The 144,179-nt window shown below is 32.3% G+C and overlaps 11 protein-coding genes across 17 annotated transcripts in view; 7 read left to right on the top strand and 4 right to left on the bottom strand.

Annotated features, from left to right (window-relative positions):
- The window catches only part of IRSp53 (Insulin receptor substrate 53 kDa), a 167,023-nt gene extending 151,874 nt beyond the window's left edge, over positions 1-15,149 (top strand). For both annotated transcript variants that reach the window (XM_035871079.2, XM_035871080.2), the window contains 9 exons: positions 1,683-1,754; positions 1,919-2,122; positions 2,210-2,401; positions 2,989-3,223; positions 7,689-7,985; positions 8,327-8,429; positions 8,569-8,827; positions 8,991-9,169; positions 10,224-15,149. In XM_035871079.2, coding sequence (XP_035726972.2) covers positions 1,683-1,754; positions 1,919-2,122; positions 2,210-2,401; positions 2,989-3,223; positions 7,689-7,985; positions 8,327-8,429; positions 8,569-8,827; positions 8,991-9,169; positions 10,224-12,516 — 3,834 coding nt within the window. In that variant the 3' untranslated portion in view covers positions 12,517-15,149. The remainder of the gene's footprint in view (positions 1-1,682; positions 1,755-1,918; positions 2,123-2,209; positions 2,402-2,988; positions 3,224-7,688; positions 7,986-8,326; positions 8,430-8,568; positions 8,828-8,990; positions 9,170-10,223) is intronic.
- Positions 15,150-29,444: 14,295 nt separating this feature from the next.
- On the bottom strand, positions 29,445-30,546 carry LOC118443864 (uncharacterized). Its single transcript, XM_085661418.1, has 4 exons — positions 30,463-30,546; positions 30,106-30,324; positions 29,647-29,823; positions 29,445-29,561 (listed from the first exon to the last, which is right to left on the bottom strand). Exons 1-4 carry the CDS (start codon positions 30,529-30,531, stop codon positions 29,445-29,447), a joined length of 582 nt encoding a protein of 193 aa, XP_085517544.1. The 5' UTR covers positions 30,532-30,546.
- Positions 30,547-44,633: 14,087 nt separating this feature from the next.
- LOC118443709 (uncharacterized) lies at positions 44,634-96,603 on the top strand. The gene is made up of 4 exons (XM_085660522.1): positions 44,634-44,711; positions 45,016-45,432; positions 90,869-91,641; positions 92,541-96,603. The coding sequence occupies exons 3-4, from the start codon at positions 90,979-90,981 to the stop codon at positions 94,479-94,481; spliced, it is 2,604 nt and encodes an 867-aa protein (XP_085516648.1). The 5' UTR covers positions 44,634-44,711; positions 45,016-45,432; positions 90,869-90,978; the 3' UTR covers positions 94,482-96,603.
- A 233-nt stretch (positions 96,604-96,836) lies between these two features.
- Positions 96,837-98,142, bottom strand: Mrm2 (Mitochondrial rRNA methyltransferase 2). The gene has a single exon (XM_035871096.2). The coding sequence runs from the start codon at positions 97,887-97,889 to the stop codon at positions 97,143-97,145; it is 747 nt and encodes a 248-aa protein (XP_035726989.2). The 5' UTR covers positions 97,890-98,142; the 3' UTR covers positions 96,837-97,142.
- Positions 98,143-98,178: 36 nt separating this feature from the next.
- LOC118443718 (WD repeat domain phosphoinositide-interacting protein 3) lies at positions 98,179-101,862 on the top strand. 2 transcript variants are annotated; one of them, XM_035871093.2, is made up of 6 exons: positions 98,179-98,415; positions 99,287-99,469; positions 99,544-99,801; positions 99,897-100,098; positions 100,176-100,399; positions 100,501-101,854. In XM_035871093.2, the coding sequence occupies exons 1-6, from the start codon at positions 98,349-98,351 to the stop codon at positions 100,605-100,607; spliced, it is 1,041 nt and encodes a 346-aa protein (XP_035726986.1). In that variant the 5' UTR covers positions 98,179-98,348; the 3' UTR covers positions 100,608-101,854. The 2 variants fall into 2 exon arrangements, with proteins under 2 accessions (XP_035726986.1, XP_035726987.1); XM_035871094.2 differs by lacking the exon at positions 98,179-98,415 and adding an exon at positions 98,484-98,836 and having other exon boundaries at positions 100,501-101,862.
- A 758-nt stretch (positions 101,863-102,620) lies between these two features.
- LOC118443722 (uncharacterized) lies at positions 102,621-104,790 on the bottom strand. 3 transcript variants are annotated; one of them, XM_085660551.1, is made up of 7 exons: positions 104,405-104,789; positions 104,204-104,316; positions 103,720-103,826; positions 103,479-103,653; positions 103,275-103,360; positions 103,053-103,188; positions 102,621-102,918 (listed from the first exon to the last, which is right to left on the bottom strand). In XM_085660551.1, exons 3-7 carry the CDS (start codon positions 103,798-103,800, stop codon positions 102,731-102,733), a joined length of 666 nt encoding a protein of 221 aa, XP_085516677.1. In that variant the 5' UTR covers positions 103,801-103,826; positions 104,204-104,316; positions 104,405-104,789; the 3' UTR covers positions 102,621-102,730. The 3 variants fall into 3 exon arrangements, with proteins under 3 accessions (XP_085516677.1, XP_035726993.1, XP_035726995.1); XM_035871100.2 differs by having other exon boundaries at positions 104,494-104,789; XM_035871102.2 differs by lacking the exon at positions 104,204-104,316 and having other exon boundaries at positions 104,494-104,790.
- A 743-nt stretch (positions 104,791-105,533) lies between these two features.
- LOC118443721 (UPF0193 protein EVG1) lies at positions 105,534-106,775 on the top strand. Its single transcript, XM_035871099.2, has 5 exons — positions 105,534-105,676; positions 105,933-106,063; positions 106,161-106,257; positions 106,343-106,483; positions 106,549-106,775. The coding sequence occupies exons 1-5, from the start codon at positions 105,580-105,582 to the stop codon at positions 106,773-106,775; spliced, it is 693 nt and encodes a 230-aa protein (XP_035726992.1). The 5' UTR covers positions 105,534-105,579.
- A 452-nt stretch (positions 106,776-107,227) lies between these two features.
- Positions 107,228-120,174, top strand: LOC118443713 (sorting nexin-8). Its single transcript, XM_035871087.2, has 9 exons — positions 107,228-107,515; positions 109,957-110,084; positions 116,872-117,004; positions 118,057-118,250; positions 118,329-118,446; positions 118,652-119,111; positions 119,198-119,414; positions 119,618-119,806; positions 120,035-120,174. The coding sequence occupies exons 1-9, from the start codon at positions 107,491-107,493 to the stop codon at positions 120,119-120,121; spliced, it is 1,551 nt and encodes a 516-aa protein (XP_035726980.1). The 5' UTR covers positions 107,228-107,490; the 3' UTR covers positions 120,122-120,174.
- A 2,294-nt stretch (positions 120,175-122,468) lies between these two features.
- Positions 122,469-127,908, top strand: LOC118443720 (HUWE1-associated protein modifying stress responses). 3 transcript variants are annotated; one of them, XM_085660538.1, is made up of 5 exons: positions 122,469-123,371; positions 123,865-123,936; positions 124,932-125,103; positions 125,280-125,422; positions 125,550-127,908. In XM_085660538.1, the coding sequence occupies exons 1-5, from the start codon at positions 123,179-123,181 to the stop codon at positions 125,690-125,692; spliced, it is 723 nt and encodes a 240-aa protein (XP_085516664.1). In that variant the 5' UTR covers positions 122,469-123,178; the 3' UTR covers positions 125,693-127,908. The 3 variants fall into 3 exon arrangements, with proteins under 3 accessions (XP_085516664.1, XP_035726991.1, XP_035726990.1); XM_035871098.2 differs by having other exon boundaries at positions 125,277-125,422; positions 125,500-125,637; XM_035871097.2 differs by having other exon boundaries at positions 122,474-123,371; positions 125,277-125,422.
- A 2,743-nt stretch (positions 127,909-130,651) lies between these two features.
- Positions 130,652-139,364, bottom strand: Sans (SAM_USH1G_HARP domain-containing protein Sans). The gene is made up of 7 exons (XM_035871088.2): positions 139,128-139,364; positions 135,841-135,984; positions 133,234-133,506; positions 132,880-133,153; positions 132,455-132,772; positions 131,599-131,800; positions 130,652-131,237 (listed from the first exon to the last, which is right to left on the bottom strand). The coding sequence occupies exons 1-7, from the start codon at positions 139,151-139,153 to the stop codon at positions 130,990-130,992; spliced, it is 1,485 nt and encodes a 494-aa protein (XP_035726981.1). The 5' UTR covers positions 139,154-139,364; the 3' UTR covers positions 130,652-130,989.
- A 1,455-nt stretch (positions 139,365-140,819) lies between these two features.
- The window catches only part of PKD (serine/threonine-protein kinase D3), a 7,100-nt gene continuing 3,740 nt past the window's right edge, over positions 140,820-144,179 (top strand). The window contains exons 1-12 of the mRNA XM_035871085.2: positions 140,820-141,243; positions 141,422-141,564; positions 141,850-142,132; positions 142,235-142,366; positions 142,437-142,642; positions 142,748-143,027; positions 143,104-143,261; positions 143,335-143,396; positions 143,462-143,591; positions 143,652-143,784; positions 143,868-144,050; positions 144,138-144,179. The exon at positions 144,138-144,179 is cut by the window's right edge and continues 711 nt beyond it. Coding sequence (XP_035726978.1) covers positions 141,496-141,564; positions 141,850-142,132; positions 142,235-142,366; positions 142,437-142,642; positions 142,748-143,027; positions 143,104-143,261; positions 143,335-143,396; positions 143,462-143,591; positions 143,652-143,784; positions 143,868-144,050; positions 144,138-144,179 — 1,678 coding nt within the window. The 5' untranslated portion in view covers positions 140,820-141,243; positions 141,422-141,495. The remainder of the gene's footprint in view (positions 141,244-141,421; positions 141,565-141,849; positions 142,133-142,234; positions 142,367-142,436; positions 142,643-142,747; positions 143,028-143,103; positions 143,262-143,334; positions 143,397-143,461; positions 143,592-143,651; positions 143,785-143,867; positions 144,051-144,137) is intronic.

Raw genomic sequence — 144,179 nt, 5'->3', positions numbered from 1 at the left:
AAAAGTAAAAAAAGAACGTTTCGATATAGACATTATTATTATTATTATTATTATTATTATTATTATTATTATTATTATTATTATTATTATTATTATTATTATTATTATTATTATTATTATTATTATTATTATTATTGTTATTATTATTATTATTATTATTATTATTATTATTATTATTATTATTATTATTATTATTATTATTATTATTATTATTATTATCATTATTATCATTATTATTATCGTATTTATCGTCTGTTAATAGTCCAAAAGTTATAATTATTTATGAATGCTTTAAATAATAATTAATAATTCGAAAATACAAATGTAAAATAATTGTTTCTATTTGGACAAAGATGATCATGTAAAATATTTGAAAATATTCTAAAAGTACAAGGATAATTCGCAGTAAGTTTTTACCCAAGCGCAACGATAACTATGCCGGTGGTTTTATAATTTAGCTGCCTTATGCGGCTACGTTTCACGGTTGCTTATGAGACCTAGGTAGATTGTATCTACCTATACACATATATACATTTTCGTGTATATATATATATATATATATATATATATATATATACGTATACTTACATATGTGAAAGATCTACCGTGGTTTTCTCACGTCTAGCGAACGTTTATCAAATTGTATTATGCAACGAACTTGGTTTTCTCGTTTAAAACATTAACGACCGTACAAGAGGTTCCTTTAATTAATGAAACAAAAAAGAAAAAGAGAGAGAGAGAGAAAGAAGAAGAAGAAAGAAATAAAGAAAGAAAAAAAGAAAGAAAGAGAGCAAATTAAACATTATCAATAAAGTTTTCCAATCAAAGAATAAATGATAATTCGATAATTCATTTCGTTCATTAATTTACTTCGTCAGTTGATTCGAACGAGTTCGTTCAGAACGTCTAATAAAAAGAAAAGAAAAGAAAAGAGAAGAGAGGAAAAAGAAAATTAGGTATCGTAAGAAAGAAGGAAAAGAAAAAGAAAGAAAAAAAAAAGGAAAAAGAAAAAAGAAACAAAATAAAGAAGAAAGAAAGAAAGGAAGAAAGAAAGAAAGAAAGAAAGAAAGAAGTGTTTCAAGAAAGAAGAAATTGAAGGCCGAAGTTTGATAAAAATTTAACCCCGTAACTTAAGGAAATGATGTTCTTATGAGAAAAGAAACGTCCACACGTCGCGCTCACACAAACACCTTTGCCAAATACTAAGATCGCAAAGAAAAAAAAAAAAAAAAAAGAGAGAGACAGAGAGAGAGAGAGGGAGAGAAAGAAACAGGAATAAGCTGTTCAAAGTCGAGACAGTAGCACCCACCGAATGTATCACTTTTGTAATTTTTCTCAAACGGTGAGACTACTGTGAGTTGACTTCAGAAATAGGTCAGAATTAGAAAGACGAGGAAAATGTCCAGTTTGGTCTGCTGCCCTAACTTTAACTCTTACAAGAAGAAAGAGAGACTTTTTCTTACACTGTCTACAACGTAAAAGTGTCTCATTACCTAAGCTTTCGCTTGGGGTCCTCGTCACGTCGTTCCTTTATCTCTCTCTCTCTCTCTCTCTCTCTCTCTCTCTCTCTCTCTTTTTTTTTCCTCTTTTTATCTTTCTCTTTCTTTCTCGCTGTATGCATTAAAGTTCTTCCACTTTTGAAAGCCCACTTAACGCGCCTTCTCTTTTCTTGACTGTTTCAGCTGAAGGCGTTCTATGTTGATTTCTTGGTACCCTTAGAAACGAACTTGGAAAAAGATACTAAGGTTGTTCAGGTTGGTATACAAATATTACATATATATATATATATATATATATATATATATATATATATACGTATGTATATAAACATATAAATACATATGTATGTATTCACGTTTGCTTGAGAGATTCATAACTGAGAGACTAACTTTTGTCTATATTGCGTTCTCTTACGCAGAGCGAACAGAAGAAGTTCCTGCAACAGCATAAGACCAGATCTGAGACTTACAGTAAGGCTGCGGCGACGATGAAGAAACAGAGAAAAAAGTCAAGGGGTGCTGGCAAAAGTGGACTCGCGATGGATAAAGAATTGAAAAATATGCAGATATTAGAGGAAGAGAAATCGAAGCTCGATGCATTTTGTGAGCAAAGTTTAAAAAACGTGAGTGATCTTTTATTCTTCTCAATTTTTTCTTTCCTTTTTCTTTTTCCTTTTTCTATTTTACATTTATTCGTTTCCCTTTTACAGGCTATGACGCAAGAGAGAAGAAGGTATGGATTTGTCCTTGAACGACAATGTTCTTTGGCAAAGCATTGCGCAAGCTTTTACGAAGTCGCACTCGCTGCTCTTCATCCATCGGTTGACAAATGGCGCGAAGTTGCAGCCACCAGAGAATATTTGCCACAATCCGTTGAGGACATGTTCGCTTCGAGACTGAGGGTAAGTTTGCGCGAGAGAACTAAACGACATATCCTTGATTGAATTCAAATTTGGCCCCATTCATTACGAAATTTTCGACTAATAATTATAGATTCAGAATAGTAACGAATGTTATTGGAAATCGAACCGTTTTAGGAAAACATTATTAACTAAGCAATAATAAATTAATAATATTGATTCATTATTATGTTCTATAATACCTATTGTAAATATCATTTCGTGGTAACAATAATAATTAATAATTGATTAATGATGTGTGCACACACATACACACATACACATGCACACACAGGTACATGTGTGTTAACGATTAAACGTAATATAAAAATAATATATAAAATAAATAATAATTAATAGAAAATTAAAAATAATTCAATATACTGGATCATGAAGTGGCTTAGGTATGGCTGAGCTTTCATCTTCATAAACAATCATTTTTATTATACATTTAATTAATTGAATACGTTTAATATATTAAACTGTATTATTAATCGAACGATACGTCTATTTTTAATTAAACGAAATTAAATAAATTTAATTAACGACAATGATAAAGTAAAAAAAAATTTCTTTCTTATAAATTTTAGCAAGTCTCATTTTGGCCTGAGGACGAGGAAAACGGTGGATCCGAGCTAACAATGAGCTCACAATTGAGGAAAACACGAAGCATGGATAGTTCTTGTTTGGAACTTCGTCTTGGTCCACCATCTGGTAACACACCCTCCAGTGCTCATCACGGACCACCACCGCATTTACCAGCTGTGCTTTCCAGAGCACGATCGGAGGCCAATTTGCATGCCTCCACGTTATCCCTCGGCCCAGGTATAAGAAAATTATCTTTTTGTATTGTTTTTTCTTTCTTCTTTCTTTTCTTCATATCTTTTTTTTTTCTTTTTCTTTCTTTTGTGTATGAAATTTCACTCTATGATAATCATTAATTCTGATGTATAATGGATAAATAATGATACACGCATTTAATATTTTTCATTTTATTTTTTGAATTTTATAACTACGAAAAAAAAACGAAGCTTATAAGTTTTTGTTATTTGATGGAATAATATTAATTACTGATCGAACTTATAAATTGACAACAATTGATAATTGTCCATTATCAATGAAGAAAACTTTTCTATCGATGAAACAGGAAAAATTTATTTGATCGTAATGATTTTTTTAATGCATATTTTATATAAGGATATAAACAGAAATTTTTTCGATAATTACAGTTTACAAAAGGAACATTATTCAACGATACGGAATATCGTATAATTTTGAGAATCATAATTAAAATATTTTATTTAAAAGTAAAAAGTAATTACAGATAAATTGATAATAATCCTGGAGCAATTTTCTCAGATCTCTTTACAGAAACAAAACAAAAAAAAACAAAAAGAAAATAATAATAATAATAATAATAATAATAATAAGAATAATTACAAGCGAGAAACTTAAAAATTGTTTTTATATTAACTAATTAAAATTTAATTTATTAATTTTCTTTAAACACCTATATAGAATATTTTATTGAGTTAAAACATTATTAGAAGTATCAACACGAAGAGGTTGGTTGTATAGATTTCAGGCTTGTAATCGAATTTATAGAGGAGGTCTGAGTAGAAATCTGACGCGCAAGCTTTTAGTACTTCAGTTACGGATTTTCAGAAGGGATCGAGCCATGTATCGGTTGCACTCTATGTAATTTGAATATGCCTTTAACTAAAAGCAAACCAAATGAAAACGTTCTCTCTCTCTCTCTCTCTCTCTCTCTCTCTCTCTCTCTCTCTCTCTCTCTCTCTCTCTCTCTCTCTCTCTCTCTCTATCTCTTCTCTTTATGGGTACTACGCGTTGATTATTTTTAAATACTGAACGATAATCAAATAAACCGCACTCGAAACTCCCTCAATTTCTTTCTTCCACTTTCGTTTTTGTTATCACAAATTATACGAGATATTACAAATTATATATACATACTTATACATATATTATGTATATATAAATATATATATATTTTTAATAAAATATATATATATTTTTTTTAGCAAAAAATTTTCTTTCATATTCGATAAGATAGATGATTACTTCTTCGAACGACATAATCGACGATAGGGAAAAAAATTTTTCTCTCGATTATATTATATATATGTATACGTATATCTACTCTCCGATCAATTTTTATTATTATTATAATCATTATTATTATTATTATTATTATTATTATTATTATTCATCATTCATCATCATCATTATTATTATTATTATTATTATTATTATAATTATTATTAATCATTCGAGATACAACAAATCGTTTTTGTTTTTTTTTCTTTTTTGTTTTTTTTTCTTTCTTTCTTTCTTTTAACGAGAAAGAATATTCGTCGTTACATAATTGGCGATATTTATTAGCGCCGTTAACGTTCTTATCAATATACAAAATTTTCAAAACTTGTCAAAGCGCGTACAAAGCACATTCGTGCGGACGTAACGAAATGTTGAAGCTCGAACAAGCCAGGAGTGTTCGCTAAACAGTTAGAGGAGGATTGAACGAATACAGAGTAACGTTAGCGAGTGGACAGCATCATCACCGTCATCATTGATACGAAGGGAAAAGTATGTATATATATATAGGAGAGTAGAAAAGGGGTGGTGAGGTGAGGTGAGGTAAAGTGAGAGAGTGGGGATGTAGGTGGGGCTGGATAACCATCAACAAGGGCTGGTATACCCATCGAGTGTCGAGCTCTTTCGGTTGTTATTTGCCCTCGCCGTTCGAGGATTTGCAATTTTTCCTCCTCTCGGATCGTAACGAAAAGCGAGAGAAAGAGAGAGACAGAGATAGAAAGAGAGAGAGAGAGAGAGAGAGAGAGAGGGAGGGAGGGAGAGAGAGAGGGAGATCATGAAAGCTCGCCGATCGAAATGCCGGCAAACCGGCGTGCGAAATCGATCGAAAGCTCGTGACCTCCCCCCTTTATTCTCCCCTCCTTCACCGCCCAATTCACTTCGAATACGTACTTTTTTTTTCGTTTAATTTTTCTTTTTTCTGCCTTTTTTTGTTTGTTTGTTTGTCAAACGACGCTCTCGAAATAGCTTGCTAATTTGCAAATATCCGAACACTCAAGTAGTAACCAATATATATGGATATGTATATGTATATCTGCACGCGTGTATATATATATATATATACAAGTAGGTTGTTTCCTACCCTCCACGCTGGACCATTCCAGCAAGGATTTTTAACCCCATGGAAACTTGTTCACCCAGAGACACCATCACTCTTTCGTTCTTGTTATTTCGAATTACAATGTTCACTGATTTCGCACGCGTTACTTCTATGTAATACTTTTCGATATCGTTTGAATCACAAATCAGTCGATTGTTTGCCAGGTGATTCGACGTTTGAATGATTTCCTACCTACCTGTACTAACCTACCTACCTCCCTCATATCAAAATCCACCCTCCGAAACAACCGACCAGGTGGTAAAGTTTCGATCTCGCCGAGAAAATACTTGATTTTGTTGATCCCGAGTTAACGGAGTGAAAAAGAGAGAGAGAGAGAAAGAGAGAAAGAGAAAGAGAAATTTTTGAAATGTTATTGTTACCATTCCATTTTCACTATCATTCAAAAAATATGTCTCGGCGTAATTATAATCGGCGAGTAATGTTTATTTAAGTAAATAAATTCGTGGAAAATTAACGAACATTGAAATTAACATGGATTAAGAAATGCAAGCAGATTGGTGCGATGAGTTTACTCGTAATTCTTTCATTCCAGTAATTTCCCTCGATTTCCGACGAGCGCATATTCGATATTACGCTGACCTTTGAAAATCCTCTTTAACCCGAGCTCGTTTGGAAACACAGACGGCGCGGATAATATTGGAGGGTAGTTTTGAATAGAATCACGAAGGGAGACAGATATACATATAGATACGGGTGTTGGATTCGGCTATTCAAAATCGCCGTTTTCCATGTTTTATTTCAAGCTATTCGTGTAGATATCCGAAAGTCGATGATGCATAAATCATTATCCCTCTCATAATTTCAATTACTAACACTGTACTAGATTTTCCAATTGAAAATCTCATGCTTCTTGATTTTTTTTTTCTTTCTTCCTCTTTGTTCTATTTATATTATCCGCTAATCACTTTGAATTTTTTCGTAATTTGTATTTAAAACAAAAAAAAAGGGAAAGAAAGAAAAAGAAGAAAAAAAATGTTGACATGAATATTCAATTTCTTTTTTTTTTTCTTTTTTCTTTTTCCTTTTTTATGACGAATGAAAAATTTGTAATTCAAAATTCATGAATAATGGGAGCAATAATTATTATTTATCTACCGTATTTCAAATTTTATTGTATACAGAGAAAAATTGGCCGTTCAGTTTCACAAGTGATTTCCGCTGTATCATAATTTCAAGGACTTTTTCTCTAAATTTTATTTTCTAAATTATACCAACAGTTAATCGTACGGCAGAAGTTTCGGTTGCATCGCGGCTCGTTCATCGTCTTCACCGGATCTCTATCCACTAGATTTTCAATTATTATAAATCTTCGTATCACACGGAATCTTTAACCCAACGCATATTTCGTTCCGCGTAGTTTCTCTAACCCCTCCTGTACCGTAGCATACAATAGCCCATAAATTCGAAACAGGATTCTCTTTCCCCTTTTCTACATCCTATATTCCTTCCCATAACGACATTGACAATGAGAACGACCCGTTGATAATTCTTTCATGCATGGTTTCATCCTAGATCACCGTGAAGCGGAAAAATATACAAGAAATATTCTTATTTTGCATGAAATTATCATAAAAGTATTATACATATGCAATGATCATTTTTATCCTTTACGGTTCTTTAACTTCTCACGAAAGTCAAACGAAAATATTTAAAACGTTCTGGTAAAGTGAAGTACTCGGGAATAATTAAGTATAATTTATGCAACGTACTCTGCTGTTTGAAATATCTTGAAATTAACGTATGAAAGTACAGCGAATATTTGCTTGTAAGTTTTAACATCAATATGATTTTTATGAGCTTACCTTTACATAAAAATTACATCAAATCCAAAATCAATAATTGATAGATCCCATTTCCATTATTCTTTGGAATTTCTTGAAATATGAGATAATATTCAGAATTGATTTATTTTTGTTTTTCTCTTTTTTCTTTCCCTTTTTTTTTTCTTTTCCTTCAGTAATTTCTCGAACACGCAGAACATTGAAAATAGATCTTACACAATGAACGACCAAAGCTGAATGATATTACACGAAAGTATTCTTTTTGTATTTGCAGAAGTCCCGGAAACTCCACCACGACCCAGATCCATGGCTCCGCCGCTTTCTCGTAGCAGCGGTGTTGGAGTAGGAGGAGGTGGAGTTGGAGGTGTTGGTAGTGGTGGTGGTGGTGGTGCTGGTGTAGGTGGAGGCGTTAGCGGAAGCGGAGGTGGAGGAGGCAACAGCAGCGGCAACGGCACAGGACCGATTTCTGGGGGTTGGGGAGATGCACCACTCGCAAGAGCACTCTTCGCTTATCTCAGCTCCGGAGAGAATCAGTTGAGCTTTCTCGAGGGTGATCTCATCGCACTGATGGGTGAGTCCTTACCAATCCGATCATGGAGAGAGAGAGAGAGAGAGAAAGAGAGAGAGAGAGAGAGAGAGGGAGAGAAAGAGAGAGAGAGAGAGAGAGAGAGAGAGAGAGGGAGAGAAAGAGAGAGAGAGAGAGAGAGAGAGAATTATCCCATTCCACTTTCCCCATTTGCAATCGCCATTAATTCGTTGCGATTCTACTCATGAATTGTCGTCGAAATTCTAAAGAACAGGATGTGATTAACGTTAATTGGCAGGATTTCCCTAGTTAGACTTATTATTTCAATTGAAACTTTCTAATGGATATTTGAAATTGATATGGGCATCCGTTAATCGTTGTATTAGGTGATCGTCAAAAGGGCTGGCAATTCGGTGAAAATCTTCGTACGCAAAGTTCAGGATGGTTTCCATTGGCATATACCGAAGTTATTATCGACGATAGTTTAGGGTAAGTCTATATATATATATATATATTAAGTCTATATATATATATATTTGATAATATATTTGAATTTCGTGTAATAATTATTATGATCTATTACGTATAGAAAATTAATATAATACGTGATGTAACGTTATGTAAAAAGATCACCTAGTCATGGTGCTAGCAATGGTAGAACACCGGAACCACAAGCAATTCCACCGTGTAAACCACCACCCTCTCGTCCGCCAGTCACACCGAGTAGCATCGACGAGTTATCGAGTGGTCATCATGGTTCTGGAAACAATAACATAAACAGCAACAGCAATAATAATAATACCAATAGCTGTGGAACACCAACAAATGTCCCTAATAGTAACAGTGCACACAATTTAGCCACTCCTACTGCTCGTCAATCTAAATCGGTGAGAATAAGTGTATCGTATTGAGTCGTTAGATTTATATATACATACACATATATATTCTTTTTCTTTTTATTTGTCTTTATTACTTTTTGATTGAGATAATCTTTGAGTTATCTTCGACGTATCGATAATATGATGAATTTGTATTTCTATTTTCTATCAGATCCGTCCATCAGGTACATTACCAACTGTCCTAGCTGGTGGTCGTAGAGTCCAACCACCCGTCCCACCAATTCCACCACCCCAAGCGGTGACCTCACTTCACAGTAGCAACGATAGTGGATTTTCTAACGAACCACCTGCTCAACCGGATATTGATTATAGCGACGACGAGGCCATGAGGTAAGAAATATTCCTCTATTGTAGATTTCGATTGCTCACCGGAAACACACTTTGGGACCATTCATTCTAACTTACTCGATTGCTATCTCTTAAAAGATAAAGATATAAGATTGACTATATTAGATTTTAGATTGGAACGCTTCTGCCTGTTTGAATGAGATTAAGCGTAAGGATTGGAAGAGCTTTGTAAGATAGCTATGGCCCGCATAAATTTCTTTTTTCTCTCTTTTTTTTTTTTTTTTTTTAATATTGTTCATCTTTGTGTTCTTTCTTTCTTTTTTTATATATTTATTTATTTATTTTTTTTTTTTTTTGATCGCTATTACTTGGTATTTGGTATATGCTAGAGACATTATAGAACTCTTTATAGCTGCGTTTTTTTGACGTAGCCGTCATTAAGATACTGCTCCCCCAACTGCCTCGATCGGGTTGATTAAAAAAGAAAAAAAAAAACAAAAAACCAAAACAAAAAACAAAAATGTAGGATTAACGATGAGAGGATCGACCCTGCCACCTGCGGTACGTTAACAGAGCCTACGCTTTTCTTTATTTGCTATGACGATATCGTTTTCTCTCGTTATTTGTAGATTCCGCATGCGTTATCGTGGTCGGTGGAACTAAAATCCGACGTGGTGATGGCTCACACTTTTCTTTTGGATCCTATGCTCCGAAACACACCAGGACACATCCGACACGATCCCTTCACCATACACGATCCAAGTTTTTTCTTCTTTTTTTTTTTCTTCTTTTTATCTTTTTCATCGCATATGCAAACTGTACAGCGTATCAACGATTTTACATTTTTACCTTTTGGCTCTATTGGTTGTCCTCGCCCGCCTCTCATCATGTAGTTTATCTTTTATTCTTCTTCTTTTTCTTCTCTTCTCTCTATTTCTCTCTTTCTCTCTCTCTCTCTTTGTCTTTCTTTCTTTCTTTCTTTCTTTCTTTCTTTCTTTCTTTCTTTCTTTCTTTCTCTTTCTCTTTCTCTTTCTCTTTCTTTCCATCTGCACACTTCGTTTTTTTTTACTCATCCTGAGCCTGAACGATAAAACAGACAACGTCGAAGAAAGCCACGTCCTGAAAGAATCACCGAGTCGTCCGGGAAACAACAACTCCAACAACAATCGAAGGACGATCAGAAAAGTTCGAACGAGAAAAATTGGGAGAACGATTCGTGGAAGACGATATCGCGAGATGAGAAGAGCTGGCAACTTTATAGAACGGCGATGGACTTGTGGGCAGAATCTAATGCGAATCAAAACAACGAGAACGACGAACCAATTTCTGGGAGATACTCCAGTGGTAACCGGCGTTATGATAACAGTCAGGATCGACAAAATACTCGCGATTACTTTAATCGTAATACTTTGGAGAATGGTCAATCTAATACTGGTAAACGGGGTAAGAAAGTTCAAGATAAAGTTCAAAAGAACGAATACGATTCCCGTGTACGGCCAAATCCAAATCATCGAAATAAATTTTCTACCGGCGAGGAAACGTCAACGAGAAGCTCTAACAGACGAAATAACGAACAAACTCAATCGAGTTTGCGTCGAGAAAATTCAAAGCGAGGTAATAACAAGGAACAAGAGGAAACGGAGGAGGACGAGTTGGATATGGATGACGAGGAAGAGGATGCATATGGTTCTGGTATTGATTATCAAAAGAAATATTACAACGATAGAATCGAGAATCAGGATCGAAATTCGCGTAGAAGTGGTTATCGTTCGTTAGAGAATGACGAGTCGAAATATGAAAATGAAAAGACATCGTCAAGTCCGTCGTCGGATAGCGACGACGAAAGTACAATAACCGTACCGGAAATTGGTAGGAAGGTTGAACATATTGCACAAAAGTTGGAACAGACAGCACAAAAGTATGCTCGAGAGCACAGTCCGCCGAAATTTATGGAAAGAAGAAACGATTACAAGAGCTTAGAACGTAACAGAGAGGAGAAACAACTTCAGAATACTTATGATAGGTATAACAGCAACGAACGTGATAGGAATCGATTGGTTCAGAGATTGGAGAAAGATAGGGATAGATATTTCGATAAGTCGTCGGCAATATCTGGAAAAAGTTCGACTTATGAAAGAGAGAGAACATTCGAAAAGAATCCCGATAGAAATAGAAACATAGAACGAGCTTCTGGTCGTCGTTTCGAAAGGCCTAGACCACCTTCGGAAGAAGCACCTGAAAGGCCAACTGACATACGTGGTAATTATTTCCGTGATCGTTGTTATTCGGATAAAGAGGAAGCTATTTATGGTGAAACAGGTAGGTTTACGAGAGATCCACTCTCGCTCGACAAGGAACGCGGTTATGAGTCTAATTTCGAGACCAAATTGGAAAGAACTAAAGTAATCGAAAGACATGGTTATCAGAGTATGCTCGGACAACAAAGTAATCTTCAACGAGTAGATAGAAATGAACATAATAATAGTTTAGAGAGAAACGATAATAACAATAATACTTTGAAGGACGATAGAAGACCATTGTTACCTCGACAAACGACCGCTGTTGGTCATTTGATTCAAACAGGTAGATCCTTCGAGGTTGACACGAAAAGTCCAAAATTAGTTAAAAGGACTAAATCATTTTGGAGGTTCCGCAGGGATTCCGACGTTTTAGAGGGTATGGCACTTTGGCAGCATCGTTCTCTCGTTGATATACCGAAAATGATAAAGAAGGAATTGAATGAGGATAGATCTAACACGTTTGAAAAATCAACGAAGAAACGTAGTTCCGACAGTAGTCCAACATCTAGGCGGAGTCTTGAGAAACGTGACAGTGATGTTACCTTGACAAATGAACAATCGAGTCAAGATGAACCAAAACCAGCCGAGAGGATTCACGTGCCAGATAAAAACGATTATTTCGAAGACTTTCCGACTCCTGCCGAAAGACCTAAAGTCATCGAAAGATCGGAGTATCGGATGCATCAGGAGGAGAGAGCATATTTCGTTGGTAACGTTTCAAGAAAGGCGATAATTGAGAAGGAACGCAAACGTAGCCTCGAGGCAAAAAGAAACATGATCGTTGCCGAGTTAAAGGAGAACAACGAAGTCAAGAGGAACGAGAGGAGAGGACAAAAAGATTATGGGAATGAAAATGACAATGGTCTTATACGTAGCTTCAGTGAAACTGAGGCTTCCGATGAGGAATCAACTTATAGTTGTATCGTTGTAAAGGATCAAACGGTCGCGGAGAAGACATTATTACCGAGAACGAAATTAAGAAGAGATTCTGATCGCGATAGGGACAAGAACGTGTGTGGACCATGGTACGATCTATGGGGTGTCGATTCGTCGGTCAACAATAAGAAAAAGAAGAAGAAGCAGCAATAAGATTCTCTCTTTCGTTTTGTTTCGTTTCGTTTAATTTAGTTTAGTTTAGTTTAGTTCAATATCGTATCGTATCGTTTCGTTTCGTTTGGTATCGTTTTTGTTTCTTTCTTTTTTAATTTTATTTTATCTGATTTTTCTTCTTTTCTTTTTTTTTCTTTTTTTTTCTTTGTTTTTTTTTTTCTTTTTTCCCCCTTACGATTTTTTCATTCTTACACGTACACCCATACGTTTCGGTTTATTCTTTTGTTTTTCTTTTCTATTTTATTTTATTTTATTTTATTTTATTTTATTTTATTTTATTTTATTTTATTTTATTAAAGTTTATCTTTAGTTTATCTTCAGTTATATCCACATCACAAAACCCCCGACATTATTCTACGTGTTCAGAATTCTCTCGACGATGAGTGTACTTCACGATGATAGCTTGTAGCAACTTATCATCGTTATCTTGTATTTGTACCCTTTTAACTATACGTAAATGTCATTTGAAAATCATATATGCTTTTGCTCGATGTTTATCCTTTTCGTTTCGATTCTTGCTCACAGTCCTATGAGAATATAACGTGTTTTTGGTCAAAGTCTCCGAGGTTGAACCGTGCGAGGACACACAACGTTATGGTTGTTGCTTCACTCGTAACTCTTGTCTCGATCGCTCTCACGGTACAACGACGTTGCTTTAATAAAACGGTATGCCCTTTTCGCTAGAATTCTTGCTTCGTATGTTTCCGAAACATGTGAACGTTATGATTCTTTGTAAGTTTCCCTTACGGTATGTTTCAATGTATCGTCATTTGTATGCTATGCAAATTTGTACCTGCATAAATGCATGTACCTTAGGTTCGATATGTTATCATTGTTATTATTATTATTATTATTATTATTATTATTATTATTATTATTATTATTATTATTATCATTATTATTATTATTATTATTATTATTATTATTATTATTATTATTATTATTATTATTATTATTATTATTATTATTATTATTATTATTATTATCATTATTCTTATTATTATTATTATTGTTATTATAATTTTATCATAAGACTATAATTGAAAGTTTAAAGAGTTATTCAGATATTAATTCGATATTATCTGTCTTCGTCTTTATCCAAATATTTATCTCACAAAAATCGAATTCCTTTCGTATATTTTTTATATTACATATTGCATTACGTTATCTATAAGGCATAGTAATCTCTCCGTTTGAAAATCTTACAGGACCAACATATTTGCAACAGTGAAACTACGAAAGACGAAGACTAACGATCGATCCGCTCCAGCTCTCTCATGAGACAAATTATTTCAATAGATCGTTTCAACTCCGAATATCAAGAGAGAGAGAGAGAGAGAGAGAGAGAATACGAAAAAAAAAATGTTTTTTCTTTACTTTGACAAACGACAGTTCCTTCGCGTTGCCGTTTTCCAAGAGCCGAAGTCGGAAATGATAAAGAAACGAAATGAAAAAAAAAATAAAAAAAAATAAAAGCAAAAAAAAAGAAAAAATAAACAGAAGAAACGAAATAATCAAAATTCAACATTAAATTTTACATGGATGTCCGTCCAACCAGTACGTCCATATTAAGTCCATTATTAAAAACTATAAATTGCTATCTTAAAATCAAAAGAAGAACACTCGCCAGGGAAGCTAATCGCAGCTTTTTATTAGGAAAAAAAATAACAAAAAAATATATAGAAAGAAATAGAGAAAGAGAGAGAGAGAGAGAGAGAGAGAGGGAGGGAGGGAGGGAGAGAAAAAGAGAAAAGCAAACGCGCACTGCCAATTTTTCGAGGGCATTTCCTTTTCAGAGAGACTGACATTTTCATTCAACGATTAGGGACCATCCTAGCGACGTGATCGAAAAAAAAAGAGAATATAACATGATATACATAAAAGTCAAAAACAAAAAAAAAAGATAAAAAGAAAGCAAAAAAAGAAAAAGAAAAAAATATTGAAAAGTAATATATACTCCGAAGGAAACGAGGAAAAAAAAATAATCAATTCGTTTTGCTGTAATTAACGATTATTTGACATTATTTCACTCGAAATGGCGACACTTAATGATTTCTTTTAATTTCTTATGATCGAGATATCAATTGTATATTGCCTACATATATATATGTATATATATATAATTATAATATATATATATATAATATATGTGTATATATGTATATATATATATATATATACATATATATATATATATACACATATATATACGTATGTATGTATGTACAGTGTACCAACAAAGTATTCGTACGTTTTTTATTTAAATCGTATAAATTATTTTTAAAGAAGTGAGCAAAGGTATGCTTTCTATTTAAAAATATTTTAAAAATATTTTGTTAATGATCGATCGATCGATATTTCAATAATCTAACTCGTATACAAAAATCACTTGATTTTTTTCATGATACGGTGCATTTCCAAGTATTTCACGCGAAACAATCAGATTTACAAAATGCACCAATAAATTTATTTACAAAAAAAAAAAAAATTAGATAATCCTAATCTTCTATTGTTTATTATTGTCGCAATAACAACAAAAAAAAAAAATAAAAAAAAGAACACTCCTTTATGACCGATAAACTTTCATATAACCATATACATTCGAATAAAAATTATTATATGAAAGCTTAAAAGAACTTCAAAATGTATTCAAGCAATTTTGTGAGCCGCTGTACATAAACTCGTTTATTTTTCTCTTTTTCTTTTTATTCTTTTTTTTTTTTTTAATTTTTATTTTCTTTCATTCTTTTTCTTTTTGTCTTTGTTGATTCACTTTCAATTTCATTTTACTTTTTGTTTTAATAGTCGCCACGCGTAAAAGTTTTACGTCGAGCTTCGCTTTTACTATACCAACAATCCGGAACCCTCCTCTTGCTCTCCAACCTTTTCCTCCCCCCTCCCCCCCCAAACACACCCACTATCGTCCCATCCCTATTTTCCACTCACATTTTTCCTGGACATCGCATCGTATCGCGTCGCATCGCATCGCAACGATAGTTTATTTCCGGATAAGTTAATCCTGGACGCCCTGTCTCCTGTCCTTTGACAACTTCTCATTGCGTTCAACGACGAAACGAAAAGCGTTCGTTCATTCAGAAATTGTAAATCGTTTTTCACGTACACACATACACACACACACACACACACCTCTCCCATAAACAAACAAACAAACATACAAACACACACACACACACATATACACGCATCCGCTTTATCGCGATTGAACGACGAACTCTTAATAATCTCGCGTTTCTCGAACGTTTCGTCGTCTTCGAGAGTCATCTTTGTTATTTCCTTTTTTCAATTGTTTTTTTTTCTTTTTTTGTTCGTCTATTCATTCCTCTCTCCAACCAACGCAAAATTCTAGCATTGAATTTCGTGGTTAAATGTCTCAACGTCGTCTAACTTTCATTCGTCACTTTTTATTTCTCATACGAGATATACGTAGAACGTCGACGAAGAAAAATCCCTTTCTCTCGTAGTCCCATCCCTTCCTTCTCTCATCTTCTTGTTTAACTTACAGGGAATAAATATTTTTTCTTTATTTTCTTTTTTTCTTTGTTTTTCTTTGTTACTCCTGACAACAACTTCTCGTTACAACGAAAATTGCTTTGGTTTTTTTTAAGTTAAGTTATTCCTATTCGTTTGAATTTTCAAGATCGTTTTCTTTTTTCTCTTTCCTTATATATATATACTTCATTAATATCTAAGAGATAAATCATAATGAGAATTAAAATATTTTTTTTTTATTTATCTTACAATTTCTTCAAAAAAAAATTAATTTCGTTTTATTTCTCTCTTGTTTTGAAATTTCAAGATCGTTTCCATTCCCCTCACCTCCATTTTTTTCTTTTTGTTAGGTCTTTTTAATAATTCGTAGGACAATGAGTATTATCATATACGTGTATATATATATATATATATATATATATATATATATATATATACCTCATCGATAAATCGTTAATATTAATTAATCAGGATATAAACAATAGAGAGAATCGAAAATGAAAATGATTGAGAAACGTCGTTCGATGCGAGTCAATTGTCCGTTGTATTATCTCGTGGCTGTGGGCTAAGCGGATCGGAAATTATCAACGAAGCATAGTTATCGATCGTCTTTTAAAATCGTATAAATTTAGATTATTATATCACGTGATACAAGACTGTGGCAAAGTTTTGAAAAAAGAAAAAAAAAAGCAAAAAAGATAAAAATAGACAAACGAAAGAGAGACAGAAAAAGAAAGAGAGAGAGGAGAGAGAGAGAGAGAGAGTGAGAGAGAGAGGGAGAGAGGGAGAAAATAAGAAAAACATTTTTTTCAATGGATCCTTTAAATTTCCAAAGTATCGATCATAATCGAGAAAAATGATCGATAGGATTTGGAGATCGTACGATTTTTGCCACACGCACTTGTCCCTCGTACATATACATACATTACATTAGTCGCGTTTCTTCAAATACACATAATTGTAAATATTTACTCAATCTGCTACATTCCTTTTCGAGGACAATTGTTAGAAAGAAAAATGAAAAAAAGGAAAAAAAGAAGAAAAAGGAGAAAACGAAAAAAAAAAGAAAAAAGTATTAAAGAACAATTCCGTCTTTATTTGACAAAAATACTCATGTAAAATGATTAACGTGCATACATACATATGTACACATACGGAGGACACGGAGATACATAAATATATGTGCGCGTATACGAGCGTGCACACACACATACACACACACACACACATGGAAACTATACGCATTCAGTATAGCTTTATCAAGTAGAGAAGGAAAATAGAAGCGCGTAAGGTGAATTAAAAGGGGAGAAAGATTTGAGGAAGAAAGAAGAAAGAAAGAAAATATAAAAGATGAAGAAAAAGGTGAAGAAGAAAAAAAAAAGAGAAAAAGAAAAAGGATAACAAAAAGGTTTAGGGCAAAAATCTTTTGTAACTGCGTTTATAGGTAGGCGCCTCGTATTTAAGAAGTCCAGAAGTAAGGGCAAAATAAATTAAAATAAAAAAAATGAAAAAGAAAAACAAAAAAAGAAAAAAGCATAAAAAAAGAAATAAATAGAAATATAAGAAGAGAAAAGGAAGAAAGGCAGAAGATGTTAATATATTATAAAATTTACATGTTGCATTATATCGGTGAGAGCAACGTCGGAAACTGGAATTCTCAAGCGAGATTGGTCCACAGGGAAATGAGTGAGAACAAAATAGATGAAGAAAAAGAAGAAGAAGAAGATAGAAGATAAAAGAGAAGAAGGATCGAAGAAAAGAAAAAAAAAGGATAGAGAGAAACAGAGAACATTTCATCGACCGAATTCGCATTTCCGACGATTTTGGGTAGGCTAGGAATTAAAAAATAAATAAATAAATAAACAAATAAAATAATAAAATAAAAGAATGAAATTGTTGTAATAAGAACCATGTACACATACATATGCGTTATATATAGATATATATATATATATTATTGTTATTATATTCACGTTTTTTGTGCAGATTTGGTCAATTTAAAATTTATTTCATCCCTTCGGTATATAACCTTCGTACGATTCCCGTTGATCATTTAACAAAAATCTGAATTAGTTTAGATCTATCGTCGATAATATGACAAAAAAAGGGACGAGGAAGTTTAACCATAAAAATAAAAGGGAGTACTTAATTTTGATCGATGCGATCTTCCCAATCTAAAATCTTCCTAATGCACAGAAATCTTTTACGGGATAAAATCATCTTTCTATTTTTCTTTTTTCCCTTTCTTTCCTTATTTTCCAGATTGTATCATTTCTCTTTAGTTGAATTAGTTTGTCTGTCTAGAGAAAATCGAAAGCACATACATACACATATATCTTCCTTTATGAAGTAATCATGTTAATAGCTACGTCTGAACCGGATTGACGACATTATAGGCAATCTGCTTGAATAAGGAAGATCAGCATTAGCATATAAGACAAGAACTTATATATCAATATCTTATGCATATGTATATAATATATGCTATATGTATATACGACATACGTGATGTGTTGTATATCAATATGTATATGATATGTATATGTATAGATAGTACATATATCATTTCATATATATATATATATATATATATATATATATATATATATATATCATATCATAGTAGGTAAGGTAAATGCGGTTGTCGTTGATAAGAGGAAATTTCCTTGATACGTCTCGCATATTTCTTCTTCCTACCATATCCATAATCCAATCTGACGAATACGATAAGCTTTCGTACCTTCCAATCAGGTTACAGTATGGAAAAACCGCTTATCAGGTTGGTAGGGGTAATCTCGAAGGTGCGGTGCTCCCTATTTTGTCAGGTAAGTAATACCATCAAAGGGGAGAGAGAGAGAGAGAGAGTAGAAGAAGAAAAAAATAAAATAAAGTTGCGTCCTATATATGAATATATGGAAAATGAAAAAAAGCGAGGGTGAAAAGTCTATTCGTAGTAAGAAAAACATTTTTTATATTATTATCTACATAAAGAAAAAAATAGCTCGATAGTATTGAAGTAAATTAAATTAAATTAAAATAAAAAAAAGAAGAAGAAGAAAGAAGTATATGGGATAATTTTCTTTAATCGTAACCCGTAAAAATTTTCTCATCTTGGAAAAGTTAGTCGATATTAAAAAAATTTTTCCTATACGATCGCATTTACGTATAATATAAAAAATTGATGTTTCCATCGATAAAATGCATCCGTCGGTTTAAACGACTTATAAAAGTTTCATTTGTTACGAATAATTAAATATGAAAATATTCTTTTTTCTTCTTTTTTTCTTTTTTTTTTCTCTCGTTTTATTCCTTTTTCGTTTCAAACAGGAACACTTATCGGAATGATCATGTTTTGGTTTTTCCACGCGTGTTTCGTTATTGAACGACTTAATTTTTCGTCATCGACACGATTAATTCGTTATAATGAACGATCGAGATGAATGATCGAAAGTCAAATCTTTTTGATGAATAACCTCGAAATTATTTCTCTGCCCCTTTTTATTTTCTTTTTTTTTCTTTTTCTCTTTTTTTTTCTTTTTTTTTTGTTTCTCCTTCTTTTCAAACCCACCATACTCCTGAGAATTCTAATAGAGAATTCACATGACGAACGTTCGACGGACTTGCACCCCTTCTACGATTCAACTTCCGTACGGGGTGGCCTCCCGGATTATGTCGAAACGAGGGAGGAACAATGCGACAGACGATTAAACACGAGGGATATACGTTTGTTCCGGCTCTTGCCCCGAGGAATCGGTAAATACGCGAAATTCTGGAACTACTCGAACGTTCAAAGTCCGATGAACCGAATGGCCGCTCGATTGATTGACTTTATCGGCCCGTCAAATTCATCTTCGTGGTCGTTTACTCGAAATACGTTTTAGTTCCTCTTTATTTTTTTTATCGCGTAAATTTTATCACGACGAAGAATCATGATAGAGCACAAATCTTTTTATACAACTATATTGACCCCATCATCCACCATTCCCCACTACCGTTACAACCGCCATTATCATCATTACCATTGAATTAAAAAATTTTTAAATTTAAAAAGGAAAAGAGAAAAAAAATAAATTATGGAATAGAATTTTTTGATACATTTAATACTTATAATTATATCTGTAATATTACTTTTATAGTATATTCTTTTATTTAATTTTCCCCAAAAAAAAAAGAAACGTAAAAATGACAATAGTTGAAACGAACGTAATCTCTTTCTCTTTCTCATTTCTTCTTCCTAGTTCCTATTAGTGAAACGTATAAGTCTCGTAGATCGAAAAAACATTCGTTGGTATAAACTTGGTTGATATAAAGTCAAGAAAATTTATGTTCCAAACTATTCAAAGCTTGCTCAACCCTCACCAAGCAGCTTCTTAAATTTTCTTTCTTAGATCTTTACGGCTTATAAAATAGAATCGACCAAGTAATACTATAAGTATATACACTATAATAATAGCGATAGTGGTGGTAATAGTAGTAATAGTATTGGTAATAGTATTACGTAGAGTTGTAGTAAATGTAGTAGGTAGCTCGGTTAAAAAGACGTACGCCCGTCCACCTGGGATTTCGTTCCCATCGACTAAATCTCGCGCGATTTACGAGCGTCGCCGTTCGTTCGAATTTCCACCAGGCAGCTATTTTATTTCGTCGTTGCTCCGCGCAAGAGTCAGATCGAGTGTGTGAGAGAGGAAGAGAGAGAGAGAGAGAGAGTGAGAGGGGAGAGAGACGTATTAAACGATCGTCGCATTTCCGAGTCGATAGCCAACGTCCAGGGGCAGCGAATTTCAACCACCTCTTTCAACCCCCAGTCCTCTACCCCCACCACCACTTCACCCATACATTTACGTGCCACCACCGAATATGCATGGTGAGGGCTATGTGTGTTTGCTTTACTTTGAGCCATCGGCCTCTCGACTCTAGCCGGTTTCACGTTTTTGGCTTGCGGAATGCGCCAAAGCCAGGCACGTATTTGCACGAGCGGTTAATTATCATTCCTGTTCTCGATTTTCTTCTCATTCACCATTACCATCAGCAGCAGGAGCAACAGCAGCAACAGCAACAGCAACAGCTGTAGAAGTATTTACCTTCTCTCATCCCTCCAAATCCACCTCACTCCTTTCCTTTACCCCTACGAAACTTCTGTTTCAACTCTGACTGTTCAAAAGCAGCTATTCTCGAAGGAGAAACTGATTCTTTTTGAAAAATTGGTATGATCATGAAGTTAAATTAAAAAGAAAAAAAAACAAAAGAGAGAAAAAAAGAAAAGGAGAAAGAAAAAATGGACGACAAAGAAAGATAGAGTACTGAATGAAAATCGATCAATTGGAAATAAAATCAGTCGGGAATGAGAAAAAGGGAGAGAGTGAGAGAGAGAGAGAGAGAGAAAGATGGGAAAACGAGCAAGCAAAAATCATTAATTAACAGAAAAACATTGTAAAAGAACGTTTCGATTTGAATAAAAACTAGAATCAATGTTCATCGAGTGCCTTTCAGTGGATATTAACAAAATGTTTTAGAATTATAAAAGCTTTAAATTCGTTTCGAAATAATTTGAAAATATTATAAATGAATATTCATACATCGAATAACGTCGTTGATAAAGTTGAAACATTTTTTATATTCGTGCAAATTTTTTTTTCCTTTTTTCAAATTTACTATTAAACTATTATTGTTAACTGTGTTAATCGATAAAAATTTGAACGAATTGATCTCAAATATATTTTTCATTCCTATGTTTAGTTTTTAATATTTGGATTAGAATTTTGTAGATTTTAAAAGTAACCTTTAAATAACTATATAAAAAGTTTATCGTTGTACACATGTATCTACGCGGAAACATAAAGACAGATGCATTATCGTCTACGAGCGAACAAACTCGCGTACTCGGAAAAACGTGCCATATCTCTCCGTAAATTTGTGTTTCGGAATTTATTGTTGGCGTTTGCCCAAGCTAGTAAAAATAATGAAGTTACGCCATGAATCTACGACGTGCGAGCAACACCTGTCCGTTTGCAAAACAGACGTGCGATAAAAGTTTTTAACATTTCGTTAGCACTCTTCGAAATTTCAAAAATAATAATATGCATCTTGATAAAAAATATTTTAAATTACGTGAATATACACACATACATACACACACACACACACACACACACATATATATATATAATATAGAATTCGCCTGAGGTTGCATCGGCCAAATGAAATCGTGATTTTCGTGAAATTGGATAAGTTTGGTAACGATAAGTACGCTCCTTCGGTCGGTCGAATAAACGCAAATGACTTTTATGATTATCGCGCGTAACGAAGCGGAGCTTAATTTTGCGAATAGTAGAGGGTATGGAAAATTGTTGTTTTCCAGAGATCCACTTTATCCGGATTTCCATGTAAATCGTGCTAATAATGGCTTTTTAATAATATGTAATTTATCGTTCCGTTAATGCATGATATTATACAGTTCGTTTAGTTATTGTTAACTGCGAGGAAAAGGACGTTAAATTGTTTTCCCGTATTGACTATAAATTCGAAAAGGAGGAAGAGGAAGAGGAAGAGGAGGAGGAGAATGAGGAGGAGATGAAGGGCTGGTGGGGAAGTAGGGAAGGGGAAAAAGGGAGAAGTTGGAGTATAAATTTATACGATAGTTGAATATTTCGTTAAATACAATTTTCTACCCGTTCATATAATACAGAGTCGGAGGTGTACCTATGTACATACATATCCCAGAATTCCCTTCGGAGTTTTCGTGTTCAAATTTAATTCCACTATTCATAGAACGTGACCTATCTCTCGGTTACTCGTGACACGTTGTAAATTGCACCGACTAGAACTGTGAACGCGTTAGGGAAAAAGAGAGAAATAAAAAAAAAAAAAAAGAAAGAGAGCGGAGAGGGGGGTAGAAAGAGAGGAAAAGAAAAAAGGAAACAACTCACGTTGGAGCTTCGTTTCTTATTAGACAGCTCGGTAAATAAAACCAACCGCAGGATTTATTTTATGGCCCTTGGAAAGTGACAACGCCTTCGTTATACTTTCCATTCTTTAATATATTTTATTTTTCTTCGTTTAATTTTTCAATATTTTTAACATTACGCCTGTATAATGACAAATCCAAATACACCATGGACTGGTGAATATCATCTCCCTAACGATGGACACTGGATACATTAACGCAAGGATATTGCATATCATAAGGGGATCATTGTCGTTGTTGTTCGAAATGTTGCATATCTCCAGGCGTTGAAATTAATGTTTCAATAAATAATTAAAAATATTAGTACATACGAAAACCTTTTCATATTATTTAACACATCACAAGTCATAAGGAAGGAAATGCCTTCTGTTGTATAATTTATCCGAGAAAACAGACTGGCACGAAGCAGAAAAACGATAGCGTGGTTGCACTTAATATTTCAACGTATTAGCCCATGCGTACGGAGATTACTCATGGGGTTTACCAGATGGAAGACCAAGAGTGTATATGTGTATGAGAGAGAGAGAGAAAGAGAGAGAGAGAGAGAGAAATAGGTGTCTCGACCCCTCTGGTTTCGCCTACGGAGTGGCAATCGTCGATAAAGCTGAATTACCGACGTTAATAATCAAGGAGAACTACGTGCGAGCCTATTCCCAGAACTCCACTGGCTCTTCCATCTCTTTCACTCTCTTAAAGCGTGTCTGTGAATGGCTCACAGTTATCCCTTCTGCTGTCGAGAAATCTGATCTCTTTTTTCCTTTATCTTTTTTCCATCTCTTTGCCATACCTAATACAGGAGTTTGTAGTAAGAAAAAAAAAGGAAGAGAAAAGAAGAAAAAATAGAAAAATAAAAAAAAAGACAAAAAAATAAAAAAGAAAGAGAAAGATAGAAGATGAATGTCGATGAATCCCACAAGCACAGATATCACTTCATTAGTTTAATTAATTCCTGGCAGGATGAAGGTAGATGAAACGAATGACTTTTGACGAATCCTTCTTGTTGTACCACCAGCAGAACCAGCAGCAGATGCCGATACCGGACCCTTCCATTAGAGGTATTGAATTCCTCCTATGCTCTTTGACTTCTATACGATCCAGTCAACCACCTTCTCTCTTCGTTCGTTCATTCGTTCGTTCGTTCGTTCGTTCGTTCGTGTCAAACCAGTCTTAGAGAAACCACAAAATTCGAATGAAGTCACTGGTTGAATTTAACAAGTGAGCTAATAGTTGATCTGAACACCAATGTGAGAAAAATTATTTCATCTTCCTTAACTCTCTTTTATTTCCTAAACTATTTTATTTCGTTGAATGTGAAAATCTCCAACGTAATGCCGAAATATATATAGAAACTTTTCTTCTTTTACTATTCTCTTCCTATTTCCCATTTACGTCTACGTATAACCCCCTTACTTCTATCCCCCTTTCCACCTAAGTCGAACGGCCGTAGGTCATGTCGGACGGGCGCATACATCAAAGGACTCGCCGTCTAACGGGAACCCGCTAAAGTCCAAGGGTGGGTATTCTAAAAGGATGATCTTTGCCCAAGGCTCCGAATAAATCTGTCGTTTTAGCTGTCCCTTTGGCTAAAAGCAAGATTTTTCTTATTCTACCTATCTTTTTAACTCTCAAAAGAGCTCTGTAAAGGGTAGTCCAAGTGAAGTTCCGTGTTTAAATGTATTGACTTTGATCGATTTTCACTTCGATCCAATTTGAGATACTATTGATTTTACATTATATACATGGTATGTGCATGCTCACGTATTTGTATTAGTGTACGTCTGTGAAATGAATATGAATTAACGGACTATTCTGTGCCTATGTTCTCTCTCTCTATCTATCTCTCTCTTTCTGTCTCTCCCCCTCTCCTTTCTACTGGTGAATACCGTTTTGCAAGCTAATTATGAGAATCGGCTGTGCAGCATGTAATTAAGTGGGCCAACGTCGGGAATTAATCTCCCTGCGCGTTTCATTCTAATCGGATTGTGGTGTACGTACGATGGATTCATTCTCCAAAACGTCAACAACAATTTATTTCTAAATCTAGTTTTTTAAATCCAGAAAAAAAATAGATTAAAAAAGTTTCCAATCAATTGTAAGATGATGTAATTTATTCTTCAACAATGGCAAATTGATCGTGACCATTTACAACATCACCTTCGCTTTTCGATTAATTTTCCTTGAAGCAAAATGTCGTGAAACGATTACGACCTCGCCGTCGTTTTACCATATAAATTAATTCTAAAGGATATTTCTATGGTTCTACGCGTATATGTAGTTATTTATGAGATGAATGCGTTTGACAGAATGTCAGCTAATCGCATTCGTTACTTTAAATCGTACCTTTACTACCACTGTTACAATCAACATCACCGTTTCCTCTACTCGTCGAGAAACTCTTTCTCTGTCTCATTCTATTTAGAATATAATCCATTTATATTTTGTCGAGGGTTTGTCACCACAGATAATTGTTTTCGTCGTACCGAGAAAAGTAAAAGGAAAGATAAAAGAGAAAAATGAAAAATTAATAATTTTGAACTTTTTCGACAAAAATATTTCAAAAATATACGAAAATATCGTTCAGATAAAAAAAATATATATGTAGATCGTAAATTTTATTTAGCATGACATTTTTTCTAAAATAGTTTACAACTGCTGTTAGAGATTTATTTTATCTTTCTTTTTCTTCTTTCCATGGGTTTCCCTTAAATCGATTTGAGGTTTCAAAATTTGATGCAATTTTCCTCGCAATAGCAAGTTTCTTTTTTCTTTTTTTTTTCTTCTTCTCTTTCTTTCTACTATACGTATTCCCGATATTTCTGCGTAGCACGTGCAACCCAAAAGAAGAAGGGAGAACAACCCTCAAACACGAGGATTATTCGGGATTCGTTCGTATCCGGATACGACGATTCGGTAAAACAGGACATTACAATGCGATCTGTGTTACCGACTGAGAGGGAACGTGACAAGGTATTTTCAAACTGTGATGCGGCTATGTAGTGTTAGGGTCGTCAAGGGTTGTATGGTTTGAGGAAGGATTTCAAGGTGGTTCCTTCATAAATATTTATAAGGGATTTTGCAGTTTTGTCCTGCCAGTTTGTTCCTCACTAGTTTTCATCTTCCTTACTCTATTCTTCTTTCTTTTCTCTCTCTCTCTCTCTTATCCTTCACCCTAAACTTAAGCCCATTTAACACCTTTCCCTCGTAGCGCATGTGACTTTAGCGACAGGTATGGACAAAATATGAACTACAAGCGCTATAGGAAAACTCTGTTAACACTGTACGTCTATTATATCAGTGTGTAAATTTGTGTAAGTTATAACTTACCGACCCACCCCCTCCTCTCCACTCCTCTGTCACTAAACGAGAAAACTAAAAATCGAGTTACTTGCGACAGAAATTTTTTTTTAACTTCATAAATATAACAGTAAATCTAAGAAAAGCAACATAATGTGTAAAATATAATAAACAAAAAATAATAGCAATAAAAGTAGCAAAAAAATCACTTATGCATATCTTGTAATCTGAAATATTTGAATATGACGATGAACATAAGGTAAAATAAATAAAATATTATATCTAATCTGAAAAGTCTAAATAAAAATAAGTAAGAATAATAGAGAATAAATGAGAACAAATAAACATAATAAAGAAAATGGAATTTTTTCAGTGCGTTTTTCTAAAAAATTATTTTTACACTACACTATATTTATCTATTGAGAAACATTTACCAATGTAAAATGTGTAAGCACTTTAAGATTTAGTCAGAAATAGGAAGTAATGATTATGAAAACCCACTAAAATATACAGTCATTCGCCCGACATTACTTACATCGCATTGGATTTCCACATGTTGCAAGTAATACCAATCCAGATCTCACCATATAGAAGTTGCTGCATTATAAGAGCTACAGGTTAAAGGTGACTCTACCTTAAAATTAGGCCTCACTTACTGATAACAGGAACAAAGCAATATCAGAAGCTTCGATCAACACTATTGAGCACAACCAATCGTGCTTTCGAAACTTCAAATAATAAAATGTAATCAACGGTAGGATTTAATAGTGGCCGCGAATGTCTGTGCCGGTCGGTACACAAGTAAGAATACTCCTTATCCTATCCGTACGAAAGAAAGGAAAAATTTTCATTCTGTATATAATGCGGAAAGGACCCAAAACTCTCATGTAAAAATGTAATCCCTTGACGATAAAAGGAACACCTTGACTATACGGATAATTGGATGATCGTCGAAATATCGAATCCCTGCCAACAAAAACCTCCAATGACGATGAATTCATCACATGATGATACCACGCAGAAAAGAAAAAGAACGTCTTCGAGAATGAAAACAATAGGATTCATAATGAAAGGGAATAGAAATAATGATAAAAACAAGGTTATAATAACAATAATAACAATAATAAAGGTGAAGAGAAGATAAGAAACGGTTTACACCAAAAATTCTTACTCGCCTACTGTTACCATCGGTCGGTAACGAGGGAATCTACTATTACCGACCGGGGGTGGGTCGGTAAAACAGAAACCTACTGTTACCATCGGTCGGTAACGAGGGAATCTACTATTACCGACGGGGGGTGGGTCGGTAAAACAGAAACCTACTGTTACCATCGGTCGGTAACGAGGGAATCTACTATTACCGACCGGGGGGTGGGTCGGTAAAACAGAAACCTACTGTTACCATCGGTCGGTAACGAGGGAATCTACTATTACCGACCGGGGGGTGGGTCGGTAAAACAGAAACCTACTGTTACCATCGGTCGGTAACGAGGGAATCTACTATTACCGACCGGGGGTGGGTCGGTAAAACAGAAACCTACTGTTACCATCGGTCGGTAACGAGGGAATCTACTATTACCGACCGGGGGTGGGTCGGTAAAACAGAAACCTACTGTTACCATCGGTCGGTAACGAGGGAATCTACTATTACCGACCGGGGGGTGGGTCGGTAAAACAGAAACCTACTGTTACCATCGGTCGGTAACGAGGGAATCTACTATTACCGACCGGGGGTGGGTCGGTAAAACAGAAACCTACTGTTACCATCGGTCGGTAACGAGGGAATCTACTATTACCGACCGGGGGTGGGTCGGTAAAACAGAAACCTACTGTTACCATCGGTCGGTAACGAGGGAATCTACTATTACCGACCGGGGGTGGGTCGGTAAAACAGAAACCTACTGTTACCATCGGTCGGTAACGAGGGAATCTACTATTACCGACCGGGGGTGGGTCGGTAAAACAGAAACCTACTGTTACCATCGGTCGGTAACGAGGGAATCTACTATTACCGACCGGGGGTGGGTCGGTAAAACAGAAACCTACTGTTACCATCGGTCGGTAACGAGGGAATCTACTATTACCGACCGGGGGTGGGTCGGTAAAACAGAAACCTACTGTTACCATCGGTCGGTAACGAGGGAATCTACTATTACCGACCGGGGGTGGGTCGGTAAAACAGAAACCTACTGTTACCATCGGTCGGTAACGAGGGAATCTACTATTACCGACCGGGGGTGGGTCGGTAAAACAGAAACCTACTGTTACCATCGGTCGGTAACGAGGGAATCTACTATTACCGACCGGGGGTGGGTCGGTAAAACAGAAACCTACTGTTACCATCGGTCGGTAACGAGGGAATCTACTATTACCGACCGGGGGTGGGTCGGTAAAACAGAAACCTACTGTTACCATCGGTCGGTAACGAGGGAATCTACTATTACCGACCGGGGGTGGGTCGGTAAAACAGAAACCTACTGTTACCATCGGTCGGTAACGAGGGAATCTACTATTACCGACCGGGGGTGGGTCGGTAAAACAGAAACCTACTGTTACCATCGGTCGGTAACGAGGGAATCTACTATTACCGACCGGGGGTGGGTCGGTAAAACAGAAACCTACTGTTACCATCGGTCGGTAACGAGGGAATCTACTATTACCGACCGGGGGTGGGTCGGTAAAACAGAAACCTACTGTTACCATCGGTCGGTAACGAGGGAATCTACTATTACCGACCGGGGGTGGGTCGGTAAAACAGAAACCTACTGTTACCATCGGTCGGTAACGAGGGAATCTACTATTACCGACAAATCTGGTTAAGTAAATAGTAATTTACTATTTCCAAATCATGCCCGTAAAGAAAGAACCTATTATTTTTGACGCATGTCAATAAGATATACGATTTATTTTATAGTGCGAACTATTTTGTCAACAAGAGAAAATACGACATATGTTGCGTTTATTTTTTAAGTGTATTTTATATTGTAATCATCTTTACCAACAATTATATCTCTTATCTACTTCTTATCGGTCGTATGCTTATCTTTAAAAGACACAATTCTGCTTTTCGCTTATATATTACCAGAATTCATAAAACAATATATTAATTATTAATCGATGTGGATGTTAAAAAATATTATCATAATACATGTATCATTTGAAATTCATGGTGTGGCGTTCTTTTCCGACTTTCTTTAATGTAGTTATAATAATCAACGCAGCAACAATAATGAATTACGGGTTCATTCTCGACGGGCTGAAAAATTTTAATAAAATACAATATTAAATCAATGATTAAGTGATATTGTTCTGTTAAACGTTTATGCTTATATATAACTTACTATAAAATCGGTTAAACTTATAGAAAGAAGTTTGCCTAATTCAGGAATGGGTTCTAATTTCCCTGGCCTTTCTGTTGTAAGCGATGCCAGAGTATTTTCTCCGATTATCTCGCTATTCATACTCAAATTTGAATTGCATTTGGATTCATTGTCCGGTAATCTTCCAAATTTTCTAATCTAGAAAATTACTATAGCAATCATACTATCGTATATATCACGTATATCGATGACATACAATATTCTTTTTCTTTTTAAGTTTGATTTCTCATATACTATTTTTACTAAATGTTATTTATAACTATTTTTCTTTTTTACATCATAATCATATAACATGATTGGCTTACTTGAAATCATTACATATTATGAGTTCTACTGATAAACGGTATATCTTATAGCTTTTATGTTACTTTTCCTTTTTTTCTTTTTTTGTTTTTTTTTTTTATACGAATTCATACCAACCCATTGCCATAAATCGAAGAGTAGCCATCCTTGTAGAAGATAAAGAGTCATGACGAGGATCGATAATATACACATGCAGAAATTATGAACGAACATAGGATGATTGAGTAGCTGTTCGTCAGTGATCTCTTGAAGATCTATATACTGTTCGACTTGTTTCATTTCCATAATACCAACTGAGAGCATAGAAATTGCACCAAAAATATATCCGATAAGAACCTAAGATGCTTGTGATTAAAGGAGAAAAAAGAAATATTAAAAAGAAATGAAAAAAAATAATAAAAGAAAAAAAACGCATCTGGATAATTCGTTCAATTTGTGATATATTATAATTAATCGAGGAGAAAAGAGACTCACGATTATAAGCCTTTCGGGTATGAATCTCTTCTTTAACCAAAGAATAGCACAAATCAAGCTCATCAGCATACAAATCAAATAGAAAGAGAAAATGATATTCATTTCTTTTCGTAAAATCGGCAAATTTTCATTCGCTTCACGACGACTACGACGATGCGTGTTATAATGAATGTGATGAAAGATCTTGATGGCTAATATGAGAAGCTTTGAAAGAGAGAGAAAAAGATAGATAGTGAGAAAGAAAGAGAGGAAGAAAAAAAAGAAATGAAAAAACAAGATATATGATGAAAGAAACATTATTAAATCGCTATTTATAAATAAAGACGTTAATAACGAGGCCAATGATCAAAAGAAAAATGCTTTCTTAAATCTCAGTGATGATTTTAAAACGTTAAAAACGAAACACGAAGAGTAAGATTATAAAATAAATTGTCTTCCTGAAACGATTAGAATTTGTCGTCGTTCAATTCAGTTGGAATGCGTGTCGACGTACAAACGAAATTGTTTCGAATTACATAAAATTGTGGATGAAACACGTGCGATTTCTGATTCACCTTCGTTCGTATATACATACATACATACATGTATACACACACATATATATATATGTATTATATATGTGTCCATTTGTTCGTTCCTCTTGAAATCGGGTCAACTCGCTTCCGCGTTTTCTTTGCGTTCGAACTATAGTCGAGTAGCACAAGCTATTACACGACATACACACATACGTACAAAAATGCACGCACAAATATACTTATACATATATATATATATATATATATATATATATATATATATATATAATTTATATGTATGTATATATATATATATATATATATATATATATATATTGTACATATACATATATATATAAGCGACCCAGAAGTCGTAATCTCGATGCGTCAAACGTTCCAAGTATGTCCGAGGATCTTTAAATTCGTGCATCGTGACGTAATAAAATATGATAAGTGCGTTCTCTAGTTTCTTTCTTTCTTTCTACTTTTTTCTTTTTTCTGCTTCTTTTTTCTTTTTCATTCCTTCCTCTTTGAGATTAGTAATTTAGTTCAAGTCAAAACATACACGTTGAGCTTTTAACTTAATTATTATTGTAACCAATAAAATTTCTCTCTCAACAATTATATCACGTTCTTTATTATATATGTATATATTATATATATATATAAAATTTTGTTGGTTACTTTATAGATATTTTATTTTTATTATGAAATAAAATTTTATATATATATATATATATATATATATATATATATATATATCTTACAAATTGCCCAAAATTCAAACTAGCATGCACGATGTGGGAAAGTTTCTTGTTCCTTTGAAATTTATGATCACTTCTATGATAAATACTCGCGATTTTAGCAATTTCACGAAGTTTACTTGAATCATAAACATTTTTATCTTTCATCACATCAGAAGTTTTATTATCGTTAATTTTCATCGACATATCGATGATAAATGAATATAATTTTTATTTATCAATTCATTCCGAAATTATCACAATTAACCTTTATTCCTTTAGTTTTTCTAACGAACAAACGATCGTCGCTAGATCGTCAAGTCGTTAAATCGTCGAATTCAATTTATTTTTCTCGTTTCTTCTATCATACACTCGGTTAAAATCATTTGCTTTTAATGAACGCAAAATGATCATTATTTATGAGAATTAACAAATCTACATTTATTATCATAATTTATTAATTATCTCAGCTCGCAAATAAAAATATATTTGTACCAAGAATCATTTAAATTACCTGAGTTAAAAATCATCGTTTATTTTAAATACACGTACACACATACACAGAGAGAGAGAAACACATACCTCAGAAATGGTACATATATACTACGTAAATTTGAAAAATAGTACTGAACAAATGGATCCTTTTTATAAAAGGTAAATACAAAAAATGAAATGTTTTGAGTGCATCACTCTTAAGTATGCCGTCAACGTTTCGTTAGCATTCCAGACGATCCAAAGAACTTAGGCTCTATGTTAAGAAAAAAAAGAAAGTAAGAAAGAAGGAAAGAAAAAAGAAGAAAAAGTAAGAAGAAAAAGAAACAGGAAGAGTAAGGAAAGAAAAGAAAAAAAAATATATATATATGTATAAAAGACCCACATCTTCCACTTTCGCGTCGTTATATTCATCTTTGTTGAATTTTTCGAACCAAAAGACCGACCGTATATTCACCCACATGCAAGTTTAATACTTCGAAGAATGCTACAGGTTATGGCAGGTATAAGGAGACTATTCTCTTCCCATCTCTTTTTCAAACAGTTTCCTCGATTTCTATCTTCCTTCTTTGTTGCATTCCTACCTCGTACCCTATAGAACGTGCTAATTTTTCATTCATTCTCTCTCTCTCTCTCTCTCTTTCTTTCTTTCTTTCTTTCTTCCTTTCTTTCTCTTTTATTTCTTTTTCATTTCACTTCGAAAATAAATCGTTTTCTAACGAAAATATCATAACTTAGTCATTTCGATCATTTTCGTTTACATTAATAAATCATCATAAATGTTTTAAATGTAAAAAGTGAACACATACACAAACACACACACATATATATATATATATATATTTATTTATTTATATATAAATATTATATGTATATATAGGTATAGATGTATATAATTATTTTCCGATAAAATTGATCGAACCAATTAATTTCCAAATCACTTTAATCCATATCAATGAATTGTTTTAATATTTTATACAATTTAAAATTGTATAAAATATTGAACAAAAACAATCATATAAAAAGTAAATTGTTTTCTTCGTATAGATATGAAAAAAAAAAATTAAATAAAATTAATATCAATTAATAAGGTATCAAAAAATAAAAGTATTGTAATTGTGTTCGATTATTCGTATGAGTTTCGAAAGTGTTGAGACACGATTAACGGACGAACGAGAGCGAAAACGAAAAGCTAAGCATGATAGTAAAGAGAAAGAGAGAAAAAGAGAGAAAGAGAGAGAGAGAGAGAGAGAGAGAGAGAAAGAGAAAAGGAGAACCATAGACACGGAACTACGGAGAGCAGAGAAATACTTTCGTTAATGAAAGCGAACGCCAGAGTAGCGACCAGTAAGGGGCCATACAATCCTTTCGAATGTGTTCCTTACGCAATATCCGCCAGGTAAACGTGAAATCGATCATGGGACTTTTCTTTCTTCCCCTTTCACTCCTTTTCTTTCTCTCTCTCTCTCTCTCTCTCTCCCTTTCTCTCTCTCTCTCTCTCTCCCTTTCTCTCTCTCTCTCTCTCCCTTTCTCTCTCTCTCTCTCTTTCTTTCTCTCTCTCTCTCTTTCTCTCTGTCTTCCTCTTTCTTTTCATCAACGTTAAATTTCATGAAAATTCATGTAGATGTGTCGTCAGCGTCCTAAATTAAGTGTATCATTATTAAATGTCACAATCGACATTTTCTTTGATAACTTTTAACGTAATATTTAAAAAAAAAAAAAATTTGTTTGATTTAGAAAACATAAAAAAAAAGAGGGAACATAGAGAAAATAATAATATTTTATAAAAATAAAAGAAATTAAATTCTTTTTTTAATCGTTTATATAAATAGAACATATCGATAGTTTCACGTAATCATTTAAATATTAACGAGATAATCTATTAGAAATAAATTTATCATAGAAGAAAATGCAACGACATTCACGTACGCATTTTATTTATTTGTTTATTTATTTCTCTTTTTTTTATTGTTTTTTAATTTTGTCACACGTATTTTAATATCATTAATTATTCTAATAAGGTAAATATTTCTCGTGATAATAATTGTCGATTGTTAAAAATCTCCGTTTTTTCATGACAATTTGTAATGTTATATACGTCTGTAATAATATATTTTAGAAAATATTTATGTAAAAATATCTTCTTAGAGCTATTTATACATGATGTCTAATATAAAGAACGCACGTGTTCTTACACAACGACTGGAACATAAGAGTATATGAATAATGAAAAAGTATTTTTTTTTGTTTCTTTTTTTTCCTCTCTCTCTTTCTCTCTCTGTCTCTCTGTCTTTCTGTCTCTGTTTCTCTTTCTAGCAAAGGGAGAAGAAGTCCAGAACAGATTCCATACGATCGCTTCACCGTCAATGGCGCCGTGTCTCCTTTCTCCAGCATCCAGACAACCTTGGTGTACAGATCAAGCAGGAAAGTACTATTCGATTTTTCTCTTTTTGTGCTTATCCAAAGACGATAAATCCCAACACATTCATTATCATCATCATCATCATCATCATCAACATCATCATCATCATCATCATCATTATCATTATCATCATCATCATTATCATTATCATTGAGCTCTAGTAAAATAAAAATAATTATACTACATATTGTAAAAATATATTCAGTTGGTATACATGTGTATAATAAGTTATATCTATGTATATATTTATATATGTGTGTACATACGTAAAACGAGTTCGAAAGGAGAGAGACAGAGAGAAGGAGAGAGAGAGAGAGAGAGAGAGCGTGTTTTTCGGCCAAAAATTATTTTTAAAAGTGTATCGTAAACCAACAAGAAGAATAAACGTCAGATATATTTAATTCCTTCCACGCATTGCATGCGTCATTTAATAATGTTTTTACAAAAAGAAAGAGAAAGAAATATTGAGTGAGAGAGAACAATATTTATTGCTATCAAAAAGTGGCGCCATTTAAGAACAAAAAAAGAAAAGAAAAAAGAACAGAACAGAAAAGAATACAGTACATTGTAAGATTAAAAAAAAGAAATATATATATATATATATATATATATATATATATATATATGTGTGCAATGAAATATTTCTTAAAGAAATTTTGTTCAAATTGTAAAAAAAGAGAGAACAAAGATATTGAAAAGGTGTAACAATGTAAGAGACAAAATATGAAACGAAACCCTTAATAAAATTTTGTTTTAAAGAGACCCATTTCAATTTTTTTTCTTTTTTTTTCGATAAGTAGAAAGTACGCATACAAAAAAAAAAAGATGAATAACACATAATGAAGGGAACAAATAAAATGAACAATTTAATAAAATGTTCAAGTTAAAGTCTTGAGTTTTAAAACAGAGAGAATTCTTTTTAAGGCACGATGATCGTTTCACGAAAATTCGTTTGCCTGTTAAATCCTTTGTATCTCCTATTTCGCACGAGTGTGAGTGGTGGAAATTTAACAAAAAAAAAAGAAATAAAAAAGAAATAAAAAAGAAATAAAAAAGAAAAAAGAAAAAATAACGAAAAGAGCAATTTGTGAGGGCTCTAGCGAGACTTGCCTTGATGTGGGTTCAAAAAAGGTGTATGCTAACAACCGGGGTAGAGAAAAAACAGGTTTTCTTCGCCAAATTCTTCACAAGATTAAATATGCTAAGAAAGAGAAAAAGAAAGAGAGAGAGAGAGAGAGAGAAAATTTTGACGTCCTCAAATAAAAGTTTTTGCTAAGAGAACACACCCTCGAAAATCCAATGAACACGTCCCACCATCTTCTAAGCGCAAGATATATTTTAAACCTTCCCATAAAATTTTGTTCTAATTTACTTATTTTTCATTTATTGTTTTTTCTTTTATATACATATATATATATTATTTTATTTTTTTATTTTTCCAACAACTTTTAAATGTATTACACGGGTATCCAATCGCAAAGTGTTTCTGTTATCAACTTTATAGGAAGAAGTGTATAATAAAAACATATATTTTTATCTAAAAATAAATAGGAAAAAGAGAAAAGAGAGAAAGAGAGGAAAAGAAAAGTAAAAGAAATGAGAGATAATAGAAGGAAGAAAGGAAGAAAGGAAAGAGCTTAAGCTTCGAAAGTTAGCTTTGTGTCCAACGAAAGATCGATTCAAGGTTGGAAGAAAATTTACGATCGCTAAATCCGTCGGAGAGAAATCAAGATCGTCTTAACGATCGACTTAAAAGTCGTTCAAGAAAATTAATTGCTCTTCCTCTCTATTGGATTCATAAAATAAAACTTTTACGCAGAACGAAAGATAGCAAAAGGAAACAGGACGATAACAATCGTGTTAAACGTCCTGCAGTTTGATTTGACGAGGATATATATATATATATATATATACACACATACATATATACATATACAACTATGTAACGAGCAAATAAATCGATATTTTCCTCGGGAAAATGTAATAACGAGTATGGCAAAGTATAACGCTGTTATTCCCGAGCTTGTGAGTTATAATGTTTCTTTGTTGTCTCGTATTTCTCGAGGGAGAGAAACGTACACAACCCTTCGTTTTCCACCCTTTTCCTATTCGGAAACATACAAACATAGAAAGGGTAAGAAGGATAACTTATTGTGCAAACTTTACGGATTCTTCTCGTTTCTACCAGGTGTTAAGGAAGAAAACAAAAAGCAAACAAACGATTCTTTTCTTTTCTTTCCTTATACGTAAAAAAAAAAAAAAAAAACAAACAAGAAGAAAGAAAAAAGCACACACACATATACAAACACGGACACGGACACGGACAGTGAAAGAAATTAAAAATTCTCACGTAAATTTGTCGAAAATTCAAAAATTCAAGAGAAAGGAAAAGAAAAATAATGATAAATGAAATAACGAATAAACGAATGAAAATAATAATAAACTTTTAATATTTTTCGATTGTTCGCATTATTTTGATTGCAAGAGCATTGAGTTTAATTGCATATATGTATATGTCAACTTCCGATTTCAATTTTATACTAAACCCTTTTCTCGTTTCCGATCTTTCTCATCTCGTGGCACCGTCCTTTACCGGCCGTTAACCTACTTAAGTTACGCGTTATACCGCTTTATAACGAGGACGTTATTAACGCACCATATACATGAATACGTATGTATGTACGAACTTATGTACGTGAGTTATGCGTTCGAACACTGAGCTCTTTGTCGGCAAAAGAACGTAACGTTCCCTTTTCATCGACCGAACAGATCATGAAGGAGATCGAAATTGCGTCTTAGAACCACATAGTCCATGATTTTATCGCAAAATATTATTAGAAAAACATTTCAGATAACGAATTCATTTTACGATGTAATTCAAAATTTCTTTGATATACAATTTCGAATACATTCGACTTATTCTTCTTCTTTTTTATTTCTTTTCTTTTCTTTTTCTTTTTTTTTTGTTTCTTTTTTTATATTTAATTTAAAGATATGTTTCTTGACATTTACTTTTTTTTCTTTCGCATTTTTTTTCTTTCACAATTTGCAAATGTTACAACAAATTGAAATGTTCATAGAAACACACGTTAATAATAATAATAACAATAATAGTAATAATAATAATAATCGATAAATAAATTTATTTAATACCATTATGTCTCTATACGATTATATCGTAAATTCCATGAGGTATGATATTAGAAATGTTAAGTATCTTAGAGATTCCAAGATAATGCGTAACGCGTAAGCATTATTTATGATAATGAAAAGACTGCAATCTAAGTTTTTGTATTCTCTAAATAGAAAAAAGAGAGAGATAAAGATAGATAGAGACACACATAAGTAAGAAAAAATGGCTTTCTCGTCGATCATTAGATTGGCACGAGGAACGAGTTACAAAAGCGATCATGGGAGGAGATTAATTCTCTAATATTGAAATATCATACTCGCACCGAGTACATTCCAAAGTGAGTGCAAGTATTAAATGTGGTGCTCGTTTAAGCATGACTCCGATCGGTTGAGCAAGCCTAAACAGTCTATCTTTCTCTAACTATCGTGGAAACGACCCGCGTTCCCTTGTACTATTTGACCAATAGTAGATAATAATTTATAGTTTTCTCGAGTGACAGTAGATAAATGGGAAATGTACTATGTATACCTGCTTTCACTCGAAGGAAATAAATAATGAGATGGACAAAGGACAGGTGTTAAACAACAGAGTAATATCGATACCAGTGTTAATAATCGGATTAACTTAACCTTTTTCGGATTAGAAATTATATTACGACACACTTTAATGTAGAAAATAGTAAAATGATTTATAGGTAATATAAAGAGGAAAGTAATTTCTTTTTTATTACTAAATTTATTTTTATTACTGTTATTCTTAACAATACGTTAACTTTATTTAAAAAAAATTGTTTGATTAATAGGTTAGTAAAAAAAAAAAAAAAAAAAAAAAATATGGGAAACGAAATACTGAAGGGATTATGAGAAATAATAATAAAAGAAATAATTTTTCTTTTTTCTTCTTTCCTAAATCTATTTTCTATTAATATTCTCAAAGACACCTTTATTTAAATAATAAATTAGAACTTGATTGATTAATTAATTCGACAATAAAAGAGAATAAAATATTAGAAGATTAATTATACAGTTCGTTAATACGTGGGTCTGTTTGTGTGTAAATATATATATATATATTTACATTACATAGTACGAGAAATATATATATATATAAACTACATAGTACGAGTCGATTAGCTGCAGATGTAGTTCAAAGGAAAAAGAAAAGATCTATGATACATCTTTATGAAGCCGATAGAGAGAAAGTGCCATCTCGTGTTACTATGGCGCTCGTACTTCATTTTCTTTTTATCGCTCTTTTCCATCCCTATGAGAGATACCGGGGTGACCTCGAAGAACAGGGTTCCTCGCTTTGTTTTAATTAGAACTTGAGCTAACATCTGCTTAACATCCTTCGTATATCAACGCTCGTTTCGTCTACGATATACATATGTAACATACACATACATATGTACGTATGCTACGATCACGTGAAACATTTCTGAATAAGTCTAGTCTGAAGTAAAAAAAAAGAAGAAAGAAAAAAGACGGAGAAAACGAATAAAAAAGAGAGAGAGAAAGAGAGAAAGTGAGAAAACCAAAAGAAAGCAACAAAAATTTTTTGCTTCAAACAAATGTCCGAAGAGAAAATATGAATAACGAAGTTAAACAATTAAATAATAACTTTTTCAAACGTTAATATCAATTTGTACAAATTTAATTTCAATGATAAGAATTGAATTATGCAACAAGTATTTCAAAATATTTTCCAAATTATTCAACGATGAAACAACGTAGTTGGGCAAAGCAGTTTGTTACGAGTCCGCACGTGGGGTCATCCACGATACAGGAAACAGGAAATCCTAAGGAGTGAAACCGAGCAGAAACGTTGGTAGCTCACAGTAGCTGCACTGTCTAGGAGCTTCTTACTACTGTAACGACCGCGCCAACGTCGAAAGAAAAGAGAGAGATATAAACTTAGGAATAACTACGTTGGAAACTTCATAAGACTAATATATCCGTTCTCGAGACTTCTATATTCGCCATCGTTTTATTTTTCAGAAAATAGAGAGTTTCGATATCAATGAAAATCAATGATAATTATCTTTAATTTATTTTATACCGATACAATAAATGTGTTTTACGAGCGTCCTTCAAGAAAAAAAAAAAAAGGAAGAAGAAGACAATTTCATACTCGTTCTTTGAAACTTTATCCCTCTAATCCTTTAACCCTATCTCATATTTGATCTCTCTTGAATTGGCAAACCGACAATTAAACTTTCAAAACCTGTCCATTAGCGCGAATTAACGGAGCACACTAACTCATCTGGATACCAACGATGCGACGTACTTAATTTACGTGCATAGTAATACGAGTAAAAGAGAGATAGATAGATAGATAAAGAGAGAGAGAGAGAGAGAGAAATAGAGAGAGAGAGAGAGAGAGAGAGAGAGTGGAGTGTATTTATCCTCCTTTTCCCTCGAGGACAGTGCATTGGTGCGTGCAAAATAGAGCTCTGGTGCAAGAGAAACAACCAATGGAGAACTAGAGATACAGAGAGAAAGAGAAAGAGAGCGAACGAGAGAGAGAGAGAGAAAGAGAGAAAGAGAGGGGTTGAGAACGTAGGTTGTACAGGATCCAACGACAGAGGGACATTCAGAGACTGATGGCACAAACCTTTTAGGCAAACTAATGCACCGAACCTGTAACACCAGAGAGGACACTCTACGGACTCGTGTCGGGGCAAACTACCCCCGCCTCGGGTCTTCCACGACAACCATGTTATATAGGATGAAGTATTTAAATGGAATCGTTCGATTATCATATCGAAGTTTTAGCGAAATAAGAACTTGAGAAATTCGTGAGTGGTAAATCTTCATTAGATAAGAAATAAATCGAATCGGGCATCGCATCATTATGAAAATGGTAATTATAACTTTCGAAAAAGAGATTTTGTAATAATTAGATAAAAAAAAAAGAAATAAGTAAGTAATTATCTTGGTTGCAAAACTATTGATCGATTGGATCATTATTGAAATGTCTGATTTAAGCGTGTAATTAAGACGAAGATTCAATGAGGTAATTAAAAAGGAATTACAATGGTATACGTTATATTTGAATGTTTTATTGAATAATAAAACGAGATATTTTAATAACCAAAAAAAAAAAAGAGAAAAACAGACAATGAGAGATAGAGGGAGAGAGAGAGAGAAACAGAATTTAATTAATGAAAAGATATTCCTAACTTTTTTAATGAGCATTTAATATTCTTTTTTTTTTCTTTCTTTTCTCCTGATCAACGATGAATAAAAAAAAAAGACTCAATGAATGGCTGAAATGATTGTACATGTATCTTCGACCCCTCTCAAACGTCTCACCCTATATAGTTAGTCGTATATACGAATACATACGTACGTACATACGTTCCGGTAGGATTCATTATGGCAAAACGTAGTGAGTTTCGATGAGCAAGTCAAGAGCGCACGCGCTCCTGCAATTACCTGCCGAGTTCCCCTTTACACATATATTGACACATAAACACACACACATACACACATACAGAGTTTCAGATAGACGCATAACGACGAACGTGTTCGCATAATTAAAACGTGGAACGGCTGATTATTAATTTAGGTATTACTCTACAGACCTATATGCCATGTGCGTTCCTTTGGAGGACACGGGCAACGTTAAAAAAAAAACAAATATTTATATATATATACATATGTATATTTATATATATATATATATATATATATATATTTATACGTTCCGCGTCTCGCAATCACGTTGATCATTTTAGCGGACCAAAATAACGATCGTTGCAATTAAATTTCTAGATTCGTGAATCACTGGAGCGTAGATTATTTTTTTTTTTTTATTTCGTTACATTATTTTTTCTTTTCTTTCCTTTTCTGTTCTTTTCTTTTTCCTTTTTGTCTTTTTTGTTTTTACAGAATTACATTATCTATTTATTTTTATATATATTTCATTATGTCTTTCAATTATATTTTCACGAAATAATTGGGATAACTTTAATTTTTATCCTTATGCTTAATCATAAATATTACTAATTATCTATAATATTAGTTTTATAAACGCGTGTATGATATAGAAAAAAAAGAAAAAGAAAGAATAAGAAAAAGAAAAAAACAAATAACGAAACAAAGGGAACAAGACAAATTTTAAAATAAGAAAAAAAATGTACGATATCTCGTACATAATATTTATTCATAATAATATTAAATAATAATACTCGATGGAAGGATTTAAAGATGATGATAAGAGAGTTGCATTACAACTGCAAGGGAGTTTCGAAGGGAAAAAGAAAAGAAAAAAAAGAAGAGCAAAAAAAAAAGAAAGAAATAAAGAAGAGGATAAAGAGAGGGAAGAAGAGGATAAGAGAGGGAGAAGGAGAGAAACTCCCAACGTTAATTACGATACGGCTGGCATGGCTAACGGAGAGAGGTCGGTCCCTTTACTTCCCGCCGTCTCTCTCTCTTTCTCTCTCTCTTTCTCTATCTCTCTCTCTTTCTCTCTCTCTCTTTCTCTCTCTCTCTTCATATGAATATCGCATTAAGTCATAAAGGAGAGATAGCTTTAGGCCAGGGGTGGTCCCCGATGGGAAACTACGAATTTAATAGAATAATAAATGGACTGGTCCACGTCGGAACCCGAGGGCCAAGATCGAACACGATCGAGATTCAACCTTTCGTGGCTTCGATCGCAAAGGCGATTTCGCCTGATCGGAGTTTATGATAATATGTACCGATATTTTGATGAAGCCCTCGTAAAACCAGACCAGTTTGTTGAGAATTTTCGGAGTGTGAGATTCGAACGATCCGTATATTTTCATACAAGTTGATAATAAAATCTCTGTGCTCTTGTGAGTTTTATATAAATATATATATATATATATATATATATATATATATATATGTATATATATCTACTTGTATATTTTTAACAATTCTCTAAATTGATATTCTGACGTAATTAATCAAATTAATTTCACGTTCATTCAATTTATAAATTAAAAAAAAAGGTATGTATATATATATATATTTAACGATACGTATTAATTTTGCACTAATCAGGACGCACGCCATTATTATGACTCATGAGTATAATCTCGTAAAAGTCGGAATAAACAAATACCTACTTACCTGCTATGACTCATGATATTACAGTTTCATATATCTAAATCTAAGCTAAAACAAATATCCCATATAAAAGTTTTAAATATAAATTGACAAGATTGAAATTGTCGACTATCAATTCCGTAGAATTTTACGAAAAGAAAAGGATCATTAAGAAAGAAAAAAAAAAGGATTTATAAGAAATGAATAAGAAAATTTCGTGATTTTCTGTAAAATTGTGAAAAGGAGAAAAAGAGAGAAAGAGAGAGAGATAGAGACAGACAGAGAGAGAGACAGAGTGAACGAGAATCAGAATGAGAGAAAGGGAGAGAGAGAGACAAAGAGAAGGGAAAGAGAAAGAGAGAGATAGAGAGAGTCCGTTCGGTAGCGATAACACAATTAGCTAGTCTCGTGATCCCGAGCGAGAGGGACTGATAAGGGTCGAACGTTTGAGATCGGCTCTCGTCGAGTTCCCGACAAATCCTAACACGAAGATCCCTCGGGACTACAGGACGTTTCAGGGATGCGCGATAAGGGATGGCCTGAGGCCACGGCTTAACCCTATCTCCGTCTCTCTGTCTATCTCCCTCTTTTTTTCTCTCTCTCTCTCTCTCTCTCTTTTTCTCTTGTTCGTCATTCGACAGAGTTTCGACCCCAACACTAATACCTTCCGGCAGGTTTTCTTCGCTTGATTTATTCCGTAGGGGTCTCGATTCGCGCCACGCACGGGACGATGCGCACGTGCACGCGCGCGCTCGTGCGGCTTTTCGCACGGCCGTGCGTAAGTAGCGCACGAGGAGTGGGTAGAGAAAAAGGAGTGTGAGAGAGGATATGTGCCGCGAGCAAAACGGTTTGCCATTCGAATGAAATCTTCCTTCCTTCTCTCTCTCACTCTTTATCTCTCTCTCTTTATCTCTCTTTCTCTCTTCCTCTCTCTCTCTCTCTCTCTCTCTCTCTCTCTCTCTCTCTGTCTCTCTCTCTCTCTCTCTCTCTCTTCGTCTTTCCCTCTCATCAATTACAAAAGAAAATTTATTATCGATTTTACTGTGATATTTATTTTTGTTCAAATATTTAACTTATTGCATTTAATTTATTACATTTTCGCATATATTCATAGATACAGTATTTATATAATATCTATGTAATATTTGTACTATATTTATATTGTATTTATATTGTATAATCGTACATTTATTTCTAAAATTTATTTGTATAATCTTACATTTATTTCTAAAATTTATTTCTATACACACACACACACACACACACAAACATATATATATATATATCATTTTCATTAACATTTATATATAATATTAATATGATATTTATATATAGTATTTACAATGCAATATCAATTTTCACATGATATGAATTAATTAATGGAAGTACATTAAATATCTTTGTCTCGTTCGTAATCATAAATTTGAGATCATAATCTTTAAAGTATCATTGTCTTTTCAAAATTCACCGAAAGATCAAAGAGAAAGAGAAAGAAGGAAAGACGATGTGTGCGGTAATAGGACAAATTTTCGTCGAGGGAGGGCGGCAACTGTCAGATAGAGAAAGAAAGAGAAAGAGAGAGTGAGAGAGAAATAGACGGAGACAGTTAACGAGAGAGAGAGAAAGAGAGTGAGTGAGAAAGAGGGAATAGTGTAGTGTGTCGGTGGGGTCAAGGAGTCGACTGGAGGGGGGAGCAGGTGGCTCGGGAGGGGGGAAAGGGACGAGTCAGGAGCCGAGCGGCGGAAGAAACGACAGTCGCCACTCGACGCCCGCACCGTACGGAACGGGAGCTCCGTGCTATCTCGTACAAACTAAATATAAACGACCCTTTTTCAAAAACGCGAGTGAAAGAGACAGAAAGAAAAAGTTTCGAAGCCTCCTATAGATTTTATTTTCTTATTTAATATTACTAACGTGTATAAGCGTCCTTTTTTTGGTTTTTGTTTTTATTTCCTTCGCGACTTCCTCACGTTCATATTTATTTATTAATTTTGATCGTTAATTCTTTGTTGTTTCTTTTTTTTTTCTCTTTAATATTTATTTATTATCGTTCTTTCTTTCTTACGTGTGCGATCGAATATATATATATATATTTTTGTGACAATTTACGAATATACATATATATATATATATATATATATATATATATATATATATATATATTTGTAAGAGTGCGAAAAGGGTGGGATATTTATAAAGATACTTAAAAGGGGGTTTTGATCAACACACTCGTGGCCGGTACGCTACACACGCGGGAAACCTATAGAGAAACTTCGAAAGGGAAGAAGAGAAAGAGAGGGAAAGAGGAAGTCGACGACTCGATATCAAACAGACAGCAAACGACAACGAGAAAGAAGAAAAAGAATAAAAAGCGGAAGAGAAGAAAGAGAAGGAGGAAGAGGAGGAGGAGAAGGAGGAGGAATCGAAAGAGAGGACGCCGATTTGGAAACAGGTGTGAGTCAGTTGAAGTCCAGGGCAAAAGTGGCGGAAATTTGTGGAGTAATTGTACGTGATAAAGAAGAAGAGGAAGAGCATCCTCGTAAAACGCAACTTATCTTTCGACGTATCCCGTACGCGATCCCGAATGGTGAGTTATATCAATGTATTATCAATATATATATATATATATATATATATATATATATATATATGTGTATTTATATAATTTTTTATTTTTAACGAAAACAAAGAAACAAGAGAAAGAGAGAATGAAAATGAGAAATTTCTTATCTTACTACCAAAGAGAGTGTAGACTGCGAGTCGCTTTTCTCAATAGATAGAAAACTTTTCCTTAAGAGAGTAATCAACTTTACTTTTTGACTTATCTCTTTTAAGATATATTTATGTGTACATAGAAAGAGAAAGAGAGAGAAAGAAAAAGAGAGAGAGAGAGAGAGAGAGTGTGTGTCTGTGTGTTTGTATGTCTATGTGTATCTGGAAACGGGCTTCGATCTTTCCTCAGCATATAAAGTAACCATGAACTTTCTACGAGAAGTCGTCTTATCGAACATCGAAACGTTTTAACAGAAGTACTAGTTAACTTTCCTTGAAGTTTTTTCGGTAATGGTCTCAACGAGTTCCTCTACCATCGAGTTCCACTCTCACCAATCCACAAGTCCTTCACCGTTCTTTCCTTCGAAACTATTGCAACGTAGAAAGAAAAAAATCAATGACTACTAGAGACGTTATTACGATTTGCATAGTAATGTAACGTTGTTATACATATTACAAAATACCTAAAGATGCGTCGTAGTCCGTATTACGAAAGATCTCTAGATATATATATATATATATATATATATATATATATATATATATATAAAATCGAATGTACAATATTCGTAAAAAAAAAAAAGAAAATCAATTTCGCTTTCGTTTCGACGCTCGTAAAAATTTTTTTTTTATCGATTCGATACGTTCGATTTATTTCTTGGCATTCTCGAGAGAGCTTGTATCGTAAAATCAGGCTATGGCAAATACGAGAAAGAGAAAGAGAAAGATATCGGATATCATGGAAGCACGTTTTATTCTTGTCATCGACCATCGTCAAGCATAATCATGATTCGGCACGATCATCGACCGTGTAAAACTCGATATTGGACGCTTTCCTGTATACTAACGATGTTACTATAATACATACACCTCGATTCTCCTTCTCTTTTTCTTTCTCCCTCTCTCTCTTTCTCTCTCTCTTTCTCTCTCTCTCTCTTTCTCTTTGTTTCTTTATTTCTTTCTCTGATCCTCGTTTAAAAGAGAAACGTCAGTAATCATAAAGGGTTCGCGCTACTTCCATTATAATACTTCCGCCTGCGGACCAAAAGTCGATCTTACTGTTTTATTACTCTTATTATTATACTTATAACAAATGTAAAAAATTTTTATATACTCTTTTATATCATTTTCGAACACAAAATATAAACATATTTATTTGCTATCTCATTTAGCTATGTTTGTTGAAGAGAAAATACGATTGTTTCGTAAGTGGAACGATCAGAAAAAAAGGGGGATGCTCGAATTAATGAAAAATAATAATTAATAATTTTGCAACGCAGAAAACATTATTTATATTTTGTACATTTTTCTTTACATTTAATAACGATATATTACATAAGGATTGTATAACGAAGTATCGTCGAGAAAGAAAAAAAGAAAAAGAGAAAAAAAGAAAAAGAAACAAAAATTATACAATACTACGAAAAAAAAAAGATATCTATAGCTGTGTATGTATGTACGTCTGTAGAGAAAATCGTAATATTCGAATTTTAAAGGATCGAACGTAATAAACATTTCCCGTTCTTTCAAATGTTTATATCGTTTTAAATCAATCATATATTTTTGTTATAATTGCTTGAGGAGAGAGAAAGACAGAGAGAGAGAGAGAAAGAGAGAGAGAGAGAGAGAGAGAGAGAGCAATGTCGTTACTTTTACTACATACACATTGAAAAAGCAGCAGGACGTATATATCGTTCTCGGGAAACGAGCTCTCTCTCAGCTGGAAGTCGACTCGATCGCCACTGCAGATTCGAGTGGTTTGTTTACAAACAAATGACGTGGCCTGCTCGCGGCGTATAAAAGCACTCTCGTCGTTCTCGACATCAAACCTCTTTGCGTAATTATTCACGTTCGCGATCGTTGCTCATTGATACGAACGGTTGATGGTTAACTAGTGGGAGGAATGTCTCTCTCTCTCTCTCTCTCTCTCTCTCCTCTCTCTCTCTCTCTCTCTCTCTCTCTCTCTCTCTCTATTTCCTCCTCTCTTTTTCTCTGTTTCTCTTAGGAATACGAACGAATGAGATAACTGAGTTCGATTATCTTTGACTTGTAGCCACTATCAATGTATTTTTGTCAAATGTTCCTTTAACCTTGATTAACTAAAGAATAGTTTAGAATGAATTAAAATTCAAGTTAATAAGATTTCTTCAAGATCCAACATTGACTATTAGTATAAATCCAATTATGTCTGGAATATATATACATACATACATACATACATACATACATACATACATACATACATACATACACACACACACATATATACATATATATCTTATTTTTTATAATCTTTTTCTTTGTTTCATGTTCTCTTTTTCATTAGTAAACATTTGATCGAGATCGAAGGATCGTTTCATTTAAATATACCTTTGATCATTGATCGTTTGACTAGATAATAGAGATATTTTAAGAGAAAAGCTTTCGTTACCTTAGACAAGGAACCATGCAATAGAATTCTATTCCAACTAATTCTTATCGAGTATCGAGGATATTTAACAGATATGATTTCCTTTGAGAATATTCATTCCTTAGATATTATAGTTTACTTAGTTCTATACATAATTTTGCATCTATTTTCCTGATCTATTCATAATATGTTTAAGGGATGACTTTTCTTATAATAATAGTAGATGATAATGGGAGATAATGAAAGAAGAGACCTCGATAAAACTTAGAAGAAATTATTTTCTACAAATTTTCAAGAAAGAACTTTCGTTGTTATTCGACTGTTATTAGAAAAATTGGACGTACGATTTTCTCTCTTACTTGAAAAAAATATCTTTCTCTCTCTCTCACTCTCTCTCACTCTCTTTCTCTCTCTTTCTCTCTAATCCTTTCATTCGAGAACTCGTAATCGACGGTAGGTATTCACCGTGAAACGCGACGACCGCGAAGATAATCGTTACTAATTGCAGTAGAACATACGAATCAAACTATACAATTGCAATGGAGACGGATATAATTGTCACGAAGACGGATATTGTGAAATTCTTTCTTACTCTTTCTCTCTCTCTCTCTTTCTCTCTCTCTCTTTCTCCCTTTCTATCATTTTCCAACGTTATATGAGAAAATGATAGAAACGTAAAAAAATCGGTGTCTACTATGAAACAGAATAAAGAAGAAAAAAAAGAAAGAGAAAAAAGAAATTGATACCAATCTCGATATAGGATCGGTTTTAATCCAACGAATTTTAATTAAAAATTCATATAACCAAAGCGTCTTCATTTTTGTTTCTTCATTTTATCCATCTCTTCATTTTTATAGAATATATCGTGGTATCGTGTATTATCGTGGCATTATAACGTCCATTTTGATAATGAAATTTTAATGTATTTATTAGCTCACGTGCGATGTTGTAAAATTGTTTGGAAAGGTAAAAAAAAAAAAAAGAAAAAAAAGAGAAGAAAAAAAAATAAAAAAGGCAGGAAAAGAAGAAAACCGCAAGTTATGCCATTTTTGTCATAATATGCGAACAAAGAAATAATGTTTGAATATTCACATGGTATAATAAATGATAACCGAAGTTTGAAATCTTTCTTTTGACGCGATTAAAATCTCTTTATCTACTTTAAACGTTCCAAGATGGATTCACGGTTACGGCATAGTGCTACGATGACAATTATGCTAGTCGTTAACTAAATATCTTTCTCTTATAAAGGCACTACTTAGAGACTCTGCTAATTACTTAAATAGGATCTACGCGTTTCTCGTGACGAATGGTCTCATTATCGTCGTTCTAAACATTTCGTTAAGAAAGAAAAAAAAAAAAAAAGAAAAAAAAACAAAAACTATGCACGTTCCGTTATAATCCAAATGAAAGTCTTAGAAAATCGTTTAGGAAGCGTGACCATTTTTTCATACATATTTTTTTTTTTATAAATAAGAAACGGATCGGATCTTCCTCTTTTTTCTTTGTTTATTATTATTATTATTATTATTATTATTATTACTATTATCTTAGCATAATTAAGATGAGCGACTTCAAAAAATGTGTCGTATCAAATTGATTCGAATTATTTGATAAAAATGTAAGAAATTGTTTTTTTTTAATGAAGAACGAACGAAAAGAACCATCATTTTCTTTTTTGTATAAATTAAATCAAATAATTAAAATGTCCAAAGAAGATATATCATTTTGTATCGATAGAATGATTAGAAATTTTTCTACAAAATATCATTTAAATTAGTTCTCTCTCTCTCTCTCTCTCTCTCTCTCTCTCTCTCTCTATCTCTCTTTCTCCATATTCTTTATGGGTAATTAAAATCAAATACTAAAGATGTCTCAATAAAAGAAAAATACATTAGGTGTTGAGAATAAAAAGAAATCTACAATAAAGATTAAAACGAAATCGAACGAGATATTCGAACAAGTCGAAGAAGAAAAAATGACTATTAACGGTAACACGAGTCCCATTAACGATCTTCTACGTCGCGACGATGAGTTCGCGAGGTCAGAGATTCCAGGTTAATGGAGGTCAACATGTGTTCGCATTATACCGAGAAGGGTAAAAAGAAAGAGAGAGAAAGAGAAGAGAGAGAGATGGAGAGAGAGAGAGAAGAGAGAGAGAGAGAGAGAAGAGAGAGAGAGGGAGAGAGAGAGAGAGAGAGATAGGAAAGGATAAAAAGGAAAAAACTCTAAGAGATCGAAGTAGATCGCGATCGTTCACAATCGATCATGGGTGTTCGTCGAATAGGAAGTCGCGTGTCGCAGGTGTAGCCTTTATGATAATATTATGAACAACCGATGCTCACGGGCAGGTCGTCGATCCTGCTTTGTAAGCTCTCGACTGTGGAGAACGATTTTATCTATTTTTCTTCTTACCGTTCGTGAGTTGAATTCGTTTCGGATCTATGACGTTTCGAAAGCAATGTAAAAAAAAGAAAAGAAAAAAATCTTTTTTCCTATCGTTTGTAATATTTCGTCTTCTTCGTCTTTTTTATTTCTTTCCTTCTTGCTTTTCTTTTTCTTTCTTCTTTTCTTTCTCTCTTTTTATTTTTTCTTCTTCCAAAGAAATGATACTTGAAGACGAAGCCAAAGAAAATCACGTTTGTTGATTCCTCCATATGATTATTTTATGATAGACAAACTAATGTTATTCAAAAATATTTCATTTCTTTTTTTTGTTTTTTTTTTTCGTTCTTGCTTATATGATTATTTTATAATAGATAAACTAATGTTATTCAAAAATATTTTATTTCTTTTTTGTTTTTTTTTCGTTCTTGCTTATAGGTCATAATATTTTATATTATTTTATTATTATCGAATCAAAAAATATATCTTTTAGACATGTATTTTCTATGAGATAGCATGTATATACATAGATACTATTAATTCCATGACGAAATATGTTTATGTGTGTGTATGTAATGTATTATATATATATATATATATATATATATATATATATATATATATACGACACTCGGATAAAGAAACTCGATCATCCTACCTTTGTGTCGCAACACTTTCTAACGAGACACGATCGGAATATCGAATTCAGTACCGATCTTGATCAATTGCAAATCAAAAGATTCATCTCACGTTTTGAGATCTTACAAAGGAAGTAACATTATGTATCGTAACATATTACATACATAAGTTTCTGTAATCGATGTAATAATTATTTTATTACGATATATCAAACGACGATAATACATATGTATGTCATAAAAATAATTTAAATATTCATAAGTCTGAATTTTCAATAATTTTCTTTATAAACAAATTCGTATATTACTTAACCATGTTAAAAGAAAAAAAAGAACATTCTAACTAATAAATATAACATATTATATCAGATATCTATCGTATAAACTTTTAAACGATCAATTTTTCTTAGGAATAATTCGTTTATTTTATTGATCACGAAAAAAATATAATGCGTATATTTCCTTTTTATAACAAAAAAACAAAAATAAATAAATAAACGAATAAATAAAATTAAAAAAAAAAAATATATAAAAGAAAATATTTTAACTCTTATAACACATAATACTAGAGATTTACTATATATACATTTGAACGACAATCGAAAGCAGGAAAAGATCCTGACGAATAGAGATAATATATTATACGTTCAACACGGTGAAGGGATTAACCGGCTTCCTCGAAGCGTTATTGCTCGAGTAGTGTCAATAACGGACGATCTTCTTACGCGAACGTTATCCCTGCTCGTCATCGTGAACTGGATTTACTCTCGGCTTCCAATTAAATGCAACAGCTGCGCCGTTAGAAGAAGGATCCATTGCTAAAGATTTGACGTACATATACATAAATATATGTGTGTGTATATATGTATATATATATATATATATATATTTGTGCGAATGCATACGAGTTAGTTGACGAAAGGGATAAAAGAGAGAGAGATAGACGATGGGTGATTTCGTGGACGATGAAGATGGTAGAGGATGGGGGTGGGTTTTATTGTGGTAAGGGTGAGGGGTGAATAGTGGGTCGATAATTGTAACAGAAATTCAATCCTTTTGGAAAGCTGGACCTAATGCCTGGCGCTGACCGCCAATTCAATCAAGTGCCAACCAATCGGAGCCCTCGACTCCGGATTTTCAGGCACGCGCGATTCATTCGGGGGACTACCGAGCTTAACGTATAGATGTACGCTTCGATGCTGGCAAATAAAATACTTTGGAACGTGTTTCGTCGATCGAAAATAGGTATTAACTACTCGATGCTGTTACGAGAGCGTTCAAAGTGCGTTTGTATGTAAACCATTCGCTCGCCCTGTTGAGATCATTCTGCCTGGTAGACCAAATTTTTTCCGGCTTCCTCTGTCTTTCTTTCTTTCTTTTTTTCTTTCTCTCTCTCTCTCTCTCTCTCTCTCTCTCTCTCTCACTCTCTCTCTCTCTCCCCCCTATCTCTCTATATCTCTTTTTTTCGTTTACTTTGGAAGTTGTTTTTCTTTTCCTCTTTTTATTTATTTTTCTTTTTTTTCTTTTTTATGTTCCTTTTTATGTTCTTTTTTTTTTTTTTTTTTTTTGATCAAAAAAAATTTATCTCCACGTTTCATGTACGGTACCTATAAATGTACGAATTTAAAAAGGTCTTTCCTTTTTTATCTTTATTCATTTTCCTTTTAAACTCGTGTCATCGTTTTTTAAATTGAAATTCTTTAAATCCCATTCGTTGTGTAATTATTATTATTATTATTCAATTTCTTTTTTTCTTCTTACGTATATTACTCCCTTTAAAACTTACGCATTTAGTTTCTTTCTTTTTCTCTTTCTTTTTTTTTTCTTTTCTTTTGTTTTTTTTTTTCTTTCATGGGACGAACCGAGTCTCACGTAGAACTCGCGACACGTGTACCGTAATACCGTTCCATCTTGTCGCTTCCTTGGCCGCTTTGTGGATCTTTTCCCGCGAGCCTCGGAAACGAGGGGCACTGCCAAGAGCTCCCGTATTCACATTGTCTTTCCGTGATTTCGTTCCAAGAGCGTGAGAATAGTTTGTTCGGTGACTCGAACGTAAAGCGTGACGAGAAAATCTTCGGTGTCTCCGGATGTACACGTATGTATGTATGTATGTACGTATCTATACGTAAATGTATAGCATTAAAATGAGGGAAAAAAATAAATAAATAAATAAATAAATAAAGGAAAAGACAAATGTCGATAAAAGTTAGAAAATATTTTTATCAAATTATTAGGAAGACATATAAAACGGAAGAATTTTTTTATTTTGAAACGAAACGAAATGAAATTGGCAATCCAATGCAGCCATTCGTATTCGTCGTCTTACCGATCGATCGCGTTTCAACCGCTTTGACTCGCGAAACCGGATGTTCTACGCTGATTGCACTCCATTCCGTATTAATAGATAGATCTATGATTGGTCAAACGATGCGGTCCAGACGTATTCTCGGCCGGATGCTATCCAGTGTCGTCTTTCAAAACGGATATCGAATATTTCATACGACTCTGCATACAAAATGAATCGTTTCTACGTAATATGTAAATCGATTCGTCTTATTCTTGTTGATATATACGTATACATGTATGTATATATGTATGAATGTATGTATGTATGTACGTATGTATGTATGCATGTATATATGTAATATATTATCGGCCATAAAAATGTCAGGACAATTCTTCAAATCGATTAACTCTTTCTAAAGAACTTTGAAATTATATATGGAAAAATTTAATACAGTGCAGAAAGTTAAATGGAACTTTTTTTAAATCTGGACAAAAAATTGCACAGATAGGTATAGTCGAATTGGTAAATTAATTTCTTTTCAAATATATCCTATAAATATTATAAAAATCCAATCGATATCTAATTTATATTTTTCTAATTTATAAACTTATCCTAACGCTTTATGTTAGGTTTATTAAAAGATCATTTAAAATCACGATATTTATGAGATAAGTTTAAACAAAAAGAAATGCATATATTTATTTTTTCTTACACGTACATATCATAGATCGTAAATAAAGGAGATAGTCGATTTAAAAAAAAAAAAAAAAAGAAAAAAAAGCAGAAAAAAGATAGAAGAAAAAACGATTCTGTTTATCGTCTTAAACTTGAGTTTAGGTTTAAAATCCGAGAAGAAGTCAATAAACGTTCTCGTTGGTTGAAGATAGAGATAGAGATAGTACGATAGAGAAGGAGGAAGCTCTGGAAAAAATCTCTTACTTAGTGAAGCCACGAAGCACCATAAGAGAAGAACAATTAAGGTATCCGTGCTAATTTCTCCGTCCCACGGCGAGTCATCCCGCGTTGCTGTAATTTCCTGCTAGTTAAACATCAGTATCGCGTCTTGTATATCTTCAACTCTCTATACATACATACATATATATATCTATAGGTATATGTATGAAGAGATAAAGAGAAAGAGAGAGAAAAAGAAAGATATGGATAAATATATATATATATTTTTTTTAAATCAATTACTCATTTTCGGGACTCTTTTTCGGAACAAATTTTTTCTTCAGCTTATCAAATTAATTTAGAACTAAATTTTCGATCTACCCTAAATATACTTACAGTTGACAATACACAAACCATTATTATATTACACTTGTAATAATAATAATTTGATGATAAAAAAATATAATATAATTAATATATATCGTCATTAAATTTTTAAGTTTGCCCAGACAATATTTATAAACAATTGTTAATACATATATCAGAGAGATATATGTGTGTATATGTATATATGAAATAAAAAAAAAAAAAAATAAAAAAAGAGAAAAAAAAATGGGAAAAACGAGATAAATACGAGTCATAAATCTTCAAAAAAAGTCCATCGGAAATAAATATACGCGCGTATATATATATTATACATGCCTATCTGTATGCATACCTATATATGTATATCTGCATTTACCTTTGTACGTCGATTTCACGTACAAAGTTTGAACTACCGTTTCCAAACCTCGATTTACATAGCGTAGGTTGTCAGAAGTAAAGATGAAATGCGTTTTTAGCATCGAATTGGGTTCAATTTGTTCATTTGTTCGACCCTGTTCAAATACTTTTCAGTATTCACCGTCGTTATTTCGCTAAGAGAAAGGTGCGCCATGGGAGAAGGTTGAAAGGTTCTTTCTCCTTCGTATCTATATATTATACGTATCTCTCTCTCTCTCTCTCTCTATATATATATATATATATATATATATATGTGTATATATATATACATACATATGTATGTATGTATATATATATATGTATTAGTTGAGGGCAGTTACGTAACCCGAGGATGTCCGTTCGTTTCTCGCTTCATAAGGCATTCAGTCAAGCAGCTACCGTTTCCACCTGGTCTCGAGGCTACTTTCCTGTCGTATGTCGTTACACCTAAGCGACGAGAAAGTTTTCCTCGTCGTTGAATTCCATTCGACAAACTGATCGCTATTAGGATCTTTTATCTCCGATCGACATAACTCGATCGGAGATAAACGTTTAAAGATATCTTCCGGGGAAAATATATTTCTTTTGTAATTCCTTCATTGATTTAATATTAAATATTAATTAGTTTTAATAATAATAATAATAATAATAATAATAATAATAATAATAATAATAATAATAAAAGAAAAAAAGAAAAAAATAGCAAAATCGAAAGTTTTTCAATAACGATTTGAGAATAAACGTTCGATGAATTATGGCAAACATTTCGTTTTTTTATTTTTTCTTTTTTTTCGTTCTTACTTATTGATCATCATTGCGACAATGAAAAATCTTCAATTTGACTTATCGATTAAAATTTCAATTTAACTTATCGATTATCTTATTACTACTCGAGACATCGTGTCAGTTGATTTTTCGTCGTTTCTTCTTTCTTCGGTTTTTGTTTTTTTTTCTTTTTTAACGTTTTTTTTTTTTTTTCTTTTTTTCATTTCTATCGAAAGAAACAAATTTACATATTCATCCAGTTTGAAAGAGGCTCGGCACGTCCGGCAATTCGTCGTTGCGTGTCCCATTCATTCCTCTCCATAGAAATAAAGAGAGAGAGAGACAGAGAAAGAAATACAGACAAAGAGAGAGAGAGAGAGAGAGAGAGAGAGAAAGAGAGATATAAAGAAATATATAGAGATAGAAACACATAGTAGTACTTGCATAGAACGACTAATGGTAGAGATCGGAAGCGAAACAGAATGAAGACGAGGAGGAGTGGTTACATCCGGTACTTCCGATGTCTTTCACTCGAGCTCATAAGACCCTAAGGGCCATATACTCCGTTTGATTGGAAAAATCTCTCTGAGATATCCCAGAGCGAAAAAGACGTATCTTTAATTTCCGGCTTGGCTTTCGAGAACCCGTTATTATTATAGTAATTAAAGAGAAGATGCTTACGACCAATCGACGACGATCAGATATTTTCGAGAGAAAAATTTTGCCTGCTTTTTTTTTTCTTTTTTCCTTTATTCTCTTTTTTGGTTTTTTTTTTTTTTTTTTTTTTTTTTTAACAACCATGTGCCTCTGCTTATACGATACAATTTTTAGTGTCAACGTAATAGAACAAAAAAAAGGAAAAAAGGGAAAAAAAAGGAAACAAAAAAATTTATATTAAAATAATTTCTACAGATTTATCGTTAGTCGTTAATCGTTAATAATTGTTAATAAATCATATGTTATCGGCATGTACTCGGAGAAATCGAATTAAATATTTTTTATTGCTGTTAATTCTAAGTATTATAATAAACGAGTATGAACGGTTCAAAAGGGTTTAGTGATTGTTTGGAATAATAAAATACATTTATTTATTGATCGGATGAAAGGAGTTATGAATCGAATTGACTAAGAAATATTTACATGGGAAAATCCAATTAAAATCATTTATTGCCTTTGTAGTAATTCTATTATCTGTTTAGTTAAAAAAAAAAAAAAAAAAAAATTAAGTATTTATTGCAATAATACGTATTTAATTATTAATCGATCGAATAGACCCTTTTTTCTCCATGGAAAGAAGTGATTTAACATTTCTTTCTTTCATATTAATTCTAAATCTAATAAACGAATATAAGGTATGTATATTTATATAATAACATAAAAAAAAAATATTTTTTCGTTATATTTTCATTTGACTTTTTCTTTAAGAATTGACGATAATCCGTTAAGGCCTATCGCAAAAGACGAATGTAAAAGTCTCGTTTAATTTATTTATTTAATTTTTCTCTCGTCTCAAGCGTTCCGATCGTATTCTGATATTTACTCGTCGAAAGAGGAGAGGAGATCACTTGAAAGGTTGGAAGCCATATATATATACATATATGGAGAATACCGACGTTAACCCATTTCTATCGAAACTCTCACGTTCGCTTGCTCCATTTCTGTAACTCTGTATTATAAAAATGGGTTGAAGTATGTGATTCTAGACTCTAGCGCGACCTGTCTCTCATATTTCTCAACTTTCCATAAGTATCGCTCGCATTCCAATCTCGTTGCGTAACGCAACGTACAGTTATGGTGAAAAATATATTTTCATTATTCGATAGAAAATTATTAACTCTGTCTCCACGGCTTACGTACAAATACATGTATATGTATATATATGTATGTGTGTGTGTGTGTGTTTGTATGTTTATCAGAATCATCAATTTTCTTATTCCCTCATAGTCATTATCCATCTTAACAACGTGTATTCAATTTTGTCCTCATTTATTCTAAACATGGACACTCAATTTCCCATCATCAATCTACTATAATGACAAACATATTGAAAGCTATCGTAATCGTCAATTTATTGGCTCAACGATGTGCCATAATATGGGAACGCGATAATGTAATAACGAACGGTACTGTGTTATTGATTATTACGCGTAGGTGCATCAAGATGCATCGCGTTATGCACCATATTCATATGCGTATATACAGGACGTTTCATCTAACATAACACCCCTCCTATTATAGGATAATCGTTATCATACGAACGAATTGTCAAAGGACAAAATATTGTTTCATTAAATAATTAGCAATATAATTGATAAAACGTTTTTGTTTCTAGTTCATCCGGGGTTTTTTTTCTTTCTTTTCTTTTTTTCTTTTTTCTTTTTTTCTTTTTAATAATAATAAATCAACATATTAAGATATTCTTCTTTATATACCTATATCATATATATTCTATTTAATTCAGAAACACCTTATATATATATATATATATATATACACACAATATATATAATATATATATATATATTATATACATATATATATATATATATATATTATATATAAATATATATATATACATATATATATATTATATACATATATATATATATATTATATACATATATATATATTATATACACAAGCACACACATATACATTATACTTACGTATATTTAAATGCAAAGATATTCGTGAAGTAGAGCAGGAGATCTTTTCTTTCTTTTTTTTTTTTTTTTTTTTTTTTCTTTTCGTAAAGGGTTCCCAACTGAGTGAGCATCAACTCTAATTCAGTTCATTTACACGGACGACTTGGCTGGTGTTCGAGCCAATTCATCCGGTGTGCTACACGCTTTCATCCCATATTCGATGCGAAGCAAATCAATTAAAGGTACTTTAATCGTAGGGGCAGCACGCGCCCGCAAGAACGGGCCATATGGTACGCTGATTAACGAGAAAACTATTTTTCTAACGTCCTTCTTTTTTCTTTTTTTTTCTTTCTTTTTCTCTCTCTCTTTCTGTCTCTCTCTCTCTCTCTCTCTCTCTCTCTCTCTCTCTCTCTCTCTCTTGCACCACCAGCTGCAGCAAGAATCGATGTCAAACAATTTATTACTAAGAATTTTGATTTCTTTTAACGAGAACGTTTTTCTTCACATTTGTTACAAAATCTATAATTAATGTCACTATATTTGATTACTTCGTTCGATTATTATTAATTTATTAAAAATTAAGTTTTGTTGTTGTTTCTTTTTTTTCTTTTTTCATTCGTTGCAAATATAATATTTAAGATTAAAATCGTAAATGACATTTGTTATAATTTTGTTATAAAATGTATGACATGCATATATATGAACAAGATTAATTTGAATTTATCAAGATTTATGAAAAATATTAAGTCAATAATAAATTAATTTTAATGGATAGTAATAATTGAAGTCGTAAATAATCGTAACATTAATTCAAAATAAAATCTAATTGAAATATTTCGATCGAAATTATATTCTCGTTGTCGTAGGAATGTGATATTATTCCCAGTAAAATTTATCTTACCTGAAAAGGAAAAAAATTGAACGAACGTCGTGCTCGTTCAAGCTCGAATTAGAATTGAGCTCACGATCGATCCGGCTGGCTAGCTCGTTTCTGAACATCCAGCAGAGCGACGGGGATTATTTATTTAGCGTGTTTGAGGAGAGGGAAAGTATCATTTCCTTCCAAAATTGACATTTTACGATTCATTGACCTTTTCTGATTCGTCGTGAACCTTTCCTTCTTTTTTTTTTCTTTTTTTTTTTTTTTTTTTTTTTCTTTTCAAAGGATACTAATAGTAAAAAAAATCCGTTTGAAATACATAATTGTTTTTTTCTTCCCTTCTTATTTCTTGTAAACCTTTTTTTTTTTGCCATTCAATTTAAGACAAATCGAATGAACATTTATTTTCGTTTTTATATTTCTTTTGCAATGCGTATACGTAACAGTGTGCACGCATCCTTATCATTAACAATTATTAATTAATTTAATTACTGTGAACAAAAATATCTATTTTGCTGATGATACTCTCGAAATTATGTGAATGTCCGAGAGCAAATCTCAACATGAATTGTCATCAACAAAATTGCTCGGCCACGTCAGGTAAAACGTAAGTGGGCCAATGAACAACGAATGTATGGGTCAGTGTCGAACCAACGTCGAACGTGATCTTTGTAAGGGATGGATGTGAGAAAGAGAGAGAGAGCGAGGGAGAGAGAAAAAGCGGAGGGGGGATAGAAAAAAAGAAAGAGAAAAAGAGGATTTCTTTTTCAGGGACAAACAAGAGACTACGATGTTAATGCCTTACGGCACTCATCTCATATTACGATGATTCTGCATAACGGATTACTCTAACCGCAGATGCGGGAAACTAAAATCGATCTATATCGTTGATAGATATCTTTTACTTCGAAGATCTGTTCTTTATTTTTTTTTGTTTTGTTTTTTTTTTCACTTCGTTCTTTTATTACTTCTTTTTCTCATTTTAATTTTTGTTTGTTAAGTATTTCGAAATTATTCAAAACATTCGAGAGAATACATTTCTTCAATTCATTCTATATAATTTCAATGTTTGTCCTTAAAAAAAGGGATGATCAATGAATTTTGTAGATTTTTTTCTGTCTTCTTCTTCTTCTTCTTTTTTCTTTCTTTCTTTCCTTTTTGTTTTTTGTAAAGATGAACTGTGAAACATCTAACCACGAAAATTTATTTTTTCCAAGTATCTCGAAGATAAAAATATATATGAAAAAAAAAAAGAAAATAAAAATCGAACAAAAAGAAAACAAGAAAAAAATCGATATTTGCAATTCGACATTTCGAAGAAGTTCAGTTCAATGACTTTCTCAACAAGCTCGCTTAAGGTGTTATTTCAAGAATTTTGTAAGCCTCCTCTGGTTAGACATTTTCTTATCGATGGAGGATTCCGAAAATGAAATCGTTCGAGTGCTTAAACATATTCTCGTCCAATGTTTTGTTTAATTTAAAAGAAAATATTCTGTGAAAACGATATTAATGTTATCCTATATACTTACTTAGATACATTCTAGAACATACTTACATACGCGCTTTGATGCGTGATGTATCCGAAGAGAAATACATTCAGAGTATATTATTATCTCGTATTTTCACGGTTAAATTCACAAACACATATCCATCTTATGTCTACATAGATCGTAGATATCCTGATCTACGCGTACTCTCGGTGAGATCTGAGAACTTCAAGATCACCGTAGCGGCTAAATCGAGTACGTAATCATCGCCCGGTAACCTTTATTTGCTTCTCGCTTTAATCCATTCGCGTTCTTGCCAATTGGTGGATTGAAAAGAAGGTCGGAAGAGTTAAATTCGAAGACAACTCGAAGGCAAGAACGTAATATCTTTCGTAATGAACATTCTCAGAATTTATAAGAAGGTCAAACAATTAATTATTAACGATTTAAAACGAAAGAAAATTATCATTTGTACGGAGAAAGCCATTTCTAATGAAAATTTATTAATATTGCCAATGAAACTGATCGTAACGCTATGATATACGAGAAAAGAAATATAAAATGAAATAAGAAATGAAAAAAGAAGAGAAAAGGAAAAAGAAGAAGAAGAATTCATTCTTTTTCTTTGACATCGGCGATCGTTCAAGGTAACGAATCTTTCGTTACATGAGAACGGAATCGTAAAAGAAAAGAGAGAGAGAGAGAGAGAGAGAAAAGAATAGAAAAAAAATATTCTCGTAATTTACTTAAAAAAGAATTGCACGGGCGTACAGTGGCTTTTAATGACGCAACATTTCTACGAGACAGTACGCAACTTTCCAAGTCATGAGATACGCACGTATACACATACACATGTATATATATATATATATATATATATATATGTGTGTGTGTGTATCTATAGAGATTCTAAGAAGCTGATCGAATTGACTTGACATTTTATGCCTAGTCATCATCAGCACCTTCGATATCTCTACTTCATCCTCCCTCATCTATTAGATTGAAAGATAGAAAGAAAGACAGAGAAGATATATATATATATATATATATATATATATATCTTCTCATATATATATATATTAGAGAGAAAGGGACAGAGAGAGAGAGAGAAAGAAAGAGTGAGAGAGGGATGGGTGAGGGTGGGGTGGAGAAAGAGAAAGGGACACAGGAAGAGTCAAGAAGCACTTTGATCGAAACGATCGCAGCAAGAAAAGTAAAGCTTTAAGCTGACTCGAACGTAAACCCGAAAGGATCGAAGACTTTTTTCTGGTGTGAACGATACTTAAGTTGCTTTGAGACGATCTTCTGTGCAAGGCGGTCTGGTGGCCTTAGGCTGTCGGTCACTGACACTGTTTCACAACCCGTGCGACTGGCTCTTCGAGCTCTCTGTCCTCTCTCTCTCTCTCTCTCTCTTTCTCTCTCTCTCTCTCTCTCTCTCTCTCTCCCTCTTTCTCTCTATATCTCAATCTTTCTCTCTCTCTCTCACACACACACTCTCTCTCTCTCACACACACACACTCTCTCTCTCTCACACACACACTCTCTCTCTCTCTCTCTCTCTCTCTCTCTCTCTCTCCTTCTCTTTCTCTATCTTTGTATGTGCGACTCACGTGAATGTCAGAATCGAAAAAAGAAAAAGGAAAAATAAAACAAAAACAAAAACCTGAGCCATTCGTAAATCTTCCGAAATTCGGTTTGGCCCGGATCATTATTGTCCCTTTCTCATCATCTTTCCTGGATTCCTCTTCCTGTCGAAGTACGTTGACTCTCTTGTAACCGTGAAATCGAACATCTCGATCGATTCCTTACCTGATTTCACGTATCGACACAAGTTTTTTTCAACGCTAAAGATCGAATAATGATTCTCTTCGATGATATTACTCGAATACCACTTTATCTTCAATACGCGATCTCTCGCGATAAAAAAAGGACGAAATTGATTTATTCTTATACGAATTAGGACGAATCTATTCTAACGTTAATACATACAATGTAGGTATGTATGTATGTGTGTATATATGTATGTATGTATGTATCATGTGGAGCGAGGCGTCAATCAAATTTGTGAACTGTTTAGAAACGAAAGTTATCTCTGTAAGAAAATCGTATGGAAGAAGAAAGATATTTATGATATATATATATATATATATATATATATATATATATATATATATATATATATATATCATGAAAAAAGAAAGAAAGAAAAAAGAGAAAAAATATAACAGCAGTAATTCCCCCATATTATCGTCGAGGATAAATTCAATTTTGTTGTTTTCCTGAATATGTCGTAAGAATAATATTCAACGTGAAACAATTTCGAAAAGATGGTTCCTTTCGCGGTATTGGAAGGTGACTCATGGAGAATGTCATTGTCTTTACCTCGGCGAGCATCGATAGCAAGCAAGCAAGCAAGCAAGCAAGCAAGCAAGCAAGTAAGTAAGTAAGCAAACGAGAGAGAGAGAGAGAGAAAGAGAGAGAGAAAGAGAGAGAAATAAAAGGAGAAGAAAGGATGGAGAACAAAACGAAAGGTTGCCTTCGTGAACACGACGAGGCGGCGAAGGGGCTCGAAACTTTTCCGCGACCTTGAAGAGTTTGAGCATAAATCGGCTGCAAGAAGAGAAGGAAGGAAGGAAGGAAGGAAGAAAGAAGGTGATGGTAGTGGTGGTAAACGAAGAAACGAACGACTCCAAGATTCTCTACGACTTGGTCCATAACGTTCCTTCTCCATCGACATCCAACACCAAAGGGCATTCTAAAATGGTCTTTAAGGTCATCCGTTGGACGATAGAAACAGATTATTCCAAGTTCTTTTCTTTCCCTCTCTCTCTTTCTCCCTCTCTCTCTCCCTCTCTCTTACCCTCTTTTTTCCTCTCAAAACCTTACGGAAGCAACATTATTAACAGGATTATCCTACATCTACTGAAAAAGAAGAAGAAAAGGAACAAATAAAAACAAGAAAATCCGATCAATTTTTTAGATCGTATATAAGTTTTATTTGTCATCTCGAACAGTCGATTCAATGATAATCCGATTATTCGTGATAATCATCAAAATGAATTTCCTATAAGGATAATCGATGTCTTCTAATATAACATCTATGCGATGAATATTTTATTTTCTAACTACAAATGTTATACCTAAGTAATGATATAATTACATATTTCTCATTCGATCGTTAATAAATCAAAACAATTAATAAATCAATTTATTTCAAGATCGTTCTCTCATATATATATATATATATATATATATATATATATATATATATATGATAATATATATATATATGCGTGTGTATGTGTATATATGTGTGTGTGTGTGTATGTATGTGTGTGTAGAGATAAATGCAATAATTGTCTCAAAAAGATCAATACGATGATCAAATTATTGGTGATTCATTAATTGATAACAATGAGATATATATATATATATATATATATATATATATATATCGATATCTAAATAAATTTATTTTAGATAACAATCTATATTAACCTAGAATAATCAATACGATTTAATATAATCGTAGTTATATAAAGGAAAAAAAAATTTGAGATCAAGAAAACCGGTCTCTCTCTCTCTTTCTCTTTTTCAAAGAGAGATATCTATGATTTTTTTTTATCGATTGGAAATGTTCAAAGTGAATACGAAGACGAAGAGCGGTCTCTCACGCACCGAGGGGGGTTAACAATCGGGTCAAGTCGTCGACTAAACCAGTTAGTCGGAAGAACAGATCCGATCGGCAAAGTCGATATATCCAACTTAATTGAATTATCCATGATCGATCGAGCAGAGCGAGCATCGCTTCTTGGAACGAAAACGTCCATCCGAACTCCCCTTAGTGAAGACCTCACTGAACGTCTTCTCTAGGACTAGATCTCTGCTATTTACATGCAATAGAGATAAAGAATAGAGAATTTCAATTTCATTTTCTTTGACACGTATTTATGATGACTGATTAAGAATTGACCTCGATGATTATTTAACAAAAAGAAAAAGAAATATGGACGTATATATCAGATTTCTTTACTTTATTATTTTTTTTTCTTTTTTTGTTTTTGTTTTCATTATAATCGGGCAATAGTTCAAGCATATGTCAAATTGACAGTTATTGTAAATATAGAATCGACAAAGGACAAATTTAATAACTTGCGCTATATTCTATTATTTTTTTTTTTTTTTTACGTTCTTCGTAGATCAATGCAATTCTCTTGCATTATATTTGACAAAATGAAATTTGGAGAATCTTATGAAAAATTCTTGATGATCATCACATTGTCTCGTGTTTCCTCACGACGACGTGATGACGTTGAAGATAAGGTGACGATAATTTTTGTACGCTAACAAGTGTCAGACTTCAATCGTAAAAAACATGTGACCAAAAAAAATGTAGATTTGTACGAAACACTCATGGAAACAATAAAACCGATTTATTACAATATTATAATTTCTTTGGTATTGGATAATAATGATAACAATAATGATAATGATGATAATAATAATAATAACAAAAATAATTAAAATAATTACAAGAAAACGATTTAACGTTCATTAGATATATATCGAATTCTAACACATGCATTATATATTACATGCGTAACATACTTTCTTGGTTAATATCGATAATTCATCGATACGCATAATTGCACGTGATTAAATCCCACATATTCGATCGTCACGCATACATAGATACACATAATTACATATACGTAAATAACACAGTTCGTATTTAACGTAATATCTGTGTAACCGTTCAAATCCTAAGAATACTAATTAATATCGTTCGATCAGCCATTTACCCTGACTCTCGTATTAATATATCCCATCGTGTTTCTATTATTGCTCCCTTTTTTGTTTTCTTTCTTTTTTTTACTTCTTTTTTCTTTTCTTTTTCTTTTTTCCTTTTTTTCGTTTGTTTTTTCCATCATATTTTTTTTCTCGAAACAAGCTATAACGAGAGAAAGCTAGCTATAGAAACTTGATACCAATAAATCGAAACTGTTCAAAATGTTAACTGGCAATAATCGAGGCGATTATTACTCCTTTATGATTTTTATTGCGGATTCTCAATCGTTTCCTTCATAAAAACAGAAAAGAAAAAAAAAAAGGAGAAAAAATCTTTAAGAGTTGTTAATAGAAAAATAAATCTCTCTCTCTTTCTCTCCCCTTCTTTTTCTCTCTTTATATCTTTTTCACGCTTTAATCTCTTCCTTGTGGTTGAAACTTTTATCCAATGGAAGATAACACGAAATCTCTCTCTCTTTCTCTCTCTCTCTCTCTCTCTCTCTCTCTCTCTCTCTCTCTCCCTTTTTCTCTTTCTCGCTCTTTCTCTCTTTTTCTTTCTCCTTCTCTCTCTCTCTCTCTCTCGTTTTGCGTGTACTTTGGAAAGGAGCCAAAACTTTGCAGACAGTTGGGCGCATAACTCGAGAAGGTTATTGAAATAAAAAGCATCCCTACGTCGATGGAGAATAATATTTACAGTAACAGACGTTGATGGCCAAATGCGCATTTTCTCTCTTTCTCTTTCACTGTCTCTCTCTCTCTCTCTCTCTCTCTCTCTCTCTCTCTCACTGTCTCTCTCTCTCTCTCTCTCTCTCTCTCTCTCTTTTTCTTTCGACATTGATACCAAACAGAAGCCGTTCCGAGGTTCATCCTCAACGTCCCGGCTTATCTATCACGGCCTCTTATCCTTATCAAAACTCACGTGAAATCTTTTATTTCACTCTTGGATTTTCCTTCGAGATTTTCGAGAGCAACCGGACGTTTTCCAGACACATGGTTTTATTCGTACTGATCGAATCGAAGATTGAAAGTAAATCGCTAGCTTCTTTCGAAATTATTATCTATGTATTTTTTATTAATTTTCTTTTGTTGTTGTTGTTGTTGTTGTTGTTGTTGTTTTTTTATATAACAATTCATATGTAACTCACGCAAAATATTAAATCACTCGGGGTATCGTCGCTACTTCTCTTTCTTTTCTTTTTTTCTTCTTTTTTCTTTTTTTATCTTAACTTCTTATATCTCACTCAGATCGACATTGAATTATTCTAATCTTTATCGGACGGGGGAGAAGGAGGAGGAAACAATTTTATTCTTCGGGAAATTTTTCATAACGCAACGGAAACGACGAGAGAAACGACTCGTTGCGTTTCCGACGTGTATTCTGTCTCGTTCGTATAATTTAGTGGAAGAGAAGAGTAGAAAAAAAAATAAAAAGGAAGAAAAAAGAAAAAAAGAAAAGGAAAAAAAAGAAAAGAAAAGAAGCGGTTAGTCTTCTGTTTGATGTTGAGACGATAAATATGTCGAGTCTAAGATAAGCGATCGCGTTGAGGATACAGGATGAAAAATGGCGAATTACACTTTCGGCGCCTCTCACGCGGGGAGGTAAATATACGGCGAATATACTACCAAAAGTTCTTTCGATAAACCACGCGCCGTTTACTTTACTAGAAGCAGATGAGATAGTATATCCATTGGATATACTTTTTTCTTTTTGTTCTTTTGAAAAATGTTGACAGAAAAAAATATTTCAATTTTCTCAATTCTTTATTTTCTTTTTTTTCTCTCATCTTCCCATCTCCCATCTTCTCTCTCTCTTTCTTTTTCTCTTCTACGTTATAAAATTCGAAGCATTTTTAAATACAAGAAAATATTATGATAATGAGAAATACATATATATATATATATATATATATATATATATATATATATATATAAATAACAAAAACTCGGCTCCGTTGTGACAACGTGAATTGACCGTGAGAAAAAAAAAAAGAAAAAAGAAAAGAAAAGAAAAAAGAAATTCTCTTGATCGCAAAACTCTCGTAGAAAATAACTCTCCTGTCGAACGAAAAGGGTGGTCGACGATTCTAAAGATACGCGTGAGGGAGGATCATACTTCGCGAGATCTTTCGTAAATGTAGCGTAACTAAAGGAAGAAAAAAAAAAGAAAAAGGAAAAAGTAACGGAGAACGAATGAGGACGTTTGGTCGGCGTTTAGGTGTGATATGGCGAAGTGTAGCGTGGTGTGTCGTGGTGTGGCGTAGTGTAATGTGGTGTGGTGTGATGTGGTTTAGGAGTGGGAAGATGAGGTGAAAGGGGAAGGGAAAAAAAAGAAATATCTAAGAGAAAAAAAAAGAAATATCTAAGAGAAAAAAAAGGGGAGAGAGAGAGAGATAGCAGGGGAGAAGAGTGAAAAAGAGACACACGTGAGCGAACGCGCAGACGGCGTCTCGCGCCAGAAATACATAAAGCTCGACGCGTCGCGTCGCGACGGCTTCGCCGGAAGGGTTCGCCCGAATTTTTTTCGTTGACACTAATTCCACGATGGCATCGTTCCTCCTCTCATCTCCCTCTCTTCCTCCTCCTCCTCCTCTTACTACTACTACTACTGTTCCTCTTCCTCTCCTCTGCTTTCATACACGAAGCCCGGTAGTAGCAACTACAACGGTGGTCGATATGATCGAGTGAATTTATGAGTCTGCACCGATCCGACCGTACTCACAGGCACCCACACATTTTAGGGAAAACGTGTAAAAACGTATAATCTCTCAACGTTAATAATAATAATAATAATAATAATAATAATAATAATAATGACGATGATGATGATGATGGTAATGATAATAACAACAACAACTATAATTTAATAGCTCATAGTCTGAATTTAGTTATTTTTGAATAACATCGTTAATTAGAATGTAAAAGATAATGATTAATTTATTTTGATTCGATTTGAAATTACAAAGTAGAAAATGAGAAGGGATCATACGGTAAGATTGTTTTGAAATTAATCACCTCGTTTATTTTACGTTTGTTTTTCTTTTTCTTTTTCTTTTTCTTTTTTTTTTTCTTTCGGATTATTGGAAACAAACTCGAGAAGACGTTTCATGTCGTTATAGAGTTCCGTTTGTTTTTCGAATTAGCTTCGAAATTTATTATGAAATACGAATAAAGTGATCAATTTAAAAATACCATATGTATATTATACAATGCTAAGGAAGAATAAATTTATAAAATCTAAAAAGATTTATCGAAAGGAAAATACCATTTTACGTAAGATTGAAAGCTATTAAACATAAGAAAAGAGACGTATCCTACGATAAAGTTAAATTTTTATATATAGAAATAATTCAATAGATATTTGACAAATATTATTCGCATTAATATATCTACAAATAACAATATTATTGATGAAATTAAAAGAGAAATTTTTGTTTTTCTTTTCTCGATCTTCGAAACCTATCGTTGTTATCGAAGTGTGCAATAAAAAATGGCAAGAGTTTTGTCGAACAATAATTCGGACTACATTAACGAGAATGTTAGTTTATTTTCGCGCATGTACGTTACTTTTACACTTCATTAATTTTGTTTTCTTACCATTCTTGACCACGCACCGTCTGAATTCTCAGGATAATTCTATATTGGCGTAGAGCAAGTTTGAAAAATAAAATCTCTTTCTTTTCTTCTTTTCCTCTTCTTTTTCGTTGTTGTCGGCCTTAACAAGCTCAAGCAAAAACATTTATTAAAGTCCACGGGATGTCCGCTCACAGGATTCTCAAGGTGGACTCGAAATTAAAGGAAAGAGGCGATATCGAGTGTCTCGAACCGGACCTACATATATACATACATATGTGTACGGCTGACGCATCGTGAGGAAATTTTAATTACGCCTACTTTCTCTTTAGGAAAATCCCTTTCTTAATCTCTTCATTTAAAATTGTCGTTATTCGATTTATCGTTAAACAGAAAACATGAATATTTTCTTCTTTATTATCATATATTATTATATTTCGAAATACGTATCCTTGAAATAATTAAGCGTGCTCTCAATTATTCAGTAAAATTGTGAATTTATTATAGAATAAACGAAGTAAGTTTTATGATATTTGGTATAATATAGGAAGAAAAAAAAAAGGAAACCGTGCGTAATAACCATCGATTAATTTTCCCTCTGAAATAATATTTTATTTCAAATAATTAATTATTGAAAAACAAAAAGAGAGAGAGAGAGAGAGAGAGAGAAGAAAATAAAATACACAAATTACTCGATTAATTTACTTATGAAATATTTTCCTCTGGGAAAAATATATAAAATCTAATTCAAATAATAATCAATTATCAAAGAGAGAGAAAAAGAAAATACTCGACCCATGCTCATAATCAGATCGATTTAATTTAATACTCCCTATTTTATACGCTTTACAAGAAAATTCAGATCTGCGTAAGAAAGATCGATGTGACATGAGATCAGTCTTTATAAAAAGATCAAACGAAAGTGGTATAAGATATATAAGTAGATAACAGTATCGGGCACTATTAATCATATCTCGCTTAAGTAGTATTTGTGTCATCACCTACGTAAAGATGTCTATTAAATTTATTCGTTACCTTGAAATATATTGGACTAACGTCGAGATAAACTCGAGTAGTCCGTATGGTATAGCAATTTGATCGAAAACTCGCTTCGAGATCGTTCTCCCATTTAATGATTTCATAAAGAACGATCTACTTTACTCGTTTAAAAGTTCGAATTCGTTGACGGAGAAACGATTAATATTGCAACGATAAGTGGAACCGTTTGACTTGTTTCTCTCTTTCCCTCTCTCTCTCTCTCTCTCTCTCTCTCTCTTTCATTCTCTCTTTTACTCTGATATTTAATGTATATGTAAAATCATATTTAAATAGAGACACACTCGTACAACACTAAATTTACAGAGCACTCAGTTCAAAGTGAAATTTTAGTTAGGAAGTTACGAGCAATTCCTCTCGACTTTATTGCATTGGTTGTGACTCCATTAAAACCTTCAAAATGTTCACTCCCTCTCCCTCTTCCTCTCTCGCTCCCTCTCTCTCTCTCTCTCTCTCTCTCTCTCGCTCTTTTCTATTCCATGTTATCACGTTCGATATCTCGAAAGAATTCGTTAGTCTCTCAAACCAATCGTTTCTCGCATCGAACACTTCGTACAATTAAACGATTACGACGTATAACTTCGAGTTTTATGCTTGATTTCATCCGACATCTGAAATCGCGTTGGATTATAAAATGAATTTTATAATCCAACGTGTGGACTCCCACGTTAGAGTCATACGATATTTTTCCAGATGTTTTTATTTAAAAGTACGACCTCGATTTAATACGAAAGAATTTTCTTTAATTTTTATTACAAGACTATATATCGTATATCTATATTGTCTCTAGTATTGATTTATGTTAATTTTTAATATAAAAAGATTGAAATGAAATTTGAATTTTAAAGGAGGAATCGATTAATTAATCTTCATTGTTATCATTAATTTTATCTTTTGATATTCTTTCCTTCGTTTTGTTTGATCCTTTGTATGGATTTTGTTATTCTCATTAGCTTTCATTTATGTTAATTTTTTTATATTATAAACAGATAAAAGATAAAGTTTAGATTGTAATGTATCGATCGATTAATTATTATTCATTGTTATCTTTAATTTTAAATTTTGTTATTATTTACTTTATTTAATGCGAAAGTGATCGCTAATGTTTAGACATTATATTCATTATTCATTTTATCGTAACTACGAAAAGATTTTTTCTTAATTTTGAATGAATGAAAAAACTTGATACGTGATAAAAATAATTTTCTGACGTAATGACCTATAAAGTTGTTTTTTTCATCAAATCATGTTTGTTACATTTTTCTGTTGTTTTATAGAAATTAAATCATACGAACACGTTAGAAATCTTATAGAAAAATATTTTAAAATTTGTTAAACCATAAGAAAAGATATAGGCATTAAAGATAAAACATAAACGTTAAATGTTATCCCGATAAAATGTCAGATATATTATTCTATTAAAAATATCGTATTATTGAGCGCAACAATACTATTATTATATCATTTAATTTTTTCTTCATTTTTTCTTTGCAATCGATTCGTACGATATTTATTGATAACCATCCAGTATAGTTCCATGAACCTTTCGAAATATGTTAGATAGATGATAGAAAGGCTGACCACATCGCACGTCGACGACGTACTTAAAATACTCGGGTGTACTCGAGAACGACGATTTTTGCCAACCAGAACGAACCAGCACGACCTTTCATCATTTTTCCACGGTGTTTCGATAGACGTGATAAAGCGCAAAAAAGTTGAAGTGTTACCTTACTTCCATTTTACCTGACGACATTCTTTATTCTAAAAGAAGTTCTATTCCTTCACCCATCAACTCCACTTTTTGCTCTCACCTAAAGCGATTCGGCACGTTTTTATATAATTGTCGGTAAGATCATAGGTATAAACATAGTTCATGTAATGTATTTCAGAAAAAAGAAAAATAAAAAAAAAAAAAGAAAGGAACAATCGATCTATCAATAAAACTTGGACCATGATGCAATAATTGTTATAACGTCTACTATGTCCAGTGATGATTTGCTTTGCCAGACCGGAAGTTAACTCTCTATCACTTCTATACGATTGCACGAGTTTGTTAGCTCGTAACACGAACATCGGCTTTACAAAAAACACGAAACGATAAATAGAATTGTTATTTCGGTCGCAGATGCGATTGTAGGGGAATAAATTATAATAATCAAATGAATTAATTTGAGTATCGATCGAGACCGCCGAACATTATATTAACATTTCCAAGACAAATTGTTTTACTGGTATTAATTGAATATTTTTCGTTATTCGATATAAGCTGAAAATAATAATTACTTTCAATTTAATTTAATATTTTTGTAATTGTTTCATAAACATAATCATATCTCGATATTATTAAATACAATTACGCAGTTCTTTTTTTCTTTTTTTTTTTTCTTATAGATATGTAAATATAAAGAATATAAGAAATTAATAATACCGGCAATGTTTACGGATTTTTATGATGTTCGTACATTTTTTTCATGTTAAACAATTCTTTTCCCATTAATAAATTTTTCGATCATTTTCGAAATAATAAAGATAATTATATAGTTATATATAATACGATACGGTACATACATACGAGCGAAATGAATAATCGAGTCAATATTTTCGATATACATGTGTCATTTTGAAAGGAAAAATAAATTTTATTTTTTCATATACATTTATCTTATACGATCACGTAGGATATTAATTAATGCCTTGTAAACTTTTCGATCATTTTCATTTTCAATGAAAATATAATCGATAAAGTCGAGAGACGATAAACAACATAGTATCATCAAAAGAAATTCATCCCTTTACGTTGAGAAATATTTTCCCCCCGCAGTTTCCCACCCTTCTGAAAGTTAGATCTCTCCTTCTTTTCATCCCGTTAAAGTGCCTCACGCAAATCGTCACCGGCGATTTCCATAATTTACGCGTGAATGCACGCGCGTGTCCCATTAACGCCACTGCCGGCTGCCAACGCGGCTGGCTTTTGAGAGAAGAGAGTGTGAGAGAGAGAAAGGGAAAGAGATAGAGAGAGAGAGAGAGAGAGAAAGGGAAAGAGATAGAGAGAGAGAGAGAGAGAGAAAGGGAAAGAGATAGAGAGAGAGAGAGAGAGAGAGAGAGAGAAAGGGAAAGAGATAGAGAGAGAGAGAGAGAGAGAGAGAGAGAAAGAAAAAAGAAAAGGAAGGAAAAAAATGAGAAAGAGAAAAGAGAGAGAGAGAGAGAAGCTGAAGAAACAACGTTTCACAACGCTCTCCCTTTTCCTACACGTTCTCTCAACTCGCACGCGAGTTAAATTCACGCGGGCTCATGCACGCAACATTGTATGTATTTCTCTCTCTCTCTCTCTCTCTCTCTTTCTATCTTGTGATATTTTACGAGCACCATATCGTGATAAATTTGTCGTTATTAATATCGATCATCTCTGGTGGAACAATAAACGTCATTTCGACCATACCGTGTTACGCGAATCTTTTGTATAGATTTAAGATGAATATCAAAGAAAGAAAAAAAAATGGTGTCAAGTCACGCAAAAAGATCTATTTATGGTAGATAGATTGAATGAGATCTTATTTGCGAGTCTTTCTTGCACACGTTATTTTCTCTCTTTCTCGCTCTCTCTCTCTCTCTCTCTCTCTCTCTCTCTCTCTTTGACACACATATATACACATATATGTATATATACACATACACACACACACATACACTATTTTCTTTCTCCCTTTTAAATTCGTATTTATTTTCTAAATATTAATTAAAATATTTTAATTAAATCCCATATTGAATATTTAAATTTAATTCAAATGCAAATTGAATACCATTTCAATTAAAATTTTCCATGAAAATTTTCATTTATTTTTTTTTTTTTTTTTTTTTTTTTCTATTTAACCATCGAACTTTGAAACCGATTGATAATTGAAACGAATTTTCAAATGATAACTCGTGAACATATCTACTTTCAAATTTGATCTAGCTTTAAATACAAAACAGTACGCTATAACCAATACGATTGAATGTAATCTCGTGTGTATATATTTCTCTGCTGGAAATCCGGAGAAAGAGCGGTGATAACATCTCTCTCTCTTTCTCTCTCTCTCTCTCTCTTTCTCTTTTTCTCTCTAGTGCTCGCTATACGAATTCTTGCGATTCATTGTAGCACAGAGCAAAGCACGGCTCGAACTCGCGAAAGGAAGTTTGCGTGCCGGCGCGCTTAGAATCGTTACTTAGAAAATACTTCTCGGTAACGTCGTGCATAAAAATCGGACACGAAGTGAGAAACGTTAGGAACGGAAAATAAAGAGAGAGAGAGAGAAAGGGATTGCTTAGAAAAAATTTATTTTTCTTTTATATATATGTATGTATATATATATATTTTTTTTTTCTTTCGAATATAAACATCGATTATAAAACAATACAGATATGTATTTAGAATGTTACAAATGATTCGAGAATTAAAAGAATCTAATACCGGTATAAACTTATTGGAACAATTATCGCGATATGATTTACGTTTAATGATGCGCAAAACAGTCCGTAGTAATAATTATCTCCTAATTAAGAGATATCACAATCATCTACTTCCTAAGTTCGTTTGCACTCGAGAGAATTATAGCGTTCCACTTTTCATCGAATTCTCTCATTTAATATTATAAACAATAACAATATTATCGTTAATCGATCTTCATTCTTATTGATTTTTATTATCGATTGATCGATCATCTTTGATTATTCATTCCATGAAGGGTCCTTATTTAAAGAAAAAAAAAGAAAGAAAAAAGAAGAGAATTAAAATAAAAGAATAAATAAATAAATAAAAAAAGAGAAATTATTCCTCTATTATTTGCAATTAATTTATAATAAATTTATAATGAAATCGCCGATTTCAATTTAAAAAAAAAAAAAAAAAAAAAAAAGATCACTTTTATCTCTTCATCACTATTCATGGTTTTGCTGTTAATCCAAAAAAAAAGAAAAAGAAGAGAAAAATTTCGATGAAATTAAATTCTCAGATAACGATAATAATAGGATTGTACTAGGTATGTAAGTACCTATGTGTGCAAATTGAAAAGAACTTTTATAAGTACTTACGTACATACATACGCCCAACCATGAACGATGACAAGAGTGCTCAGGGAAAAATGTGAAAAGCGGAATAATAGGATAAACGTGGGTTGGGGGAGAGACAAAGAGTTCTACGGAAATGGTTAAGGCGATTTGAAATAGCACTCTGAATTGCATCCATTCGGAGATTTCAACAATGATCAGACAGAGAGAGAGTGAGAGAGAGAGAGAGAGAAAGAGAGAGTCAGTTAGTCAGTTAGTCAATCTGTCAGTCTGTTAGTCTGTCAGTCTGTCAGTCTGTCAGTCAGTCAGTCAGTCAGTCTACCAACAAGTCAACCAGTCAGTTGATCGGTCATCGTGGACTTTGGACATCATTGTTGAACAAGAGTGATTCGCCGTTGAAAATTCTACGAATTCTTTATATCGTCCTATTCGAATCATCTTAAAGCGTAATTACAGAGATTTATCAAGTTTCTTTGTAATGTGAATGAAAAAAATATTTTACAAGTTTGATCATCTCATATAGAATAGGAAATATAATTCAAAATGGACCTTTATTTTTTCTTTTTTTTTTTTCCTTTTTAATTCATGGAAACCTTTTTTTGCATTAACTAGGAATAATTTCGTGATGAAGTATAGTTAAAAGAATTGTTTGCTCTCATTTAATTAGATAGCTGTTGCAATAGAAATAGTTGACATAAAACCGGTTTGTGGATTGACCCTCGTTCGACTGAGAAAATTAGGCCAATAAGAGAGCAACCATAAACATGTTATTTTCGTTGGCGCAGATGCGTCGAAAGAAATCGTTGTAAACTTTGGAGGGTCCTATAACATGAAGTAATTCGAGCAGATATATAAGAAGAAGCGGGATAAGAAAGAAATGTTATAACAATACAAAATTGGTCAATATAAAGATCTTTCGATATATTGAAGAGAAAGAAAAAAGGGAGAGAGAGAGAGAGAGAGAGAGTCTTCGAAGAACTATAAAATACTAAAATAAAAAAAAATCTATTCTCTCTCTCTCTCATAAATACTTTTCATTCTAATATATATATATTTTTCGCAATAATAATGCTCGTTCGCTTTTAATATCAATATTCCAATCGACATTCCATCGTTCCCAAGTAGAATAGAATCGAGATCGCTCTCCTTAATCCAGCACGGCAATGCTCGAAGCCACGATCACTTCCAATCTAATCACTGATGCAAGAATAATTATCGTGCGTGAATTGTTAGCTTTATCTGTCGCGCTTTGAAGTAAAAGAAAGCAGGTGGCGTAATATAGCATGCTGTTAGCACCAGCAGCAGCAGCAGCAGCAACAACAACAGCAGCAGCAGCAACAACAATAACAGCAGCAACAATAACAGCAACAGCAGTGTATAGCATGCAGGCGGCACAGCGGCAGCTAAGCAGCCGTCGAATTGCGAGAGACTCGCCGGGCGTCGAAGTCTATCAGAGCGTGTCTGAAAGAGTTGCATTGATTTTTCAACGATTCCAGTTTGCGCCTGGCATTAGAGTAAGGTATCGTTACCTTACCTCTAGGATTACTATATGTTCGTTGAAGGCACTCGCCTTGTCTCTTACAACCACCTTCTAATGTTTTTATTTTCTTTACACTTTTTCTCGATACACCTATTGATACATTTGTATTTATATATGTATATTTATTTATATTTATATATATATATATATATATATATATTATACATATATATATATATATATTATGTGTGTATGTATATATATTTATTTATTTATTTATTTATTTATTTATTTATTTATATGTGTATATATAATATATATATATACATATATTTTTGTATGTGTATGTATAACTGTTACATTGATATATCACTATATCTTTTTTTAGTCTTTTCTACCGGTAAACGACTTCGAAATCGTTGTCGTCACGCGATTGGTCGAGCCCACCCGGTAAAATGTCGGAAACGAGCGATTCGTTAGACTCGTTTCTTTCGACGGTTTTAACTCCAGTTCATTTATGTAAGATCGATATATACGAAGACTCAAAAGCGCTTGAAATAAGAAAGGGAGGGGATAATATATATATATATATAGAGAGAGAGAGGGAGGGAGAAAGAGAGAGAGAGAGAGAGAGAGAGAGAGAGAGAGAAATAGAGTGAGAAAGAGAGAAAGAGAGAGGGAATGACACCACGTCAAAACATACTTTCGAAATTTATACTTAAACCATATCGGCCTATCGATAACTCGATCTTGCATGCCAAATTCTTAGAAAGTCCGCAAATATTCTCCATTCGATCTATAAATTTTCAAGTTGGTATTTCGATCGGACATTTGCAAAAAAGAAAATAAAAAAAAAAGGAAAAAAGAAATTGCAAAAAAAAATTAATTTCCTCGACTTTTCGCTCGCGCGCTTATTCTCTCAGAACGATATAGCAAAATCGAAAGCGAGATTGTACGAGGTGATCGTTCGTTCGGCAAAGAAATATTGGAAGGGAACGATTTGGTAAACCAGTTTTTCCTCGTTCGATCTCTCGAGTTCTCCCTACAAAGTTTCTTCCTCTTCTTCTAAAGTACATTGGACTCGCGTTAAAATCGCCTTTTGATTAATAGATAGATACGCGTTTAGTTTTTTTCTTTTTTTTTTTTTTTTTCTTTCCATTGCAAAGTTTTGCCGATTTTATTTTCTTTTTACTTTTTATTTCTTTTTTGTTTATAGATAGATAGATAGGAAGAGAGAGAGAGAGAGAAAGAGAGAGAGAGAGAGAGAAAGAAAGAGAGGAAAGGGAAAGAACGTCGTCGTCTGACGTTCATTGGATTATGAAGGAGAAACATATGCTTATGATTTAGTAGAAATATTTCAAGCGATTATTTAATCTGTCGCACGAGTTCCTTTCTTAAATGATTCATAAAAGAGTAATTTATGATAAGGTCATGTGATCATCCACATATAATATACGCTGTGTTATTCGAATCGTGGCTTGTTAATCTGTTTGCATTAGAGATATTCAGACGAACGAGAGAACGATTCCAAGGACCCTCGTCCTTTCCGACGTCAAACGAAAGCAAACAAGGGACTGTTTTGCGTGAATATATATATATATATATATATATATATATATATATATATATATATAGAATACGTATAGAATATATATATAGACGTATGTTTTTATGTATGTATGTATTTATTTATTTATCTACCATTTGCTTTTGAAAATCATCGACCAAAACTAATTTTGAAATTAGCGAATATAAGAGAAAATATTTTTCCTTTTCCGTCACTCTACCATTTTGAGTAAAAGAATCTCGATCGATAATTATTTGAATCAATTATTTATCATCTTTTCAAAATAGTAAAAGTTTGTACTATGATTGTCACTATAATTAACATACGTTAAAATAAAAATAAATATTCTCAAATGTTAATAACAAACATTAAACAATAATTTGTATTATTCGTGTCCGCAAAAAAAAGGAAAAAAAAAAATAAAAAGGAGTTTTTGATAAGAAAATTTCATTTACAATCTAATATTCTAATCGTCTCGAATTCGTTCTTTATCAAAAATACGTATATAATAAAAATTCATTAACAATTTATATTATCTTCTGACGTTAATCATAAACGCATCTTCTAGACAATTTATTTGTCTAGGTTTGACGCAAGAACCTCGTTCTTCTTTCAATGACAAAATAATAAAGTTCAATATACGTCTCTAAATTATGTGACGATTTACTCGTGACACGATATTACATTACGTTCTAGATATATATAAATATATACACACACACACATATTTATATATATTAGAAAGACATGAAATTTCCATTGGAAATCTTCTGAATGTCGTACGAATATATTACGGAAGGATAAGAGAATAGAATCTCAAGAAAGCTCTCGGTACGTTGAACAGCTTAACATGAATATCCATAATAATCGAAAAGGTCGATTCTTCGGTATTTTCTCCTTTTTTATCTATTATTTCTCTCTCTCTCTCTCTCTCTTTTTCTCTCTCTCTTTCATACTACTCTCTTCACAATTCACCGAGCAAGAATGTTTTTTGTCAAAGAAAGACGTAGTCAGTCTCTTCGATATTCATCTCCATTCTGTTCTTTAAGGCTCGCTTCGAAAAGCTCAAATTCGTCTCGACAGAACAGACATAGCTTTTCTCGTCGAAGAAACTTTTCCTTCTCTCCAGGGAAATAAATCGAATCGAATCGTGACTCGACTCAATTCAACTCGACTCGATACGATTTCGTACGAATCGTTCGATTGGTTCGTTAAATAATACAAGAACAGGAATATAACTTTTTCCTTTTTTTTTTTTTTTTTTGTTTAATTTTTTTTACTTTATCAATAACTTTTTCTCTATTTTCATTTATTTCTTTTTTCTCTTTGATTATCATTATCATGATTATTATTTTACTTTTCTTCTTTTTTTTTTTCAATTCATCTCCAACGACAATTATCATTCTAACGATATGTAATAACGTAAGTAATAAAATGTGCACGCACCTATAGATGAGGACATGTCTGTGGATTCATCCGAACGTCTTATGTAAGTTCCAAGGCCGTTATCTTCGCGATGAAAATATCAACGATTTAATGTTACGGTACATCGCACGTGAATGCACGAATGATTTATGGACCATACTAGAGAGATAAAGATATAGAGGAATAGTGTGTGTGAGAGAGAGAAAAAGAGAAAGAGAGAGAGAGAGAGAGTGTGTGTGTATGTCTGAACAATTTCGAATTTCCTACTTGGCTTTCGAGTTAACGAATCGATTATGCAAAATGGTGATGATACATAGACGAACGACCGGTTTTTGAAGTCATCAATTTTTATCTTTTAAATGCAACAACAGCACGTTACTTTGAACGATCGAAATTATACCGAGAGATAGGTAGATATTTGCACGCAACTTATCCTAGTCTTGGAAGTCTCATTTCTACTTTCAATTTGCCTTGAACTTCTTTGTCTTCACGGCTCGCGGCTAACCTATCGGTTAGACACGAATAGACCGATCTGTCGTTTTAACATTTGCATTGCCTCTGTTAAATGTATGTACAATGTACATAGATACTATACATATATACGCCTCTTCTTACATTTCCATCGATACCGTTACCCACCTCGTAAAACGATATCTTGACGAGCCGTTAAAACGAAAGGAGAATGGACTTTTCTCATCGATCTTTTACCTTTTCCTACGAACGTTCTCTTTCTTTTCGATTGTAATTATAATTTTAAATCTGTTAGGACGATGCGAAATATTCTTCGATTCTTTTTTTTTTGTTCTTTTTTTTCTTTTGAAGGAAACAAAAGAAAGAAAATTTATATTGCTAATTTTATAAAATAAGAGAACAAATTTTAATTTTGCTTTTATCTTTATTTTATTATTATTATTATTATTATTATTATTATTATTATTATTATTATATACATGAAATATCTTTCATATATAAAATTTAATTTATTATTTTATTTCTTTTTAATTTATTTATATTTAATTTATTTTTTTTCATTTATTTTTCTGATATATGAAATTAAATTATATTTAATAAGATAATAGATATGTACATGTGAAATTTCTAATCGATTGTTTTATCTCATTAGTATTTAATTATTACATTTTTAATCATTAATATGTTATACCCTTTTTGAATAAATTTATAAGGACGTGTGTATTTTGACTAGATAGTAAAATACTAATGTAAAGGTTCACTGATCCGAAGGAACACGAAGTGATTCGTTTTCTGAACCCTTGTCATGTTTTTTTCTACCGGTCGTTTGGTATAGGACCCTAAGTTGAGAGAAGCTACCGGACCCAAAACAGGAAAAACAACGTATTTCTCTCTTTCTTTTCACGATTAAGAAAACAAGATAGAAATATACACAAAATAAAAAAACTGACCGGAGTAGGCATAAAACGTGAACCCACAAGAAAAATACATATACGTACGTTCGAAGCTAAATATATACAATCTAGGGACAGATTTAGAAATCCTGCTTCTAACGAGTTTATTCGCTGTGTCTTCTAAATAGAAAAATAAAGAAATAATACTTGGTTATACGGTGTACCTGACATATAGGGTGTTCTAATTTATTTTAAATAATTAATCGTATCAATTGTTGTCAATTTTTTTCCACGAAAATAGAAAAAAAAATAATTTATCAATTAAATTATTATTATTATTATTATTATTATTATTATTATTATTATTATTATTATTAATTTTATTATCATCCATAATATCAGATTATGAAAGATCATTATTATTTACGAGCGAAAATCACGGACACATTGACTGATGTAGAAAAAGAAAAGAAAAAAGAAGAAATAGAAAAAAACATTCTAATATCTTGTTTAAATAAATAATAAATAAAATTGTAGATTTTATCAAGATTTATATATGAATTATATAAATAAAATAAGAAATATAAAACTTCTATATTTTTTTTTTTTTCGTTACTTCAGTCAAATATAAACAAATGAAGTATATAGTTTAACTCTTATACTTTTATTAATCTTATAACATTCATATATTTTGTAATTCTTATTACATTTTATTTCCCACACAAAATTCTTTTACTACGTATCCATAGATTTTGCAAAATATTTGAAAAATATCAATTATACTCGTACAATGCAATATAATAATATCATTACATGAATGATATAAATAATTTATCAAAAATTATATAATTTATGAATAGACATGAGAAATAAATAAAAAATTGGATTAAAAAGGATTAAAGAGGATTAAATATATTCGTTCATTGTTGAACACGAGGAGAAAAAAGGAAGGAAAAAAAAAGAAAAGAAAACAATAAAAAAGAAAAAGTAACAAAAAGAAAAGAAAAAAGAAAGAGAAAAATTCGTTTTTCCGTGGAAGGAAGAAAGGAAGGAAGGAAGGAAGGAAGGAAGGAAGGAAGGAAGGAGGAGCGCGGAAGCCGATAATACGACCAATGCGTCAGAGCTTTTATCTCAAAGAGTCTCATATTGTTTCCTGTCTCGGAGAAAGAGAAAGAGAAAGAGAAAGAGAAAGAGAAATAGAACGAGACAGAGAGAAAACGTCTTCGTAATGCATTCTACGCTCTAAAGAGCAACGATAAACCTCGTGAGAGACAGCGTGCCGTGAAACTTACGATACAAAAGCTCCTTGGTTCACACGGCTTTGCGCGCGCGCGCGCGGCCGCGAGCCTTCACAACAAGAGAGAAGAGAGAAGGTGGCAGGTTTCACGTGAAACAAAAAGAGATAAAAGGCTAATCGTGGATTCGAAAGTAAGAGGTAGAAAAAAGAAAAGAATAAAAAAAAAAAAGAAAAAGAAAAAAAAAAAGAAAGAACGTAAAGAAAAGAGCTCGTGTTTCCCCTGAGCTAAGGCTAAGTTGCGCCTCCGGCTCATTTTTTTTTGTTTTGTTTTTTTTTCTCCTCTTTTTTTATGTATATATATATATATATATATATGTATATATATATAGGATTTTCGAAGATAATTCGAATAATCACTAATCATCATCGCTAAATCATAGATGTATGAGATTTGGAGAAGAATGTTTTTTTCTTTTTTTTTTTTATTATTTCGAAGGACACGTCGAATATTCTCTTAATTATCATTATTATTATTATTATTATTATTATTATTATTATTATTATTATTATTATTATTATTATTGTTATTACTATTTTCTTTTTTATTTTATCTCTTATTTTTTTTTTCCTTTTTCTTTCTTTTTTTTTTTGTTCCATTGTATTAAGAAATATCTATTAATCACGTTGGTTCGGATTTAATAAACCGAGTAAATCGCGTCGAGTACGACATGAAGAAAAATTGTACGATTAATAACATCCCGTTTTCTCTTCGTTGGATTGAAATTAGAAAAAGGGAAAGAGGATTTCATTCGATTACCAAGACTTGGAATTAAAATCGCTAGGCTGAAGGAGGGAGACACATCAGCGAGATAAGAGAAACTCTAACGAAACGAAGAAAGAGAAAAAGAGAGAGAAAGAGAGAGAGAGAGAGAGAGAAAGAGGAGACATCTATTTAAGAAAATCTTCGTAAGGGGAAAGAGGTGCAGAGTTAAACCTCGTAAGGACGGATAAACGATGGAAGAGAGTTAGAAAAAAGAAAGAATGAAAAAAAATTAAAGCAAAAAAGAAAGAAAGAAAGAGAAAAGAACGAAAAAAAGAAAAATAGATAAGGAAAAAGAAAAAAAGGGAAGAAGGAAAGAGTTGCTTGGTTGGCCAGACCCATTAGTCAGTCGTAGAAGACAGGTGCCTATGATTAAGAGTATCAAGCTATGTCATCCGGTGTGAGTTGGCCACTCGCCAAAATCTTAATTCTTTAGTCGACCCAGACGCAAACTTTCAAACTACCATCGTCTTCGTCTTCGTCTTCATCTTCATCTTCATCTTCGTTTTCATCTTCGTCTTCGTCTTCGTCTTCGTCTTCGAAGACGACAACGTACGACCGATTATTAGCCGCTCTTTCCAACCTCCTTGGCCCTTAGCCAAACATGTTGCAAACATGTTCTGGAATTCCCATCGCGAACACCTTCGATACGTGCCGACGATATGTCACGGATTTACTCGAGCTGGCGCTTTTACTCCTCCTCACATATACAGATATAAGTTGAAGAAGGAGAAAGAGAAAAGGAAAGAAAGAAAGAAAGAAAGAAAGAAAGAGAAAGAAAGAGAGAAGGAAATATTTTCATGGCTCGCTCGCTCGCTCGCTCGCTCACGAAGAAGAAGAAGAAGAAGAAGAACAAGAGGAAGAACAAGAACAAGAACAAGAAGACGAAGAAGAATAAGACGATGGTGGAACAGGCAAAGCGCTATTCCCGGACGTTTAACGCGGATCGAATCGACAAGCATCGCTCGAACACCTTTTCGTTCCTCTTCAAGATCGGTTCCGATCGAACGACCCTATGCACGTTTCACGTCATTTATTTATTTTCACGGCACGCGATACTTACTTCAATATAATAGATAGACGTATATACGTATTCAATATATCGACATTTATTATCACGCCATCGAGAAAGGAGCTTTTCTTTCTCTTTTCTATTTCTTTTTTTTTCTTTTTTATTTATTTTTATTTATCTTTTTTTTGTCCCCCCCCTTCTTTTTTATCTTGTTTTTTTTTCTTTTTTTTTTTATTATTACTCTTTTTTTTCCTTTTTAATGGAGATGAATCAACGTTGAAAAGGGTAATCATCGTTTCCATTTATCGATCGTGTTTGAAAATTTTTTTCCATAGATATTTTTTCTGAAATTTCTCGTCACGTACTTATCTATCTTACATATATAAAACAAATTTACAGATCGAATCGAATTAACGATATTTTTTCATTTATTTATTAGAACGTATTATTCCAATTGGAAAACTTTTCTAATATTATTAATTTGGAATTTGGAATTTGTTATCTCTGATATTAATTGTCTAAGATATATCGTAAAACGTTGAAATGAATGAGAAGAAAAATCTTAAAAGAACGAACAAATTAGAATAATTATCGAACATACCTTTTCAACGAAGTTAGAGAAATAAATGATGAAGGAACAAAAGAAGAAAAGAAAAGAAAAGAAAAGGTAAAACAAAACAAAAAAAAAACAAAAACAACAAAAAAAAAGAAAAAATAAAGGAAGCAAGGAAAGGAGATCGTGCGAGAAGGAAAAGAATAATACACATGCGATCGGACCGAGCTATCGAGAGAAGCTGCGAGGTTCCTCGACTTTTCAGATCAGATTCATTGACCCCTTTGAGAATCATTCTCGGACATTTGTACTTTCCTTCTTTTTCTTTTTCTTTTCTTTTTCTTTTCTTTTTTCTTACTACTCCGACATAAACATAGTACAGAACGGAAAAGGAGAAAAAGGAAAATAAAAAGAGAAAGAGAAAGAGAGAGAGAGAGAGAGAGAGAGAGAGAGAAAAGGAACAAACACGAAGATCTTCTTCGTTCGTATCTGATCGACGATAATGATAACATCGACAGATAGGAGGAGTCCTTGAAGTCGTTAGTTAAACGTTGAAGCTGAAAGGTACTAACGTGTAACATAGTTTCTAACGATATCAAAGCCAACTAATCAGAAAATAATAAATGTATTAAAATCCTTAAAATTCTAACAGAGAAATCTCAAATTTATTTTCTTCTATCAAATATTTTCGAGCATAAATTATTACAAGAATCCAATGATTTTAGGCCACCGCATAGAAATACATATATTCATATAATAAATAATTATGAATCATAATTAGATGGTACAGAAATTTCTCTATAAATATGATGGAGAGTGGTAAATAAATTTTTTATAGAAATTATTTCTATTTATATACAAATGGAGATATAATATGGTATAAAAAGTTATTATACATTAAATTACCATTTGTATACAAATAAATAATCTGATATATAGTAGATTAATATATAAATTATTTATATTTATTATTGTTTATATATATATATATATTTAAACAGATAATTTTCTATAGAAAATTAATAATAGTAAATTATTTATAAACGAATAATTATGTACTGTTCTATATATTTTTATAACTTAACGACGTAAAAATATCCGACATGGACATACTATTTGAAATTTTTTATAATGGCGTCTGTAGCAACATATATTCATTATTGAAAAAAATAGGAGATTGAATTATCTCATGTCTAGATGTTACGAGGAGTGATATGCGAGAGCGGCAAGATGAAACGTCGACGTCCCATCGAGATAACGGAGCACGACCAAACGTAGAGAAAGGGAGTGTAGCAAACGTTTATGAACTTTACCGCGCCCTTAGTCATAGCCGGCGCCCTAAGCGGAGGTCATCCGACAGATAAACGACGAAATAAACAGGAAACCATGAAAAACATATTTTCTTCGTTTCGATCGTCGCATGAACTGGTTCGCATGAACATCATACGAATGAACTGGTTACGAGAATAAAAAGAGAAGAAAAAGAAAAAAAGAAAACGGAAAAAATTAAGAAGTTAAAAAGAACAAAGAAAAGAAAAATGATCAAAGAAAAAAGTATATATGATCTTTAAAGAGGAATCGATTAATAGAAAATTAACAAAGGATTAAAGTTGTTCTTATTGAATTTTGTTAATGAGCAATAAAAAATGTAGGAATTATTCTGTTAATATATTGATTGCCTATATTTTATTATATTTTATTTTATTTTATTATATTATGAGGACACAAATTAGCCCCATTAAATCGGCCATTGCCGGAGGCTCGCTTCTGACTGAAAAGTGTGTCGCATTCGATCGGCCTCTGAGAAGAAGAATTTATTACAAAGAGAGACATGTACTATATGTACGTGCACACACAAATACAAAATATACACATACACAGAAAGAAAAAGAAAAAGAGAGAGACAGAGAGAAAGAGAGACAGACAGACAGACAGACATACTCACACACATATTGTTAGTAGTCCAGAACGTGTAAAATTATTCAGATATTCGGATTTCGTAGAGATACGCGAAAGAAATTTTCCAAAATCATTTGATCTATTTTGGAGAAAGAAATAAATGATGATATCAGTTAGACGTAGAAATCGGTAAGATTATGAAATGCAAAAGCTGTTGAATTTTATGTAATGCAAAACTTATCGCATTTCGCTTTCGTCAATGGCAATAGTATATATATATATATATGTGTGTGTGTGTGCATATATATATATATATATTTTATAAATTTTATATACATACGTATTTTATATACATATAAAAGCAAGCAACTTAGCAAGACGTGTATACACGTATACGGAACGTGTCGTTGCAACGTGCGGATTATTCAAACAAGTGGAGCATGATCCAACGGTATGTGTTTGTATATATTATAAATATATACTGATATATATATATATACATATATATATAAAAGTATATATATATATGTATGTATCTTGCCCGATCGAGCAAAACCTTCTTGCTCGCGGAGAAACCAAGAAGCGAGTTTACTAATCACCCGAGAAACGCCACGATTACAATCCGGTGGAATGCGCTTAGAGCCGTCCTTTCGAAAGGCTTCTGCTCTCACGTTCTCTATCTCTTACTATATTTCTCTAGACACCGTATATAAAAAAACCGATACATAGAAACTACTATAAGTCGATAACTATCGACAGATTAAATAATTTTTTATTTAATCAATGATTTCTCGATCAAACAGAAATATATTATATTATAATTTATGCGTATATGTTTTACAATTGAATGTTTTATTTATTTTTTTTTTCTTTTTTTCTTTCATTTCTTTTTTTTTTTTTTTCTTAATTTTATTTCATTGAAATAAAATTCAATTGTAAAATTAATATCTAGCTTGATAATAATTATACAGGCAATACTTTCTCTTTGACGAATGACATACACAGATTGTATCATTCTATACTTTCACAGATACGAAAGGGAGTATGTACCAAGAAAGATCTAACTTATCGCAACTCTCGAAGATCACGATCGTCGCACGATCATATAACCTCCAACTAAGAGAATACATATATACATATATATATACATACATACGTACATATTTACTTGAGCTGCATTGTATTGAGAGATTCGAGAGACTTTTCACGACTTTTTGCCAACACGAAAGAAAGTATTTATTTAACGTTCTGATTATATCGTTAAGGAGGGGATGACTTATCATACCGATTAAAGCAACCGGAATATGAACTTGTATTAAAACAAATGCAGCAATTTTTAAGTTTACAATATTCTATTTGTTAATATGTAATGAAAAAAAAATGTTGTTTGAAAATCGTTTTTCTTTTTTTTTTCTCTTTTAATAGTTACCTGCAAAAATAATTAATATATAAGATGTAATAGAGAGACTTGAGGAACTTATCTTACCAGTTGTGCTCTTTCTCTCTCTCTCTCTCTCTCTCTCTCTCTCTCTCTCTCTCTCTCTCTCTCTTTCATTTAAGAAGAACGAGACCAATTTGATAGATTGGAAAAGTTTTTCTTGTGCGTATCATCTTTGCGAATAATTGCCATACGGAGATTCTCGCGAACCGATCATTATAATTTATTACATATCGTACACATATATAAATCAACGTACTTGTGTTTACATATACGCATCATATATATATATGTACGTAATACACAATATCGCGTATATATGTATATACCCGACCGACAGCGAGTTTCCTGTTGATTTTAGAGAAACTTTCGACAAGCTTCCTCTTATAATTTATCGCTTGCTACGTCATTATCGTCAATAATTATGAATGATCGGTCATCCGTTTGATGATTTCCCGGAAAATTTATGATTTGAAAAATCGACCGACTTTATTGAGATCAAAATTTTTTAAACTATGATAAATATATATATATATACATATATATATATAATTTTACTATTTGATTTTCTTTCTTATTTATAATTTTCTTTCAATTTTTGTCTATTTTATCTGGTTATTTAACCCCCTAAATGAATTTTCCTAAAAATCATGATCTAGTTAAATCACTTTTTGTCAATATTATTCATGTCATAAAAACAATATATATATGTGTGTGTTATAAAAAATGTTGATATATTATATGATATATAATAAATATATCACAAATAAATTGATGTAAATATTTCGAAATAAAAGAAAGAGGAAAAAGAAAGAAAGAAAGAAAGAAAGAAAGAAAGAAAGAAAGAAAGAAGGGAAGAAAGAGAGGTATAAGTATCTTCTTGTTATCCACGTACGTCGATTTCGTATCACGTAGGCACTTACAACTCGCATAAATCATACCTTACCATAGGACCTCCATTTCGTAGCACAAAGCCCGTGGCAATGCGCGTGAGGACACGATAAAAGATTGCCGATGTTTCACCTTCGAAATATTCAAACCCTTCTCTCTTTCTCTCTCTCTCTCTCTCACTCTCTCTCTCTCTTTCTTTCTATCTATCTATCTTTCTCTTTTTCTTGTTATAAGTGCGTGTTACGAATACAGTTTCGCGATAAGAGATATTGCAGGAGTACATTGAAAGTTTCGACAATTGCATTATTGAATCTTGTAACGTGTTACAACGACCTCGAGAATTCGTTACGAGTTTGTATCTTTTTTTTTATTTCGTTCTTTTTTTCTTTTTCTCTTTTTTATCATACCTTGCACTCTCGATTACGTGTGTATGCAATCAATACGAAGATAAAATTATATATAAGAAAAGGAGACAGATAGAAAAAAAAAAAGATATAGAGAGATAGACAAAGTTATATTAAAATTAATTATAGTGTAGGTACAACGTGTTATGTTAATCATAGAATAATTTATTGTCATTAAAATTGAATCGATTAGCATCATAAATTGAATGTCTTATCGATCTCAATTTTTCTCGTATAGCTCATCGAATTTTTTTACAACTTATAATTAATAATCATGTCATTGAATTCCGAAAGATCAAGGAAAGCTTCTACATTGTTAATGTACCCGATATTAATACTCGATGAAAATTAATACATTGTTCATTGTTCATAAAGGATTGAAAAGAATTATTAAAAAAAAAATGAGAGAGAGAGAGAGAGAGAGCGAGAAATTGCATTATTCACACAAATTTACATTAGTTACAAATGCGATACTATTATTACTATCTCATTGTTAGTCCTATAATAAAATATTTGATACTATCGATTTTTGTCCACTTTTCTCACGGCTCTCGTTGTTCGTAACGACACATCGAACGATCGTGAATTCGATTCTCGTATTTGTACGGCTTATTCACGAAGCAAACATAATCGTAGCTTACCATGCGTATAACGGTAAAAACAGAACAACGTGCATTCGTGTATGCATGTTACGTGCAAGTTCTTAAATCCTTATAGATCTTCAAAAGTTTCCAATTATATTCCTTTCGTTATACATACACAGATATAAAATGAAAAAGAAAACTGTAACTTGGATATTTTTTTTTGTTTGCTCTTTGAGCTATATATATATATACATATATATTCATACATTTAAATTGATTGGAACATGTGCCATATGTAAGAAAAAAAAAAAGAAATAATAAATAAATAAAAAAGAAAAAAATTTGTTCATTGAAATTATCTCAAAGATTGTGTTAAACGAGAGATAACCGTGAGGATAATCTTTAAACTCAATCTCTTGAGATTCAATGAACAAGTAATAGTCACGATTGGATCGAATTTGTTCCGTGTCGAATTCCGTGAGACGAACAGGTAATTTACATTCACTTACGGGATCGAGAAGGTTCGTTCAAACTCTGGCCAGAATGAATACGACTTGATTAATCAATTAATTGCCGTTGTCCGTTTGTTCAGTGAACCAAATGATCAAACGATTGGATTAGGTTACCAATTCGTTTGTTTTTGGTTCTTCCTTGTCATTTACCGTTGTCCATTCTAAATTTTATAATAGACATTGAGATCGTTTTAGAAATGAAAACAAAAAAGAGAATTAAAAATTTATAATCATTTATCTCGAACTATATATACATGCATTTACATATATACAATATATATATATATATATATATATATATATATATATATATTGTCAATCGATTGTTAATAAATTAGGTTACATAAAATAAATTGATCCCAATAAAAGGAAATAGATGACAAAGAATTATTTCATCAATATCTTCTATCGCTATAATACTAATTTACATGTTTTCAATCTATTTTCAGATAATTCCAATGCGACGAGCGTCAAGAGGAAGGTGACGAGGTTGGGTCACATACGAGAGTCGAATAAGATCAAGCAGAGATACTTGAGCTTGGTGGGACATCGGAGGACGATGATGATGTTACGATCGTTTTTATTTATTCTCTTCCTCGTTGTAAGGCATTGCGAATTGGCACCGATGAGAGCCAAGGATTTGGCTCTAGACGATGATATACCATCATCGTCATCGTCATCGTCGTCGTCGTCGTCGTCGTCGTCGTCGTCGCTGTCGTCGTCGTCATCGTCATCGTCATCATCATCATCATCATCATCATCATCATCATTGTTGTCCTCCTCAATGCCAATGTCAAGAAAAGGATCTCGAAGCTCATCTTCACCAAGCGAATTAACCTGGGAAGCTTGGTTATTGGTCGATGCACAAGCTGGTGATCACACTGGTTTAGACTCGGCCAACATTTTACGAAAGATCACACCGAAGAGTATTTTCTTCGCTCCGACTCGCATCGAATGCGCCGAAGGCTATCGCGCTGATACCATGGACAGATGCGTAAAAGATGTTAAAATTGATCACGAAGCGCAATTCGATTTCCTCTTGAAACGCGTCAGTGCTATGTACTTGCAACGATTTGGTGCTAATACTCAGGATCAAAAAACGAAAGATCAGAAACACTCTTCTGGTCCACTTCAATTAAGCATTCCCTTGCTCGGTGCACCGATAGCTGCCTCTCCTGTTGAGACTCAACAGATAACGAAGAACGAGGATGAAGGGACGAATGTAAGGGTCGGAGTTTTACCATTTTTGGAATTGATCGCTGGTTTACGCGAGGATAGCTAGCTGTATTAATATGAACGGCCTAAATTATTTTATTCATTTTATGTGATACTTTTCATTTTTATTAGGACATCTTTATAACTAATAATAGATTTTTAATCGAGAATTTTTTTTTTCCTTTCGACAAAACCTTTATTATTGATATTATTGAAAAAAAAACGTGACGTGTTAAACAATGAATACTAATTATTTATCTTTTCTCTCTCTCTCTCTTTCTTTCTTCTCTTTCTTTTTAAATAATTCTCGTAATATTCATTTGTTTAGTATTAATATTAAAAATGTTAAGTACCTGTCTTTGCGTGAACCGGTAATAACGTTAACGTCATTTTCCCAATGCAATTCTTGAAAGTGTCTGTGATTTGGAATAAATATTTTTATTAATTAATTCGTCTTGCAATGGACACGTATATTTCATATTATTTTCTTGTAAAATAAAGTGCCCTTATTCATAATATAATATATTCATATATCATGAAATATTTGTTATCTAGTCATTGCATCGATTCTATAACGAACAATTTTATTTCTTAATACTTTGAAGGTAGGACGAGTCACGTGATTCATTGTTTATATATATATATGTATATCAATTATCATGTACATAAATATATATATATATATATATATATATTAAAAAAAAATAAATAAAATAAAATGAAATAAAATAAAATACTTTAGCGTATACCGGCAATTGCGTATATCAGTAACAACAGTGATAATGAAAATAATAATAATAATAATAATAATAATAATAATAATAATAATAATAATAACTATCTCATAATAATGAGATAATCTTCTTTATTGTAAAATTACACAAGCACCTGTGCTACTTCTCTTAGGAACCCCCGAAGGAGACGGTTACCGTTTACGAAGCTAAGAACGAGACGACAACAAAAGAAGAAGAGGAAGAAGGAGAGGAAGAAGTAGAAGTAGAACAAGATGAATCGAAAGAGGAAGATAAGAAAATAATATATCTTGGAAATACCAATAGCAATACCTTTGTCGATAAGAACGATGCTCTTAACGAGTCTTTCAAATCCGAAGGTATTGTGCCCGTTGCTGAATTCGTGGACGAGACAAATGGTAGTAGCTTTTCGGAAATAGTAGATTACAAGATACCGATCGATCTAAAAGCCATTTTAAATGTCACGAACGCGAAGAAAAATAGCAATGAGAGTGAAATGGTTGAGGACACAAGAATGAAAGAAATATTTTCAATGAATGTTACGAGTATGTCGCCAACATTGGTTTTCGTTTTGACACCTACGAAACAACCTCAAGCCGAATCCCCAACCTCTTCGGAGAATCCACCAGATGATTCTCCTGAGGAATTCTCAAATGTTACAACCGATCAAGTGATCGTTCGAATAAACGAATCAATGAAAAATTCAAGCAATCAGGAAATCGACGTAGTCAGCGAATCGAGCTCGATGATACCACCTCTGAGACAATTCCCCGAGATCCCATTAATCATTGAAGATAAGATCGAGAATAATGGTAATAGTTCGGAGGCTTCTGGTATGGAAATAAACGGTGGTGAAGAACAAGAAACGATGTATGAGGATGAACAAGTTGAGGAAGATGTCGATGAGGATGATGATGAGTACATTGACAATACCGATACACCGGAGGAAGAATTCACCGAATTCGAAGGTGAAATTTTGAAACATGGCGAAGCTGGGATCACTATACCTGTAAAGAACTTGGATAGATTACATATGGAGGAAGAACATCGAGAGAGAAATGAGGAATCGATTGTTAAAAAAAAAAAGGAGAATGATATGTTTGACAATTTCCAAGATGAAATTTCTATTCGTTTCAATCATACTATCTTCAATATAGACGAATCTGATAGCAACATATCCAGTGAGGCAACTATCAAGGACGATGTCATTATAGAAACAACGTTGCTGAACGTTGACCCTATGAAACTTTTGAATGATAGTAAATCTTCTTTTAAAAATGATAGTTCGGAAAACGATGAGGATGAACGTTTTAATAAGCATTTTGAGTCAGAAAGAACACAAGATACAAGATCAGAAATAATATTCCCAAAAGGAAAAGTTCGTACGACGATATCAACAGATACGGAAGAAAATGGTAAATTGGAGGATCAGGTAAGTAGGATAAAGTCCGATGATAAAGAAAAGAATCCAATGGATTTGAGGAATATCGAGCTCGTTGCCGAACCTTCATCCTCGGAGTCTCTTCTTTACGATCCTCTTTCTGGCGATCGTTATACGGCAGAATCGATAGTCGAATTAGAGGATTCGAAAACTACTACTACTACTACTACTACTACTACTACTACTACTACTACTAACAGCCCTAACACACGAAATCTTTTGGATCTCGAAGGTTCATCGAGTTACGTAAGATCAGCACAAAGTTACGTTAAATTTCCTTCGGACGAGATTAACAGTATACATAATCAGGATTACAAGGAACGAGGCCAACATCTTTATGACGAAGGACTCTATTCTAGTACAAGCACGAAAAGTACCGTGCCAGTTCATCAGAAATCATCTTATTCTAGAACCTCAACAGGATGGAGAATAGATCGTCAACAACAGCCAGATCATGAAAGAAATCGTTCGGTCGTCGTTCAAAGACAAAAACCAAGGCCACCAATGTATTTGTCTCGAACGAAGGCACCTCTGACGAGGATCTCTCCTAGTTTATATTCCATCAGTCAACCTCCTCGTAGTGCTACGATCATGGATAGAGGTTATAGAAACGCTTATGTTCAAGTATCACCCTTTCATAGGGTTGGATACTAAAATCCATATAAAAGGGTGATTCGCCTGATTAAGCGAGGAAGATGATATTAATGATCTTCGCGTGGGGGGCTATCAATGACGTCGCTCTCCACTGAAAATGATTCCCTGGGAAACAAGCCGAGTCGACTCGAACGATGGGTCGACTTTGATAAATGTCGATGAATCCTCTTGGAACTGTGCCAAATAAAATGAAGGTTCAAAAGGGTGTTAAACTATCGCTCGCTAAGAATGTGTGATAAGCGATCAAGAACACTTGCGATTTGGCATAATTACATTAATTCTTATGTCCGAATCGAAGAATCTCTAAAGATTGGAACGTTTTTGCGGGATGGAGGGAGAAGAAAAAAAAAAAAAGAAAGGAAAAGGAAAAGCTCGAACTCTTCGAAAGGGATACATATATAATAGAAAAATCAATCGAGCTTCTTTTTCCTTAATTTCAGCTTTTTTTCTTTTTTTCATTTTCCGTCCCTTGTGATGAAACAAATAAGAAAGAAACGAGTTCGTTTATATCCTCTTTATACGATCCAACGATCCCAAAGATTTTTAATATTCGTTGGAAATTAATTTCTCGAAAAATACTTTTTCTTTTTCCATTTAGTTAACAACTTTTCAAATGATATCAGCGTCGGATAGATCCAATGATAATAACGTTGACGAGGTCAATCGTTCACTTTAACGAATTAAAAATTGACATTTTTTGACGTTTAACAGAGAAGAAAGTATATTGCAAATATACGTAGAGAGATTATATCATTGGTACGATCGTTATCATAATGTTTTGCCGAACGATAAAGAGAAATACAAGAGAAGAGGATGTTTGATGGTTGTATTTATCATCGACGAGGTTTCGCATGTTTTCAAATGAACAAGAAATTCTTAAACTCGTTCGATAGATTAAAACGATCTTATTAAGAATTTCTACCATAACTAAGTCGAAGAATTAGTGGGATATAATTTTCGAAAGTGAAAGTCTTGATGATCGATAAGATCGCGATTTGTTCCGATTGGCTTTCACAGTACAGCGTACACACTGCAAAATTATTAGGAATTAGGAACAACTTTGATACAATCGATTCATATTTCTAATGCGCGAGAAAGTATAATATATATATATACATATACATATATATATATATATATATATATATATATATATATATAAATTTAGTGAGATAAACCGTCGAATTTTAAATAATATAATCGATTGAGAGAAGAAGAAAAAGAAGAAAAAAAAAGAGATTTACACGAGTTCGGGTAATTCGTATTTATTTAACCTTCGTGACGTTGCATTCATATGTATGTACATATCTACAAATTTTTGCTTACAGATCGATCAAATGTCCTCGACTCGTAATACGTGTTTATTATTATTTGATTATTACGAAGGTTATACCGTTGTTGTTTAATTTTGTTTGTTTAATAATAATAAATAATAAAACATTTGTTATTTACAGTTCAAGATAATATTAAATGAAGATTATCTTAATTCCTATTAAAGAATGGATGATACTTGAATATCCTATTATTTGATACGTATATAAATACTGTGAACAATGTTTTACCAAAAATAAATCATTCTTCTTATCATATGCATATATACATATATATATATATATATATATATATATATATATATATATATCATACGATTGGGCATACAAATATAAACACACATACGACTCGAACTCGTGAAACTGTCGGCCTAATGTATTTATATATCCAAAATTGGGCTCTGCAGTTGTATGTACGCACGCACACGAATGCATACTCGCCTCACGCTATAAACGATAAAATCATGCTACTTATAAGCGTTTATAGTTGCATCAAATTCAGCGTACTCGTAATATCATCGTTTTGTACTACTTTATGATATAAGGAGATCGATTTTACACGAAAATTGTACAGTTAAAATTATGTATCCATGTCTTCTGAATGTTTTCGATGTGAAAGATATTCAACGGTCCTTCCTTAATAGTATTCACAAATTTAGACTCGGAATAGTCATTAAAGTTGACAGTCTTCGATGTCGCTATGCCTTGTCCTGTTACACTGGTATTATTATTCTTTAATGTTACACGATACACGGTACATTGTTTTTTTTTTTTTTTTTTTTTTTTTTTTTTTTACAAAGAAACACATGATACAGTTAATCCTATACGAAAGACACATACGACCAATGGAAATTAATACTAGACTTTACTTTTAATAATGTTCAACGTGTATGGCTATGTCTCTTTTACGTGTGATATCACGTATGATAAAACAAATATGACACTCGACAGTGTGGTCGGTAACATTATTGTTCTATGTATGTTTCAATGTGGTGTGTAATGTTTCTTATCTATTATATGCCAATTTATGTAAATATTAACTTTATTAAAAGAATTGTGTATATATATTATATGGTATTAATAATGAACAAACAAAAGAACACTGTCATAATACGTATTAATTGTAATTGTATTGAACAATTATTGTATTATTTATGGCTAAATATAACAATGTATATTACATATTCTACAATAATTTACTGTAAACAAATGTATTTGTATAAATACATTTGTTGCATCGCGCGTAGAAACAATCGCAATAAGATAAGACGATATTATTCCAAAAAAAAAAATTAATGTGTTCTCTCATTTCTTTAGCCTGTCTGTTATTTTATGAATTAGGAAATGATATTTTCAATCCTTTGAAACCTCTTGCGAGAACAAATGTTTCACTGGATTCGGTACGTGTTGCATTAGGTTTACATATCTTGATGCTTGTATAAAATTTTGCTAAATCATTTTGTAATTGAATTAACTTAGATCCATCCCAAATTTTAACAAGAAGAAGTCCATCTTTGTTTAAAACTTGGAGAGCAAACTTCATAGCGCAATATGCCAATTTCATTATATTTTCATGATCTAATTCCCGTACACCGGTAGCATTAGGAGCCATATCGGATAAAACAACATTTGCTTTAATTCCATTTAATAATTGGTGCACTTTTCTGTGTGTATCTAATGCAGTAAAATCCATATTTCCTAAAACAGTCGCACCTTCTATTGGGAAAATTGAAAGTCTATCTATTGCAATAACTTTCCCAATGGAACCATCCTGTTTACCATCCGCATTGGTTAATTTGACAGCAACCTGAGACCAACTGCCTGGAGAAGCACCGCAATCTATTACGATATCTCCGAAGTTGAAAATCTTTTTGCTCTCGTTTATTTCTAATAATTTAAAAGCACTTCTACATCTATAATTTTGTTGTTTGGCCATCTCAACATAGGGATCACGCAACTGTCTTTTCAACCATAATTGGGAACTATGTTTTTTGCCTTTCAAATTGTTCGGTTTCTCTCGTAACAATGGAGTATAAACATGTATACATCTCGTAAAAATAGTATTTATAAAACGCATCTTTCTGTTGTTGTTAATAACCTAACCTCTTCGAGATAAAACAAGTAAGATCAAACACTTCTTATAATCTTGATCAAAATTCATTTTTATCTCACAACGTATAGATGCTAAGTAACAAACAAATCACTTATTATATATTAAATCTTTCTATTAAATGAAAAATAAAAAAATATAAATGAAAAGTATCGATATGCTTAAATACACACGAAATAGTATTGAAACTAGAACAAACTAGAGTTCGTTCTGATTGGTCGAAGAGAAATGCGATAGGTTCCACACTATATCAGCTGATTAATGGCAGAGGCAGCTTCGTTGGCATGCGCGAAGATGGTGGCTGGATTTCGTCGGCAGGTAAGGTCTTGCGCTGCTTGCCGGCCATTGCCGGCGAATATGTGATCAACTTCGACGAGTTTAAACAGACGGTACGAACGAATGTCTACCAAAAGGACTTAATTTACGATGAATTTAACAACGGGAAACCCACATGGTAACGGCTTGCTTTATGCTGGCTTCAATCAAGATCAAGGTATGTGACCCAGTGCGCCACATTTTGACAGCGCTGGCATGCCACTGTCAAATTTATTTATTTTTCTTTTTTTTCCTCTCTTCTAACCTACGTCGACTTGCAATGTTTTTCCGTCATTTATTCACATCGCGATTGGACGCTCGCCCACAAATCGAGTTATTTTCGTCTTCAACCTCGTAAATTTACGACCAACAACATATTTCGGGTCGATTAATTCAGCTTTTTTTGATAAAGCTTCATTATGACTTTCTTAACCTCACTCGAGTACCATATCGACATTCAGATATCGACATTAGATTCTTTTCTATAAAGATTTCTTTATTTTTATTATTGTCCTTTGTTCCATCATTTTTGCCATTTTTATTATTATTCCTATCTTTGTGTACTATACAAATATATCTTTAAGAAGTGAAATGGTACAGTATGTGATCTTTTACTTTCCAGCTATATTAACTTTCTTTTACTTTGCAACTTTAGAATAATTTAATTGACACCTATGAAAAACTTTTCCCATTGGTATATTTATTTTTGAAAATATGTCTATGTTGTATTGATTATATATACGTATATATGTATATTTATTGTTTCTTATAATGCCAATATTCTATAAAATCAAATATGTCTTTGAACTTTAAGAACAACATTATACATAATTATAATATTTCTGATAACTTTGTATATCTTTCTTACCAAAGTATGTTTGTTCATTCAAGTAATCACCGGATTTATATGTAATTGTTTAAGTATCGTTGGATGTTGTAAATGTATCAGTGAAATAAATTTCCATAAAATAAGATATACATACATGTAACATATGTTTAATAAGTAGATAACATGATCCCCTCATTTATATTGACTTTTGTACTTACAGGATGCTTTGTCTGCGGTACAGAAAATGGCTATAGAGTATATAATTGTGATCCCTTAAAGGGGAAAGAAAAAGAGCGTCATGATTTTAATGATGGAGGTCTTGGTTATGTTGAAATGTTATTTAGATGTAATTATTTGGCACTCGTTGGCGGTGGGCCAAAGCCAATGTATCCTGTTAATAAAGGTAATATCTATTGCGTTATACGCATTTTAAAAAATAAGAAATTATAATAGATATAATCAATATGATATTTTTAGTTATCATATGGGATGATTTGAAAAAAGCACCAGCTATTACATTGGAATTTAATGCACCTGTAAAAGGTGTAAAATTAAGAAGAGATAGGATAGTAGTAATATTAGAAGGTGTTATAAAAGTTTATACATTTACGCAAAATCCACAACAATTACATGTCTTTGAAACCAATCCCAATCCAAGAGGATTGTGTGTTTTGTGTCCAAACAGTAACAATTCTTTGCTTGCTTTCCCAGGGCGAAAAAATGGTCATGTTCAAGGTAATATTGCATTGAATTAAAAAAAGGTTTTTTAAAATTTTTTATCAATTTTCTGATATGAAATTATTTATTTATTTCGTGGTTTTTCCTTGTAGTTATAGATCTAGCAAACACTGAGAAACAGCCTTTAAATATTGAAGCACATGAAACACCCTTGTCTTGTATAGCTTTAAATTTACAAGGTACTCGACTTGCTACAGCTTCTGAAAAGGGTACTCTGATAAGGGTATTCGATACACAAAATGGTAATATGATTAATGAATTACGAAGAGGAGCAAATCATGCTAATATCTATTGGTAAAAAAATTCAGCAAATATTTTAATAAGAATCAATGACGTTTATGATTATTTAATCAAAAATTTCACTTTTTTAGCATAAATTTTAATCACGATTCAACGTGGCTATGCGTTGCGAGCGATCATGGTACGGTACACGTTTTTGCGGTAGAAGATCAAAAATTAAATCGTCAATCTAGTTTAGCGTCAGCTACTTTTTTACCAAAGTATTTTAGTTCGAGCTGGAGTTTTTGCAAATTTCAAGTTCCAGGAGGTCCTCAATGCATGTGTGCGTTTGGAACTGGCAACAATAGTATTATAGGTTAGTATTGATCAAGTTGAAAAATATATTTCTTGTAATTACACGTTAATCTTAAATAATAAATTGTTTCTTTTCTCCCCTTTTTTTTTCTGTACATACAGTAATATGTGCCGATGGGAGTTACTACAAATTTGTATTTAATAACAAAGGAGAGTGTTCGCGAGACTTTTACGCGCAGTTCCTTGAATTAACGGATGACAAAATGTGACTGAAAAGTGTAAGGCGTATGAATGTTTCATTACGAAAAGCTAATGTGACTTTTTTGTCATCGTACGTCTCGTTGTTGCTTTCGTTTTACGTGTCAATTGCAGAGGATAGAGATTTGCAGTACATTTTCGCATCGTCGTGACTATTGTCGTGCTTGCTCAAAAAAAAAAAAAAAAAAAAAAAAAAAAAAGAAAAAGAAAGAAAGAAAAAAACCAGAAAAAAATGAGCATTTTATGCAGGGAAGCGAAAATGAATCTTAATCTTTTTAAAGTTAGATCATTCGACGGAGAGGACCAAAACGAAAAGTTATATGAATTGTTGGTGATACGTGCACTGTGCATGAATTTTTTCATAATAATAATAATAAGATCTAAGGGACATTATTGGTGATATCGTTGATTGTTACGTGGGGCCTAGTGGAGAGAGAGAGAGAGAGAGAGAGAGAGAGAGGGAATGCGCTTTCTTACTAAATTACGAGTTCTTAATTGTCACGAAGAAAAAAAGCGACAAAAAGGTGATTGATCTAAGAGATCGACTTATCAAAGTGATATCCTGCTTTTCATAAGAAAGTTTAAACGTCTTTGAAAGAAATGTTAAAGATAAGAATGAATCATTATCACATGCTGGTGTCTTCTTAATTTATATGCTTTTCAAACACGAATCATTGTGTATATCCTTTCATATATTCTTCTTTTTATTTTATTTTCTTATTTTTTATTTCCTTTTTCTAATTATTTTAGAAATTATTTTCTTTTTTTAATCGAATCTTAAAAAAAAATTTTTAAGGAAAATTATTACATAAATTGTATTATGTACTTTTTATTGGTAATCGATTATTGAAAACTAAGTTTACGCTATCGCCATATAGAATGAATTCTATTAAATGACAAACTAAAATGTAGAGCGTTTAACTTAATAAGGTTTTATAATTTTTATTTTTATTATTATTTCCGTACACATTTAATATACATATACACAAGAAGTAACTATACTCAATTGTTAATATTGAATCCCATCACAAGAAAATATAGAGCAAAGATTGTAATTTCACGAAGATAGATTTTGATTGCGAAATAAAATTCATTATGCCTCGTAACAATATCGAGTTGCTCTCTTTCGTCACTCTAAAAATTTCAATTTTTAAATATTTTTCACGCAATCCCAAGACATAAAACGATATTATATTATATATAAATCGATCATAAAAGCCGATCGATTTATAATCATGATTTTTATTCCGTTTAGCTCTTCATTTTTTTTCTTCTTTTTTTTTCTCTTTTTTTTTGTGTGAATCACTTTGATTAAAAACGAACGTACGTACGTATGTATGTTTTGAGTTGTTTTTATTTTTCCTTTCATATATATATATATATATACACGATCATATGTATATATATATATACATAATCCAAGCGATAAAATTAACTCCTCCTGCGTACGCATATATGTAGATACATATTTGTTTATCTCAACATATTCGTCCCTTTAATGTACAATTTTTCAGATCGATAGAGAAATAGAGTAGATTCAAGAACTGTACAAAGCATGATTCAAACACACGAATGCAGAACGATACTAAATTTTTCGTCCTTTTTTTTTTCCTTCATCAACCCTTACGTACGAAAAAATGCAACATTCGTGTGTGTATATATATATATGTAATATATAATATATATGTATGTAAAGCCTTTAACATCGTAAATCTTTATACAGGATCGTTAATAATTTCTTACAGCACGAATATAACGCATTATCAATGAATAATCCTCTCGAAATGTTCTATTTGATAATTTCTCGAAAATCATTAGTGAATTGTGCGTATGCTTCGAAACCGTAAGCTGATTGTAAAATGCATTTAAAGAATCTCATGTTTATCGGGTGAGAAAATAAGAAACACCCATTGATGATCATAATTAATCTGTTTTCTCCTCCTTCTTTTATCGTTTTTTCTTATTTATTTCGATGCGAGGTCGATCCTCTATTAGATTTTTCTCTTTGTATTTGTGTGTGTGTGTGTGTGTGTGTGTGTGTGTGTGTGTGAATGTTTTCATATGTGCTCTCCTTTCTTTTTTTTTTTTGCGTTTCTCCCTTTTTTGTTTTTCCTCTTCTTCCTTTACAAGACTTTTAAACCTCATAGGGCTTGGTAGCAGATACATGAAATGATTTCGAACCTTCCGCTATCGGTAATGCATATTTCTTGACATTGTGTACTTCATGCATCAATCCTTTCTTTATTTCAAGACTCTTATACGTACTATATACGACGAACCATATGTAAGAACTCGTGATAACAAATAACAACACGATCGCGCCTGAAATCACACAAAGAAAGTTTTTAATCCATCGATCGCATGGTTCAACGAAGAAAAAAATAGAGGGAGGGAGAGAAAGAGAGAGAAAACCACCAAAGGAAAATTAATAATAATAATTGACAATTTACACATACGTTCGCAAATGTCTGCCTTTCCGCCGAGAATAGCGATGAATGGACAGTCTTGTTCAACCAGGAACAGGGATATGGTCAATGCCGATATTATCGTCATCATTACCATCATCCATGGTGCCATAAAATGACGATTGTTCTATAAATCAAATAAGACGATGTCTCTTTTGAAATGAATCTTTATATATCAGAGAAATAATAAAATATAAATGTAAATATTTTTACCGTTAATGCTCCGTAAAGCAAAAGGATCGTAGTCATGAAGTGTATCACCGTGATCACTAATCCACAATACATGGAATAAACGGTCTCTGAAGATAAATAAAAAAGAATATGATTAATTTAGAAGTTAAAAGATACTGGTACCAGTATTCTCATTTTGAGAAATATAATTTTAATTTTGTTTTTTTTCTTTTTTCTTTTTTTTACCAGTAGCATTATGGTGAGCCATGTCCATTTTTTTAGTATTGAGATGATTCGAAGATATATCCTCTAAAGCTTCTCTTTCGAGAGCATCCTCGGTGTCTCTTACCACCATTTCTTGAATCCCCATAGCGTGTGCCAATGCCAATACGAAAAACATCATACTAAATCCGGACATGAACTGAGAAAAGATGATTATTGTCATTAAAGTTTACTATAATATATGTTTTTTTTTTATAGTACTCACCAATTGTATTATAGCAATTAACACGGTACCTTGCCGGAGACTAAAGTAATATAAAAAGTTTTTCAGTAGTCCTACCTTCATCTTGTCTATTTTAAGTCTACTCGATCCTAATATAAGATAAAGAGAAGATTATTATTATTATTATTATTATTATTATTATTATTATTATTATTATTATTATTATTATTATTATTATTATTATTATTATTATTATTATTATTATTATTATTACTATTATTATTATTGTGTTATCTTTCCAATTTTTGTAAAAATACAAATTGATACATTTCATTTATTTAAAAATCATGAAATATTATTTATTACTACACAGAGGTGCTCACCACAGAGATAGCAAAAAGAAAATTATTCATTGATTAATAATCCTATTTTCATAGAAGAAGAAAGAAAAAAAAAAAGGAAGAAAAATTTTATGGATCAAAAAATTGTTAAGATCGAAGAGCAAGTGTATTAGAACGTCACTCACCTTAAGGAACACAAAAGAGTAATATGTATATTCGAAATATGAGTGAATAGATAAACTCTCGATTTGGTTGCTCCTTTCCACAACGTAAAAGAATCAATAACTTTCACTGTCTCCTAACATGAAAACAAAACATTCGACGACAATTTTGATGAAATCAAAAATAACAAGTAAAAGTTGATGAGGAAGGTGTTGTGTTCTAACCAATAAGGATATACACCCTTCTTCTTCAAAGATGTTTCTTTTTAAGTTAGCCCTAGATCTCAATGGGTTCATCGAATTATGTACTTAACTGCGTCCAGACCGCTCTGCGGAAAACGCAATTTTCTTTGGCTCGTCCGTAGGAGGGTAGACTGGGAAGGTGACCAAGAAAGTGGCCAGGAGGGTAGCTAGGAAGTTGCCTTTCTAGGGTAACTCCTCCGTGGCCCTCTGTGTCTTTCTACTGATCATACTGACACTGATATTTGCCTGTAAGCCCTCTTTACGCGCAGCCGCGTCACGATCCTTCAAAAGCTGCATTTCGCTCTACAATCGACCACCATTCCTTCTCTCAGACATATATCATTAAAGACTGATCAAGCAATTCCTTAGTCTCCTCGATCGTATCTATCGATTTTAATTATTTTATTATATCTATATATATATTAAAGATATAAATAGATATGTAAATGTATAATAAATCACCTAGGAAAGTTTTTCCTATGGAAAAATTGAATAACTTTTTAGAGAAATAATTAATATATCATGAGAAATATGTAAATACATATTAGAAAATATTTTGTTTTGTTAAACAGCAACGTTAAAAAAGATATATATATATACATATATATATATATATATATATATGAATATTTTTCTGAAATCTACTTTACTCCGAGATACAAAAAAAAATATATTATACGATTTTAAATACATTCGTAATATTCACTGTACGTAATGTGTAGACAATTTGTATTCTATGTAGAAATGTATTGAAAAATTCTCACATGTATTTCCATTTAGATAGTATCCCTCTTTATCTAAAAATCGTTTCCAATATTTTTTTATCTCTTTTTTTATGGACTAACTTTTTTTCTACATTACTTCTCTTCTTCTTTTTTTTTTCTTTCTTTCTTTATTAACATCTGATTCATCCTGTATATGCTGGTAAAATTCGAGACTTATTGATATTAGCTGTTAAATTTGATCGAAAGTTAGTTCGATTGAGTTGAGTCATCGAGTCGAAGTAGTCATAGAAACGCGCCGCGCGTGTGACGTTCGATCTCAACTCGAAGTGGAAAAGTGATCGTCCTTTTTGATTCCTCTTCATTTCTAACGTGATTATACACCTAGACATTAGAAAAATTTCTCTTTCGATAGCTAATTATATCTAAGTAAAAATGGAACGAAATTATCAAAAAGTTGGCATGGGTGTTGGAGCTTTTCATAATCCACCAAGAGGAAAATACAGCGAGGAAACGAAGAACTTAATTAAACGTGAGCCAAATTATCAATAATCGTTAATTAATTATAATTAGTGACTTCATAATTCGATTAAAATATGTTCATTCATCTTTTCATTATTTATCGAGATTTTGCACGATTAAACGATCCATGTGGGATATTTTTTATTATACAATTATCTTCCATTTAAACAATATTTACATATATAGAATATATAGCGAAAATAAAATAGATACTAACAAGTAGTTATGGATCCTTATTTTTTGGGGACAATTATTTTTGTCGTTAGTTTTGATGGAAGAATCGAAAGTAGGCATGAGTCAAAGGAAAGTTATTCAAGATGCTGTTAATAAAGGTGAATCTCTTCCACCATCTCGAAAATCTAATATTGGGAATAAGCAAAAATCGAAGGAACCTCAGGTAAACGTATATACCGATTTACATTGAAAATACAACGAGTGGGATAAATGATAACAAAAATAAAATAAAATAAAATGAAATAAAATAATTTCATTAGGTAATGTTTCCCAGTCTTTGGAAAAAACGCTCTCAGAATATGATCCTTAATAGTGGTGCTTATGAAAGGGAACAATATCGACGAACTGCACCCTTACGTAAGATATATAAAGTAGTAGTGCATGAAACATTAAAAAATGTTATGATATTTGGGAAAACGAGAGATGTTACGTTTGTTCGTAGCTAACAAGGAAAAACAAAAACGTCAGTTAGCTTGTTTAATGGCTTATGGAAAGGAAATGCCCGAAACTCCACGCGGGCCGAAAATTCTTCACAAAGCAAGAAGGGAACCTAAATTGAACAAAGAAGATCCCTTTGAATATAGTAAGATTTTATTTTTATAATTTCTTTTGAAAATATAATTCTTCTTTGTATTCTTTTTGTCACAGTTATCAAGGGAATACGCGAAAGAATGGAATTTTTGAATGATATGGAATGCCTTGGAATGGGTAAAAAGTATCGATCCATTATACAACAGGAGATAGCTCAAAAGTTTCGATTAATGGAATCCATTGATAAGGAGAGATCTACGGAAATTCGAAAAGAATTACAAAAATTTAAAGAGCAACGACCACCACCAAAACCATTCCCTTTGGGTGATTTAGATGAAAATTGAAGTAACTCTTTTCTTTGCTCTTATTATATTTTTAATACATTTAGATTAATAATGTTTATTAAAATATAGCATTGTCGTCGATATGATGATATTTTTTTCAATATATCAAGATTTTTGATTTACTTTATTATGCGCGTGTTTATTTATCTGTAATAAAACAAACTGGAAGACTTTCAAAGACGATAAATATTTTATATACACAGGAATATTTGACAGTGTATTTAAGGTAAACGTGTATATAATAAAAATGCTTATATATTTTTTTATTATAGGAATTATACTGATAATTTATATTCGAACATAATAAAGGGATATAAAAAAAATTTTAAAGAGAATATTGAATGTTTCAATTATCTCATAATTTACGAATTCGGCGCAGTGTTGTGCGATTGGTTAAGAAGCTTAGGACGCTCACCGCGAGAGGTCGCCTCCGTGGCGGGAGAAATAAGAACGGTCTGTCGCGTCGGCTAAAAGCGTTTGGTCTTCAGTTCAGCGCCATACGGCAATGGCGAATGGTGTTAATCGTTTTTATCATCAAGACCTCGATTATACGCAATATTTAACGCCGGCTATTCGTGCAAAGCGACACGAGTGTGCGCGTTCGACGATTCACGTGTACCCACGGAAGCAATTCTAACCTCAACAAAAAAGAACGCGAGAAGACACGAGAATCGTTTCGATCAGCTTCCCGGATGATCTACCAGTGAGAGCCAACATGGCGTCGACCGATCTGTCGTTCGGTAAACGATGAATTCGTGTCTTCGAAAGATCTCTCTTCTTATCTTTCTTTCTTTCTTTCTATCTCTTTCTTCCTGTTCATTCCTTTATCTATGAAATTCCATTCGATTTTTATCTTTGTTTAACGTATACTTTCCATGTATTTTCAATGACATTATAAAACTACTACGAGCGATCCTACTGTCGATTTATTTATTTATTTATTTATTTTTCTTTTTTTTTTTCTTTCGATCTTAATTTAATAAATAACAAGAAAATGATACGCTCACGGGATGACAGAATAAAGCACCGAGATAAATAACAAATGAATGATTAGCGGACGAATAACTGTGATTAGAAATTACTGTTAATGATACTCTTTGGACAAACGTAATATTGTACACGTTCACGGAAGTTCGTTGAAAACTGGTTTAGAATCGTTTTAAATGTCATCCGTTGGTTATCGTTATTTTATGTTATTTATTTCTCCTTTTCAATATCTCGAGATATAACCATTACAAAATATACTTTTCAAATAGGCTAACTCGATGAATATATATCTATGTATCCTTACAATAGATTTACTTACGTCACGAATACATTTTTGGCAATGTAACAGTTACATTACTTTGGAAGTAGTTTGACGTTATCAATTGAAATCCTTTGTGGAATGTAAATGTACGTCATTTTATCTTTGGACATTCGAATATGAGAAATATTAATGACATAAACATATTGAATGATCGTGCGATTATTTTCGGAATAAATTGATTTACAAATATCGACATAATTCAAAAGAAATAAATTTCATCTAGTCATGGTCCTTGTTTTTTTTTCCTTTTTATTTTATTTTTCTTTTTTTCTTTTTCTATGTCGATGAAATAGAATGATAAAAATGATTGAATTAATTCTGCAAAAAAAAAAGAAAAGAAAAAAAAAATGATTTTCGAACGAACGAACGAGCTTTCGAACTCCATATTCAAGAACGTGATCCGTTATAATGAAACGTGAAAGTTATACGAATAACGGCCTAAATTAACGAGCCACGTTAGACAAGAAAGATATAGAAAAATTGCGAATGATGATTGTTATCTTTAAAAAAAAAAAAAAAAATCAAACATGTCATTAATGTCAAACAAGTCCATCAATTTTTCGTAAAATTTTTCGTAAAATTCATTGTTTATTTTTTGTGAAGCTTTTCATAAAAGTGTGCATTTGAAATGAACGAAATGAATTTTTTTTTTCTCAAGTGTTATCAGAAATGATTTAATTCGGAAACATTCGTAAGAGACACTTCGAAAAATTCTCATTTACTCACACTATCGATAAATTTCACCGTTCATTGACTTTCACTCATAAATATGAATGCTCCGTTATTACGAATTATTTAAATAGATTTTATTCGAATGGCAAGAACATTAATAAATTTCAAGTAAATGTTAAAAGTTATTGACCATTGCAATATGTATGTAATTATATATATATACACTACATTCGAAGTCGTTCGATTTTCGAATAAATTCGTTCGACATCTCCCGACTAACTGACAGACAAGATCATTCAGATTAGTTGTGTATTGATGCAAAAGAATGGATCGAAGAGAAGAATAAATAATAAACGATAAAATGAGATCGAATGATACTTCTGTTTGAAAATATTCAATCGAACATTCGTACATGCATTTGTCTTGACTCATTGTTATCTTTAATTTTGTAGTAACTACAGCTGTTACCACAATAAAAAAAAAAAACATGCCTCAACACTTCGATAGTTAGTATCATTCGAAAAAAGAATTCGTGGCCTTCTCGATAGGTCACGGTATATAAATTGAAAAATTGAAAAATTATCTTCAAATTCATTATCATAAAATAATTATGCAACGGTACAAAAAATTTCTATCGATCATCGTTAGATCTTACAAATTTATATATGCGAATATATTTATACGAGTAATCCTCTATAAAAGAAAAAGAAAAAGAAGAAAAAAAGAAAAAACATTGACTCTAAGTTAAACATACAAAATATTTGGAAAAAAAAAGAAAATAAATAAATTCGTTGATTCGCAATTTCATTTTACTTTCTACTTTAATATACGGTATAGGGACTCGAGCAATGATAAAAGATATAAACAATTTGTCGAGGTTGCATCGCGTGATATCGAGAAAAAACAGGTTTTCCAATGGCGCCTACGCCATTTATTGTCTTCCCGTCGATTAGTCGATCCTCTTCGACCGGTTCCATACTCCTCTAACGAGTAAACAGGACGAGAAACGATCGAGGACGATTTCTTTTACTGTAAATACATGGTCGAAAAAAGATTCGAATGTTCCCTTTGCGATTTTTTTTTTTTTTTTTTTTTTTTTTTTTTTTGTTACAAATTTCATAAGAAAATAGCAATAAAAAAAAAAGAAATGTACACGCGCACTTTGGAAATTTTATATTATTTTCTTTTAAAAAATATTAGGCTCTATACCAGCCTTCTACAGAGAGGTCTACGAGAAGATCTGTTCACCTACAGGTGGAAATGTCGAACGAGAAGTTTTTAAATCCCTTCTCGTCAAGTCTCAGCTGAGCAGCTCGGTCCTCAGTCAGGTAAGCGAATGCCATCATCATCTCCCTTTTCTTTCTTTCCTTCTTTATTTCTCTTTCTCTCTCTTTCTCTCTCTCTCTATCTCTCTCTCTTTCTTTCTCTCTTTCTCTTTCTCTATCTCTCTTTCTCTTCCTGACTTTAGTAGCAACTCTATCCAGTCTACAAAAAAGGAGAGTCTCCTCTCCGTTTTAAAGTAACGACGAAGTCATATGAAAGCGATCGTCTTGTTTATTTGATTTTAATGTTTGATTTTTTTTTAATGTTGAATTTTTTTCTATCTTTTTTCTTTTTTAGTCTTTTTTATTAATACATAAAATCGAATTACATAATATTTAAGAAACGGTTTTTATAGGATTGACATATTCCAATTTTATATGAATATATATATATATTTTTTTTTTGTTTTTTTTTTTTGTTTTATATATACAAAAAGTATTCACTCCAAAGTATCCACTACAGGATTATTATGAAATATAATAATTTTTACGAAAAACACCAAAACCGGTTTTTTATTTTTTATTTTAAAAGGTGACAGGTAGTATCATAAATTTACTTACTAAATTCATAAAAAGAATAATAAACCCTCTTAAATGGCTACAAAGAAAATGCATTTCGAAGGATCTGAATAAAAAGAATTTTTATTTTATTATATGTTCAAAATATATATCGCCTATCTCCGTGCAGCGAGTGGGAGACGTTTATATAATGTTGTATGATCGGAAAAGATATTGACTCTTTAATGTTTAATTGATTTGTTAGAAAAATATTTTAGAAAAAAAAAAGAAGAAAAAAGAAAATATTTTATCAGATATTAGATAACTATTAATTTAGGTGAACATTAAAACGGAAATAATGGAAAAAATTATATTGGCGTAATATAGTTGTTGCGAAAAATGTCATAAACAATTGGATTGTTTTATTGCATATTATATGACATTAAATTGATTAATAGTTTGTAAAATTTTACATCTTTGATCATCTTACATAATTGCATTGTGAAAGGTTAATGAATGCTGAAAAGAATGAAAGAAAAAGAAAAAAAAAGAAGAAACTTTGGAATAGTTCTGTGATGGTGTATGTATATTGACGGTAACTTATCATTTAAAACGCCCGTCGATGATAATACATACAAACGCCCCTTCATAATAGTGTAAGATTATTCTAGCGAATGCAGGGTCGTTCATAACGTCATCACACGTCTCGTTACTAGCATAAATACGAGGGAGAATATATATTTTTATATACTACGACTCGTCTCTGTTATCCATTAGAACGAAAGAAAATTGAAGAATAGTGAATAGAAATTTTTCATAAAAAGTTTGGTTGTTCTTAGTTATTATTATTATTATTGTTATTATTATTATTATTATTATTATTATTGTTGTTATTTCTTTTTTTATTTTTATTTTTTATTTATTTACATAATCCAACATAGGCGAAGCTATCTTTCGTAATCATAAATATGTTGCGTGTCGTTGAAGTTCGTATGGTTAATAAAACGCACTACTTATACGCTTCCCGAGCATGTAAGCCAACCATAATCACGATTCACCGATAAAATTTATGCACTCGAGCGAAGATCTTCATATAACCGTATATTATATTCTTTTTTTATATTATATTGCATTATTTTTAATAATATGTACATATTTATACATTATTATTTTATATTTATATATACTATAGTATATATACTATAATATATATATAAATGGTATCGAAATCAAGAATTCGACCGTAGCAAATCATAATATCTCGTATATATTAATTCATAGTCATCGATATTTCAAATTATAAAATAGCAAACAATACCTAAAAATATTCGTTTCATGATCGATCGATCGATCGATCGATTTGATCAATCTCGTTGTTTTTTTTCTCACTGTGAGTCTTGTTACAAGACCGCCCTACCAATACATCCTGCCTTCCTGTTAGGTAAAATCGTTTGATCGTCGTCTTCCGTGTTAAAGCGTATCTATTCGTATATGCATATAGATGCAAAAACAGATTAAAAACATACGAATAATAAATATTCAATATTTCAACAAAATATTTATGCTTAAAAGTATATATTATATTACATATGCAGCTAACGTGTATATATTCAAAATTAATCTCGTTTTATTGATATTTTCGTCGAATATTTTTTATTTTGCTATCAAATTTATGAAGAAAAAAAAAAAAGGAAGAAAATTATTTCTACAGGTCGAGCTAAAAGTTCTTAAATGATTTTAAAATATCAATTATTCTTTTTCAAGATTTATTGGATTAATTTCTTTTTTTTCAAATTGTAAAAGAATTCCTAAATTTGTAATATAACAAACTAAAAAAAGAAAAGAAACATTAATCAGAAAAGTCTGCAAGAAGAGCAATTGATTGTTAAAAGTCATCTAGGAATTTTTGATTCATCCTATATATATATATATATATATATATATATATATATATATATATATATATTTATACATATATATAGTAACTCTTGGTGAACCTGTATTTTGTTATTAGAACGCAAAGAAGGGATCACGTAACGACAAAATGATAATACTAGTAGTGTATTCCGACTCGTTACGACGACGGCAAATTACGCAGATTGTCGCATTCGCGAGATAACGACGGTCGTATCTTTTCGTTGTGATAAACGTTTAAATCTCCTTGAGATTTAATTTAGAAAAGAAAAGAAAAAAATATATATATATATGTATATATATATATATATATATATATATATATATATATATATACATATATGAAAAAAATATATATATATACATATCGAAATTACATGAGATCAAGTCGTATCGTCGACGTATATTTATTTGCTATGACTTCGTTCATTAGTTCATTCGTTCGTTCTTTCGTCGAACAGAACCTTCGACTTTCACGACTTCCACTTCTCATACGGCTTTTAAACGATTGCTATTCATTTATGTTATCTCATTTGGCACGTTTTTCTAACATCAAACTTTAATTGATCCTATTTTTACATTGATTTATTTTTTTTTTTTTTCAATCTAACATTTTCTCTCTCTCTCTGTATCCTAATCAATTTTTATATCTTTATTTTTCTCACTGTATTATAATCGATTTATTTTTATTTACTAATATTACATTTATCTTTTTATATCTTAATATATGCATATATTTTTTTTTTCTAAACATTCTATATACTATAAATATACTTTTAAACATATTTTTATTTTCCCACAGTGTAGTCAACATAAATATTTTTTTCTTCCTGTATTCTAAATAATCTATATATGTATAATATACATGTAGATTATTTATCTACATCTAATTATCTATATATGTGCACGCACGCACGTACGCACGCACGCACACACACACATACACATACACATTTTATTATCCTAATCAATTCATACTCGTATATACATATATGTTTTTTTAAGCAAAAGAAAGTTGTTTTCGAATTACACGCTAAAGTTGCAGTAACGTAAAATTTTTTTACCTTTTTTTTTTTCTTTTTTTTTTTTTTTTTGTTTAAACGAAACACGTGAAAACGTGCTCTTTCATTGTTGCTATACATTGTGATTCGCGATGATAAACGATTAAGAGGTGTATGTAGAGGATGATACGTGACGTACGCGAGCATGTCGAAGAAACTACGTGCGTACCAAGCAACGAGCGACACGGATGTGTTGTTAAACACGCGAAATAAATCTTGGAGAATCTTATTTCTCTCTTTCTCTCTTTCTCTCTTTCTTTCTTTCTTTCTTTCTCTCTCTCTCTCTCTCTCTCTCTCTCTCTCTTTCTCTCTCTCTCTCTCTCTCTCTCTCTCTCTCTCTCTCTCTCTCTCTCTCTCTCTCTCTCTCTCTCTCTCTCTCTCTCTCTCTCTCTCTCTCTCTCTCTCTCTCTCTCTCTCTCTCTCTCTCTCTCTCTCTCTCTCTCTCTCTCTCTCTCTCTCTCTCTCTCTCTCTCTCTCTTTTACTCACTCTATCTTTCTCACTTGCTCCACCGAAATACAATTGAAATTATTTTTTATCCGCTAGATTACACTATAATCTTACATTTTTTTTAACATCTCTCAGACTAAAATAATTACTTGTTGTCTGTTATATAAATCGTGATAAATAAATTGACTTGAATACGTCAATGAATGCAAACCCGGCAAAAAGTTTTTAAAAGATCTTAAAAACCAATTACTCTTCCATGAGACTCTTTAGGTTGATTTATTCCTTTGCCGATTGTATTGTATAGTTATAAGTTTAATTGTTTAAAATCTGCAAAAAACACAAAAACTTAATTTAAAAAATGTAAAAAAAAAAAGAAGAAAAAAAAAGAAAAACGTGATTGATTTTTAAAATTACAAAGTTTAGAAACTTTTGTCGAAAGGCATATCTGACGTAAATAAACAATGCCTAGGGCAAATGCGTAAAATGCGGGCTCCCCTCCCTCCCAATTCATCTTCGTTTCTTTTACATACATATCATTCCAATCGTTTCTCTCTCTCTTTTTTTTCTTTTTTTTTTTTTTTTTTACAGTTTCACTTTTCACAATTTCGTTTCTTATCAAATTTACTCTAAATTAATTTTCTTCAACTCGAATTCTTTTGAATTTTTTTACATTTACTCGACATCGATACTCAGGACATATGTTTTAGTTGGTCCATTCTAAATACGTCTCTACGCCTGTATTTATATGAACTTGTTAATCGTAATCTAAATTATAATTAACATTGTCCTCTTTCCAATGATCCATTGATCTTGAACTTTAATAAATCGCTATATTTAATTTTGTTTAATTAATCTAGTTATTTTTATATAAAGCAATAAATACGTATTTAGATATTGCATTATTGCGTAAAGTCAGAAATTGTTATTGTACGGTTAACAAAATGGATTGAAATTAATTTACTTAATTGAGTTCGAAGTTGAGTGTGTTGAGTTCAGAACAACGAAGATGATTTAATTTTTCAGTCGATGAGAGGAGAAGGGAGGAGGGAGAGAGAAAGAGAACGAAAGAGAGAGAGAGAGAGAGAAAGAGAGAGAGAGAGAGAGAAAGAGAGAGAGAGAGAGAGAGAGAGAGAGAGAGAGAGAATGACGACTTTTTCCACACAACACGAATAGATAATCTATTTTTATCGGGGGCTCTTCTCGCGATGAACTTGATCGACGATTAAGGTTTAATGACACTCGTGAGCGAACGACAAGAAAAAACAAGGGTTCAAGCTTCAAGAACAAACAAGTATTAGTATAAGTACAAACAAAAACTTCGTAAAAGAAATTAGATGCTCGAATAAATTTTTATTTAAACGTTTATAAATAACGTCACGTAACTTAAATCAAAGTTACACGTTAATTCATTTTATTTAATAATTTTTATCAAAAAATTCATTGTCAGTTCATATTCTTTTTAATTCATTGTTAGCTCATATTTCTTTTATTCTCTTTTTTTTTTGTTTTTAATAATCTTAAGTTTTTGATAATCGTATGCACTGGGAAATTGACTTCTCAATCGAGAACATCAATTTTAAGTATCAAGTTTAAATGCAACTAGCGATCTCGATGCCGTAGGTCAAAAAGTTCACGTTTTGTCGTGTACAAATATTAATTACTATACTTATACTATTACAAACTGATACTATAATATTCTCATTATACAAATTAGTTATATATCTTATTTAACTTTTTTTTTATCGCGAAATGAATAGTTTCTTTATGTACGAAAGTTACTTTTTCCTAATTACATAAGTATTGCTTATTAGTTAATTATACTAGTATAAATTGTATGTACTATAATTTTCACATTATGTGTAACTTTTCTTGTTTGTTTTAACTTTTCTTTTTAGATGCCAACAAAAAGAACAATTAAATTGGAAAAGATTTAATTAAAAATTACAGTCATAATATGATCTTCTTCTTCTTTTTTTTTTTTTTTTGTTATTATTTATTTTTTCCTTTTTCCATCAAGACTTTGTTCATCGAAATAGCTAACTCTAATTGACGTGTATTCACTTTACGTGTTATGCTCTTTATGTAAGAAGCTGTCAGTGTTGTTAAGGAGAAGGGGTGAGGTAGGGATATGAAACGAGTGAGAATGGAGCAAGTAGAGGGGGAATGGAACGGCATGGTAGAAAAATCATCGGAATGCAGTTACTTTCATTTGTGGCCTAATGCTTAAGCGACGTTCACAACAAATCGAAATAACATATGCATACATATGCATCTGCTTATATCCATGTAATAATAAATTAAAACAATTTTTATTTATTTCATCTAACAATCAAACGTTAAATCAATATCAATCTTATTATTTCTTCTCGAATGAATATTGTGAAATATTATAACAGATACGTTGATTATTCATCCATTATCTTAGGTAATATTAGTCATTCTTTATGAGTCAAGCTTTAGGAAGAGATTCATGAATAAGAAACGTATTGACGATGAAAAATAAATCTTTACATACCATTATATATATACATATATATATATATATATATATATATATATGTGTGTGTGTGTGTGTGTGTGTGTGTGTGTGTGTGTGTGTGAATTAAAAAAATAAAAAAAAGAACAAAACATTAATTTAAATTCGTAACATATTAATGAATATAATCGAATGAAAGGATATTGTAAATATTAAAATTTTTGTATATTTGGATTTGATCGTATAAAATTATATTAATAATCAAATATTACATAATAGAACATAAGAGGAACAAAGATTTTCTGTATGTGAAAAATAAATTTAAATAAAAAATATCGTTATCTAATACTCGATTGAATTGTAATATTGTAAATTAAAAGATTGTACATTCTCCAGATATGGGAACTCGTGGACAGTAAGACGGGTTATCTCACGAGGAGTGGATTGTATAAGGGCCTTGCCCTCGTCGCCTTTGCTCAACAAGGAAAGCAACCAAGCGACAAGCTTCTGGAAAACTCCGAATCTCAAGGTGAGAGATCGATTTGTTCTATGATAAATCGTACATGTCTATCGTTTCGCATTAATGTATCTTGAAGAGAACGAAACAAAAAAAAAAGAAAAAAAGAAATAAAAAGATTAAAAAATAAAAAAAAAGAAAAGGAAGAGAAAAAATGCTTACTTGTTTTATTATAATTCTATATAAAACTTCCATGTGAGTCCCATGTAGTTCGAGATAAGTGTAACATAAGAATGTTATCGGACAGGTACTTGGATAACGCTTTAACAGTCACCTAAGTGTGCCAGTATACATAAATTAGACTCACCGTTTCCGTTTAGGGATATCTGAACAAACACCTCATGTGTAGACTATGTAGAATCTACAGTCTCAAGTGCAATACAATGAAGAAGTAGGATAAAATATAATAAATGAAAAAAAAATTTTTTTTATTTTTTTTATTTTTTTTTTTTTTTTTTATTTTTTTTACTCTTTGTTTTTTTTTTCTTTTTTTTTTTTATAATCGTGAGTTTTCGACAATGGAAAATTGACTTCTCAATCGAGAACGTCAAGTTTAAATGCAACTAGCGATCTCGATGCCGTAGGTCAAGAAAGTCCGTGAGTATCGAGGTTAAGACGATAGCGATTATCTTTCACGTCGCGTAAAAAAGTAACAATGCCAGAGGAAAATCTTGGTTATCTGAATAGCGTGTTTTATGCCCGTATATTCAGTATTTTTCTGAACTTTCTCTGAATGTCTGTAATTCTAGAAAAATCACGTTACTCTTTAATCCTTTTACAAATGTATATATTTGCTGTATTACGATATAAATATGAATATGTATCAATTAATATAATATAGTTCAATGAACAATATAATATTTAGTTTTTCATGGAATTTAATCAATAAAAATTATCTCCATTATTTAATATGTTTATGTATATATATATATATATATTTAAATTTCTAAATAAAAAAATCAGGCATCAAAAAATTAAAATGCAAAATGTTTCTATGCGAAATTATCAGTAATTATTATTGTAATAATGAAATTAATGAAAAATTTATGCCTTCATATCGACAGAATTACCTGTTCCGGTTCTCGGCGATTTATCGGAAGTGACGCTATTAGCTCAAAGACTGCACAGAGGTAACAATCCTGCGAAACTGAATCTCACCTATACCGACATATGCAATTTAGACACGATAGAGGTCAACTTGGTACCCGAGAAGAAAGGTATCTTTTTAAAACACGTGGAATATCAAGTTACAAGCAAGGTAACAATTCACAAAGTAATTTTAAATAAAATATTACGATCGATGTTATTTTATTTTTTTTCCTTCTCTATTTTACAGCGATTTAGTTCCGTAGTTTACAGACGGTACAACGATTTTGTGTCACTGCACGAACTTCTTCTGGCGAGGTTTCCTTATCGATTGATACCGAAATTACCACCAAAAAAGATCGTAGGAGGTAACGTATATCCTATGTTATAACATACATTCCGTGTATGTGTGTGTGTGTGTACATGCGCGCGACCATGCATATGAGTCATAGAATAATTATCTCAAGTTTAGATATATCGAATTGTGTAATGTAATAATATGAATCATTCTTTACAGCATTTTTATGATTGTTAATATTATATTAAATTTTAATCCTTGAATAATATCGGCAGCCGATTCTCAATTTTTGGAAGAACGAAGACGATCTCTTCTGAGGTTTTTAACATTGATCGCTCGTCATCCAGTAGTGAACAAGGATCCGATTGTACATTTCTTCTTCACTTACACTGGCGAGGAGACTCAGCATAAGATACGCGAAGTTTTCCGACGAGTTCCGGACGAATTCGCGACCTCTGAATTATCCTCCAGGGCAAAGGAATTAGTACCACCAGAAACTCTTACGGAATTTGCAAATAGTAGAGATCAGATAAGAGTTATACTATTAGGTATATCACGTTTGAAAAATATAGCCGACTGTTTGGCTATTAGATCTCATAGTTACGCCGTTGACATGGCTGAATTGGGAACGCAATTGAACAATTTGGCTTCCGAGCCACATGGTGCTAGCTCTTGGGTCACCGGAGGTTCTACGATCTGGCAGGACATGAAGAAAGGTTTCCATGTTATTTCAAAGTGAGAATAAATCTTTCCGTGATACCACGTATGTTACTTTTTTTTTTTTTTTAAAGAATCTTTAAAAGAGATAACGAATGTTTTAGGGAATTTAATCTATTGTCCACGAGAGCATTGCAACAAGCAGTTAGAGAAGAGACTATGATCTGCGAGAGACTGAACTTTTTGTTAGATATTCTCGTAGCTCATAGAATATTATGCGAAAGACATGAAAGAGGTGTTAGTGCTGATCATCAACGTGCGTTATCGACAATGTTGTCTCTAAAAAAACGACAAATGCAAGGAGTCATTCGTGGAACTGACGTATGTATAAAATTTCTTTAAACTGGACCATCTTTAACATTACCTTCTTCTCAATATACCTCAAATAATTTTTTGTTCAATATATCATATTTCAAATAACTTTTTTTTCCGTATAAATTTATAATATGCACTTTAGACTATAGACTTTCCTGTCAACCATTACTTTATCTTTATCATTTCATTTTCTGATTTATTACGGTCAGGCTGATACAGTTGAGTACCTGGAAAATAAAATGGTTGCTCAAGAATCCGTTATTGCGAACGTCGAACTAAGGAATTGTTTTTCATTGCATTGTTTGCATATGGAAACACAACTCGTTCATGCTCACTTGGAAATACTCGCCACAGTCTTACAAAGTCTTGTAAGCGTGCAAATAAGAGGACACTCCGAGGTAAGAAACTTTAAATGTAGCATTTAACGATAATGTATCAATTATTATTATAATTATTACCATTAATGAATTTTTTTTTTTTGTATTTGTTATGCAATCCAATGGATTCGAGGTAAAAAGATCCATGGCAAATTCATGATTAAAATCATATGCATAATATTTAATCATTCATTCATATTATGTTAAAAAAATTTTATATTTGTTATTAGTTAATACGTGTATTTGTAGCTTGCCGAGGTATGGAAGTTAATAGAGCCTACGATTACAAAATGCTTACCGGAAAAGTCAGCAAGCGGATCAAACGGAGTGTCATAGCAAACAAAGAACTTTTTAATTGTTTCGTCCTTAGTGATATCATTCGTACAAACGATAGGTAACGAACATGACTGACATATAAATTCAGGATAGGTGGCATAACGCGAATCCTCTGTTAACGAGAAATATCTCGTGGAATTAATTTCGTTTTGCAAAACAGATAACGAACGCTCGATCAATTATTATCCTATTTAATAGGATTTAGGATTAAGTTTTCGAGATTCATCTTTTTTTATACAGTAGAGCCTCCCGTATTCAAGCACCCATTATTATTCCGAATACCCTAAGTCTACATGTACCCTGTAAACTAGAGTCATCGATGATCATATTCAAGGCAATATATGAGTATTATTAGAAAAATACGACTCTCCTGGTTGCGATCAGTGAAATAAATACAAGCATTCGCACTACAAGCAACTATTTTGGATACCAGACACCGGTGAATGTAATTCTCAAGGAGTGTAAGACATTATAACAATGAATTCATTCAGCTAATGAATACAGTTCCGGACAAAATTAATTTTCTTTGTTTCGAAACTCTAAAATATCCTCGTTTAGAGAACGAAAAATCATTTCAAGTGACCGTGACAAAAAGAAATTCATACTTTCTAATATCTTCAAAAAATTCTTCAAAAATTTCTTTTTTAAATATTCCTTCAATATTCCTGTAATAATGGATTTACATAATATTAGTTTTTATTTCTTTTTTTTTTTTTAACTATTATTATAAGAATCTCCTTGATATCCATTCTGTTCGACCGTTGCTAGAATACTAATTCAAGTCGTCAACAATACGCATACAGTTTAATATCTTGAATTCCTGTTCTACTATCCGAACAGGATGTCTCTTAGCAACAGATGCCTTCTGTCGCAAATGCATACATACATACAGCATGCATATATACATAATACATATGTAGTATGCATACTATATATATTTCCTTCTGTTCAACCGAGCAAATTCTGATTGTAACAATGTAGTAACAGAGTACAAGTGTGACTATAGCAACTAAGCGGAAACAAATTAAATTTTAACATCAGAAAAGTGATTATTCTATTATCTGAAAGCTATTGTCTTTCAATTGATTCGAGAGACTCTACTGTATTTCACTTTTTAAACAATAGTCGCTCGCTTATACGATCTTAATGGTAAAAATGCGAAAATATTTCGAATTTTTACCGAAAAAAAAAAATTAAGATAGTCGAATATAAATAATTCATGTAAGTTTTATGTACAAAGTTCATTGCACACATCACGAAAGAAAAGGAAAAAAAAATGAAAAAAAACAAAAAACAAAAAAAAAAACAAAAAATGATCGATACAATTTCCGTATAAGTTAAGAGAGAGAAATAGAAAAAACATAATAATATACGGAAGAATTGTATATATAGTCGAAGAAATTTCTAAGCATTCCTTGTTATGTACTTAATATATTTTATTATATATAAAATAATAACCGTGATATTTTTAAGAAATTAACGATCTATTGTATATAAAAAAAAAAAAATTAAGAGTATGTAAAAATATAAAGTGTATCATAGACGTGTTAGTGAAAAACAAATCCATGGCATCTGAAATCGCCGAATTGTAAATATGATTTTTTTTTCTTTTTTTTTTCTTCCGTGCTGAACGAACATATATATATATATATATATATATATATATATATATATATATATATATATATATATATATGTTACTAAATTGAAGAGACAAGAACGTCCTTTACTCGATCTTGTGTCACCACGTTGATCGTGGATATTTGGGCATTTTACACACTTTTATACCGTACTCGATTTTATTCTGTAAGATTAATCAAATATATTGTTAATACAGAAAATTAATGTATCTTTTATTATATTAACATGATCGATCGTTCGGATTAACTAAGATATTGCACAAGATTATTCACGATTATACTTCGTTCGATTAACGCCACCGTCAATTCTACGTTCGTTAAAGGCACTAAGAAATTTTACAGAAATTCACTTAAAATACAGAGTGAAAGAAAGAATAGTGCCGCGTTCCAATCGATAGTCAGAATCTAAAAGGCCGAACTGCGCATAGTAGAAGAGCATGACAAACATGGCGCGATATAACCTCAAAGCTAAAAATGAAGCAAACTCATGTTCGACCACCTGCGATCAGCTGACCTCTCGACGCCATATTAAAATATCTATGACCAAATCGTTCGCTGATTGGTTTAGAATTTTAATCGAGCGAACGCAGCGACAGATATTTCGAGCGGTCGATTCGTGCGAAATCCAAAGGCGATTGCGCGATGCATTGCTGCGCCGTGATGCGCATAGAGCGCAGCAGCGATGATTCCCAGGTATCAGTGCGATGGCGACCAGAAGGGCAAGAGGTTCGGTGTATCGTTGATTTTCGTTTCATTTCTCAGTAGTGAGGCGTGCGAAGGAGATACTACTCCATATCGTATATTGTCGTCGTTAATTTGTCATCAATAAATTCGTCTTAATAAATACGTCATAATGGCCGCGACTTGAGGGATCGTTTGCTCGTGCATGTGCGAGCTTTTTTTTGCCATCGAGTTACGTGAAATACGAGAGGGGAACGCGTACGAGAAAAAAAGGAAAGATATTGAAGTAGAGAGGAGGTGTAGGAGAAGGAGGAAGAGAAGGAAAAGAGAGAGAGAGATATATATATAGAGAAAGAGAGAGAGAGAGAGAAACGAAGAAAAGGAAGCAAGGCATAAAGGAGAGAAGGAAGACGAGAGAGAGATAGATAGATAGATAGATAGATAGATAAATAGATAAATAGATAGATAGAAAGAGGGAGAGAGAGGGAGAGAGAGAAAGAGAGATAGAGAGAGAGATAGATATCGTGATAGAACGTGAGGAAAGAACGACGAAGTTTAGGGTTGTCGCGAGTGCGCGTGGGTGGGCGAGGCGTGTGCACACGGTGCGAGAGAAGAGGAGAGTGTCGCTAACGAGTAAGATTCTTTACGAGAAGTTGTTGAAGGACGGTGGAGACGAAACGAGACGGCAACAGCAACGACAACGGCAACGGTAATAACGACAACTGCGACAACCATCATGAGCGACGATAGGAGTGAGGACGATCCTATAATGGATCTTTGGTATAGTAATTGGGAACAACAGTGCGTCGAGGCCCTCGAGGCTGAACCGGAATATGAAAATCAACTGCACAACGTCAAGGAGATCTATTCGCAGCAGATGTGGACGAGCTTCCAGACGACGGCGTCGGCCATCGCCCAACTCTATAAAGGCGAGCTTCTTCTGCATACCTACATACTATATGCATACATATGACGTTCTATCTTCTTTTCGTAAAGACGAAGGACGTAGAAGGAGAGAATGAGCAGGGACGAAAGGAGTGAGAGGATAGAAAGAGACCGAGACAAAGATACATCGACTCGTCGTACTTGATTGACGCTGACATCCATTTTGATAAGACGTTCTTTCTCATCATACCTCCCTATCTCTCTCTCTCTCTCTCTCTCTCTCTCTGTCTTGCTATATATATATATAAATATATATATATATATATGTATACATATATAACCCTCTCTCTTTCTTTCTTTCTCTCTCTCTTTCTCTCTACCCTCTTTTTCTTATTCTTTGTCTCTTTTTCTCTTTATGCCTCTGTCTCTTTCTTTCGTCTTTAACGGAATCTCTATTCTACCCTCTTGATTCTCGGCGCACATGTATCGATCCAATCGTGCTGTAACCAGTTCCCTTTCGCGTTTCTTATTTTGCAGATCGTACTCAGGGTGTCTCACTATGGCTACCCTTCCAGACAGCTGCGGGTACCGTCACGTCATTGTACAAAGGTGCGTGCACTTTCTTGGATGATCGCTTTGTTGTCAACACGTTGCGTGCGGGGGAGTGGGGGAGAGAGAGAGTGTACGAGAAGGAAATCAAACCTCTTCTAGTCCCTCTTCGTTGTCGTCGGGTTCTTACGTTTTCTTTCTTTCTTTCTTTCTTTTTTTTTTTCTTCTGCCTCATCTTTTATTTTTCTTTTCTTTTTGTTTTTCTTAATATTCTTTTTTCTTTCTTTCTTTCTTTCTTTTTTTTGTCTTTTTTTGTCCTTTTTCTTCTCTCCGCCCCTCGCACCCTTTCTTTTCTCTCTTTATCTCTCTCATTCTGTTCATCTTTTTTTATTTATCGTTTGTTTTTCTCTCTTCCTCCCACTTACTAACAGCCCGTTTGGTTTAGCTGCCTTGTCTGTGCCTCCTGCATGAATGCCTGTTTGCTTATTTGCCTGTCCTGCTTATTTGCCACTCCTCCCACATCCACCCTCGCACGAGCACGAACGATGGGTTCTTCTTTCTTTGTGGCAATCATCGCGTACGCACGTTTTCTCATTTCTTTGTGAATATTACGTGTATGTGTGTGTGTGTGTGTGTGTGTGCGTGTGTGTGTATGAGTTGCGTTATTGCGCGCGAGACCATACAGCTGACTAGTGTCGAAGGTCAGCTGTTATACGAGGAACTCGTTCTTTGCCCTCGTGGCACGTTCTTCGAGAAATTGGAAAACTCAACGATGCATGTTCTCCAACGTGTATTTTTCTTTTTCTTTTGTTCAAGATAGTTATATGTATTATATGGATTTTTTTTTTTTTGTAATATGTATTATTTGTGTATTATTTGTGTATTATTTGTGTATTATTTGTGTATTATTTATCAATGTAAAGTATTCTATAAGTGATCCAACAAATTGATTTGTATTTGTGCATTTTTATAAATGTGTCTGTCATACGTTGGAGAATCATCCTCAGATTGAGTTTCAATAATTCATGCATGTTAATTTGGATTCCTTTGAACAGATTCGGTCGATAGTATGCGACGGTGCAGTGAACTAGGGATAGAAACAGGAAAACAGAAACGTAGCAAAGAAATAATGAACTGGGCTAGGAAAAAGAGGCGCATGATCCGTAGAGAAGATCTTTTAGCGTATCTTGCTGGTAAACCACCTCCACCAAGACCACACTCGCACAGGTTAAGATTTATATAAACATATTTTTTATAATGGAATAATTCATTAGTAGTTATGAATTTAATCATAGAATGTCATACCCTATATATATATTTTTTTTTTCTGATACGTTGTTGTATATTAACTTGCAAGCAAGTATATATTACGACAAGAATGAAAATAATTTATATTACAGAAGTTCTCCGAAGCCAAGGATGATGGTATGCGGTTCTTCTCCTTCGCAAAGTCCTACGCAAAGTATGGTAGTGTCACAAACTTCGACACCTGGAATAGATTTGGATCCCGAATTACACACATTTAGAGAAGCGATTGCATTGTCTGGTAAGGCCTATTGTATCTTGTAAATTCATTTATTAATTATAACGAGCTTCCTTCTTTGTTTACAAACTCTGTTGTAGGTGGATGGAAATTCAAAGTGCATTCCTATATGATATTCATAATTTTCTAGGCTCATCAGTGTCTAGACGTACCGGAAGGCAAGCAGAATTATCCGCTTTTATAAGCAACGAATTTGCTCGGCATCACAAACGACCTGCTTCGCATGATGTGGATATGGGATCTCCTACGCACAAACGTTCGCGTTTCATGTAACGGCGCGCGACGTGTAAAGTAGCCTCACTCCCTTGTTCCCTATTAATTAATCAATTGATCAATTAATTACTAATGGTTCAGCTCCCCTACGTGGTTCTCCCATATAGGAGTAATCGTTTCGATACGACGGCAGTGGTTTACATTGTCGCGCGAGTACGTTCGTCCGTATCTCGGTAATCTTCCAATAAAGTCACGATTCTTCTTTAACTCCAAGATAATTCTATATTTTTGGAGTTACGCGACATAGGAAGATATTGAAATTGTGCCGTACCAAAAAGTGATATTTATATTTAGTTAAGGTCTTGTTTTTTCGATCTTATGTTTGAATCGACTATATATATATATATAATATACATATATATATATATAAAAGAAGGAAAAAGGAAAGATCTTTCTTTCTCTCGTGTCGTGTCATGTCGTGTCGTGTCGTGTCGTCGTCGTCACGTTTCATCACATCTTGTTATTTGTTTTTGTTTGTAAATTATTGTTTTGCTAATATATACGTAAATATTTACCGACGATCACCAACGAACGTACGGCGATACTATTCAAAGTGCCCATGCAGAGAAAAGATCACGTTGCGTTTACGTACGATAAGTTTATATACGAGACTATATAGTTTTATGAAGTCGACGAAAATATTAAGCACTTTGTCAAAAGTTTTGAAGAAATGTAGAGAGGGAAGGAAAAAAAAAAAAAGAAAATATTGCTTTAATATATTGTACACATGAAATTGTGTATACGAAAATATTTAGCGCAATCATAATGGAAATTTAAAAATTTTTCAAACATTATATAATAACAACTTGTTGGAAAAGTTTGGATGAAATTTTTCATATTACGACGATTGACATTTTGTAGTTATTTTACTGCCCAACGTCGTAATCGCGAGAAGAAAGGGGGGACAAGGAGAATATGTGATCGTAAAATATTATTTCATAACCCAAAGGATCGTTAGCTCTACTGATCTTAATATTGTTATAATTATTATGCGGTTATAGATAAATTTGAAAGAAATTTGGACATTTTTTAACACAATAAAAATATTATTTTATACAGTTTTGTTGGCGATAGATAGAAGTGAAAGTAAAATAATGAGAGGAAGATTATAAGTTGAGAAGAAAAAAATCTGGGAAGGTTTAAGAAGAAAGAAAGAAAAATGAAGGTTTAAAAATGTATTGATAATATTCAGAATTGTCGGTATAATGTTAGTGTTTCGGATAAACATCGTCAACGTCAAAGAGAGTAATTCATATATATTGTTGATTGTACCTTCCGTACGTCCGAAACGAGTTCGAAGCTATTTTTTTATGTAGTATATACTACTCATCGTTGTTTTTAAACTCGTTTCTTCTCCAGATGCGTTATTTTTTTCATTTATCAATGGCAAACTCTCTCGCATTGTTATGTACGATACGTTGGAAAAAACAGAAACAGATAGAGAATCGTTGTCATTTGTTTATTATATATTCAATGATTTTTTTTTTTCTTTTTTTCTTTTTTTCTTTTTTTCTTTTTTTCTTTTTTGATCTATGAAAATCATAAAAACAAAAGCAACGATTTGCCCGAAAAAATTCACAAATTTTTTAGATCTGTGTTCTATTTTTTCCACGCGTATCGGGTGCTCGTAATCATATTTTTTACCGTCGACCGAAATATTTCATTATCATGGGGGAATAGTGGTGATCGTGAAATTGAAATTGATTAGAAATAAGAATAAGCTGCCATCAAAGAGATAGAGAGAAAAAAAAAAGAAAAATTAACAACAACAAAACACCGAGATTGGTTTAAAGCCAATATGTGTAAAACGAAGAACGCTTTATAAACTCTTTCCTTTTGATCCGTCATCGATCGTATCAGATTCTCGTCAAACGTTGATTCTATACGATCGAAACGACAGAACAGAATAGTTGATTTATTTTTGTTGGTATGTAACATAGGCTAGAAATAGAAGATGGAATTCGCGCGTCAAGGTCTTCGTCAAGGTATCACGATAGGATTTAATATTTCTCTAAACGTCTTGTCTTATCTGTCAAATATTTCGGAGCATTATAAATAACCAATTTGTCTCCCTCATTCAACGAACGAGTTCTTCGCAATCTCTTCGGCGTAGACCTTGTCTCGACGAACCTGAGACATTCTGGTGCAATTATGTATAGATAAAAAAAAAAAAAAAAAAAAAAAAAAAAACGAAAAAAAAAACAAAAAAAACACAACACATGGTTGAGACTGTTGTCCACGTTTGCGACGATATTGCGATGAAAGACTTATGTATACGGAGTGTCCGCGTTCACACCGTTTGTAAGTTAATTGTAAATGTAAATTATTTTTAGGTACTACCATGCCACATAAACACAGACACACACATACACATACTTATAACAGCTTCTATGTGAATTTTGTGAAGGCGCAAACAAGTCCGTGAGAGAGAGAAAACGAGATCATAAGATTTCTTGAAACTTCTCAGTATATTCGGTCTTCGAAAATTCACGTAGAAGCTCTTTCTCTCTCTGTCTCTCTCTCTCTCTCCTCTCTCTCTCCTCTCTCTCTCCTCTCTCTCTCTCTCTCTCTCTCTCTCTCTCTCTTTCTCTCTTCTCTCTTTCTATCTCACATACTTTCGTTTTCGTTATTATGCCCTCACCTGAAGAGAAGAGATGCATCGTTTTGGGTGCCGTTTCGAATTCGTTTGTAAATATAGCGTATACTAATAATGATAACGATAAACGATAGCCTTAGGGATATTGCTAATATTATTATCACTATTAATATTAACTACTATATGCGATAGCTTTAATATTAATATTTATCATGCGACCGACAGTTAATAAAATACCAAGGACATTATGCCTGTGACTCCTTTTCTGACCAATAATGGTTGTATAACAACACGTTGAAATTTATGTTAAAGAATATCTTCGAGACTCGACGGAGAATAATATATTGTTCTTATTAAATGAGACTAAAGAAAAAGGAAAAGAAAAAAACGACAAAACAAAAAAAAATTCTAAAAAAAAAAAAAAAAAAGAAAAAAACAAATTAGAAAAAATTTTTTATACCCTCCTAACTTATTATAATATGATAATCGATCTCGTGTAAGAAGGCGGGCCGATTCGATTATAAGGAGAGAATAGAGAAGAAAGTAATTGTAACGAAACGATGCCATACTTACATATATGTATATATATATATATATATGTATATATATATACATACATACATACATACATATATATATATATATATATATATATATATATATACACAAATATATATATTTTAAATGATAAGAGAGCAGTAGAAGAGCAAATCGATCGAAACGATCGGCAATACCATTTTGTATATATAAAACTTAATCGTTATTTCCCTTTCCTTTCCTTTCTAAACAATTCTGAATTGCATAATCAAGATGTCTGTGCCCGTACGTTAAAATAAAAAGAGAAGAAAGAAAAGAGAGAAGAGAAATCGTTTGATCTTGAGATATTGGCTATTTCGAATATGCGATATAAACATAGAAATGATATAATAATAAATAATATATTGCCGATCGTGCATGGGAGAGACGACACTTCGAGGTCGGCGAAAAGAATTTTCCCACGAGTAACTCGTTAGAGCTTTCCCTTTCTCATGGAGAGTTTATCTCTACTCGCTAATCTGCAACGAGTACCGTACGATGCGTCTGATCCGCTTAGTAAAATCAAGTTTATATATATACATATATATATATATATATATATATATATATATATATATATATACTAATTTAACTTTTTTGTTTTGTAAAATTCTAAATTATACAATTTTATTTTCATAATCGTCGTATCTATTAACCCTCTCAATGGCATCTAACATCTATTTTCTTTCTATCCAACAACGAAATTAGATAATATATGAAAAATGTATAATCTATAATATAACTTATTAAGTTCATTAAGTTATATATTTAGTAAACATTAATAATTGGATATAGATGAACAATTTTAATTGTAAAAAAAAAAAAAAATAAGAAGGATTTTTCAAATAGTTATGTGTGATAATAAAGTTACATGATGACTCATAGAGGGTTAACAAAAACATCTAAGATAAACGAATACGAAATTAAAAAAAAAAAAAATGTTAAAGGTCGAAGATCGGCGCTCGAGCACAGGCAATAACAAAAGCAAAAAAAAATATATATATATATATAATGGAATATTTCTTTATAATCGACGCGTTATATATTCGTTCCAAAGATCCAGAGATCGGATGAAAATTTTCACACGCGGAAAACGCTTCCCTTATGTATGATTCTCACATGACGACAACGAAGAAACGGAAGAGCGTTTTATTCACGTGTCGCTTTTTTTCTAGGAATCTTTCTTTTTCTCTTCGTTCCGGTGCACATTACTATACAACGTAATGTGATCTCGTGATAATATATATATATATATATATATATATATATATATATATATATATATCACACACACATTTTCTTTGCGCGAACATAAACGTGTTTAACGCGTTACGTTCGAGGCGAAAAATGGTGCTGTTATATTCTTCGTATGTAAGAAGCTTGTATATTTTTGCGTCTCTCGTTTGTAAGATAATGATTTACAAATAAAACGCGAGGAAAATGTAAGTACATGAACCGACAATCTTTATTCTTATATACATACATACATCAGACACAGACATACACAAACGCACACATACACTTTCACGAACGTCATTGATTAAACAAATATTCGTTCATTATACACGATCCGTCTGCGAATGAAGTCATTTTTATTGTGCGTATATATATATATATATATATATATATATATATATATATATGTTGTTATATATTTACAATTCTTTTCTTTTTTTTTAAACTTTGACATGTGTTATTTTTTACTTTCTTTTATAATGGAACAGGTTTCAAAGTCCTTTATGAAACAACGAAATATCATTTTTTTCTTATACATATATTGTAATATTTAAATGGATAAATATGTTCTTTATGTACATAAGGTATGGCCATGATATATATATAAATATATATATACATATATATATAAATATATATATATATATGTATATTTATATATACAATAATATTATAGTTCATAGATTATAAGGAAACCGTGAAATTCGATTTTTCACTGGCTCCATTTAAGGCACATCTCGATTAAATGTTCATATTCGTTCATCTTCATTGCTTGCTTTCATATTTGGCAATTTACATGGGTAATCGATCAAAGAACGAAAAGACATTATTTTCTTTCAATGAAGAATACGAGTATAAGATTAAATTCTTCACAAACAAGTATGATTCTTCACAATATGCTATCCTTGATGACATTCTCTGATGCGTCAAATGCCTTTTTCCGGTTAGCTATAGCATTAGTAAGCTTTCTCCTAGGTCCAAGCGGAAGTTTGAGGGCTGCGATGTCTGCTTCGGTGAGTAACATCAACGCTTCTAAATCGATTTGTTCGGCTTCTAGAATCGTGTGTATTGACGAGAGATTATTAGCAACTAAAAATCTTTGCAAGGGTGTCCATTCCTCGTCCGTTTCGTCTTCCTCTATTAAAAAAAAAAAAATATATATATATATATATTTTTTTTTTATATTATATATAATATAATGATTATATATATATATAATTATTATATCATATATATAGATGTATAGAACAAAATTGTATGTTTGATGAGAAACGATCGACTTAATTATTATTTTAATAATTTTGCAAAAACAATACATTTATCATCAATCGTTAATTTTTAATATTTTTCATTTCAACACGGAAGAATATTATCTTTCGTTTTAAAAATACATATTTGATTTATGTTTTTTATTTGTCGGAATTTTCATATCTTTACAATACAAACGAACGAAAAGTTATTATAATTTATTATACAGAAATTTTAAATAGGGGCTTACCCGAAAGCAAATCGTCATCCCACATACTTTGCCTACGTGCTAAACTACCCGCACTTCCTATACTAATCTCCTCGTTTTGACCATTTGCACTAATTCTGTGACCGTTTGTAGATCCATTTATCGAACCATTCACGCACGTATTACCATTTTGCAGATGAATGTCCGTTTGCGTGACCGGCAAATTGTCGAGCGTTGCTGTCATCTGGAAAAATGAAACACAATAAGGAATATCATGAACTACGAGTAACATCTGAAGAGTTGGCGTTGTTTCACGGTTTGATTATGTCAGTTTGAAATAGATTAGTCTGTTAATTTATTAGAATTCGAGATTTCATTGTTTCATTGTTAAGTTGCATTACGTTTAAACGATATAGAAAGAAAACATATTTAACTTTCAACTGTTTATTATTAACTTGTTATTAACTTAACAATAAATACCATCCTCCCCCCCACCTAAGGAAACTATAACAATGTCTAAGGTGGTGAATTATTGTCATGAACAGCAACGAAGCAGAACATTTACGTTTAACAGCGTGAAGATCGTTACTACACCCTGTATAAGTCTTCGTGACGCTAGAGTAATCACGAAAATGGAACGTAAACGTGTCTTCCGTAGTATATTGGCATAGAAACGATCGAATTTGTAGTTGACCTTGAATTGATATCTCTGAACGTGTCTCATGGATTTAACACATTCGTCATGTATATACATTTGAAATGTTATCGTAAAAAGTATTTCATTTGAAAACAAAGTAAAAGATTATAAGCATGTATATATATACACATTACGAATAATATATGAATAATAAAATTTTCATGGAGCGTGACTTTCAGATCACCCTAAAGCACAGCTTACCGGTCTTCTGAATGCTACCGATCCAAAACCAGGTCGATCGAAGATACTGCCTTGTTCTCGGAGCAATCCGGTATCTCTGACCGTCTTATTATATCGTTCTTCATCTTGTCCCTCCTCTTCTTCATCCTCGTCACACGAACGGTCACCTAAAAGATCCGGTGTACTCTGTGCCTTACTTAGAGTACCCCAAACATCTGCGATCTTTCCTCTTCGTCCGATCTGCTGAGCCTGAGATTCATAAGTTCCCACGTACATCACTTCGGAATCCCTTCGGAGACCAGTCAGACTACGTACAGATTTTCTACCGTCTACTTCGATCTATAAAGAAGAAAAAAAAAAAAAAAAAAACCAAATTAAAAGTATCCGCGATTAAAACGTTTTATATTCTATTAAAAGTCTTTTATCTTATCGTAAGAAAAACACACTTCAACTATCTTGAAATCATCGACAGCTTTCTTTGCCAAAGCCTTTCTGCAAACTGCACTACCATGTTTTTTCGTAGTAGTACCAACGATATCGCTAAACGTTGGAGATGGTTTGATTCGACCTTTGAAAGTCATTATCGTAGGCCTAAGAGCTAGATTATTAGTCTCGTGTAGAGTGTCCAAATCGGATTTTGATCGATCCTTCATCAATTTCTTTTGTACCTTTTCTGCTTTTACCTCGGCCATCTTTTGTTTCTTCATATATTCCTTCAACCTTGTAGAAATGAATGGTCAGAGATTGCTAAGTATATATACATATACATATACGTAGTTGAACATAAATAAAACAATCACCTTTTGTCAGCATCCTTCTCGGCCTTTTCCCTTAAGAGTCGACTCTTTTTCCGATTGTTCAGTTCCTGATCGGATTGAGCTAAATCCAAGAATTGTAATATCCTTTCTCTGCCATTGATCGCAGCTAACTCTCTTGCAGAATGTCTGTCTATGTCGAGTGACCAGATGTTACAACCAAATTTGACGAGAAACTTGACGCAATATTCATGACCCCTTGCTGACGCTAGGTGAAGGGCTGTATTACCGAAATAATCACTCTTGTCCGGGTCACCCCTGCCGATAGAAAAGTTTCTGCTAAACTCAACAATGAGAAGTCCCCCTTCGTATTTCCCGTCACGCGAAGTAGACACGTGAAGTGGAACCGAAATAGTTTGCATACGAATTTACGGATGTATATATGTTAAGGTATTAGTTATAAAGTATAATATTAAAGAAAAATCATAAAATGAAACATAAAAACGATGATATTATACATCGAATTCTATACGATCGACTCGATTTCGCGATAATTACGCGCACATGAGAATCCGAGACAGTTCGGTCGGCCGGTGGTCGGACTTCGAAATACCGGTTTTGTGTGTGAGGCACGCGTGCAAATCGAGTCAGTTCTCGAAGGTACCTTTGAGTTTCTGCTTTCGAATCGCGAGTAATCTTTTGGTAATTTTTAAAAGCTTTTTATTTCAGACATCACGCGATAGTTCTATTGTTTCATTTTTACGATGGTAATTCGTGTAGAAAAAAAAAAAACGAAAAAAAAATTCAAAACAAAAAAAAGGACAAAAAAATTAAATCATTATATTCACCAAAAAGAACATAAACAGATCCGTTCGTATATAGTTACGCTTGTAATGTGACTATAAAAATTCTTCTTACAAAGTAAAGATCTTATTCATCGATTATCAAGAAAAAAATCTGAATTGGATTACTCCATTCGTAATTCAATACGAATTTTAATTATTCTCCATGTTTGGAGGACAGAAATTTTTACGGTTCGCGCTCCGACTCGTTCCGTTCCGTTCCGTTCCACTCGCGTTTTGTTTCGTGCACGCTCGATTGTTTTTCGTTACCGTCCGGCCAGCCGCAATTTCCGCTGCTAGTCTCTCTCGACAGAGATAGAAGATTATATACAATGGCATTTCCGTTCTTTCGAGCACATCTGTCACCGAATTCGTTCATTCGTTCGCTCGTCCGTTCGTTCGTTCGTTTGAATAGAAAAAAGGCGGGCAAGAATTTTTGAAATTCGCGCGTATGCTCATCCTCCCTGTTTCCGCCATCTTCGTCGAGGCAAAACGACCTCGAGCCGAATTCGCGTACACGCGGTCGTTCAAGGTCGAACGTCAAGCGAACGAACTACTCAGACGCACCTTCTCGAAGTTCTAAAGTATCTTCTTCGAATGCTAACACATCCTTTCAACTACTTGATTCCGTTAGAAGGGAATGGCTTCTCCCACTCTTACAAAAACACAAGGAGACATTACCAATGTCATTGATGTTCAATAAATCCACTATTTTTTCTTTTATGTATATATACACCTACATATATATTTTTATCATTTTTATTACAATATTAGACGATACGTAAAAAAGAATGTATAATCATGACGATGCAAAAGTTAAGTAGATACTTGCTTAATAGTAAATAAGATATAACAATTTAAGTGGATAATCTATACGTGATAGTTTATATTTTACGAAGAAAAATTTTCAACTTTTTCTTTTTTTTTTTTTCCCCTTCAGACATCGATATTCAAATTGGTGTTCGACAAGAAAACTGTAAAGAAAGAAAGAAGCCATTCCTCTCCTATCGAGTATCATACTTCACCTGTACAAAACCGATTCGAATTTGTTAGTTACGTACTTATTTGATATCTCAGATAAGAACGGAATAAGTTGAAAATAATGATGGTAAATAAAGGAATTTTTTTTTCTGCAAGAACGCTTACGAAATTTTCAAGATTAAGAAGATATTCGTTAATCGATGAAAGTGATTAATCATACCTGCGATCATTAGGCGTGAAATATAGACGTAAAGTTGAGATAGTTAAACTGCTTTATGAGTGGCTAGTTACATACATACGTGAAAAGTAAATGTTATCGCACATTCTACGTAACCGTTAATATTGTATTTAATTCTATAGAGTAGAGTTAGTGCGTTAGTGAAAGTTAGCCGACGGTTGCGTCGTGTGCGCGCCTTTATATACTGACTTTTCAACTTATTTTCAATCCACTCCTCCTTTTTCAGTACTTTAAACTATGCGGAACACAAACGTCGACTTCATTCAGAATAATTTTTCTAGAAACTAAATAATATATTACGGACAAAGAGGAAACGTTTAGAATAGTTGTCGAATAAGTATATCTCCAACGTTTAAAAATTATTTTATAATGTACTTTCTCTGGAAAAAGAAAAAAAAAATGAAAAGAAAAGAAAATGAAAAATAAGAAAAGAAAGTAAAGGGACAGACAGATTAAAGATGAAGGTAAAGCGCAGGGAGAAAATCCCTTTTCATTTTCGGTAAAATAAGAACCCTCAAACATAAAGGAATAACTCGTCTCCTTGAAGAAGATTTTCTTTCTGCAAGGCTTCGAGGCAGTGAACAAGCATACCCTCTGGCGACGAGCAGTCTCAGGGCATCTATGTGACCTTCGAAGGCTGCCCATAACGTTGGGGTCATTCCACCTTCGTCTCGCATGTTGCAGTCCTTCTTCGTTGCTTCCTTCAAAATTTCCAACGCGCCGTCTCGTGCGGCCCTTTCAACAGAAAAACGCGAACAATTACTTTCAAAAATAAACAAAAATAAAATATCGTACATTAATAACGTTTCAAAACGTTTGATCCGCCATTTTGTTTTCAAACGCATATCTTCCACCATCTTGTTATCTTTAAAGGGTTATAACTTTTTGCAAAAAAAAAAAAAAAAAATATTCATAAATTGTAATCTTAATATTTATTCGAGCTTATATATTCTAGAAGTGTAGATATGAAATAAAATCCTAGCGTTCATAAATGCACGACAATGGGAGTTAACTAGCGTGCAATAAAGTTTCTTTCGCGCATTCTAATTCTTCGATTATTATTTTACGAAATAACAGGCTCCGTTGCTGTCATCGAGAAGGTGTCGAGTACCTTTCGCTAGACTTACGCCTTCTCGTCTCGACACCCAATTACGTTTAATCTCTCGCGCCGGCTCTGATAATCTCTCTTTTAATTATGGATTAACTCGCTCGGCTCTCATTCTAACTCGTTGTCGAACACGCGCCAATGATTTTCTCCCTCGTTCTCTCACTTTTCCATTAAGCTTTCTCCGTCCATATATTTATATATATATATATATATATATATATATATATATATATAATAATTTTTTTTTATAAATCAATATAGTATTACAAAATAGTATTATAAAAAAATTGTTATAAAATCAAATGTTAATCATCATTGACTTATATATCTGCACATGTATCATGCAGAGGAAATTGATCTTATCATAATACGAAAATGGAACTAGGGCAAAACTGTATCACGAAAAAGGACAAAGGAAGTGACACGAGCTCGTACAAGATTATATGCAAAGTTTTAATGAATTTAACGTTAGGAGATTTATTTTCAGATATATGCACGTTTACCTATATATCATTCTCGTTGAGAATTTATTCTGACATTTTCGTGTCTATTCATCTACTTTCCTTTTTTTCATTCGTGTTCGTGTCGATCTAGATCAATTGGTAACAAAAAGTAATTAATTAAGTGAATAATAAGAATCGTAGGAAATTTCATTGGGTCATTGAATTACGTCGAATTCGTTTGAGATAAGAGAGGAATTTCTTGAGGTTGTTATTCTTATAGTATATGGCTAACTATATGTAATAAATATATGTATATAATGTACTGTGTAGGATTCCTTTTTTAATTTACCAGAGAAACAAGAATTTATTCGGTTTGACTACAAAGTATATATATATATATATATATATATATAGAGGTAAGCTATGAGTTCTAGTGCATTGCACAGCCATTGCAAATGGCCCTAAGAACGCGAGCTGAGAGAGCTCGAAAGAATTTGCTAGGGCGGCACAACATGCTCTAGAGTTTCCGATATCGAATCGTAAGGCGACTAATAAGAAACCAGCCGGAGCGGTTTCAGACCCGGTAACAAAAGAACAACGAAATATATTATTCCATTAAAGCACTACGATGATATCGAACGTCAACGATACGGCTCGTTTAACGACGAATAATAACTCTGATGGATACCATATTTATCATCTTTAAGACATCTAAAAAAAAAAGAAAAGAAAGAAAAAATAATATAATCTTGATCTTATTTGTCCTGGTCGATTTAATTCAACAGAAAATACCATTCAAGGAGATAAATTTGGTTGTTTCTTAATTATGGAAAGATGAAATCAAATACGTCAAAATCGTTTCCTTTCGAAATTGTCTCCTATTAATTAAATAATATATATATATATATATATATTATTTAATTATTATAATATTATTTATTATATGTATAAATAATATTAATACAAATAAATATGATATAATATATATATATATATAAATAATTTAAATATAAATCAACATAAATAAATTTATTATATTATGTTATAAATAAATAATATAATAATATTATTATATTATACCTCTGATATTAATAATAATATGACTATTAATATTTAATTACTAATAATATATATTATACTTTATATACATATATTATATATTTATATATAAGAAAAATGATAGTGAAATCAATTGAATGCTTTTTTATATGGAATTCTTAAAGAATAGAAAATCGAAATATTTTTTTTTTTTTATATCTCACACGTGCGATCGAACAAGCAAGCACGTACTCTCTCGAAGGTGTTGGTAGACGCACGATAAATCTACGCGTTGAATGAAACAAAAGCAACTATCTCCTCCCCTTGTGCATAAATTCTGCGTGCGCGTGCTCGATACACGGGCAGCAATAAAGTAGAGTCTCTCTGTTTTAGTATCATTACATGCTTCTAGGTAACTAGGTACACGAATATTTTTCTTATATTTTTATTTCCTTTAAAACTGTATCCTTGATCATACTTTGTGAATTTCAGTGTCACTGATTCACAAATGGGATATTATAAATTTTATCTCGTTAATTCGAACTTATTATCTTTTTACTCACTCGGTAGTTCCTTTGTATTCTTTTATATTATATGTGAAAAACATTTGCCAATTAGAAATATAAAATAATATATATTGTGTTTATTTTTGTTTTATTTAGAAATATATATATAGAAAGATAATTCTTTTATATCTTTCGTTAAGCGCATCGTCAAATTTGAAAATACGTATGGTTATGGGCGTTTGAAAATTGGCGGGAAAAATAAAATTCACCTCGTTAACTCGAGGTTACTAAAAAAAAAAAAAAAAATAAAAATACACAAAAAGAGTTCGCGAAGAGCAACAATATAATGATCGATAATAATGATTTGCGAGAGAAACGCAATAATTTCTCAAGCATAACACCAACGCGGCAAAAGAATATATTTCTCGGAAATCGATCCGAAACCATAAAACTTCCCTTCTTTTCTTTTCTTCTTCTTTCTTTCTTTTCTTTTTCTCTTTTTTTTTTTTGTTGCTTTCGCTCAATCTTTCTATCTACTCTTTTTGCGTTCGATTCTTTCCCTTTTTTCTTTCTTTTTTTTTTTTATTTTTTTTTTGTTTTTTGTCCTTCTAAAAAAACTACAAGAATAAATAGAATATGACGGGATTATAATGATTGTAGATTTTCAGCTATGCTTGTCCGTAGTCTCGAGACGGCTACGCGAGAATGCATCGGAGAAAATAAGAAGAGATAAACCCTTGTAGGTAAGGCATAAAGCCAGTTCCTTGCAAAAGGAAAACTCACTTGTGAAATCTCTCGGAAGATGTCATATTTCCTTCAGATGATTTTTCCAAATGATTTTCAAGATGGTCTATCGATATCAATAAGCCATTCCCTGTTGAGGATGTTTGTTGTCTTGTAAAATATTCGTAAATTCTTCGATTAGTAGAAGAAAATAAAGGGAAATAAAATAAAAGAAGGATCGGTGGCCTTCGGCCACAAAGCCGAAGTTCAACACACGTCGAGTATGGCGTCCGCCGATAGACTGCTTTAAACGGACGAACCTACCTAACCCATCGGCTTAGAGGATCGGCTTCTACCCCCGCTAAATCCCACCCCCCCCCACCGCCTTCCTATGCTATTGCTATCTTACTTCAGACCGTTAATTTGATAACTCCTTTCTCGCTCCTTCATTATTCCCGCGTCTTTCTCTCTCTCTCTCTCTCTCTCTCTCTCTCTCTCTCTCTCTCTCTCTCTCTCTCTCTCTCTCTCTCTCTCTCTCTCTGTTTCTCTCACCTGTCCCGATATACCCCCACTTCTACTTTTATTACTATGCCGTCAGATGACTCACCTGCCACCTGGTACCAACTTACCGATTCGACTTTACTACGATCAACTTATCAACAGAGTTTTATTATCCAAAAACTGTTCTATCTATTGCCGATCTTATCATTATGCTCGAATTTTTATCCGATCAATTCTATGGTTTTTATTTAGTTATTGATCGATTGTTTTATTTATTTTATATATATATATATATTTGTTTTTTTTTCAATGCGTTTTTCATACGTTTTTGAACGACACAAATGGATCCCCTGGATCAACGAATGGATTCATTCGTTGTAAATAATATCAAGTTATAATTTCGTCAAATCTATTAAATTTAATTTAATTTATTTTTAAAGAGCAATTATTTCAATATTCTTTTATCAATACTTTGTACCAACAATTTTTTTTTTATCATGATCTTGATTTATATAAAGATCTACGATCGCATCGGAATAATATGGTTGTTTTCAAAAACCCATGAGATTGGACGCGAATCATCTTAAAGATTATCCTTGGCCAATCCAATTCTTTCTATAGAATTTAATAGAGGTGTATCTCTTAAATTTACTCGATAATATGTTTAATGTAATATTTTCTCGTGTGAATTAAATAATAAGGAATATATATTATATTTTTACAACAATATATTTCGTAATCATTCGTTATTTCGTATTGGAAATATTATTTAAAAAAGAAAAAAAAAATACCGCATTAATAAGATAAATTAAATAAGACGAATAACTTCTATGATAAAAAATAATGAGAAAAAAAAATAATAGCAAAAATAATAATTACAATCGTTAGAATATAAATGATTAGTATATTTATATATATACATATATATACATACCTATATCGTAAAATTGTAAATACATTAACGTTATCAAGTCTGTTGCATTGTTTGCATTTTTTTTTTTCATACGGAACAGTGATATATAAATCCACAAGTTCGGTATCACATTGTGTAATAGATTACGACTAATTATGACATTTATTACTTAAAATGATAGACAAGAGAAGATTTGTTCAAACAATATATATATATTGAGATAGAAATTTTTGAATTCTACGCTTTTGATGACGTTGCTTTGGAGAGAATTTTTTATTGGCTCTTTACAATATATACATGCGTATTAAGCTTGGCTCTCTTATATTCGCAGGTATGTGCACATATACCGTACGATATAAAGGGGATTCTAAAATCCCCGAGCGTACCGATGTCCTATGCGACGTTGGATTAGTATAGTATACGTGTGTTAGTGTCATATATATACTAAGTAAATCCATTGATTTGTTTAAAACTTTGACGAAACGAGCGACAACCTGATGATTATCGCGAGAATAAAACGTTACGCGAGCGTACGAGCTCTTTTTATAAGAAACTTCAAAATATTCTAACCGATAATTGCGAATGTGCAAAAAGGTTTATGTCAAGGTGGGTCGGTCAGAGATAACTGTAAAATGTCATTGACGAATGTGTGTCAGGCATGGAGTTGACGCTCCTCGATGACACTTGTGGAAACAATCGACTTGAAAATCGCGCAATTTTTAATTTAACGTGACTCTAAGGAATATCAACGTAATCCGTAAAGTACGTACGTGTTGTTTTTTATTTAATAAGATTTTAAACGTGCACTTAAGGAGAAAGAGAAAAAAAAAGAAAAGGGCAAAGAAAAAGAAAAGAAAAAAAGAAAAAAAAAAATAGAAAAAGAAAAGACACAATATTTTGAAATTTCATTTTCTCTTGCATTTTTTGTCCCCTGTTATAGAACAATTGTTTTTCTACAAAAATGCATCAAATACTCGCTCAGCAATACCAAGAGATCTACCAAGTTTTTGACAGATGTTTCAGTTAACGACATATATAGGATTGCTCCTGAATTTTCTAATCAGCTTCACATCCATGTATAAAGTGTGTTCCATATATATACAATGTTTTTTTGACTTATTTTTTATATCTATATAATATCATTTGAGCATGGATTTTTTTTTTATATATATACTTTTTATGTATTCTTTAAGTAGAACAAAATGGATATTTTTGTCTTACATAAATATTGTTGTTTGAGTAAAAAGTTTTGTTTCATATTTAAAAAATTTTTTATATATAAGCATGTTCCTTTTCTTTTCTAATTTCAATTAATTTGCTTTTAACAATTCTTTAATATATTTTTACAATAATTATTCGGGATTACAGATAAGAACTGGTAAAATCATGGAGGGACCAGAAGTTACATTTCTATTTCAATTTGGTTTAACTCGTGATACAGTCACTGTTGAAGCTAGTACATTGACACTTAAGGCTTTAAAAGATTTTGCGTGTAATTTTATAAATGCCAAGTGTCCAGATCATGGGTTAAGTCATCTATATGAGAGATTGCTTCTGTTCAAGCATGATTATAGTTCTACAAATATTTTACAACTTATAACAAATGCAATGGAGGTTGTAGATGAAACACTAGTTGAAATTGTTCTGACTGGTAAGTTTGTATAATTATTGTATAATTATATATTAATTGAAATAAGTATATTAAATGGACAATTATTTAAATATTTGCTTTGTAATTTATATTAAATTTTAGCTCAAGTGCCAAGTGAAGATGTTCCCATTCGTCCTCATGCTTTAACAGTTCATTCTTATAAGGTTCCAACATTTTGTGATTTTTGTGGTGAGATGTTATTTGGTCTTGTGCGACAAGGTCTTAAATGTGAAGGTATGTACATAATATTTTAGATTTGTTATACATGGAATATTAAAAAATACGTTTTTTTTTTACTTTTTAGGTTGTGGTATGAATTATCATAAACGTTGTGTTACTAAAGTACCTAATAACTGCTCGCAAGATAGCAGCCAAAGGCGGCGTAGTTCTGCAATGTTAAATGTGCCAAGATCACCGAGTCAAGGATCCACGAGCAGCTTGACCAGCATTAGTGATGACAATCATAGTGCAAATAACACATCTAATCCAAATCAAAGTAATAATACTTTGGTAAGGATATAATGGCATTGTCTAATAAGTGCATTATCTAATTCTTGTATTAATACTTTTGTATTAGACTTGTATATACAGTTTTGATTTATTAATTTTATATAGGCAGTTCCAAGTATAGTTACTCCAAAACAATCTCGTTCCCCATCATTGAGTGGAAAAACAATTTGGGTTGAGAAAGAAGTTGCAACTCGTATAAAAATTCCACATACATTTGTATTGCATACATATACGCGACCGACAGTATGCGGGCATTGCAAAAAATTGTTAAGAGGCTTATTCAAGCAAGGCCTACAGTGTAAAGATTGTCAATATAATGCTCACAAAAAATGTATTGAAAAAATTCCAAAAGATTGTATTGGAGAGAATCCACGTGATAATACTGGTACAAAATAATTATAACGATTATTAATATTTTCGACAAACATATTTTTATATACTTCTTTAACACATTATTCCAGGCAATGAATATCCTGATAGTGGTGTCGGTAGTGAACCAGAAGGTAAATGTGATGGTAGAAATGAAGAAGGAGATGGGGATAGTGATACAGAATTACTTTTGCCCGTTAAAATGTCTACGTACATAACAGATGAAAATAAAACACCTGATGAGTATACAGTAAATATTATTTCGTTTTTATAGAAATATAAACTTGGAATAGTAAATAATATTTTTATTATATTTTTTGTAGGATCACATACCAACGAATGAAGATGTTAATTATGATGAATTTCAAAAATCTAGACCATCTAGGTATTTATCTTTTATTTTTCAAATTTTCCGATATTTTAAATTATTTTTTATACTTCTCATTACAGTTGCAGTTCTACTCCAAGTAATAACATTCCATTAATGCGTATAGTTCAAAGTGTTAAGCATACGAAACGACGTGGTTCAAAAGTTTTGAAAGAAGGTTGGATGGTACATTTTACAAATCGCGATCCTGTGGTAAGTTGAAAGTGAGAAAATTTTGTTCCAAATCAAAACTGAGAAAATTTAATGTTACAGAGAAAAAAACATTATTGGCGACTTGATACAAAGGCTATAACACTTTTCCAAAGTGATAGTAGCTCTAAATATTATAAGGAAATTCCACTTGCTGAAATTCTGTCGATCGAAACAGCTAAAATACCTCGTTCGCGTAAGTGTTATAGATAAATTAATTTTTGGCATATAACTGAATGATTTTAGATGTTAAAAAAAAAAAAAATATATTTATTTTAGATATAATGCATTGTTTTGAATTAAAAACCTCAACCATTGATTATTACGTTGGAGAAGATCCAACCTATGGTGATAACAATGGTCAAGTTCCTGCACCAGAAAGTGGCATAGGTGTACACGTAGCTAGATCATGGGAAACTAATATTAGACAAGCACTTATGCCTGTAACTACAGCTTCCACTAGTATGTAGTAGATTTTATTATTTTTTATTTTATTTACGTAAAAAATAAATATATGATATATTTGAAAAGTAAATATCATTTGTATAGTTGCAGACCAAGAAGATCCTACAGAACCAGAAGAAAATGTGA

Source organism: Vespa mandarinia, chromosome 1 (genome assembly GCF_050613455.1).
Source record: "Vespa mandarinia isolate Hongniang chromosome 1, ASM5061345v1, whole genome shotgun sequence".
Lineage (NCBI taxonomy): Eukaryota > Metazoa > Arthropoda > Insecta > Hymenoptera > Vespidae > Vespa > Vespa mandarinia.
The sequence above is the reverse complement of the archived record's forward strand: the minus strand, read 5'-3'. Positions and strand labels throughout refer to the sequence as shown.

Coding starts and splice junctions, on each gene's coding strand:
- LOC118443864 (XM_085661418.1), bottom strand. CDS start 30,531: ATGCTGATGAGCTTGATTTGTGCTATTCTTTGGTTAAAGAAGAGATTC. Junction 29,824..30,105: donor TCTTCGATTTATGGCAATGG/GTTGGTATGAAT, acceptor GTAATTTTCTAG/ATTAGAAAATTTGGAAGATT. Junction 29,562..29,646: donor TAAGTTTAACCGATTTTATA/GTAAGTTATATA, acceptor AAAATTTTTCAG/CCCGTCGAGAATGAACCCGT.
- LOC118443709 (XM_085660522.1), top strand. CDS start 90,979: ATGATGATGTTACGATCGTTTTTATTTATTCTCTTCCTCGTTGTAAGG. Junction 91,642..92,540: donor ACGAGGATGAAGGGACGAAT/GTAAGGGTCGGA, acceptor TACTTCTCTTAG/GAACCCCCGAAGGAGACGGT.
- Mrm2 (XM_035871096.2), bottom strand. CDS start 97,889: ATGCGTTTTATAAATACTATTTTTACGAGATGTATACATGTTTATACT.
- LOC118443718 (XM_035871093.2), top strand. CDS start 98,349: ATGAATTTAACAACGGGAAACCCACATGGTAACGGCTTGCTTTATGCT. Junction 98,416..99,286: donor TGGCTTCAATCAAGATCAAG/GTATGTGACCCA, acceptor TTGTACTTACAG/GATGCTTTGTCTGCGGTACA. Junction 99,470..99,543: donor AATGTATCCTGTTAATAAAG/GTAATATCTATT, acceptor TGATATTTTTAG/TTATCATATGGGATGATTTG.
- LOC118443722 (XM_035871102.2), bottom strand. CDS start 103,800: ATGAAGGTAGGACTACTGAAAAACTTTTTATATTACTTTAGTCTCCGG. Junction 103,361..103,478: donor GGCTCACCATAATGCTACTG/GTAAAAAAAAGA, acceptor ATTTATCTTCAG/AGACCGTTTATTCCATGTAT. Junction 103,189..103,274: donor TGCTTTACGGAGCATTAACG/GTAAAAATATTT, acceptor TTTGATTTATAG/AACAATCGTCATTTTATGGC.
- LOC118443721 (XM_035871099.2), top strand. CDS start 105,580: ATGGAACGAAATTATCAAAAAGTTGGCATGGGTGTTGGAGCTTTTCAT. Junction 105,677..105,932: donor AACGAAGAACTTAATTAAAC/GTGAGCCAAATT, acceptor TTTTGTCGTTAG/TTTTGATGGAAGAATCGAAA. Junction 106,484..106,548: donor AGAAGATCCCTTTGAATATA/GTAAGATTTTAT, acceptor TTTTTGTCACAG/TTATCAAGGGAATACGCGAA.
- LOC118443713 (XM_035871087.2), top strand. CDS start 107,491: ATGGCGTCGACCGATCTGTCGTTCG. Junction 107,516..109,956: donor GTCGACCGATCTGTCGTTCG/GTAAACGATGAA, acceptor AAAAAATATTAG/GCTCTATACCAGCCTTCTAC. Junction 119,807..120,034: donor AAATAAGAGGACACTCCGAG/GTAAGAAACTTT, acceptor GTGTATTTGTAG/CTTGCCGAGGTATGGAAGTT.
- LOC118443720 (XM_035871097.2), top strand. CDS start 123,179: ATGAGCGACGATAGGAGTGAGGACGATCCTATAATGGATCTTTGGTAT. Junction 123,372..123,864: donor CATCGCCCAACTCTATAAAG/GCGAGCTTCTTC, acceptor CTTATTTTGCAG/ATCGTACTCAGGGTGTCTCA. Junction 123,937..124,931: donor CGTCACGTCATTGTACAAAG/GTGCGTGCACTT, acceptor TCCTTTGAACAG/ATTCGGTCGATAGTATGCGA.
- Sans (XM_035871088.2), bottom strand. CDS start 139,153: ATGACATCTTCCGAGAGATTTCACAA. Junction 133,507..135,840: donor AGACTGCTCGTCGCCAGAGG/GTATGCTTGTTC, acceptor TTCTATCGGCAG/GGGTGACCCGGACAAGAGTG. Junction 131,238..131,598: donor GGATGACGATTTGCTTTCGG/GTAAGCCCCTAT, acceptor TTTTTTTAATAG/AGGAAGACGAAACGGACGAG.